Here is a 144,179-nt window from a genome sequence, read left to right on the forward strand (position 1 = left end):
TGCAGAGCACCACAGAGCAGGTGGACTAAGTAGGTAAATCAAGGTAGACAAGGTAGGTCTCATCTCCCCAGAAACTCTCTCAAAGTTCAGAAATGCATAATCCAAGAGCCCACCGGATCCATGAACGACATCAGATAGAATCAGGATATCAATATAAAAACTTTTAGGAGTCACTCTTTTGATGCCAAAGAACATAACTGTGATACATAAGCCACACTTGAAGAAATAGCTTCCTCTAAAAGTTTTCACTGAAGATCCAAAACCAAAGATAAAAATGTGCCACTCCTAGCTCAGATTCCACACTCCTCCTCACCCAAAAGGGTATATCAGTCGCCCCACTCCTGAGAGTCTTCCTTCCTCGTCCCCACGCCCTCATCCAGGCAGTTGTTTTTTGTCAATGTAAAAAGGTGTGGCCTGCTGCTGTCTCTGCTTGTGGCATGGTCAGTTGGGTTGACAGGAGGGCCCTCATTTGGGTGCCCGCGGAACAGGCCCTATTTGATTTGCATTCAGCCCAAATCAGGGACAGTCGATTAGTTGATTCGGATCACTGTCCCCGATGCAATTCGGCCAAATCTGAATCTGAAGATTCAGTCTGGAGAATCAGCGAGTCGGCCATAGACACAGCTTTGAATGTTTTTTCTACATACCTCGAGGTACCAGGCGCAGCTCCCGAACGCTGCGATGCTGGAGCGGATGGAGCGTCCCACAGGAGCGCGGCAGGGTGGGGTGGGAGGCCTTGCATGCTTAGTGAGGAACCCAGACGTGGACTTCGGCAATTGGCCATGGGGGGGAAGCCAGGGTGCCCCCCCAGACCCAGGAGGCACCAGTCGCTGAGCCGGTGGGTCTGCTGGTCCACTCCTGGGTCTGGTGCCAAGTGGTCTGGAGACCGCCCTGCACTTCTGTGGGACGCTACATGTGCCCCAGCATTGCAGCATTCACTAGCCACCTGCTACCTAGAGGCATATAGAAAAAACATTTAAAGCTGTGTCTATGCCTGAATCCCCGAATCAATTCGGGGGGCTCCAATTCGATTTGGAAAGATTAAAGGGTCCTCCAATTTGATTCGGATTTGGAGATTCAGCCACTGAATGGGGCCAAAACTCTGCTGAATTGAATCAGGGACTGAAGCTTTGCACAGCCCTACTGCATGGTATATAGGTCCTCTGTTCTTAGTGGTAGGGAGAGGATGGAAAATAATATTCTCCAATTGCTGTCAGCGTCTCCAGCCAGCGCTGGGCTCAGATCAGTCTGCCTGGATGGCAATCGCACTGGTGGCTGGAGTGAATGCATCTCCAGGCTCCATCACAGATCTAGCTGGGCCTAGGGAGACAAGTTTCAATGGCAGTACGATTTCCTCAGTTCAGCATCAGCTGACTAGTTCTTGCACAAGGGGTCACGCTCCCTCCTCATTTCTCTCCACTTCCTTTTATAAACAGTGTACAATTTGATCTGGAAATGCACCCTCACATTATAGAGCCAAGTTTATTCTGAATGAAGGCGTATGGCTTTTCAAGCCATTTAAGAAGGAAGGTCCAATAATTTCTCTCCACCTCAACAATCAGTTCGCAGCAATGCCAGTTTTCAAGGCAATGGTTACAAGAAAAAAATCCCAAACACTGTTTTGTTCCTTTTCTTTTTTTCTCCAAATGAGTGAGGTTTGGAAAAACAGAGCTCATGTCAGTTCCTGTACCCTTGTGAGGCTAAAACAACTCAGAATAGCCTGGACTCCTGCCTGCAGCTTTAGGAAATGCAATAAGAAATCAGAGGTGGTTGAGGTACACTCAAGAGTGGTCAGACTTGCATATGATTTAGTGTATGTCCTGTGAAAGTAACTTTAAAAATAAACCTCTTTGCAAATACAGGGTCAGATCTTAATTCTGAAAACTGCACAGGACTTCAGAGCAATGGGTCCACGATCATGTCTAATGGGCCTGTGAAAGATGACTATGACTATGACCCATCAAAAAGTATGGGAATACCCAGACTTACAATTCAAAGGGGTCCACACCTCCATTCAATTTTTTTAGCGGTCTGCAAATGAAAAAAAAAAAATGTTGAAACACACAGCTTTAGAGGCAGGATATTTCAACTGGACTTCTAAGGACTAAATCTTCACTATTAGTTCAGGACTGGAATCAAAAAGAGAAATAAGCTATATTTTGGAGTTAATTTTGGAAGTAGACACAGATGGTGGGAACCTGGTGAATCATCCTGGTCACTACTAGTTAGTGAACTACTGAGGCCTTAAACCTGAGGTCTTAATTCCTCTCAAAACATTATTTTTATCTTAGCTCTGGACTGTCTTACCTAAGTGCCTAAATCTTACTTGAACATTACTGTTACATTTGGTGTGAATGATATCTTGTGGCAATGAGTTCTACATTTTAATTATGCATTACATTTATATGCACAGTGTTTATTAGCCTGTATTTAATTGAAAGGTCACTCATCCAAAACAGACTGCACCCTGTTTTTTTTTACTACAAGAACAAGCAGAAGCTGCCAGGCCACCTCCACTCTATTATTCATTTTGTATGCATTTTTCATATTCCCTCTTACTCATCTGCCTTCTGAAGGTAAACAGCCCAATCTCTTCATACTATAAAGGAGATTCACAGTCTTTCATTCTCACTGCCTCTCTCTGAAGCCCCTCAAATTCAAATCACCCTTGTTTCAGATGGGTCCTGCGCACACAAAAATCACTGATGAAGCTACAGACAAAAATTGCTCAGGATGCTGTATGCTGGATTTATAATTGCTTGGTTATAATTTTCTGAATTTTTAAAAAAAGTCTAGCTCCTTATGCAATTAGACCCATTGTTTAGGTCTGGTCAAAAACCAGAACAGTCAGCAGAAGTCATCACTGACCTGTTCACAATTTCTAAGGGGACAGAGTTTATTTCGGACCCTAAGAAGGTAGGAAGGTAGTTTAATTTTCCTCTCCAAATGCATATCTTCCCAATATTGAACTATTACCCTTGCTTACCACTGTGCTTTCCTCTTTTTGATCTGTTTTGGTAAAACGCCTTTGCAATTCGAGGCCTGACTAGCCTAACAAACTTTAGCAAGGCTGCAAAATGTTGCTGTCCAAGCGCTCGCTCCCTTCAACCGTATCAGCAAATGTTGGGCTCAGCATTGAACCTTCAGCAAACTTCTCTCATCACTTCAGAGAGAGCTATTTAGAAAGAAAAGGAGGGGAGGGAGGAGAAGTAGCTTCTTGGAAAGCAATATATAGCATTGTCATTTTAATCAGTTTTCATAAATGAAAATGGTAGTTTGCAGATGAAAATCAGCTTCCTTTTGGGCATGGGAAAAACTACTCTCAAAGAAAAATGGGCACGTTTCAAATAGCTCTAATTATACATTAACTTTTATTTCATTCTTGGGATAAGTTTGCTGGCAAATTCACTGGCAAGATCCTCACCGAAGCACCATTGCTGGAACAAACACAGCCTAAGTTACCCATCATTTTTGCTTAGATAGAAATCAATGGATTATTAATATTTGCAAAGTTAAGTGTGCCACGAGCCACAGAGGTCACTCGAAGCCTATTAAGGAGACAGGTCATTGATTGCAGTAGCTCCCAATTAGGATCAAGACCCTTAATACAGGCTACAGGGAAAAATCCGTGTATCAGTAGGCAAGACAGCAGAGGAAACAGGGAAAGGTGCCTGACAAGTGATGGCTGGCAGACATCAGTGCCCTAAAGACCATGATCCTGCAATTACTTGTATGTTTAATTTAAAGCCTAAATGATTTCATTAAGGCTATCTGGATGTTTAACATTACACAACGGTTTACTTTCATGCTTAATCAGGACCTTTATGCATAAGGGTAGGTGTAAGATGGGATGCATAGGATGAGTGGGTTTATTGCTGTACTAGCAAAATGCCCGTCGTGAATGATGGGGTGTGGCGAGGGGGGACGGAGAGCAGCGCCTGGTCCTGTGCCCTCCCCCCACTGCTCTGGGTCCAGCCCCGCTCCCCTGCTCCTGCTGCCACTGTCGCTGCCCTGGGTCTTGCGCTGCTCCCCCGCCCTCCTGCTGCTTCTCTGGGTTGTCACCCGCTCCCTCTGTGGTGGTGTGTGGTGTGGGGAGCAGACCCAGGGTGTGTGTGTCCGTGTGGTGCACAGCGGGAGTGTCTTCTGGCCACAGGGAAGGTATGCAGAGTGGCCATGGTGCAGGGAGCACCTGATGGCTGTGGCCACGTGGCACGGGGAGCGAGCCCCGCGTGTGGCACAGAGCATGCCGGCAGGGGTGGCGGGCTAGCGTGTGGCTGCGGCACAGGGAAGCTCCTGGTGCAGGGGGAGGTGGGGGAGGACAGGGCACATGGGGCCATGGTGTGCCGCTGTAGGGTGCCACGCAGGGAGTGGGCACTGGGGGTGCACCCCACCCCATGGCCCCATGCTGGAGCTGGCAGGCGCTGCTCACGCCTCCCTGCCTGCTCCCTCCCATTGTAGTCCATCAAGCATAAATGCAAAGTGGAGTTAATTGCATTTTCCCCCCATTTTCCCTTCACTTTACATCCTCTATCTTATTGTCCCCAGTGGAAATGCACCATAGCACCAGACAAAGGAAGGGACTGAAGCAATTCTAATATAATAAAAGCCATGGCACTTCCATCTGTCTGTCTCTCCGTAATACTCCAGGCCAGATGTGCATGCACCGCTCGGAGACTTACTCACAGAGACAGACGGGTGGAGGCGGAGGTGGAGGCAGAGGCAGGCAGGGCCAGGTTGTGCTCCCCTCTGTGGGGCATGGCAAGGAGGGATCAGCTGCGTGGCGGGGCCGAGGCACGACTGGGGGGGTAGGGGCAGGGCGTGCAGCTGCAGGGAGACAAGGACAGCACCCGCCGACTGCAGCACGTGGCCGCAGCCTGGGGCATGCCCCCCTGCCCACTCCCTGACACAGCCAGAAGTGCCATGGCTTTTATTATATTAGAATTGCTTCAGTCCCCGCCTTTGTCTGGTGCTATGGTGCATTTCCTCTGCGGACAATAAGATAGAGGATGTAAAATGAATGTCAAATGATCAGAAAAATGCAATTAACTCCACTTACATTTAGGCTTGATGGACTAGAACGTGGGCCTGGAAATTCTGCAGGTGACATTAACCTGGGAGGGGTTGCAGACACTTTAGAGAACAGATTAAAATTAAAAAATGACCTTAGTTAAAATACCTTAAAAGACAAATCACTTGAAAGTCAATACGTTGAAAAGTATTGCACTTTTGAATTAAGAAAAGAAAGGAAAAAACACAAAAATACAGGTTGAGGCTTCAGAAGAGGAGATGAGGCTTCTAGTAGACCGCAATCTTAATGTGAATCAGTGTAACACCATTACAAAAAAAGCCAATCCTGTACTGGTTAACAGCTTTGTCGTGTTTAAATCAAAGGAGGCAATTGTTTCACTCTGTTCACCACTACTGAGACCATACTAGGAGTACTCAGTCCTGCATCCAGTCTGGGGCACCCTGGTTCACGAAAGACGCGTACAAAATAGGAAAGAATATAGAGAAGAGCAACGAGAATGAGTAGAGGTCAAGAAAACCGGATGTGAAAGTTTGGAAGAACTGGAACTGCTTTGTCTGGAAAAGAGAAAACTGAAGAGAGATACCTGAAGACTGGTTTAAAACGGATAGTGATCAACTGTGCTGTGTGTCCACAGGAGCTATAGGCATGTTCAGCATGTGGAAAAAGGCGCTTAAGAGGAGACATGATGCCAGTCTTCAAGTACTTGCAGCCTGCCATAAAGAAGAGGGAAAGCACCTTTTATCTCTTGCTGCGGAGAGGAGGGTGAGGACCGATGGCTTGAAGTTTAAGCACAGTAAATTTAAGTCAGATATTTGGAAAAATTGCTTCACTCTGACAAAAGTGCAGCAGCTAAATAAACTGCCTAGGGAGACTGTGGACTCTCCATCACTGGAGATGTTCAAGAAGAGGTTGGCCAATGCTGGTCAGGGATGATTTAGGTGTAGCTATGCCTATTTTCTACCATGAGGATTGCCCATGTTTCTGGATTTTGCTGGTTGCTGCTGTCCCCCACCCCTTTTTTTCCACTGTGCGTGTCAGGGTATTTTTAAGTCTCCCCAGAGGCATTGGGTGTTAACTACAGCTAAGGTTGGGGGCTTCAGTGATGGTGTGCCAACTCTCCTGTTAGGAGCTGGGATCCTTTGACTCCAGCTGACTTCCTGCCTCTGGGGCGGGGGGCTGGACTCGATCTTCTGAGGTCCCTTCCAGCCGTAACGTCTACAAAATCTAAATGTCTATGAGCAAAGCTGGAGGTTCCTGGCTAGGAGGGTCTTGCCCCTCTGCTCACGGTTGGACCGATTCCACGTTTGGGGTCAGGAAGGATTTTTACCCCATGGTCAACTTGGTATGGACTGTGAGGGGTTTTGCCTTCCTCTGTAGTGGGGAGAGGGGGGGAAGTGACCTTCTACCCAAGACCTCTCGAGCATGTATTGACAATGCTTTATAGAAGCAGGACATTGACTGCCGTGATTCCCTTGCTTTACCTACGGCAGGTTAGGGTGTTAGGTCTGCATTGTCAGGGTTGAGTTTTTTGAATAGTTTAGATTTTGGCTTCTATGGAATGGTTTGTATAGGGATGACCCTGCTTCAGGTAGGGGGCTGGACTAGATGAGCTCTGGAGGTCCCTTCCAACCCTACTCCTGTATGACTCTACAGGATATTTTTATCAGGAATAAACAGGGATATTTTTGCACTGAGTATGGGATTGACCTGCCGATGGGTATGGGATTGACCTGCCGATGTCCCTCCCAGCTCTATTTTAATATGATTATGGTTTAATATGATTATGGAGAATAAGACATCCAAGTAATGTGACCCAGTGACCTGCATTACTCGGTAGGGTTTTGTCCTAGAGAAGCAATTGATACTCTCTCAAGAGAACAGAGCTTTGATAGAGAAACCATCCATAACATATTTGATATACAGGAAAACTGGTAGAGAGTAGAACTTCTTTTGTTGGTTCAATAGAATAATGCCTGAGAGTAGGGCTGTGCTTCCATTTTGATGTTTCAACAGGACAGCGTTTCATTTTGAGTTTTGTTTCATTTTGAAAGAACTGTTCCGTTCTGTCGAAACGGTTTCTCTGGTTTCAACGTTTCGATCGGGCTGGGAAAGGGAACTCGGCCTGGCTGAGTTCCCCTCCCCAGTGCTGCAATCCGGCTGGGAAGTGTGAGGAATGGCCAGGGCTGCCCCCCATCCACCCTCCCTGCGGACCAGAGTCCTGTGGCTGCAGGGGAAGGATCTTCAGCCAGGAACTCAGCATTGGCTCCAGGTGGGGAAACCCTCCAAGTCCTTTCCAAAGCCACTCCAGGTTCATGGGGGTCCCAGGACAGGGGTGGGACACTGTGCCTCATCAACCTGGGCAAGAAATGTGGAATTCATCACTGGCAACACCTCCCCCCCACCCAACAGCTCATGTCCTATGCTCTCCCTGCCAAGGGCAGACCCCCACACCTCTACACTGGACAAAGCCCAGGGACCCCCCAAGCTGCCATGGTCGGAGGTACCTCCATAGATCTGGAGCTTGACCAGGTTGCAGGGTGAGCACACTCCCTCCATTTGCTTCCTGCAGCTAATAGATGCCTCTGTGGCTGACATGACATGACATGACAGCATGGGGTGGCATGCTTGCCAGGCAGTCAATCAGGGGTGGCTCGGCTGGTAGACGTGTAGGAGTGCCTCCAACCCGCTGGCCTTGAGCAGTACAGGCAGCCTGTGTGCCCATCCTCCCACCACCCTCATCTCCCCCAAAGGCCGTTCAGTTCACTCTCGATCTAACCTAGGGCACTTAGTGTAAATGATGTAATTTCAATTGATTCTGCCTCAGGGTCCTTGAATGTGTGTACCTAGCCTGTTTTGAATCTAGGCCTTAGGGGGAACATTTTGGGTAGCTCTGTTTAGCCAACTGCATTCGCTCAGCTTGGGATGTTACTTCTTTTACCACATCACATGGCTGTTACTAGATACAATATGCTCTTCTGTTGAGAATTACTTTTTGTACGTGACATTCACAAGGTAAGCTCTCATATATATTGACATGCATTATTAATGTGATAAGTGTTACACAAGGAGGAGACATCAGAAGAGGAACAGTGTTCATACACTATATGCCACGCCATCCTGTTCCATCATTTTATGGCAAATAATTACACATTATTGATATTAAGGATACCCATGTCATGGATAATGTGGATACGTATTACAAAGTAGTAATGAAATCTGGAATATCAGATTAGTTGTGGGGAAGCTATTTAAAAAAAAAAAAAGTATTATGCCTACAATTCAGAGATAATTTAAAAATTGAACGTCCAATTACACTTTTACAATATGCCATTTATTATTTTGCATATTTTAATATCCAATTAGTGATGAATTGGTAATTAAGATGACATTGATCTATTAATGTCTAGCAAATGTCTAATTCAGACATAGTTTAATATGCACGCTGTTGCACGGGGTCCTTATGGGTCTCAGCTAGCACGCCAGAGGGGAGAAGTGCACCAGACCCCAGATTCCAAATACTAGAAAATTGGAAACATCAGCTTCATCTGGATTTTAACTCACTTCCTTTAGCGCAAAATTATTTCAGTTTGAATCAGGATGAATATCACTTCAGCTTCTTGCATGTATAGAATGAAAAAGGCAGGTCTACTCTTCCTGTCTACTGCCCCCAGGACTGCTGTCTAGAAACAAAACCTTCCTGATTACTCCTATTCCATGGATACCCAGACTCAGCCATTAGGCCATACAGAGGGCTTAAAGATGTCCTGAACATAAAACCAAGCACGGTTCTGTCTTAAGAGAACTGCTGGGATGATTTTAGCTTGTCCATAGTGCCTAATGGTTGGGGCTGGGCACCCACAGAATGGGAGGCAGTACTTAGACCGTGTCTCCACAGTAGTCTAGGGTTCAGCCTTTGAAGGTACACATGCCTCTCTCAGGCCCTTAAAATAGTGCTGGCACATGAGTGAATATTTCTCTGTATGCACTGTGTGCCATTTGCTATGGATTTAGGGAGCAGCAAGCACTACATTGTTCCCCTCTGTATTAATGGGTGTAGTGGTCCTAGCCAAACATGGCTAAGATGAAGAGCCACCAGGCCACCTGTAGGAAGGCAGTAGTCTTTTCTCTATGGGGCATTCAGATATGAGAGCATCTCACTGTGGCTCTGGAGGTATGCATTTGAGACCTACTCTTGGACTCATCCTGAAGGGCTTTTCCAACTGATCCAACTGAAAATGAGTCCCTGTTCATTTGGATTGGGAAGCCAAAAGGCATCTAAATGCAGTGCTAGCCACATCACTCCCTTGCATATCATTTGCTGTAGCAAGCAGCATGAATTAACCATACTAGACCAGTGGGGCATCTAGACCCAGGCAGGCCTTGGACCATCCTAGATTCTTCTCTCTGAGCCAGTACCTTACATGTCGCTAGAGGCAGCGGCATCAGTTAAGAGAGATACCACCACGATGAAGGCCATGTACGTTTTCAGGTAAACAAGTGGACGTTTCACCCCAAAACTGAGAGCACTTATGGATAGTCCTGCAGCAATTTTTTGCAAGAGTAGATGTGCCAAGTGCTAGTTATAAAAGTTGGTAGTTGCATTGGTAGGAGTGTTGCCAGTAGATTGAGGGAAATGATTATTCCCCTCTATTCAGCACTAGTGAGGCCACATCTGGAATCCTGTGTCCAGTTTTGGGTCCCTCACTACAGAAAGGATGTGGAGATATTGGAGAGAGACCAGCGGAGGGTGAGGGGACTTGGGCACAGGACTGGTGAGGAAAGACTGAGGGAAACGGGCTTGTTCATTCTAGAGAAGAGAAGACTGAGAGGAGACTTAATAGCAGCCTTCAACTCCCTGCAGCGGGGTCTGGAGGAGGATGGAGCTGGACTGGTCTCAGTGGGGGAAGATGACAGAACAAGGGGCAATGGTCTCAAGTTGCCGCAGGAGAGGCTTAGGTTAGGTATGAGGAAAAACTCTAACTAGGAGGGTGGAAAAGCACTGGAATAGGTTACCCAGAGTCCCCATGCCTGGAGGTTTTGAAGACCCAGCTAGACAAAGCCTTGGCTGAGATGATGTAGTTGGGGCTGGTCCTGCTTGGAGCAGGGGGTTGGACTGGATGTGACCTCCTGAGCTCCCTTCCACCCTCCTATGGTTCTATAGTCCCCGTTTACCACAGCACGATTTCACTTGCTTGTGCCCTGTTACGGACTAGCTGCATGCCATCCAGAAATAACTAGATTTCTACGATGGGTGATTTAATTGACCTCCCCCCCACAACCTTTCCCTGCTTCCCTTATAGAGAGATCAAGAGGCTTAAATTAAAATTAGCATTCACACAGGATGGTGATTTGCCATCCTCAAATGGAAAGCCGTGCAAAAAACCCATCTATTTATAGATATATATAGTTCTTTACACGGCTTTCCATTTCCAAGTCAGCAACTGTGTCAATGCTAATTTTAGCATTCTGTTCCTTATAAACAGGAGTCTATATGTATTTTATCCAGAGATGCCTATAACAGAACATTGTCAAGAGTAGCCTTTCCTAGTTGCCATTATTTATAATGAAAACGCGTTTCAGGCTATTGAGACAGAGGAGGAAGAAGTAGTCGCACGTTGCCCTCTGCTGAAAAGAAAAGAAGTGATTCATGTCATTAATCCTGTTGTGGAACAGACCATGGGATCTTGCATTAAATACATTTAATTGTTCTCGGGTGTATTGAAATCTTTGCCAAGTCATTACTAGGGAATGTGCATTGCTATTCCATTCATTTCTAAGTAGACTAAGGTAGGGAATGCTCATTTCTAGGTTTCCCTTTGCTGCCCTCCCCAAGTACGGTGTCAAGGGAGCATTAGGCTTTCAGCACTGGAGAAAGATTGGTTCACTAACAGAAAATGCTTACCATCGATGGTTGCCTTATTTGAAGAAATCCTTACATTCTCTACTCTTTGCAGAAGGATACATTACTTTCTTAAGTGGAGTTCAGTTTCTCCATATCGTGGTTTATATGTGGCAAGAAATAAGATTTTATTCGGGGGCACAATATGGCAAATGGATTCTTTTGGAGACTCTAAGCCAGCTAATACAGTTTGCTCCGACGTGTGCATGACGGCCAGTGGATTGCAATTAGCCATTTGCATGCTTCTAAAATGTACAGGTACAGGATTGCCAGTGATAAGCCACATGAAGCTCATAAAACAAAAACAAAACAAAAAAACTCAGAAGTTAAATTATTAATCAAATTCAGCAAGTGTGTGTTCTGCGCTAATATGACAATGCCAGTACATAAACTCTTGAGCTAACAGACACTTTAAGAAATGAATGGTAATTACAATTATACCAGATGTCGCATCAGCAGCTTTGGAATCCACAATATGTTAGTCAACCTTAGCCTTTTTAGCCAGTATGTGTTTTAAAGCAGGGACCAGTTTAATATTTTAACAAAAGCACCCATGTACATGAATAACAATAAATTAAGTGAACATGTAACTGGAAGCCAGGATTTCCATTTTTTTTTTTTAAATTGTTCCAAATTGAAAAAGTGAAAAGACTAAATTTCCCAAAGAACAGAAAATGCTTATTTTTAAAAAAAAAATGATCCAAAAAGGTTTAGACTCATACATGTGTGTTTAACCTAAAAATCAAAAGAAGATCAAAATGTTGTGATCAGTCATATTTTTCTGCCCTACTTACAGTCTCCTTCAAATTAGCATGTTTCTGCAAAATGTGCCCATTACTACAGAAAATTGTTCTATCAAGTGTCCCACTCCGCCCCCTTCTCCCCCACATCTAACATTTAGGCTGTCTATACTTGTGCTTGCCTGCATTTTAATTAAAACGCGTTGGAGCAGACTTGATTAAACAGAGTCTGCTCCAAGTTTGAATTAAAACACTCTTGCGTTGCCTCATTGTCATGTCTATTAAGTCTCCATGTGTTTTAAAAATGGCCTCAGGGGTGCTATAGCTAAACCTCATTGAATGAGATTTAGCTACATCCTGTGGCCATCTTTAAATTAATAGGCACGATGATGAGGTGTTTCAAGCAGAGCGGCTCTCTGGGAACCACTCTAATTCAAATACTTCTCTCCCACTCTTAAGCACATGTACAGGTAGCCTTAAAGTCTTAAAAGCTGATATATAATAGATCATATAGGAAGATTTACACACAGGCGAGTTTCCATATCAAAAAACCTACCCAGCTCAAGCAGCATTTGTTGTCACATCTGTGCCAGAGATTTCAGATTGGTGAGGGATGTTGACCCGCGAGAGACAGAACAAACACTCGCCTCCCCGCTACAGGCGGCCCCTTCATTTGAAGGTGGTATAAGAATATATTTGTGCTGCCACTCATCATCACTTTACTGCTCTCTGCCTTCATTTTGCCTTCTACCCTTCGCCCACCTTGTCTGGCTAGGCTGTAAGCTCTCCAAGACGGAGACCATCTGTCACGGTTGATGCGCGGCATCTTGCTTGGATTTGAGATGGCACTTTCAGCAGCATAAAATAACAACAGAGAACTGAGTCTCCTGGGCTTTTAGGCTGACACTTCTCACCAGCACTAAATTCACGACATATTTTTAAAGTATTTAAAATATGATTTATATGGGCTGATGTCTTTGAAACTTGTATTCAAGAGATCGAAGGAAGCTATTCTTTAAAAGGGTAAAATATTGACTAGCTGAGCTGTGAGGATCCTATCCTGGGCATATCCATCTTAAATGCGATGCATTTCAAAGCTTCACACTAGAAGAAGTTATTGTGATTTAATGCATGTTGCCTGTATATACTGTGATGATCTACTAGCAGGATCATATTTACGGTACTCAGTTGGCATTTTCAGGGAAACAAATCCAGAGGGAATTGCTTCGGCTACACAGAGTAATGGAGTATTAATGAGACCGCTATACAGAAGAAGAATAATTAAGAATTCATTGAGTGATAGGCCATACACTCAGCTATTCAAAAAACTCAGATCTCACAGGCCACGAATATGCAAACCCGTCTAAGAAAAATCAGGCTTCTGCTACACCACAGCTAATCCATGTATAAATGCACAGCATAAGTGAGTTATATTATTGAGATTGGGAGAGATGAAGAGATGGGCATTACCTCCCCCCCCCCCCAAAAAAAAATCTGTATATTTTCTTACTTCACTTTTTTAAATCGACTCTCTTCCATGGAAATCCAAGCAGCCTTTTGTAGATTATTAGCGCTAGAATTTTTTTGCGAAGAGGTCCAGACAAAAACAGAACTCAGTTTGGTTAGGTGTGGTAGAAATACATGGAGAGAAAAGCACTTCCCAGAAGTGGACAGCTGTGCTACTGTTGCAGGTACTTTGCAATCAACTATAATGTCCTCGTGTAACAGGATGGTGCCAAGGGCCATGGTGATATCCCCCAGTGGCCACCTTGACCCTGCCATGCCTTGGTCTCAGGGTGCTTCCCTCACTTGCCATACCTTGCTGTTGAAACGTAATGAGGGCAGGCTGCCCTCAGAGGCAGGTGAACCCGGGTGTTGTTTCGCTCTCCCTTTATGTACTGGCTCCTTTTCTTGGGCCCTTCTTGGCCAGTCTCAATTTTGGTTCCAGCTCCCCCACCTTTGGCCCACAGTCTTAGTCTTTGGGGACCTCCAACCCCACTGACCCCGAAGTGCCTTAAGAGCTAAAACTCAGTCTCTTTCTGCCCCTACAGACATGCCCATGCCTCGTTGATGTTACTCTGGCCACAGCTTAGCTCTTTCGTAGTGGTCTCAGCCCTCTTGCCTTTAGCCCCTCTTTTCTCTGGCTGCAGGCTTCCAACCCTGGCCCGCTGATTTGGGCTCAGCTCTCTCATCCTCAGCCCCTCCGTCTTTGGTCTCCAGTCCTCTTGACCCCACCGTGCACCTCGTCTCAGCCCCCCTGGTCTCCCTGACCCAGGGCAAAGCTGAACTTGGTTCTTCTTCTGTCTGAAGTGTTTGGGCTGTTGCTTTGCACAGCCCACCAGGCCCCTGACCCGGGAAGGGCTCTATGCTGGGTGCCCTTGCAGAAACTGCAGGGTCTCCAATCCAGCCCTATCAGCCATATCCAGCCCAGTGGTAGGAACTAAAACAAAAAAAAATACAACCTGCCACTTCAAACCCAAAGTCTCTCCCTCTGGATCATCATAGCACTGCCTACTCTCTGGTTCTCCAAGTCCCTGGGGTACCTGGCACACCTGCAGCTCAACTGCTCTCCTGCCTCCAGGACAGCCGACTGCTGACATCCTTCCTGCATAACTGGGGCTCTGCCCTACTCCCTTATTGCTAGGCAGCTAACCCCGCAACAGGTTATGAGTCCCTGGCTGCCTACTCCCCTGCAGCTAGCTCATCGCCCACTGTTTTCCTCCACCTGGGGACATCCCTGCTGCAGCTTCTCTCCAAGTAACAGGAGCCCCTAGCTCCCTGTTATAACCCACAGAGGTCTTTTGGTGGAGCCATGGCCTAAGGAACCACTTAATGGTGCCTAATTTTAGGACCAATCACTGATCCCCTTCCAATCCTGTTAGAAAAAGTTGCTAAGTCTCGCACCAAGTATCCTCAGCATTGCATGGCTCAGTGCTTCTGCCATCAAGATACCAAATGACTCTTCAGGCATTGCTGGCACATGCTAGAACAGGACTGATTTGAGATTTCTCATTGATTTCTCATTGATTGAGACTGAAGAAGTCTGATAGGCATCTGGACTTGGGCCTCTGAGGTTTCCTCATCACCACATCATACTAAAGAGTGATTAGGAAAGAAGTCCACGCTGTCTTGGGGACTTAATGGTGCACTACATTAAAGGACTTGTAATGCATTTAACCAGTACATATAGCACAGCTAATCCATCTATAGTGCCCAGCGTGAGTGAGTTCTATTATAGAGGCTGAAGGTACAGAGTTGGGCTATAAAAAAAAGAAATCAGTGCATTTTCTTACTTCACTTGTGCTCAGGTTCTCTCTCCCATTACTGTTGGGGGTGGGGGCAAGAATAGACTACGTATATTGCTTTTTAAAATCAACCCTCTTGACACTTAGAAATCCAAGTAGGCATTTCTAGATTATTAGTGCTATGATTTTTTGGTTGCTGAGATGCCCAGATGAGACCAGAACTCCATTACGTTGGGTATGGTGCCACTATCTGGTCAGAAAAGCACTTTCCTCAAGGACCCCTTAGGGCATCCCTTCCAGGAAGCGATTCACTAGGGATGATTTATGCTGACCCAACCGATTTGCTGGCTTGAATGCACAACCAGCCCAAATGTCCCAAGTTCCCCAGAACTCATGAACGGGAAGGAAATGTTTCTGTTTTCTGAGAACAGAAAATGCAGAGCAGGACTGTTGAAGCAAAAATCTGTGTGTGGCACTGAAGTGAAGAAAAGAGGAATACGGCCTGCAAAGAGTGGAACAGGAGAGCCAGCCTAGGCTGGGTATGATAAGGCAAGCAAAAAACTTAACTTCCACTGTCAAGCCACTTCTGCTGTCCCAACCACCGGAGCGAGCAACTCTAAATCAGCTTGTGAATGTATCCTTGCCGCCTCCGCTTACAGGAAGGGAACTGAGGCCTAAAGCTTGAGCCACTCACCCAAGGTTGCACAAAAGGAAGACTGAGACCTTGTAGCGATGGACAGGCAGTCTAAATAAACCAGACAGAGGAAGAATTACGAGTCTGATTTTATAAAAGGGAAACCGAGGCATAAACATCAAGTGATTTATCCGGGGTCACAGAGGCAGAACCAGCACTAGGGCCCAGGCATCTCATGCCACAGCTCAGTGTTTCAATTCTAAATTCACATTTTCTTCCTAAAGACCAGTCATGCTGTTTTACCCAATTACCAATGGCCATTTAGTGTTCGCCCTGCTTGTTGCAGTCATGAACTTCAAGTAGAATAGGAAATGGACCCCCTGACAGGTCAGCTGCATACTGTACACCGGCTTTTAAAATTCATTGCATGCCCTCTGTTTTTATGTCACAAGTAAAATTCCTGCTGGTTTATGATGCCAAGCGCAATGATCTAATAAAGACAGGCTTTGCACTATGTACTTATAATGCTGAATTAGTCATAGTGGCAGTCTTGAGGACACGTTTATTTCTAGAATCTCCTGTTTAATTTATGATTCTATCTTGTTTTTCATAGCTCACATTTTTCTCAGTATCACTACCAGTTCTGCAGGTTTACCCAGCCAAAGAGTTTCACCGGCAACAAAACTATGGCTCTGTTCATTTATTTGAACGCACATGTGTGCTCGTTACATCCTCACTTTCTCCACCTACTGGCCCGTTGGGATGGTACATCGCAGCTGGTTCTCACGTCTCCCCCACTACCATGCAAGATGTGGGCAACAACTTCATAAGGAATTAGTCCTGTGAATCTGTTACCCTAGTTCCAGCTGTGCAGACCCAACTCCCCTTCATTTGTATGCTGGCTGCTGCAATAATTCATGGGAATAAATAATAAAGAAAACATCTTTCCTAATCTACTTGAAATATGGCTACAATCCCAGGTAGGAAAAACTCAAGAGGGTAGGCACCAGGTGAATGGGCTTTTTTGGCCAAGAGATAGGAGGACACTGTTGACTTGGGTTTTGGGCCTGGTTCTGCCCCAGGTTATGGAGCCATAGGATCAACTGCTTACCCAAATTTAGGCCCACAGGACTGGAAAGGAGCTGTTATGGTTGTAGGGAACCCTGTATCAATAATAGTCCATGAGAACAACCACTGTGCCTCTTCACACAACCACAAAGATGAACCAAGATGTCCACCACATGCTGCAGGAAGGACAGACATGTCTCCATCCCTAGGCCACCACATGGACTCAAATGAAGCAGACCATGCCCTATACTACAAAGGAAAGCAAAGAAGTCCCCTACAGTCCTTGCCAAATTGAGCCGAGGGGAAATTCTGTCTGGACTCCAAGTCTGGCAGCCAGTAACGAGACCCACCGGCCCAGCCCTTGAGCTGCCCCTCAGTACTATTAGAAGCACAAGTGCACCCAAATCACAAGTGCTTCTGCAAGTGGGGGGGAGGAGGGGGGAATAAATTTCCCCCAAACAAGCCATGACTCCCCCCCCACCACCTGAAGAGAGAGGAAATAAATAATGAGATACAAATACAGAGAGCACACACCAACTGCAGATGCTTCCTCAGCCTGATGAAGGGTATTTATACCTGAAAGCTTGCAAAGAAGAATTTTCCCAACTATTTGAGTTGGGATAATAAGAAAGATCAGTTTTACCCAAAGAACCGGGTCTGTGGAGGAACTAAATGCTGCATTCAAAGGAAGGAGGGAAAAAAATCTTATAGCCCCACCCAGCAACTAGAAGCAGCCATGATGTATTTGCTTACCAGATACCTCCAACATACGCAAGCAGTCTACACCGCTATCAAGTTCCTCCCAGCGCTCTCACGGGGATATCAAAACATTTTCTATTGTTAGCTCCTCCCCATCTCATCATGCTTCCAACTATTTAGCTGGTCTAATAAAAGACAAATCAAAGTTACCCAAAAACCCTTGTCTGCTTATGTCCTTAGACTAACACAGCTACAACCTATACTCCGATTTTATCACACTCTCTTCTGACTGAGCATCCACCACCCTGAGGGATTTCAGCTTCCTTGCCTCATCTAGCTTTTCCAGAATGTCACTCCTTCAGGAATCAGAGACCTCCCAAAATTTCCCATCTTAACTTCTGGGTGTGCAATTTGTATTTAAATTTCACCATGTATCAACCTTGTCTTCTAAGTTAAAGAGCTTGGCTTCTACTTATATATCCTCCCCCTTCCCCCAAATGCATTTGAGTCGTATCCCTTTCCAACCATTTATTTTGCTAAGCTAAACAAGGGCAGCTTTTTCAACCTCCTCTCAAAAATAGATCCTCTGTTCTCTTCATCTGCCTAGCAGCCCCTTCTCCAATCTTGTTCCAGTTCATATTCATCTTTTATGGAAGAGCACAGGTGATCACAACTGTACCCAATAGTCTGAAAAAGGATTTTACTAGTATCTTGCCCAAAACCTCTCAGTGGGAACCAGCAGTCTGCCTCCAGGGCTACAACCCAGGAGTTCAGCAGGGTCAATAGTCTAGAGAGAAGCTAGAAGAAGTTGGTGTCAACAGCCAAGACCTGGTGATGAAATTAAGACCAAAGATAGGATTAGAGGGTCAAATAAATGCAAGGATCACAGCAGGGGGCTAAGACTAGGTCATGAAGGAACAAGAGCTGGGGCTGAGGGAGGGCCCATGCAGGGAACAGGACAGGAGGCAGGACTGGGAAGCTCTCAGAGGCCAGGATGAAAAATTTGCAAGCTACAGACCACTCAATAGAGTGCTGGGCTCCCTGCAGCCCATTGATTAAATCAGGCACAGCCAGAGCCAATTAAGGCAGATCCTAGGGCAAGCCCTAAAGCTTGGTTTAAAGCCTTACCCTAACAATAATAATTCCCCTTTGTCTGTCCTGGTGGCACCCACTGTAATCTTCCTCTCAGATCTTTATCCACTAGGCAAGGATATAAATCCTCATCCTAGGTAATGAGTTTCCATGAAGCACAGCTTCAGACACTTTGCTTAAATCTTGATAGATTAGGTGTACTTCATTGCCCTTACTTAGCAAGTCAATTATTCTGTTAGAGAGGATAGTAGGTTGGCCCGAGTCCTCCTTCCGTATGCCACAATGCCCTTTGTCCCATAACCCCTTGACAGGGTTAGTTTTCCCTTCAACATGCATTTGAATAGCTTGCAGAGTCAATCTAATGGGCTCGTTGTTGTCTGGGGCTTTCTATTTCTTCTTTGGACTACAGATGGTATGTCTGCCATTCTCCAGCCATGGGGCACTGCCCCAGAATTGGCAGATTCATTGATGATCTGTGTGACAGTGGTTGCTGTTTCATGTGCCAGTCTTTGCGATATGCCAGGATGTAGATTCCCTAGTGTCCTTGGTTTCATCACAGTAAGCAATCCAAGTTTGATTTTTTCCTTTGATGTGCTGATTTGCAATACAGGAATGGGAATGCACTAAGAGCTGGCCCTGCTTAGCATAGCAAAATAAAAAAAGGTTGAAAAGGGGTCACCATTAGCCTCCTCTTGCTTGGTCTCCAGCTCCCTTATTCTCCCATTTGGTTGTGCAGTGGGCTTGATGCCCCAGGAAGGAGGTGCTTATAGCTCTATTCATCCCACAGCTTGGAAGTTAAGGCACTCTTGGGAAATAGAAAATGGGTTCAGCCCTCCAAAAAGGGGGGAAAGAACCCAAATTGGGAGGAACACTAACCCAAGGAGGACCATCGTTTTGGACATCTGGGCCACAAATTAAACTTTGTACCACCTCAATGCCACTGATTCCTTCCCCCTGCCTGATCTGCTGCTCTGCTTTCTGCTCCTTACCCCATGTGCTACTGGGCTCCCTGCTCCCTCCTTGACCTGCTGCATGCCACACACACAAGCTGCCAGTGTGCCAGAGATTGGCCACCCTTGTTCTCACCACTGGGATACTGGCCCCACAAATGCCGGCTGTTCAGATGTCAAGCCGCTTGGGTCAGTAGTCCTGCTGGGACGTCTATGCTTGATGCAGCCGGGGCACCTAGGAGTCTGAGAAAACACAGGTGTCCCCATACAAGTTACAAAAATCAGCATGGGTTGAATTAATGGAGCCATACACTTCCTATGTCAGTGAGTATTTGTCGCTAAAAAGGTATCCAAGTGCTGCCATTGAAATGAACAGGGGTGACGTGGGTACAGTCTGCCTCCCCCTGCTAAACCCCTGCAGGTATGCAAGTGGTATGACTTACTCCCTGTCAAAACTACAGGAGAACAGCAGGTCTACATGGAAGAAGCAAGTTATGTGCCTAATCTCCTGGTTGCATACAAATCAGGACCTTCACAGCAGCTACATATTACATGTCTAGGCAGCAAAATAGAATTTAGCCCTGTGATTTCAGGCTTCTCCATTTAAACCATTCAGGCTCCTTGCAGTGATGGATAAACACCTCCATTGTTTCTATCTGGCTTTATCCAAGTTCTCATTTGGAGTAAATGCAGTCAATTTACTGTCTGAAATAACTTCCTTACCTCCCCCAGTCTCACCAGTGCAAGTGAGAACCTTTCTCCTTTACTCAAAAAAAAGTTCTTCCTGTTGTATATTGATTCCTGGCTTTTGGTTTTCTCCCTGGATTTTGTAGGTTGATGTTCTTCCTATCAAGCAGTGCCAGCCTGGATCCCAGGAGCCTATTTTCTCTTCTACTCCTGCTAGCATCCCAAAATCCTAGACCTTGCCAGTAAACACCAATCCTCTACTCATCTACTGGTCTTCCTAATTGCATCTTGCCTTCATCCTCTTTTCTCTTAGGACTAGAAAAATCCTAGTGAAAGCTTCCCCCTTTGAGCCCAGCTATCCTTTATCTGCATCAGCAGCTATCTGGTTATATCATTTGTCTCCACCTGATTTACTAGAATTAATTAGCAGCCTCTTCTTCAGGGCTACACCCTAGGTCTTTGCTCTTGCCTTCAGGGTATTTCTTCATGGCATATCTGCCTGCTCTTTTCACCAGGGAGCCCCCATCCAGGGATGTACACCAGTCTCATTCAGTCACTATTTTTGTTCTCTCTTATGTCATCTTTTATTCTCTCTTGAATCCTTCTGCATCTTATTTGGGCTCTCACAACCAATTCACCCCACTTTTCATAGTGGTACCCATCTCCTTTTCCCTGCCACTCCCTCATCAGATCTTCATTTCTCCCCCTCATTTGCTAAGGTGCTAACTATGCTCTTTAGTTCTGCTTCCTTTCCCTTAGATGACCATAAGAGCACACAGAGAAGATTATGTACCTCAAGGCTTCTTCTCTGAAGGTTCATGCAGTAGATCACCTTTTTTACCAAGCATCTTCTCAGTTTTATGTGCAGTCTCACTAGTCTTCTCCCCAATTGTATCTAAAAACCCATTCTCAAGCTCAATTGCAACTGAGACAGGAGCTGGGAATGCATTTCCAACCCTTGTCTTCCCTGACCTCACTCAAGTGATATGTCATACACACCTAGCATACACTAGGATCCTGCAGCATCTGTACCCTGTCTGTATCATTCACCCTTGCTAAGCTTAGCATCTGCTCTACAGTTACCCTCTTCTCTCTATTCAATCTCCTCTGCTTGCTATACTAAGCACTGGCTGGCAAGCTTTTAAAGCTTGAGTCAGCCTCCGCCCTGATTAGGTTCAGCTGTAAAAAGGGAAAAGGAAACAAGCCCCCAGCTTTTAAGCAGCACACTATCCTCAGTATGCTGTAATGTTGCCTCATACAGAGATGCCAGAAGCTGCAAACCTAGTCCACCTGCATCAACATATACATTCACATAGATCTTCTTTCTGAGCTACAGCACACTGTTTGGGGCATGGACTGTCATTTTTTTCTGTGTTTGCACACTGTCTAGAGCAGTGGGGCTTTAGTCTTGGTTGGAGGACAACTTTTGCATGTGCTATTGCAGAGGCAGTTTACTTAAGCAAGTAATTAAGAAGAAATGCTCTGCTGAAGAGGACCCAATGGCTTTTTGATCCCCCGAAACCCTGTATCCTTGCACTGTCATTTTAAGTCTGCTAGCTTCCAGAGAGCCTGTCGGTTGGTGTCAGTCACGGGGGCAGCGTGCATTAACAAGCTTAGCAGTTAGTGCCTGAGCACTGCTGTGTGCAGTGACAATGCTTCAGCTTAAACGCATTTTTATTTGTTTAGCCAGACAGAAGAAATCCCTCAGAGCTGAGGGGCCCAGCTTTGCTCCAGCTGAAATCAGCTGGAGTTTTGCCACCAACTCTAATGGGTGCAGGATCAGGCTGTAAGCGCTACATAAACTACTGATGCAGTAGGCACTGATAAAGACAATGCTACCAGTGCTTTTTTCAGTATTTCTTTTCTCTCTCTGTGGATATGGGAGGGAAAGGAAAGATGTAATTTCCATTAATACTATAGGAACCTGATCTCTTAAAATAGTGTTGCTTTATTGCATTTTCTTCCTCGCTAATAATACTGTATTATTTCTTGGGTAAAAGGCAAAGACATGACAGGCTTAATACTGATCTAAGATTCAGCTGAAGATTATGCTTTGGTACGCTAGACTAGGGACCCGATCCCTAAAAGGGGCTTCGGCACTAGAAGTTGGCCTGAGGAAGAATATAGCTTCCTATGTCCCCAACTACAGTCCTTAAAAACCCTACTCTGCTGCTTCCCAAGCTCAATGGGGTCCTCAGTTTTAGACCTTAAGGTTTTCAAAGTGCCTTCTGCACCAACCCAGAAGGACCCCAGTCTTGAGCTCAGAAGCTCAGCACATGTATTATACCTCCACCTAATCTGGGCGCATTGCTGGACAGGAGACAGAGTGCAAAAAAGAGCGTGACTTCATGTCTCTGTGGTTAGCTCACTCACCTGGAAAAGGGCAGTTCTGGGTTACGGCTCCTGAGTCACAATGTATTTTATTATATGACCGTTTAATATAGTCATCAAAGCCCTTAGTCTTCCAGGGGTAGAGTCCACAACTCTCCCTAGGTCATCTCTTGCTGCCCTCATATTACCCACCTGCTCACCTTCACTTTATCTTTCTGACCCAATTTATCTTTGAATAATCTGCACGGTTGGAGCAGTTCAACAGGGGGGTTCAACATAATCCCCGAAAAGGGGCAGAATTGCAAACATCCCCATCCTCGGTGTTATCTGTTTTGGGATCCCATTGTGAGCTGCCTTCCTCTCCTTATATACAGTATATGGAGTATGCCTATCAAACTGGATTTGGGGTCTGGTTTCCACTACAAGGGCCAGAATCCTAAAAGTCAGGAACCGGAGCATGCAATGCTGGCAGCCTGAATCCTACTGTGGATATTTCCATTGTTTCTTATTATCTACCATCTTACAAGAGCAAAGAAAACTAAGCCTGGGTTTTCCACTGAAATAAGTGGAATTACTCTGGCATAAAACCAGTGTACCATACTGCAACATAAGGCCTGCCATCTTAATGGAGAAAACCAAGGGGACAATCCCTGGGTTTTCTCCCCTTCTGGGAGAAGTGTGGAAGAAAGCCGTCCGGATTGCAGCCCGCTCAGGGAAACATGCCTGTAATCATTGGCCTGCTAAGCTCTGTGTTTTTAGATGGTGCATGCTACAGTGGCATTCCCACAAGGAAGAACAGTATTACATTTACAGAGGGAAAAGAAAGCGGAGAGGATAAGCAAATATTTGCACACGTATCCTGCTGCCCCAAAGCTTAACAGGATCAACAGTGATGATGATCGCTGTGGATTTTTGTCTCTATTTTTTCCCCCCCCTTTAATATATGCTGTCTACAGCAGCTATCACTGAGCCCTCTACTGACCTCCCAGGTTCAGCTAAATCTGGGTGAAGTCCATGTCAGGATGACAGTACCTGCTAGTTAAATTTTGTGGCAAAGGTTAACTTATAAAACAAAAGGATAACCTGTCACTTAGTAGACAAAGACATACATCATCTAGCAAATAAGTCGGCACCTCCAGCATGTCTTTCCTCCTTCTGTGCCGGGTTTGGCATGTAGGAACGGGAGCAGGGGTGATTGCAAACAGTTCCCCGAGGGCCTATCCCAACTGCTGTATGGACAGTTTATTAACGAGTTGTCCACTCTCTAGTTTCTTACTGCTTGCTCTGAAGCACTCGGTACTTGCCAATGTCAGTGACCAGATACCAGACTAGGCAGACCACTGGGCTGATCCCATACGGCAGTCCCTAGTTGTGACATAGCCTTTACTTAACTGAACAAATTTTTACTGCCAGAGAAGAAGAGTACTAATAGGGCAGGCTAATTAAGCTTATACAAATCCCATTTTTTTTGCTAATAAGAAAATTAATTTCATTTTTTGTGTTAAGCGTCTGGAACTCGTAATACCAGCGTGGAAAGTTGGTCTGGAAAATTAGAGTATGGATAACAAGAAGACAGGGTTCATTGCTGATGTGAGAAGAAAGGTAAATAATAGGGAAGGGGGTGGGTAGATAAGAAAAAGCACAGAATATTTAAAGACTAATAGATGAAGGAGACAGCTCAGAGTAGATAAGAGATGAATAATGAGCTTTTTTGCTGCACATTTCCTACATTCCTGGGTGTTTCATGCAGTTGGAGGAATATAAAATATGGGTCCAGATCAACCACTGTGAAATAGATTAGCTTAAATGAATCTAGTGGAGCTTTACGGATTTACGCTGGCTGTGGATCTGGCCCTGTAATGACCGAGTGTTGGTGATGAATGGTGAGAATCAGGAGAATAAATCACAGCTCCACTGGAAGTCTAGGGTGGGGCTATTGGGGTTACAGTATTTACTTTTTCATTACCATTTCATCTGCCCCGTTTGCAGACCCCATTTGTTAAGGCAACAAGGGATGTAATAGGAATTTGGACATGGCCAAAAAGCTACATGGAGTGTAACTTAACCATCCAGTGCATAGATGCAAAATGAGAAGAGCTATTTAACTTGCTTTCTTGGATTTTTCTTGCAGCGCTCTGATAGCCATCTACTGTTCATCACTTCGAAGAGACAAGGCAGCAAGAGCTCGTGGTTTTCAGCTGTCGGGTGCAGCAGCCTCTGCTTCCCCACCTCTTTGCCCCGTGCTGCAGAGCATCCCCCTCATCTGTGGCGCATTGACAGCCGTACAAACACAGCAGACTGCCGCCTCCTGAGTAGCAAGTCATTTGAAACTAAAACAAAACACACCAGTGAGTAAAGAAGGAAAAGCCCCCTTCTTCTTTCTGGGTTTGGAGCAAGCCCTTCCTACCCTTGAATGCTGCGTGCGTCATAACATTTTGCTTCTGAGTCATGGAGCCGCTATCAAGAGGCTGTATTTTCTCCGCAGCCCATCAGGAGGTACAGACATGCTCACTCCCTTCCTCTACAGAAAGCCAATCTCCAATCCCATAACCAGCTTCTCATTTTTCTATCTGCTAAATAGTCCTGCCCTCATGGAAGTCCACTTTTGTTCTGCCTGCCTTGCCCGAGACCTCCTCACCAGTCTTTCCATTTGGGGTCAGAATTTGGAATCGAGATGACCTCTACCTGGACCTATCTTTAAATGTACAGCACATCTTTCTATGCTGGTGACACCTCTTTCATTTCCTTTGACCTTGCATAGGGTTTTCCTACACTGTGTTGGTACTTCTTCTGTGGCATCAGTAAAGCCCAGACTTTGTCTCCCAACCTATGCCTAAACCTTGATCATCTTTTCCTTATACTTTAGCCTTCATCTTAGCCAGAAAGACATCACTGTGATTATAATTTCTTTATTCACAGACCACGCTAACTTCCCCACTTGAATTCTTTTCTCTGCCTTGGTCAACTGGCATAACTGTGTCCTGGCTTACCTCTCTACTCCACTTTAATATATTCATCAATTATGAAGGTGGGACAATTATGATGACCTAGTCTGATCTCCCATGTAATACAGACCATACACTTCCCTCAATAACTTATTGCATGGCCTAAAGTATATCTTTTAGAAAAACAGCAAACAGTCCACCACAACACTCGGGAAGTTGTTCCAATAGCTAATTGCCCTCATGGTTAAATATCTGTGGTTACAATATGAATGTGTCTAGCTTTAACTTCCAGGAGGCAAGATAGATCTGCACCTTTATAGATTAACTAAATAAGACTTTTACACAGAGCACAAGCTTTCATGAACCCAAGTTCACTTCATCAGATCCAGCCATGTGACCTCATTATACTCTTGTCTGATGGCCTAAAGAGCCATCTATTATCAAATCTCTGTTCCCCAGGTAAGCACTTATAGATAGTCATCACATCACCTCTTAAACTTCCTTTTGTTGAGCTAAACAGCCTGATCTCTTTAAATCTTTCATGATATGCCATGCTTTCTAATCCTTTAACTGTCAGAGGGCTTCTTCTCTGAGCCATCTCCTTTTTCATTGCATACCTCTTCATCATCCTTATCCTGCTCTGCAGAAACCCAGCACTTTGTCTTCTCCCTTCCTCAGCTTCCTCCCTGCAAAGTATAAAAACATCCTCCCTTCCCCACTTCAAATCTCTCCATATGATGCATTTAGCTCTATTATGCAGGATAACTAATGCACCACAGCTGTCGGAAAGAGGGGATGCTCTCTGATAGACCACGATCAGTCCCCGGTTCGTGAAGCAGAGCTGGGATTCACAGTCCTCTTCCCATTCAATCACAGTTTTCTGCTGTGCCCCAGTTCTCCTCTCTGGACGGCCACTTAGTTCAATGACTGCATGGGAGTTCAGTGCAAAAGATGCAGAGGAACTTAATGGCTAAATAGGCCCTAAGTGAATTCTCAAAGCCAGAGGTGCAGATTTAGACCTACACGTTGCAGCTGACCAGTCTCCCACTCCTCTCTCCTTCTCCCTGTAAAATTGCTGGCATCTGTCCCAATCACTTCACCAAATAAACTAAAAACCTGACCCTGATCTTACCCTGGTTACACTTGCAGCTGATCAAAAGATGGGGGAATATTTTCACAGGAGTTTTGGTCTTTATTTTGGCCGGCTGTACTTGCAATCCACCTTGTCCAGTATAAATGGGCCAAATGATTCCAGTGTGATAACAATATAATTACAAAGGATTTCATTCTGTGATGCTGGAATTTATTTTGCATGGGGCAACTTTGGGAGCATATACTTAGTACTCAGCAAATTGCCATGTTGCTTGTCAGTCCTTCTCAGCTGGTAAAGAGTGAGGCCTGTTCATGGCATTTTATTGTGGTCTTTCGGACAATTATGCAATGATGAATATTTCACTGTTTCTAATGCGGGTGTACTATGGCTCGTCAGATTGCTTGTGTGCTCACCTGCATGCAGGTCACAGGGGGATAGATGGTGCGCTGGGATAGGATTGCGTAATAGCTCCCATTAAATTTGATTTACTCCATCCTATCAGGGCAAAAGGTCTTCTTTTCTAGTATTAAAAGGGCCTGTAAGCTGTTACACACTAGATAAAATAGAGAAAAGCCCCAGGTTGGCAGAGTCATTAATTACCGTTAATTGAGTCTGGAAGGCAGCCGCCAGCTATGCATAGCCACACCATGTTTATTTTGGCAATTGTTGCTTTAACTGATGGTGGTACTGTTTAATTTATGCCACAGATGCTCTGGGGAGCTACGGGCCAAAAAAATATGCAGGGACATATTTTCCCCTGCTTTCAAGTATGCTACATGGATAAAGCCCCCAACACAAAAAGCAAAGCAGCATTGGTCACAGTAAGGAAATGGGGTTGAAGTAAACACTGCCAATCCTAGAGAGCGATCTGAGCTGCAACTTTCCTCAAGCTGAAGGGTGTTTACATAAATGGCAGTCTTCTGAGGCCATCTCTAGTAGGACTTTGATCCAGCCAGGCACCTAGGTACATACTTAAATTGAAACATGTAAGTAATTCCAAAGAAGCTGTAGATTTTGGCTTTAAGTAGATTTGTCTTGCTTCCTATTACTGAGCTAAGAAGAGCTACAAGTGAATCACAGAACATTGACCAATAACATCACACACTGCGGTTTCAGTGCCACAAGAGTGTGAAAACCCATTTCTCACTTAGAAAAAGGTCACATTTCTCATCTGCTGAAATTCATCATGTGCGATGAGCAATGGACTCTGAAAAGCCTTGTGGAAACCGCAGTGATCCCCAAAGAAAGGTCTGGGAACCAAAGCAGCCAAGGGACATTATATTTTGCACTGATCTGGACAAATCCCAGTACAACTATTCCACCTCCATTGTCCTCGACTTTCTTTCTGTTCTTGAAATTATCAAATCATCTGTCATACCCCCCCTCTTGACATTTGATCCTTTTTTGGACTTGGGACCTCATCCTCTCCTGGTTCTTCTCCTACCTCTCCAATCACTTCTTCAGCATCTCTTGAAAGGGTTCTTCTTTTCCTGTCTTCTAGTCTGAACGGGTCACTTGCTTCTGCCAATATAACCCTTCCTTGGAGGAGCTCATCTGCTCACATGGTACCGACTACCATTTTCACGGCAATGATTCTCTTTGGCATTAAAGAAGATATTACTTGATCTGTCTTTCTTGTTCTTCTGTCTCAGTCTATCTGTAGCTGAAACTTATCCTGACAAAAGTGGAGCTCCTAGTATCTCCTCACAAACCCTCCCCGCTATGCTGTTCTCATTCACAATGGATGGTGCACACACTTTGAGGGCCACTAGAAGTTTTGTTTTGGAATCCATTCTGCAACCTAGCCATCTTTCCATCTCCATCCTATTGCTAAATTCAAGCCTTGTTCCTTGCCCCTTGAATCCACATCCAGGACACAGCAATCTCCTCTTTTCTGGTCTCAATGAGCTTCACTTCATACCTAGTCTCTTCAAAATGAAGCTTTTAGGATTACTGTCCTGGGGATGGATATATTCATGTCATTTCCAACACCACATTCAAGTCCTTCCAATAGCTCACCCCTTTCCATTGAAGTAGGTTCAAGCACAGTCCTCATCTGCACACCCCTGAACAGTCCCACCTGCCCTTGAACACAGATGATGTCAAAATCATCATTAGCGCACAGAAAATTGTTATAGGAGTAAGAGACAATATTGGATTAGAAACAGTGACATTACCCTGAAACAAAAAGCCACATGCAGTATCAGGTAGACAGGTGGTACTCAGGATGCTTAGGTGGTACTCAGGTGCTACTTAGCTTGCTTAGGATGGCAAAATAATCTCAGATAAGACAGAGAGTGAACCAAATGAACTGGAAAATAATACACTGGAAAAGATACAAAGTGTTATAGTGCAAGAGAAAAATGCCATATCCATTATGGGGTTAAAAAACAAATCAAGCTATTGTCTTAGCAATAGGGTGTACTCTTTGGAGGAGCTGGGAATAAAAACAATGAAGGATGAGTTTGAGAATGGCTACCAGGGAAGAGGAAATCTCTCAAGAAAGTTTAGAATAGACTTCATAAATGCCAACTTTTTCATAATTTATGCTGCTAGGAAAGCTCCCTTCTGCCATGGCAGAGACTAAAAGAGGATCCGGATAAACTTATTGTTCTGCAAATAATAGGTATGAGTAGAAAGAATGGCAGAGTAGGTACACTGGAGGGATGAAAAAAGAAAGAACTGGTTGCTTATGTATGGACCAGAATAAATCAAACATGTGGGGGGAAAAAAAGAATATTTTCACTTTTTGCATTTGATGCCAAACATTTTTCTATGCTTGATACATTGACCAAGTTCTGCTAATGTGCTCCTAGAAAGAAAAGGCACACATGTATGCAAATTGAGTCCCTGCTTTGGGAGGGACTACTTACTCAGCCTGCCATTTTGGACGTGGTTGGTATTGAAGGCATTTCACAGAAAAGCCCAACAAGTTTTTGACGGTAAGGCGGGTCACTCAGGTCTTCGCTGAAGATGTTTTGATCTGGAGAAAACAGTACAAGAGCATGATCAGAGGCTCCAAGCAGCTTTATAGAGATCCTGCACTGCTGGGATTGAAGCTAAACAAACAGAAATATAAATTCCATATAACTGAAATAATAGCATGGAGAGCAGATAACAGAGCTCTGTGTACAGGTAGAGAACAGGAAGGTGGAGGCTCTCACCTTATTGTGTTTACTCTGACAAACAAGGAAGGGGTGCATCAGCTTTTTGGAGGGGCGAGTCATGTAGGGAAATCTGCATCGCATCTAGCTGCCTGAAACCAACCCAAGAGACCCACTGTGCAAATACTACGGCTGTGCGAAGCTTCGGGTGCTGATTCGATTCAAAGGTGATTCGGCCCAATTCGGTGGCCAAATCTCCAAATCTGAATTGAATCAGTGTACCGATTAAAAGATCTGAATTGATTCAAAGCTCTCCAAATTGATTTGGAAAAGATTCAGAGAGCTTTGGTGATTCGTGTTGTACCTGGACTCCGACCTGGTAAGCAGGGGGCAGGGGAGAGGGGGCTGGAGGAGGGAAGAGGGGACCATGGGGGGACCCTTGCCAGGCCCCATCCCCTGCCTGCTCCCCCAGCCATCCTATGGCTACCCCTCCTGTCCCAGCTCCCAGTGCTTAAAAAAAAGCCCCAACTCACCGGCTGCTGCTGTGTGGGGGACAATCCCCACTGCCTTCCACTGCCCCATGCTGCATGGGGGGCTCTGCCACAACCCCCCCAACCCCTTCTCCACTCTCCCAGCCCCCCCATGGCTCCAGTCCTTTAAGAAACCTCCCTCCCCAAAACCCCTGGACTCCCAGTTTCTGCCGTGGCCTCGGATTTGGGACAGTGATTGGAATCCCCGAATCGAGTCACTGGCCCCCGAATCGGCCGAATCAGAATCTGAAGTGAATACTAGTTCCTTCGCACAGGCCTAGCAAATATGTTCATTGGACGTGGGCGTCATTCTTACCAGAGATCAGGAAACTGAAGGAATTATCTAACCGGACCCCAGGCCTGTTAATACTATGTCAATAAGCACAAAACTAAGTCATCCATGGATGCTTCCAAGGATATTGATTCACACTAACAACAGTGTGGCCAGAACTGGAGAGCAATGCCTTATGTATCCTGAGTATTTGCAAAGCCAGTTTATCAATCCAGTAAAACAGAAGAGGCAGCATTAGCTGTTTAGCTCATCAATGAAACTAATTTTGTATCTTTATTCAAAGGAGTACAAGGGCTGTAAACTGACCATAAACCAATTATTGCCATTGCCAGAAGAGGCTTGGCAAACACATCCCTGAGGCTCCAAGTAAAAATGTATGATTTGCAAATTGAATACAACCCTGGGAGAGATTTGGTGGTTGTGGACACACTCTAGAGCATTTTATTTTGATAAAAAGGCAGTAGAGCAAAGTCCAATTATAGATTAGATCTGGGTCAGCTTGGTTTAAAAGAACAACAACAAAAAAACAGGGGCAATACTATCCCTCCATCTCAACCCTGGGATGTGAATACCAGAAGGTAATTAAGACTTAGTGGGAAGCAGTAGCCAGGAAAAGAGAGTCCCTGTTCCCATTGATTTAAAGTGGACCCCAAATGGGTTACTTTAAATGATTTAAAGAAAGACAAAAAATGCAGGCCAGATTTAGCAAAAGAGCTCAGTTTTATGTCACAGGAAAAAATGTTCCCTTAACACAAAGTAGGCCTAAGTTTTTCCAGCCAATGAAAATCTAAGAGCATGCCCTGAACTGTTATTCTTACTTTCTTGAGATAGCCTTACTAGGAGATATTATAGTTAAGTGGGTAATCATGTATATCATTTCCATTTTCACTAGAAACACTACATCTAGCATACTAATGCCCGACAATGGGGCTCAGTGCAGTGGGCATGAATTTAAGCAGTTTTGCAGTGACATTCAGGTTTAGACAAGTAACCATTTTCAGAGAATGGAGAATGGTTGTGAAATAATAAAGTGACTACTTAAAAAAAAGGATACAGAATCAGACTTTGATTTGTATTTAACACTGTCAAATTACAGAATAGTAGCAGTGAAGCATAAATTGTCACTTGGCATTTTGATCAACAGAAATGTGAAAATAAGGAAGCCTGCCCTATTAAAAGACACCAAGGGCTTTTATATAAGAAAGTAATAAGACAAAACAGAAAACCTTGGTATGGTTTGTGATTCTGGGAGCTCCAGCCCTTTCAGGATACTGTATGAGAAATGATTGTTGCAAACAACTGTGATGTCACAAAATATCGGCATTTGTCATAGGAGATTATTATTCCAGATGGACACAGACAGTGTAGAAATAGGCAGGATAGGTGCATCTACATGTTGCCATGCTTTGGTATTTCTTTTTGGAAATACTAAAGCATGGTGTAGTAAACACCCCTTCTTTGCCGTGCACATGGTACAGGGTTAGATTTTGCTCCTATGTGTCTGTAGTGGTGTCGAGACCTGTGCGAAGCAGCTAGTATTTGCTTCTGATTAGGATTTGGCCGATTCAGGGGACAGTGATTTGATTTGGTGATTCGAATCACTGTCCCGATTTGATTCAGCCGAATCTCTGAATCAGCCAGGCCAGGCCCATCCTCCACACAGTAATGGCTGCCCCAGCTCCCGGGACTTGTAAAAAAAATAAAAATAAAAAAAAATAAAATAAAATTGAAGCCCCGGTTCACCGGGTGCTGCTGGGAAAGGGCGATCTCTGCTTCCCCTCATTGCCCCACATTGCATGGGGGGCTCTGTATGAGCCCCCTGACCACCCCTCACTCCCCTAGCCCCCCCACAGGTGCTCCCCTCCCCCATGTGTAGACCAGACCCATGTGATTGCTATGTCACTGCAGAGCACTGCATGGAGACCTAGCACATCGCTACGTCACCACAGGGCAATGGGTAGACATGCCTACCTTCTTCCAACTTCCAGTTTGCCTGATAATAGGTAATCACCATAGCAGGCCTAATCAGAACTAACAGACATAGTGCTGACACCTCCAGGGGAACCATAGGTTTCTTGGGCCCTAAGGGAGTGAATAAAAGTTACTAGTTAATTTATTTAATCAACTGCTTATAAGTGTTTGAAATTCTGTGAATCACATGAAATTATATGCAAAATGATAGTTGCTATTATTGTTTGGCTCAGAAACACAGAAGTGGGGATTTTTAACTTCAAGAAGCCATTTGGATGTAGTTCTGTTACATGATAGCTCATGTTATTCAATGATGACCAACTGAAAATGGAAACAGGCAGACCGCTGTCAAACTCCTTCACTCTGAGTGCCTGTGGCACAACATCGGGCACCACGTCTTCATATATGTGCAATGTGGGTGGTGTAGCAATCTTGGTAAGGGTGCTTGGGTGCTATTGCCCTATAAACAAGGATCCCATAAATAAAATAATATAGTTGGATTGCCCTTGGTGCTGACAGAGGCTCGGCATGGGGCTGAACTGGGCTGCCAAGTCCAGTAAACAGCTTACTTGGTATTTGTGAGGTACACCCAGGAAAAGGTCCTGCCATCTTTTCTGCACTTCAGTTTATCCTGAAGAGATAATAAAGTCAGACTTTAGAATAAGCCTAGCTTCTTTCATTTCACTGGACCACACTGATTTGGGCAAGGTGAAGAACCCACCTTCTACCTATGTACTGTGCTTTGGGTAAACATTATGGTAAGGGAGAGTGAATGTGGGCAGCACTTTATTTCCAACATGAAATCTTCATTAAAGGCAAAACACTTGGGAACAGGGTCCAAAAATTGCATTCCCTTCAGGAACCTCCCATTTCTCATGGCAAACCGGCCCTGCACTAGCCTTTGTGGATTCTACCCATGAGGAGGTCAAGTAGGGCTGTCCAGCTTCAGTGCAGCTGGGGGCCGTGCATACGCGGTGCCCTGTAATCTTCCCTACCCCCTGCCACGGGAGCAGCCATAGGGATCCTCCACCTCCATGCAGCAATGGGAGGGATTGCTGCAGGGACCAGTAGGCAGCATGGTAACCACTCATGGACCACCATTTGGAGCTTGGACTTCCCCCAGAATGGAAAGAGCTATTAGGGATAGGGACCTACCAAACTCGAGGCAGCTGCCAGACAATTTTATGGGGGAAACGTGGGCTTGGCAGCCATTTTTGTGGGTAGATCTCAGTGGGCCCCCCTTGCCTTCGATTGGTTGAGGGCCCCAGTGGCCCCATCTCCAACTGCTGATTGGTCGATAGAGAAGAGGCCATATGACTGACAGCCCTTTCAGCCAATCAGAGGTGAGGGGTAGGGGTGGCACCCCTCCCCTACCCCCCGTTTCCCTGCTGGTGGGCTGCACAGCCAGGCTGCAGTGCAGTGAGGACTGCTGGCTCCCCAGAGGGGGCCAGCATTTTATTATAAGTAAGTTCTTCCCCCGCCCCACTTATTTTGTGGATTTTGCAGGCAATGGCTGATTTTGCAAAATCTGTGAAACCTGCAAAATCACGATTTTGGCTGGTCCCTAATTATCCCTCCCTAGTCTCAGGTGTGGATTTCCTTTGCATTAACAATGATTTTGTAACATACCTTCCATCCAGTTCAAATTCTCAGTGCCAATATCTGTATTCACTACTGACACTGCTTAGTCACTTCCCAGCATCACAGCAATTTCCCTTTTGCTAACATTTTGTGAAGTGCCTCGTCGGGAAGCCAGTTGCCTGATGCTCTTGACATACTCATGGGGTGGCATCTTTGCCTCAAGATTAGTCAGAGGGGATATTCAAAGTGTTTCAAATCCCACTGTTAATTCATTGGCGCAAGACAAAAGGAATTGTGCTGATAATAAAGAGCTCCTGAGTTCCTCAGTTAATGCTTAGCAAGTTATTGCATCAGAAGCAAAACTGACAGGTATATGGAAATGCAGCCTGTCTCCCAGAAAAATGTCATGCCATTAATTGAACCCTCCTGTGACTGGGAACACAATCCTCTGGCTGTCCTCATTCAAATCATACCCTGCTCCATGAAGACAGACTTTCCCTTGACCGCAGAACTAGCACAAATCTTCTGTGCGAGGATAGCAAAGAGGTGCTTGGCTTCCTGACTAGTATTTCACAGAAGGTGAGTGGGACATAGGGCAAACTGGAGTAGTGAGGACAGGGACAAGATCCTAGCTCATCCTCTGGATTATAGGAGCATCCATGTTGCAGCTTGGTCAGTTTAAGGAGAAGACTACTTGACATGCATCAGCCCAGTCCTCAGCCTGAGTAGATGATTTGCTAAGTGAATATAACTTCCAGCAAAATTGCTCATGAATCCACCTTCCTGAGGCAAGGGAACTTGGTCAGGATGAGTTTTCAGGGCAGCCGTGATGCAGAACACATGGTAAGACAGTAAATTTGTCAGTGGCAGAGGCTACAGCATATGACAAGTTCAGCAAGAACCTTACTGCCTGCTGGGAGGTTCAGCAAGGATGTACTGAAGATAGCTGTTCAGTAAAAGAATAAAATACAAGAGAGCCCAAAGCAAAATCCTCTGCTCCAAGCTCATCCCCTGGTATCACTAAATCATAACTTAGATGACTCAGAGACACAAGGACGGTGAAATAAGTGACCACCCGGACTTGCAACCTCCTTACAGAAATGTTCCCTGACAGCTGGACTCAAAGGCTGGGGGCAGAAGTGACACATACACCAATTTAAGCAGCCAGGAACTGGTTTAAACCTATAACAGAACATAAGCTCAGTGCACATAAACCAGTTTGTAAATGGTTGAAACTAGTTTAAGATAAACCTGGTTGAATGTAGTGTCAGACTTAACTGATTTGGGGTAAACCGGGTTATGGAAATTCTGTCCCAAACCTAAGAGTTGGGTGGGGAGCAGCACCCTTGAGAAGGGGCTGTGTGAACACATTTCCTGTGGTCCCATCTCACAAGGCCTCCCTTTCCTTGGGTCCCCTCCACTGGGCCAGGGCCCGGGCACAGGGTGCTATCGATGGTCCTGCAACACAGACCTGGGCAGCCCTGGGTTGGCCTGGGGTTAGCGCCTTCCTGCTTGTCTGCATTGCTTTTGTTCTCTAGCCAAGTCCACTCTGTTCAGACACTTCAGCTTTCCCCTGATGCTGGGCCCCGTTGTATAAACATTAGCCCCCGCTATGTACCCAGCAATAACTCTGTTAGATAACTACTAATGCACGTGACTATCTTCAGCCTTGCTCACCGTGGTTTCCAGCCTAGCAACATTTTAACAACAGAACAACGGTGACAAAAGTCAGTGATGTGTCTAAAGACGGGACGATTTGTTTCTACAGAACATGATGACACACAGGCTATGACTACATGTTATGATCTTTTATTTTAAACAAGGTAGGGGGGAATACTTACCACTCAGGAGGAGTGTGCATCAGCTGAACTGATGCAATGGTTTGGAACAGGTTTACTGTTACAGTAGTTTATTTATTTGGTCATTTTTTACTTATAAGCAGAGCTTATATTTCTACTTGGACGGTTATAGGAGGAGGCAGGCAAAACAGCTGCACCTGCTCAGCGTAACCGGAGGTAAACCAGAATAATTTAAATCTGGTAAAATTGTTTCATATATTCATATATTCCCTTGTGAGAAAATTGGAGGATTGTGGGCTTAACTGCGAGACAGTCAGGTGGCTGTGGGGTAGGACCCAGAGAGTCCTAATGAATGGATCTGTGTCATCGTGGTGAGAAGTGGCCAGCTGTGTCCCTTGAGGGTCCATGCTTGGCTTGGTGCTGTTCAACATCTTTATCAATGATTTGGACGTGGGGGTGAAGCCAGCGGGGCAAACAATACCCTGGCATGCATCAATCGATGCACCTCCAGCAAAGCTAAGGAGATGATTCTTCCACTGTACTCAGCACTGGTGAGACCGCAGCTGGAGTGCCGCGTCCAGTCCTGGGCACTGTGTTTTAACAAGGATGTGGTAAAGCTTGAGAGGGTCCAGAGAAGAGCCACCTGTATGGTCAGAGACTTGCATGGCAAGCCATATGAGGAAAGGCCAAGGAGCTGGGACTCTTCAGCCTGAGGAAGAGGAGGCTGAGAGGGGACTTGGTAGCGGCTTTCCGCTACATCGGGGCATACATCCAGGGCTTGGTGAACAACTGTTCACCAGGTTGCCCTTGGGGAAAGCCAGGAGTAAGGGCCACAAACTCCTGGAAGACCGTTTCAGGCTTAACACTAGGACAAACTTCTTCACATTGGGAGTGTCCAGACTGTGGAAGAAGCTCCCTCTGGAGGTGGTGCAATCACTTACCTTGGAAAACTTCAAGAGGAGACTGGATGGTCACCTTGCTGGGGTCGCCGGACCCCCAGTTGTCTTGCCTGCCTGGTGCATGGGGGCTGGACCCGATGATCTTCTGAGGTCCCTTCCAATCTAGGAATCTAACATGATGGTCAACAAACGTGAACCAAGAAAAATTTGGGTGGAGAGAGTTGCTTTCATTGTTCTCCAGATGCTAAATCCTTTATGAATTTAAGGAGCCTGTCATGGATTCCGTACTCAGTTGATGAACTCAAGTGTGCTGTACATCCATGCCCCCCTGTACGTATATCTACTATAACTGTGTTGAGACAGGCCTACTGTTTCTTGTTTTCCACCATCAGTAAAAAAACCTCTGTAACCTAGAAGCAACCATCATCCCAAACTAACGGTAATCTTCCTTGCAATCATTTGTATTTTCGAATTCCCTTGGCTGCTTAGTTCATAGTTGTCAGACTCAGAGCTTCTTTACATGTTCAGTGAATCATTTAAACACAGGTTGCAGAATTACCCGTACTTAGCACTTTACTACTATGCAGCGTTCGCTTGATGCTTTTCTCACTAGCGCTGGCGTAAATCACAAGTCATTCCACTGAAGTCAATAAAAGTTGCACCAAGTGAGGCTGAGAGAAGCAGGAAGAGAAACGAGCCTCATACGATCGGATTTTTAGCACTAACTGTTTCATGAGGCAGGTGCCTGCACAAAGTAAGCAATGGACAAAATATGAACTCGTGTTTCAGTATACACATATGCAAGGAGTGACCTGGTACTAATTAAACATCACCCTTATAACTCAGCAGTGGTTCCACTGTAATAAAAGGCATGTAAAACAGTGTGTCAAAAACAGATAAAAACCCTAGGTCTTTTTTGTCCTTCAGTTGAGATGAGCTTGATCACTTCCTAAAGTCTCTCTCTCCCCCCCTCGCTTTTTTTTTCTGAATGTATTTTGCATAGTCCTTGGTTATCTCCAGAGCAGATTAATGTTTGGCCTCTATCCTCTTGTCATAATGTGTGGGATTGTCATGAGCGCAAATTGATTCCACCTTTCATTCTGCCCTTTACAAAAATATTTATCAATAAAACAAATGCAAGGAAAATCTTCTGGCACTGATATTATGAGCTGATTCATCTTCACCACCAAGAAACCGGCTAGAAAGGATATGATGCAAAACAAATCTGTTCTCGTGATAAAGCTGAGTTGTACTTGGGATAAATACTGCCATAGTCATCAAATGAATGCACAGCACATTATACTGAGAAATGGAACTAGAGTAAGATATGCTTGTCCTCCTGACCCCATTCATTTCAAGATCTGTTTAAAAGTTGCTCTCTGATTTTAAACACCTGCTTGGCTTGAACATACTAAAATGACCTTACTCTCTTTCCTATTCCTTGCTTTCTCCATTGGTTAGTTATTTTTTTTAAAAAAAATGAAAGATAAAGATGAAATAAATCACTGCACTGGAAATTAGTAGTTGTCTAGGGAATGATGATAATGGATCTGATTACACTCAATATGGTAAACAGAGAACAGTCCCAAATAGTAACATAAATTAATTTCCTGGATCTGAAGAAAATTACCAGCAAAATATATAGAGAGGAAACATATGGGGAAAAGGTGTGACTAAAAATTAGGAGTTCTTTGATAAATGTTTATTAGATGTTGAAAATCCATGATTCTCCAATCCAGAAATGTTGGCTGAAGACCCATTCTGGTATAGTAATTAAGTGAGGGAGATATAAATCTATGTAAATGAAAAGCTATGAAATTAGGAAAATTAATAAGGGAAGCTAAAGATATTAGGGAAAAACCCAATGGCTGACAGGACTAAAGACAATAAGAAGGTTTTGTAGTGTCTTACGGATAAAAGAAATCCTAGCAGTGCTGTTGGCTCTGATTAGATGGTATTTCTGATACCACACACAATGATGCAGAGCAGGCAGAAGTGTTCAACAAATATTTCTGTTCTGGAAGGAAGTGGGATGAAATATGCTTATATCCCAGAGACCGATGAAATACTTTCCAGTCAATGACTAATTGAGGTGGATTTTAGACAACATCTAATAGTCATAAGCCTTTTAAAATTAGCAGGTCCTGATGATTTGCACCCAAGAGGCCTTATGAAACTGGTCAGTCTGGGAAGGGAGATCCAGATTTCTATCCCGAAAATTGGAAGACCAATATTGTCCAAATGTACAAAACTGGGGAGAGGGGTGCCTGGCAACTATAGTCTTGTTAGCTTGGCATTAATCTTGGGTAAAATAATGGAACACCTATTATGGGGAAAAGAATAGTAGTTTAGGAACATATTGGCAGTCAACGTGCTCGTATGGAAAATAGGTCCCAATCGAAAACAAAACAAACCCGTGCTGAGAAGCATGAAGAAGTCAAAATGGGCAAGGAACTGAACAGAGTGCTTTGAATGCAATGTTGCATCAGGAAAGATGGATGTGCTAGTTGTATGTGTAAACAGGGAAGTAGGGAGTAGTAGTAAAAAGGGTGCTTATTCTTCTGTTTGTAGTATTGGTGAGACTGATGGTAAAAATACTGATGTTATTTCTGGTGCCTATGCTCTAAGCAGGATGTTGAAAAATTAGAGAGGATACAAAACACAGCCACAGAAATCATCTGAGGGCAGGAGGAGATTCTTTGCAGTGGGCGACTTAAAAAGCTCAATCTGTTTAGCTTATCAAAAAGAAGATTGAGAGGTGACTCGAGTTCGGTGTGTAAGTACCTTAACAGGAGAGAACACGGAGACTAAAAAAGCACTTGAATTCAGCAGAGAAAGGCATAATGAGGACCAGTGTCTGGGAGCTAGATGAATTCAAACAGGTAATAATGAACAAATGTTTAACAGCCTGGGTGATAAGGTACTGGGAAAACACTCCCATGGGGTGGGGTAGATTCTCAGCCTCTTCCTGGTTTCAGATCAAAACTGGATGCCTTTCCGGATGACATGCTTTACCTAAAATATAAGAGTTGGGGCTCAATACACATTCCCTGGATGAACTTTTATAGTCTGATTTTTGAGTTATTAGATTAGATAAATCTAAGGCTCCTGTCTTATTGTGAATTCAGTCGATTTATGAATCTAATATATAATCTGTCTCATGACTTAGCTGAACTATGCATAAAGCTTCTAACATATGTAGCCCCCCTGTCCTGATTGGGACCTGGGTACCACTACATGAATTACTACTCCACATTATAATTAATATAAGTACTAAATATAATTGCCAATGATAATAATTTGGTCCAGCTAAATTTCCACCATGAAGATTGCTTAGGTTGTGTCTTTGAGCCGAGGTTGCCTGCCCTGTCTTAAGTTATTCCAGTGGTGTGGTGGACTATATTACAAATGAGCTGAAAGGCCCTGAGCAGGCCACAAATGGTAGATGCTTCTAATGCCACGAAGGTGAGGTCCTCATGCAAAGGAAGCAAATGGAAAACTGCCAGCTAATTGAGAAGCCATGCTTAGTTACTATTGACACTGATTATGAATATACGTCCTATGTTCTTATATGGTAGCTGATATTAAAGTTGCTAGGCAGAAAACCATGATGAAAATTTGTGGGTGCACGAGCGATTATGGAACGGAGACAGTGCTGGTAATGGAGCAGGGCCAGCATTGGGGGGGAGGGGGGTCTGAGGTAGCTAAAGTATGTGCCCAGTATGTCCTTGCCATCCCTGCCATTGGCTGAAGCTGAAGCTGTTGTATGTGATGGCCTATAACAGTAATGTGTTGCCACATTCTCATTTAAAGGTGGTGTACTACAGGTGCTTCAAGAACTCTTTTTGACCAAATCGCATGCCCTTGGGAAGCGGATTTGCAACTACTCCATATCATTTAATAGTGCATGAAAAGCTTTCTAGAGCACTGTGTCTTCCTATAGGTATGGGTGTCACAGGAGCACTTGGGTGCTCTGTTCCTATGAAGGAATAAGGGCTGCTGAAGCTCCTTGAGACAGCACAGGTGTTGGTTGCCGGAGCAGCCAGGCTGGTCACATGACCAGAAGGGGGCAGGGCCAGGCCTTTATAAACAGCCCAGGCCAAAGCCTAGCGGCAGTTCCCTTCTGGCAGCCTGAGGTGCAGGAGCTCTGCAGGAGAGCCAAGCAGAGCAGAGACGAGTGGTGCAGTCTGAGCACCCAAGGGGCTGCATCGTGGTAAGGGTGGAGAGAACCCTGACGGGGAGGCCTTTGCAAGACAGCCAGGTGGGCCTAGATCCTTTGTTATAGCCAGGAGGCTTATTGTTGCATTACAGCCGATTGGCTTATGGTTCTGTTTAGTTATTGTTATACCGGAGGACCGGGCGAGGCTGTAGGGGTGGAGGAGGCCTCATCAGGAGCTCCCCAGGGAGGTGGGGTGCTCTCAGTGCCAGAGAGGGGTGCTGTATTGCGGGGCGTCTAGACCCCGGCCCCAGAAGGGGCGAACAGATTGAGGAGCCCGGGGAGGGCAGGTTTAGTGAGAGGAAGCCCAGCGTGGGCGTAGGTAGAAGCCCCAGGGGGGCAGGGCCCAGAGAAAGGGGTCAAGGGGGCCAGGTAAGGCTAGGGCCGCCTGAGCCCCAATTGGGAAGAGTCCCAGAGGGGCGCCATAGTGGTGGGGACTCCGGTGCCCGTGAGGGCACCGTAGCAGGGTTGTGCTACCCCGGCCCTGGCAAGGTGCACAGCGCTGACGAGGATACTGTAGTTTGGGGTGCAATACCCCAGCCCTGAGAAGGGGCAAAGAGGATTTTGGGGGCCAGGCACGGCTAAGGCTACCTGAGCCCCACTTGCAAGGAGCACCAGCGAGCAGCCCGAGGGGCTCATGTTAGTCCCAAGGAGGGGGGCACACAGGGAAAGAAGCCCAGGGTAGGGTGCTACTATAGAGACGAGCCCGGAGAGGGTGAGTCCGCGATGATAGAGAGCCCGGAGAGGGCGAGTGCGCGAAGGGACAGGCCCCAGTGGGGGCACCATCTGTACGTAGAGAGGCCCCAGGAGGGGCGAGTATATTGAGCAGACCCCAGGAGGGGGGCGGATATAATTAGTAGGCCCGAGAGGGCTAGCGAATAGAGGGGCGCCAGTTGCGTGACAAGCCCAGGGGCGCCAGTAAAGGGGTGCCGGTTGCGTGACAAGCCCGGGGCGCCAGTGAAGGGCGCGTACAGGAATCTAACCAGATAACGTCCGGTACATCTGCGAGGCTTGGGGCGTGCTAAAGGAGAGGTTGGAGGCACGCATAGCCCATAAGGCTGGGGTGCACCAGGTCACTCCATACGGAACGGGGGACAGTATAAGCATAGCACGGTGTCCAGGGCGACAAGAGGCAGCCTCCCTTCTAGAACCATATAACAACAAGACGTGGCAGGCGAGTAAGAGGGTGCTGGACTGCCTACTTGGCATGGCAGGGGGCGCTAGAGAGATCACGGCCGCTCCTGCGCCCTGGTCCGTGACAAAGGGAAATGATCTCTCTGCTAGAGAAGTTTACAAAATAATTCAAAAGTTCAACAGAACGGGTATGCATGTATAGATACTCTAGTACTTTGTATAGTACCCAGCCCCATGGAGTTCTCTTTTGGGGCCTAGCTGAGGTACTACAACAGTCCTGTTAATTACAAAAGCAGTTACTGAAATCTGTATATTACATTCTTATTAAACATTGTAAGACATTTCCTTAAGATAAAAGCTTCCTTTTTTCTTTTCTTTTTTGTATAGAAGTCTATGGAGCTGGGCACGACACGTCCAAGGGTGCTGAGGGAGCTGGCTAGTGTGATTGCGGAGCTCCTGGCTCTTTGAAAACTTGTGGTGATCAGAAGAGGTCCTAGATGACTGGAAAAGGGCAAGTCTAGTGGCCATCTTTAAGTAAGGGAAGAAGGAGGATCTGGGGAACTACAGACTGGTCAGATTCACCTGAGTCCCTGGAAAAATCCTGGAACAGGTCCTCAAGGAATGCATTTCTAAACTTTTGAAGGAGAATGTGATTAGGAACAGTTAGCATGGATTCACCAAGGGCAAGTCATGCCTGACCAACCTGATTGCTTTCTATGATGAGACGATTGCCTCTGTGGATGCAGGGAGAGCAGTGAATGTGATATATCTTGACTTTAGCAAGGCTTTTGATAGTCTCCCACAATATCCTTGCAAGCAAGCTGAGGAAATATGGGTTGGATGACTGGACTGTAAGATGGATAGAAAACTAGCTGGATCATTACACTTGAATGGTAGTCATCAATGGTTCGATTTCTAATTGACACCTGGTATCAAGCAGAGTGCCCCAGAGATCAGTCCTGGGGCTGGTTTGTTCAATATCTTCATCAACAATGTGGCACATGGGATTGAGTGGAAGCTCAGAAAGTTTGTAGATGGCACCAAGCTGTGGGGAGCAGTAGAGATGCTGGAGGGTAGGGTTAGGATTCAGACAAACCTAGACAAATTGGAGCATTGGGCCAAAAGAAATTTCATGAATTTCAATAAGGACAAGTGTAAAGTCTTGCACTTAAGATGGAATATCCCATGCACTGGTGCAGGCTGGGGCATGCCTGGCTAAGTAGCAGCTCTGCAGAAAAGGACCTGGGGGTGACAGTGGACAATAAGCTCAATATGAGGCAACAGTGTGCCTGTGTTGCCAAGAAGGCTAATAGCATCCTGGGCGGCATTAGTGGGAGCATTGCCAGCAGATTAAGGGAAGTGATTCTTTCTCTCTGTTTGGCACTGGAAAGGCCACATCTGGAGTTCAGTTTTGGACCCCCTACTACAGAAAGGGTATGGACAAATTGGAGAGAGTCTAGCAGAGGGCAACAGAAATTATTTGGGCACTGGGCCACATGTCTTATGAGGAGAGGCTGAGAGAAATGGGCTGATTTAGTCTACAGAAGAGAAGACTGAGGGGAGGATTTAATAGCAGCCTTCAACTGCCTGCAGGGGGGTTGCAAAGAGGATGGAGCTGGACTGCTCTCAGTGGTGGCAGATGACAGAACAAGGAGCAATGGGCTCAAGCTGCAGCAAGAGAAGTTAAGGTTAGATATTAGGAAGAATTTTCTCACTAGGAGGGTAGTAAAGCACTGGAACAGGTTACTCAGAGAGATCATGGCATCTCCATCCTTGGAGGTTTTTAAGACCCAGCTCAACAAAGCCTTAGCCAGGATGATATAGTTGGGGCTGTTCCTGCTTTGAGCAGGGGCTGGACTAGATGTAACCTCCTGAGGTCTCTTCCAACCCAATTTTCTTTGATTCTAGGAGTTCATACAATTTTACCTCCAACATAACCATTTCTGTTTCTTGTAGCACCCTGGAAGTTTGAAAACTTTTTCACAGTACCTTATCAATGAAATATAAGAAGCTGCCTCATCCCACTGAACACAGAGCCTTAGCAATGAAATGGGATGCAAACATAAACAGAGGAATCATCTAAACTATTCACCTTCAAATCCCACCATTGGATTCTCACTGCATATGAGACATCTGCTCTGCAGATCGAAGAGCAAGATTTTTGTCTTCTGTATCTGAGCTGAGAAAAACAACCTGTTGAAATACATAATACATGCATATTATACACCCAAGGTAGCAAGAGAAGTGGATCGGTCCAAACAATATTGAACCATAGTAAAGAGCAAATAAAAAAAGAAGAATGTATTCAGCTGTGAGAACATTTAATTATAGACTGTGCAAAAGGACTTTTGAATTAATATAATCAGTAATACATGGCTATTTCCCCAGGCCTTTCTCTGGCATGCCAGGTCCTGGACTGATGATTATTTCTCATTTAAAAGTTAAACAAACAATAATTATCCAGTTATTGAAGCTTAGCTGATTGACTCTCTGGCTCTACAAGATTTATGAAAGCTTGGCAAAAAAATTGAATGGTTAGATGTTTTGGGGCTTTATCTTTTGGGGGGACTTGTTTAGGGGCAGGTCAAAAAATCTATATAACATAGATGGGTCAAGACCTGACCAGTACTTTAGCATCAGTTTTACGTTTACAAGTGAACGTACTGCAAGTTTAATGCTACCCAAGTCCTTGGATCCATATGTGCTGTGCCTACAGGTGGATCCATAGGGGATGCAGTGGCGTGGCTACACCCTGCCTCTTTTGGATTGGATCTCACCATGGAAGCCTCCAGGGATTTTTTAAAATCCCAACAGCAGGTGAAAATCCTCCATCTCTTCCCCTTCCTGCTCAAAGACGGTCCATCTCCCCACCCCTTTCTCCCACTCCCACACCTGCTTTCTCATAGGGAAGCACCAGAGCTTCTGTTCTCTGTGCAGGGGCTGGGCTCAGTTGAGGATGCAGACAACAGCGGCACGGACATGGATGGATGAGTTGGTTCCCCTTCCCTGTACCTGCTCCAGGACTGCACAGCATAAGGGGAACTACTCTCCAGCTGCCCTGTTGCCGCTGTTCCCTCCCACGCTGAGGCTGGTCCCCACTCTGCCCAGCTGGCTCTGGAGCTTTCCTGCCCTGAACCAGCGGAGAAAGCAGCCGTGGCAGGCAGGGGAGATGGGGAAGAGGAGGGGAAGGGGCATGCCTCTGAACAGGAAGGGAAAGGTGGGGGGGGGGGATTTTCACCTGTTTTAGGGACTTGAGAAAGTTTGCCAGCATTGGTGTGGGTGGAGGAGCCTGGGACAAGGGGGTGCAGCCATCCCTGTAGTGTGGTTTTTGTTGCTCCTGCACCCCCCTTTGGTAAATCCTGGATTCACCTCTGGCTGGGTAGTGGAAGAGAAAACAAGATGACTAACTCTCATGGGAGCCAGTTTGAGTTGGTCCATGGATCAGAGGAGACTGATGATTGCTCACATCAGCTGCTCATGGTCTTAAAAGTCCACCCTGGTGTCTGGAAATCATAAATTATAGGAATTCCCTGGTTACAGTTGGTAATGGCCAGGGTTTAGGTTTTTTTTTAACAAACTCATTTCTTTATATGGAAACACAGATTTGTTTACAGAAAAGGGTCACCATTTTGATGAGTTGTCCAATTTAAACAATTTTTTAAATCAAAAGTTTGAAATGGCTGCATTTCCTTTTCTGCCATTTTCTTAAATACAATCATAGACGAAATCAGACTGGAAGGGACCTCAGCCATTTACTCAAACCTTCTGGTCAAAGCAGGAACATCTCTATTTAAATTCCTGAGATAAAAGTTTCTTCAACTTATACTTCCAGTGATGGAGAGTTCACAAGCTCTCTAGGCACTCTGTTCCCATGCTTAACCATACACATCATTAGAAATTCTTCCTAATATACAATCTAAGCTTGTCTTGTTGGAAGTTGAGTCTATTTTCATCCTATCCCCTGCAGACACAGAGACTATTGTATTTATCCATCTGCCAAACACTGCCATATAAAATGTGCATCTTGGTGCATATTTTAGACTAAAGAAATGTTATTTTTTTTTCCTTTTAACCAAACTGTTTGGGACTAGTTTCTATGTTTAAGACATGCACTGCAAATTTTGATCACTGATCTTTGGGGAAAAAGGTGAATGTGGTATAAGGTATAATCACCAGCCTCTACAGTAGCAGAAATATGTAACATTCTCACCAGAAAACTATACACACACCTTTACTAAGTAACACTGTAATCCTGACTGTGCTCCCCTGTCTTTTCTCCCTGTAATCCTTCCAAAAGTTTAATCATACTCTCCCCCTCAACAATGTGTGTGCATATCCACATGTGTACACACCTGTGCATGCATGTGTGGGAAGACACACACATGCATGTGCACGTGCATACACACACACACACTTCTGTCTCATATCAAAGTTAGTTTATTAGCATTTCAAATGCTTCCTCATCTCTGTTAGGAGGTGCAGAGAGAGCTTCTGGGTATTGCAGAACAATAAATAATGAAATAATAAGACCTGCTGATAATGACTTATGTTAATGTACTGCCTTTCATCCAGAAGGATGCTAAGAGCCATGCACATTGATCTATAAGCCATGGGCCATTTTCTTAGCTGGTGCAAACCGCCTGGCTTGTTTGAACTCAGTGAAGCTATGTTGATTTATGACAATCATAGCTGAATTTTTTTCTCAGTCTTTTCTCTCTGCTTGAGAGAAGCTGGTCATTGCCGGAGTCGATGTGGCAAGGATATCCACCTCTTACACAGGACATATCATCCATCAACCTTATGTGAAAAGGTTCACAGACACTGTACAAAATTCTTTGGTGACATCTTGTGTCCTGATGACACTAGAGGAGGAAACCTAAGTCGTCTTAATGGAATTACTCATGTTGGAACAGAAGTGGCCAGAACCTGTTTTATCTTTCATCTCTGTGCTCTTAACAGCAGCAAGACTGTGCCCTTTAGTATAGACCCCCAGAGATGTCATTTACAGTGTCAAACAGAACTTGCTCCTTCATCTTGGTCCAGGGAAAAAGCAGTACACAGTGGTTCAAGGGAGACCTCAATACAGGAGGGCACTCAAAAAGCAAATGACTCTGAAGGCTGCTTTTCTATGATCATGTCTAGTAAAAGATCACTGAAAATTTGCTTTCATTATGGTTCCAGTTCTGTTCATGGAGCCATTACAGCTTGTTCAGATGAAGATATTATTTATATTATATCTACATGTGTAAAGCACTGTCTGGTAGGCAGTGCAAGTCCTTTGTTTTAGCACTATATATCTTTCAGTGCATAGTACATGCACTGCCTTTTTCTGTCATTTTACTACATTTTCAATTTTGGTGTCAATCAAGAAAGCTGCTCAGCTGATACAGCATGAAGTGGGAGTCCATGGCTAGCCACAGAGCTAGCTTCCCACCTGCCTCAGGCACGCTGCCCGCCTGTCTCGCCCACCATGCCTTGTTGGTAATTAATTAGGTTGTTCATTAAGGCAGGAGGCTGCCATTGTACACCCTGATTTTGGGGGTGGGGGCTATCTGTGGATGGCATCTCAGGCAGTTAGCTAAACCATCGCCTTTGCCTATTAGCTGTGGCCCCAACCCTGGGGACCTTCGGCTTCTATAAATCCTGGCCCCATTTCAGGCCCAGTCAGGACACCAAGCTTCTGCATTTTTCATGGGCATCCCTCATGGTGGGCCTCTGGCCCTTCTCACCTTTGTTCCTAGCCCCAGCATTGAACAGTTGAGTATCTCAGCAGGGTTTTTGCCTCCTGCCTGCACTTACGGGTCAGGGCCCTCCACTTCCAGCTCAGGTGCTCCTAGAAGTATGCCTGGCCCTGCGGGGTCACTCCCCAGCAGGCTCAGGCACCTCCAGAAGCTTACCTGGCCTACCCTGCTCTGATATTACTACGGCTCACCCCAAGGTGAGGGCTGGGGTTAAGGCACCCCTACTCACTTTTCAATGGGGTGATCACTGGCCTGGCATTTTCTGGGGGCTCACCAGGTCACCCACTCCCGGCAAGGTGCAGTTTTAGGTTGTGCCTAGGACCAGGAGCCTCCAAACCATCCCCTACAGCTCCTGCCCTTACCTCCAGGATGTGCCAAGCAGCCAGGCAATGTTACTGCCTGCCTGCCAGCAGCAAACTGCCCTGTTTATATAGGCAGCCATGAATCTAAAGTGGGTGCCTCAATTAAGCACCTGGTGGCTGCTTGGCTTGGCCCTTAAAGTGGCAGGCACCCACAGTGCCCTGCCACATTTGGCAAAGGATAATGGATTGCCAAGTGGTCAGCCAGCATTAATAAGCACCATTCAGACCTTTATTATCAAGAGAACATGATAGATAGCTTCAAGGATAAGGATTGATGCCTCGTTCACATAGTAATGCTTCAGAACCGAATGCTAACCATTGTTTGATCTCAGTTTCTAGCTACTATGCATAAATTATAATTGCCTGACTTGAATCACGAGAATGAGAATTTCCCACAGGGTGATTCCATTGAAACTTTGATAAGTTTCCTTCCATAAATTGGTGATTACTTTGCACTGCCTGGTTTTATTCAACTTCCTTGACAGCCATACCTTTCTTTGGATGAAGATTTATGGTCAAACTATATAACATTTTTGGCCCAACTTCTCCAAGCAGAACCTGTAATGCTTTGGAAACAGGCAGCTCTGCCAACTGGTGTAGCAAGATGTGCTGATATGACTTGCCGTCCATGAAATCTAAACATGGGTCTGAAATGTTCTGTCCATTTCTGGAGCTCAATCTCACCAAAGTCAGAGGTAATTCAGAATTGCAATTCTTATTTGGATCTTTACAGAGATTGGTCCAGGCCTCAACATCAGGATTTATTTCCCAATTTCCCAAGAGTTCAAGGAGGTTAGAGTAGAGTTTTTTGTCAGAAAAATTTTAGCCTTAGGCATGTAGGAAAACTACATATTTACTATACTCATGTTGTTTTTAAAATACTCAGCTCAATAGGTATAATCTGCCCAAATCTCATCATATTTACATCAGGCTGACAGTCTCAACACCTTTCCATCAATTATATCAGTATAGCTGTTACAGCTGCTCAAAATTTTTCCAATAAAGCACATTCTCTTTGAAAAGTAAGGTTGAGTCAAAACTTGAACAAACTGCATGGTTGGGGTAAATTTAGTGTATAAGCAGATGTCGCCAAATGAAGCAGATCAGCAGTGCTGAAATGTGCACTGGTACAACTGATCTGCTTCATGGAGCAAACCATATGTTGCCCATTGTCCTGCCTGTTCATCTTATGGGACAATGGGTGACATATCCCCTCCCTTGCAGGGATATACCCCAAGGATTCTCTATGGCATGTCTCCGCATGAGGAGAAAGTGGGCTCCAGTGTGTTTTTAGGGGATGAGTCCACCAATCAGCTGATTACTGGTGGGTCTCAGCCCTTTTTTTACACCGGGGTGAGTTAGACACTCCAGTGTGGTCTTGGGCCCAGGATTGCCAATCCCAGGACCTCACCAGGCCGTCTATCAGTGTTCAGGAAACTCCAAATGAGGGACTTCAGTCCTGTGAGCCCTGGTAATTCCCATTTCCTATGGCATTCCTGGGGTGCACAGGATTGGTCTGCTGAAGCTCTGGGAGTGCTTGTCCATGGCAGCTGGAGAGCATAAGTAGCTGTGGGCTGACCATGTTCTCATACCTTAAACCTAACAGACATCTGCTACAATAAAGTGGTACAATTTGATACTAAGTATGTTGCAGTGTGACAGGCTCATGCCCAGCACCTCTACCAGCATGCCACAGGCATATCCTGCATGTCTGGGGTCACATAACACCGACTCTCTCTCCCATCATGACTTGGTATTCAAGTAGGTGAACCTGTACTTGTTTGGAGGTGATACAGTGGTCCTCTGTGGGTTCATGTGTGACTACTGTAGTAGATCTTCTGTGGGGCTCGTATTTCCCTACACCCCATCCCTTTCCACTCACATGTTGTCATCACTGATGCAACCCATATGGTGCAGCCTGATCTTCTTTGTGGGAGTACTGATAGGGCCTGAATCTGCACAGATCTATCCTTAGCCTCTGGTTGTTTAGAAAGGACAGCTAAACAGGTAATAAACTCAAATGGCTCAGACCTGATGGCTAGAAAGGGCACTGATGCCTCGCTGCTCCTAACCTATCCCATTGTGAGGGTGTGGGTTACTTTATGGCCTTGCATACCCCTCTAGCCTCCACTGTTGGGCCCCTACTGCCCTCTCCGAGCAGGCCCTTCTGGATTTGGCACTGAGAGAGGTCTGGCTTCACCTCATGATGACCCCTGCTGTGTACATGCAGGGCCAGTCCTCCCATGGGTGCACCTACTGGTGCAATCCACATCCATCTCACCCCTGCCCAACTGCACATGATGCAGGAGGCAGGTGAACCAGGCATTTGCCTTTTACATGCAGTCACAAATTTGGGACATTGAGGGTGTGACACGGGTTATGGACATGTGCTTGCACAAAGGCAACAGTTCTTTCTACCCTTAGACAATCTTTTGAATGCAAAGCATTCTTCATCAAGTCATACCTTGCCTTCAAAAGCTTGTCTGCCTTTATCTCTACCATGCAGTTTGTCCAATAAAAGATATCACCCAAAATAATTCTTGGACCATCATGGCTACATAATTACTGTACTGCTTCTTAAAAATGAGATTTTGACTATTTTTGCATACCTTCAATCAATGGGTTCCAGTTTTAAATGCAGCTATACAGGGCCAGATTCTCAGCAGTTGTTAATTGAAGAAGTCCTTTAACTATCATGGATCCAAAAAAATCAATCAATTCAGAAAACAGGTTAAAATTATACTTGCTATGTCTTACTAGGAAGGTTTTGAGGCTTGTTGCTGCTGCTGGTAGGAAGGATGGGAAAAGGTGAACTAAGGTTTCTGAAGTGAACGAAGAGGAGGAGATTAAATTACTCTAAGGTACAATTAAAGATTTCAGAGAGCTAAGCTATTTCTGGTTCAGATTCACTTAGGTTCAGGGCTAATTAATATATAGGTTGAAAATGAGTAACATCGGAGGTAAATGGCTGATGTTTCAAAATTACCTTCTTAATCTACAATGGCTCTTATGCTCTCTCCAAACCTCTAATTATGAACTATCTGTATGGCACCACTGTTTCAACTGAGCCACAAAAAGGAGCTGAAGACCATTGGAGGAGTAGTTCTCAGCTTGTCATGCCGTTAAACAGTGCTCGGCTTGTATAGAAAAGTAGAGCTTTACAAACTGCTTACAATGGGGAAAATCTTAATGGTCTTATAAAGCTACAGAAGGAATGCCAGTGTCATGATTATTCTGAAATGATCTCTGAATCCATTGTGTTGTTATGGCTTATGAAATACTTGAGCTCCATTACAGTGAGAAATAAAGTGCCAGAAATTCATTTCTAGTAATTCCTGCATAATTTAAATGATAGATGGGGATGGAGGGTGTTTTGGCTTGTCATTCTTTTGCGACTCTTGCTTAGAGGCTTTATTGCAAAGAAAGGGAAAATGTTTAAATGCACCGGACTCATAACTTTTATGCACTGTTTAATAAATGCATAATATAGGTAATTCATAAAGACTGCTAATTGTACACCCATAACAGTAACTGGAGACTGTAAAAAAAAATGTTTACATTTGATATAAACTCACTGCAAAGGAAAACCATCAGAAGAAAAGCAATGGAGGTAATGCACTGGTAGTGGCAGCCTTGGTTTTTACAGGACCAGAGCAGCATTCAGAACTAGGTCAGACTTGATTTAGCCTTTTCAGGATTAAATGCAGTGTATAATGACTGAGGGATGACTCTACATACAAGTTAATTGTTCTTTTCATAAGGATCTTTACTGGGGTGAATATACCAGGCAGGCAATGCAGGGTTAATTTGGTCCTGGGCGCACACAAAAAGTAGGTAAATTGCAGTAAGGAGCTTGTAGTTGTGAATCCCAAGTGAAGGGAAGTATTTCCCTACAGATCAGATTTAAGCTGCATAGAGGAGTCTATGCCTTTTTTCCCCTAATTTGCTATTGGCTAATGTGTGTAGCTTCCTGTTCAGCTCGTTCGCTTTTGCCTCTCTTGTTCTTTCTATATGCATCATATAGGGAGACTATGCATCTTATTCATGGCTATGGCCTCCATTACCCAGTCAGGACCCTAAAAAGGAGGAGAGGTTCTGCTCTGCATTGCAGCACGTATGTCACTTTGTCCATCTAGTCCTTGGTGAATAACAGGAATCATCTCTGCATCCCATCATCTCTGACCTTCAGGGAGGGCTTGTCCTTGGAGTGGGTCATCTCATCCTGCAATGAAGTGGAAAGTCCTGGCCAAGCAAAATGATTGAGGAGGGTTTTATTTAAGAGATTCAGGGTGCTCAAGTCATAATAACAAACGAAACAAAGACATGAACTCTCAAAGAACCTAAAGGAGTTTTAAACCTCAGACGCAGCATCTCTTTGAAGGGGGGATATTACAGAAGCAAATTACGTTTATAAATGACGGATGTCTAATTCTTCACATCCCTCATCCTCCGCTTTGTTGCTTTCATATGAAACAAACTCCAACACATCTGTAGGAATTAGCAGAGCTCCTCTTACACATCCTTTGGGGACACTTTATGGTCCCGTTTCTGCCACCTGAACAGACAAAACACCTATTGAGGTCAGTTATTCCTGAGTAAAGACTGCAGAAAGCACAAGGTCGTATGAACACCTTTCATTTAAACAGAGCTATGGATTAATTGGAGCAGATAGTAGGGAAAAGCAGAAAAGCCCTTTCTAGACAGAGGGCCAGGTTCACTGGTACACTGGCTGTTTTGTGTCGCTTCACTGATGCCATTTAAATATTGCCTACAGCAGCTCATTGTCACTGGGTTGATCCAAAGGGGCCAGAGTGGGTGAGTGACTATGCAGCACTGATGCCGTAAAATTATACTACTGGATTGCTTGCTGTAGGTGGTTTGGTTTGAATGCAACATTAATGCAAAAGAACTAATAACAAGAGCTGCATATTAAATATGCTAGATTGAGGCTCAGTTCCTAAATTTTGCCCTACCTAAATAACTTACCTGAACAATGGAGACATCTAGCTGTTAGAGAGTCAACTAATTAAGCCCAGAACAAGAGATTTTAATGTGAATTTACTGTTGAAAGCAAAATTAACTCCATGAGAAATCATTTGCAAATCTAAATGCAGGCTACGGGAGATGAGACAGAAGGTTTTCAGAACTGGAGACATTTGAAAATAAAAGGTTTCAGGAGACTCGCCTAGCAAGATAGGGTTTTTTGTTGTCACAGCACTGTCCTTTATTTTCCATCAAAACTCTTCGCCTTATAAACTCTTCGCTTTATTTTTTCCTTTTGACTAACTGCATAGGGACTACTCAATAAAGGGATGATGACATGGCATTGCCAATGATGTACCAAGCAGTAAATTTGATTACTTCCAAGATGATGAAGGGTATGGGTAATGGGTAGTTCTTTGGCAGATGCAAATGGGCATTGCTCCATAATGGGCTCATTATCTGCTCTAGTTTCAATCTGCAGAGAATAAAGCTTAGGGTTTTTCTTAACCTTTTATTTCAGATTAACACAAATTAAGAAAGCAAAGGCAAAGCAGCAAAGGCCACAAGAGGTTTAAAAAAGGAACCAATGAAACAATAGCATCTATTTAGTATAGACAAGAGAAGGTTAAAGGGGAAACCCAGTAACAGTCTTACATTAAGCAAATATTTGTTACAAAGGGAATAGTGACTAGTTGTTCTTCATGCCACTAAAGGGAAGGAAAAGAAGAAAACAGCTTAATTCACAGCAAATAAGGTTTAGGTTGGATAGTAGGAACACCATCTAACAGGGCTATGCAACACTGAAATAGGCTACTTGGGGAGGTTGAAAAATGTCTTTCACTGGAAGTTTTCAAGGATAAATTAAACACACAGCTATTGGGGATCGTCTAGGTAGACTCGGTCCTGCCTCAGGACCTGGGATGGACCAGATGAACCTCTTGCGGTCCCTTCTAGACTAACACTTCCACGGTTCTTGTATAAGGCTTATTATGAGAAAGAGAGAGACGGAGGGCAGGCGAGCAGACAGTGACTCAGTAGCATTCTGTTTCTAAAAAGAAACGCAGACAATAGTTGCCCACGCAGCAGGAATGAATGCTATCTTTAAAATTGCCGTACACAGTAAACAAATAAGCAATATATCCTTTCAGCTCTTGAGCTATACGAACACAATGGTATCCGCTATTGGTTACGTTGGTTAAAAAATACACAGCCGTGTGTGTGTATCCTTATAACTATATATAAGTATAAATAAATATGTATGATGTGCATACATATAAATATATATACATAAATATAAATAAATATAGCGTCTGTGTGTGTGCGCGCGCGTGTGTGTAAGCAGATGGATAAAACTGAGTGGAAAAAAAAAATGTGCTTGACTAGTTATTCTTCTCTGCATGAAGTGCTCATTAAGAAAAGTCAGCCCAAGTGGGAACCAAGTTCATCTATGACTTCTTTACTTAACAGAAAAATATGCCAGGCTTAACATCTGCTACATTAGATATTTTGGCAGCCATTTAGCACATGTACAGGGAGCTGTCATAACTGGAACAGTGCGGTTGGCAGGGCTGCATATCAGGTTTGTTTTCTGAATGTTTTCCACTTTAAAAAAAGAAGGAAAGAAATTAAGAAAGAAAGATGGAAAGAAGGGGCATCATCTGTTGACACCTTCCTGCGATGCACACTGGCAGTAGCGAGGGCAGCTGAAGTCTTTGTGACTTAGGCTACAGGGCAGAGTACGAATGGGTACTGTTGTGATGTTTCCTCCTGAGAAACTCCATTCCTTGCTTCCTGCTTGCGTTGGAGGAGGTGTCTAGCAACTTTCTGTCAGCCTAAACCATCAGTAAATGACTTCACTGGCTTAGCATCTACAACCAGGGAGAAGTGAAGCACTGGAACGGGTTACCCAGAGAGGTGGGTGAATCTCCATCCTCGGAGGTGTTTAAGACCCAGGTAGACAAAGCCTTGCCTGGGATGATCTAGTTGCGGTTGTTCCTGCTTGGAGCAGGGGGTTGGACTAGATGTGACCTCCTGAGGTCCCTTCAGCCTTCGTTATTTTATGATTCTAAGTGGGAGGAAGAGCCAAGATTTGGCCCCCTCCCTATATCTTCCCAGCCCTTTTCCATTTAGCTGCTATGGGGAAGGGGAAGCAGGCCTTTAGTTTCACTTCCTTCTGCAGATGCGTACCCAAGACCAAGGCTTCAGTGCATTACTATCTATGCTCTTGGTTGCTTAACTGATCCAAAATGAATGAGAAACTAGCTTAGAAAATGTTTTGTTTTTTTTTTTCCATAGGAAAGTCGGATGAAAATGAGAAAAAAAAATCAAATGTGTCAGTAGAAAACCCCAAAAGCGAAATGTCGCATCCCTGTGTTTGTTACTTTTGTCTTGTATTATCCAACATTTCCCAGACGTGGATCAGGACCGTATGTACTGGGAGCTGTTCAAGCGCAGAACAAAATGATAGGTCCTGACCCAGCGGGCTTCAACTTCCCAGCCTTCATTTGCCTGGTATTGTTTCTGCCTACCTACACGGATAGCATTTGCCATTGCATCTTGGTAAAAACTGAGCAAGGCAGACAACTCATGCTTCCGGCCTATCGCCTAGTAAAGCTTCTTTTACATTTGGGGACTCCTTTTTTGTCGTTCTGTGTGTGATATCAGTCTAAGTTGGCATTGTGATTTACTGTGTGCATGATGATTCTTGCTGTTCCGTCCCTGCTCAGTAATCTCGTTCGAAAAAACAGTCCATGTACAGTATTCTGTAATGTCTCATTATCATTAATGATTTCTGCTATGGTTCTGCCTAAAGGCTCCAACTGAGATTGGGAATAATGCTCCACGCGGCGCTATACAAGTGCATAGGAAGAAACAATGCTTGCTTCAAAGGGCATGCAGTTGAGATCGAAAAGATGGACAAAAGAGGGCAGAGGAAATAAAGACATGGGGTGGGAAAGTGAATTGCTGAAGGTCATTCTGAAGGTCACTGTAGAGCTGAGATTGGAACCAAAATCCCCTGGTTTGCAATACAGGACTGCAGCCCTTTCATAGTGCTGTGTGCATATAGTGTATGAGTGGGGTTGTCTACAGGTAGGTGTGCTTCATTCATCTATGCAGCCCCTCTCTAATGAGCTAAGAAATCAGCCTCCTCATACACTCTAATGTATTGGATCAGATTCCCTTGCTCAGCTGGAATCCGCAGGGGTTTCTCATTTTTTGTCTGGGAAAATCAACCATCTCAGCATGTGTTCCCTCCAAAATAATACAGTGATCAAGGAAAACAATGTTTTAAAGAAATGACACAGCAAACAGCGATTCCTCATGGCGCTGAACCAGGAGCACAAGCCCCATTGACTTTCAATGAAGTTTGTGTCGCTAAATCTCTTGCCATGAAGTGCTCTTGAGATCTCCACTGTAGAGTGAAATCCCTGTGCAAGTGGCCAACAGAAGCCTGCACCTTAGTTGAAAAGAAATAATTAATAGTTATCTACCTGGCTGTGGTTTTTAATGCTTAATTCATTAATCAATGTAAAGTATTTTAAGAGCCTTTGATAAAGGTTGTGTTAGAAATGAAATGGGCCCCAAACAGAATCGGATGTTAGGCTCGATGTAAACAGATATCAGGATGTAGGACTGAATCCAAAAAGGACCTTGAGCACTTAAAACATGACCTAAGTGTAGGAAAGGAGTCTAAGCCCAAAACTGCAACTTTAAAAATCCCTGCTTAATGGACACCTAAATACACTTGAAGTCACCCCTCCTTTTTTTTTTTTTTTTTTTTTTTTACATGAACTGGGACTATTTCTGTATTTTACATGAAACAATGATTAGGTCAAAACCAGAACTAAATCAGGAGATAGGGAATGAAATCCAGATCTAGCCTCTTCCAGCTGTGTGCCCTAACCACCCAGATATATAATTAAGGAAGAAATATATATAATCAGGAAGAAATTCTTTGTGGTGAGGGTTGCCAAAATATGGAATGGGTGTCCAAAGGAGGTGGTGCTCTCCCCTACCTTGGAGGTGTTCAAGAAGAGATTAGACAAGCACCTAGTTGGGGTTACTTAACCCCAGCGCTCTTTCCTGCCTAGAGCAGGGGGTTGGACTCGACGATCTACAAGGTCCCTTCCAGCCCTAGAAATCTATGAAATCTATTAAATTAATTATGCTCCTCCTTACTTAGTTAAGTCCATCTGGCTTCCTGACTACTCCTTCTTTGTTGCACAATGTCCCGGCGTCAGCAGCAGGACAACTGATATGATAGGGCTGTTGCAAACCCACGTCTCCTTGAAATACAGGCTTCCCTAGCATCCAACAAAGTGATCTGGCATTGAGCCAGGCAGGTTGCAGTCAAACCTGCTTGAATTTTGCCAGAAAACTTGTTGGAGCTGGTAACTTTTTATGACAGCATTTTGTTTGGAAACACTGGCATTTTCCAACAACCCTGTTTTTGTCGGAAATATGACCTTATTATTGCCTTTCTTAGCGATGTCCTGCCACCTGGTGAGTGGATGAGAAATCAGCTCAGGCAACAATATCTGTATCCCCTGTCTTGTTTTTAAGTGCCAGGGATTTGTATCCATCACATTAGAGCAGCAAAGGCTTGAACTGAAGTCCTGTGGTCTGTCAGCTGCTGAATATTCCAGATTTTATGAATAGTTGCCCTAATACATGAGCAGGTTGTTCTGCTGCAAGCTAGTTTTTCTTGACTGCATCTGGTAAATACATGTTCAGGGTGGAGTGCAGAGGACTACCCAGATACTGCTCCTCTCATTAGCAATGATAGGTCACCACAATGGCGTGATTTATTGACCGTGGCTTGAGATGGGAATAGACAAGCTAAAAATGAGATGCAGGGACCCCACACTGGAACGATGAACTTTCTTATAGGTCAAGATTGAGCTGTGTTAGCAGAGTCGTGCCTGTATTTTACTTGGGTCTAGTCAGCCTTGCTGTTAATTTGCTCAACTGAACAAAGTGCTAAATGCTCACAGATTAAAATAAATAAATAAATCGTTGGAAACGGCATGCCTAATTCCTTCCATAATTGACTGAAAATGCACCCCTAAGGAGCTCAATTGATATGTACCTGCCAGATCCCGCCTTGCTGTTGTTTTTTTTTCCATGCAAATAGAATCCTGGGTAATAAATCAGGTCCTTGGAGGGCAATTTCCTTAAGTACATGTCTGGTGTCATTAAACAAACAAAGAAGCAATATGCCAGGTTAGAAGGATGAAATAAGCAACAGCGCGTTGTATTGAAAAGCACCATAAACTATGAGACATAGATTAAGAAACGTCTTTCCTTCCATAATTACGTTGGGAAACGTCGATATACTTAATTGGATTGCAAGTCCCTCTCGCTTGCTTGCATTACAGGTGTGTTATTCCCTTTTTGGCAAATAGTTTTGTTTTAACACTTGCCTCACGTGCATCTTTGACAGATGTGCCCATACTTTGGATGTAGTTTGGTCCAATGAATAAGGAAGGGTATTTAAAGTAAGACAACGCAGGTGGTATGCCTAGCTTAACCAGTCATATTCTATGTGATGGTGAGAGCGTCATTTCACCTCTCTGTGGCTCTGTTTTCCCTCTCACTATTGGTTTCTCCTCTTCGTTTGGACTGGACACTTGCTGGAGTAGAGATGGTGTCTTACAATATGTCCTCACAGTGTCCAGCAGAAAGGACCCCTGATTTTGTCTGGGGTTTTCTAGGTTTTACAGGAATCCTCCTCCTGCTACTTCTGTGAGGGAGGAATTGTGATGCAGACATTTCAAATGTGACTGGGAGTCAGGATTTTAGGGTTCCAGTAGCTGTCCTGACAAAGACCCATTGTGAAATCTGAAGTATGGGCACAATTTTAAACAGGGCCTCTGGTCTGGTACTATTGCAGACCTGAATGCACACTTTTTATGTTTAAACACCACTTGCACATCTTTACCGTAACACTTAACCTGCCAATTTTAGATGTATTTTTGGCAAGTAGATTTTACCTTTTATCCTTTGAGCTTTTGCAAATGCGGGTTCCTCCACTTGAATAGACGCTGTCTGTTTAGGACATGTTTATATCGGAGTGGTGGCATGTTTTGGCTGGACCATTCCCAGGCAGGTCCCATCTTCACCTCACAGCAGCCGTGATCTAAACCTGGACGTACCAAAGCTAGTAAAGACACTCTGGGGGTGTCCCTTTATAGCCACTCTCAACCCTTGGCCTCCAGCCTTTTTGAGGCTTGTGGTTGACTCTGGAGAGGCTTTAGAGGCACACTTTTGGATTTAGTGTGTGTGTGTGGGTGCAGGCATATGGAACATATTCCAATGGCAATGAACATGCCACTGTCATGTGGTGGACAAGCCCTTAAGGTCTGTGTGCTGGTGTTGAACCTGCAATTTGTATGCGCACGCGTGTGTGTATATGTGTGTATGCGTGCGTGCGTGTGTCTGTTGCCATGCAATTTAAATACTAACTTACCTTGTGACAATGGTATTCTAGTCTATTCTCTTCTGTTCTGTATAGATTCTTGTCTTTTGCTTAATCGCATAGTATCTAAGCACCTTCTAGAAGTGCATTAAGCAGTATGACTAACATCTGTCATGGGCTGTTTGTTCTTTCATCCTCTCCCTAGGGGAAGAAGCATGTGCAGTGGAGTGTTTTGTTTTGGATTTTTATTATAGTGTGTATTATATAAATATAGAACTGTGTATCTATCTACCAGTACGTGCGTGCATGCACTTACAAATTTATATGTTTATGTAAGAGAAGACAAGCTTAAAGAAATGTGCCTCACCCTTGTAGTAAAAGATTGTGAGGTTCGTTCCAAAACTGTAGGTCACTTCCCCTGATTGGTATGTGGATGTAATACAAATGCAGGGTGTTACTCCTACAAAAGAAAAAAATCCTAATGTATAAATGCAAAATGGGAGATAATTAGCTAAGCAGTAGCACTGCTGAGAAGATCTGTGTGTTTTGGTGGATCAGAGACACAGTGGGTGTGTCTACATGAGACAATGCTCAGTAGACTAATTCTACTGAGCACAGGCAAAAGTCACGCTATAATGCGCTAATGCACAAAACACTTAGTCTACTGTACGTTAGCGTCACTAAAAGACCATGCACTGCACTACTGCACAGTAGCACCAGTTACTGCGCACTGAGTTAGCACCTGTTATCACAGGTACTAAACCTAATGCGCAGTAACAACAGCACATGAATGTACATGTATGAGTTACACATTTGTAAAAAGCAAATGCTGCCTCAGTACAATTATTGTATTAAGACACACGAGGTGATAGGAACATACTGTTCAACACTGGTTAGGCTTTGACTGGAGTACTGTGTGCAATTTTAGGCTCCATATATTTGAGCAGGGTGTAGAGAAACTCAAGAGGTTCCAGAGTTGAGCAACAAATATAATAACGGGCTAAGAAATATAAGCTACATGAGGAAAGAGTGAGAAAGCTAAATGTATTTAGTTTGGAGAAAAGAAGATCAAACGGGGAATCATTAAGAGTTTTCACGTATTTGAAAGGCGGCCATAAAGAAATGAGAGTTGTGGAGTATCCTGCACTGGATGTTTTCAAGTAGATGCTGGATAAACATTTGTCTGGGATGGTTTAGAAAACAGTGCATCCTGCATTTGTGCAGAGGGTTGGAATAGATGTCCCTTGAGGTTCCTCCCAGCCCTGTCTATTTGTCTGTTGTATAATGTTGCATCATTTCAGAGGAGACAAGAGTCCACTTTGTGTCCCAGGGTGATAGATGACTGTGGACCCTAGCCATTGAGTTCCTTGAAGGTATAGACTTTGGTTTGGGATGGTGGAGTCAGATCCTGCAAATGAGCAAAGCTTCATGGAGGTCAAAGCACATCTGATTTACATTAACCAAGTATCTGGTCCAGGGTTTCCTTTCAAATTGCATGGTTTCCTGGACAGAGATTGCTTCTTCCTGTACCCCTGCCACATATGGATTGCCAAGATCGATACCGTATTGACAGCAACTCCCATAATCAGTGGTGAAACAGCTCTACATCTTTTCTGAACTTCTCTCTACATGACCATTAATAAAATGACTCTCATCATCATAATGAGATTATACCTCATTTTTATGAAGTATGTTTACTTACTATTTGTAAATGTTTTAAGATCCTTAATGATGGATGCTATATATAATCCGGGGCATGACGCTACCTGCACCCTCACCTGAATAGTGGGATCCTGGGGTACCTGGCCGCCCTGCTCAGCTCCCTGGGTTGCTGCTGCAGGGTCCCCAGGCAAAGAGCCTCCCCTTAAAAACAATCTTGCAAACCATTATAAAACTATTTATAGGATTTAATTAATTATAAAGTAACATATAACCAATGCGATAAAACAAATGTTACACTGCATGACCTGGCGATGGTGGCTTAAGGGTTAATGCTTCTTGGATACACATTACACTAGGAGAAGGTATATAAATTGCCCATAATAAATAAGGAAGCAATAAATAAGTACATTGATACTCTAGCCAGCAAGAACTTATTTACTGGGGTGTGTGAAACTTTGATCGCTGATTTGATTCGGAGGAGATTTGGCCTGTTTTGGAGGCTGAATCACTGAATCTGAATTGAATTGGATCAATGTTCCTAGCTGGGGCAGGCCATTGTCACCAGACGTGCAGGCACTGGTGAAGCAACTGAAGGAGGGAATAAAAAAATGGCTGGTTCCCTTGCGGTCCAGTACAGTCCACACTCTGGTGGGCCTGTGTGACTCGAGGGTGAAGGACAGCATGTGCACTGGCAGCATCAAAACCCTCAATCACTGGACAGAGGTGCTGGTGAACAGTCAGGGAGGCAGAAAGGCAGAGAGTCGAGAGGATGTGGAAGGGCGGGATCCACTTTCCCGTGCCAGCACTCCCAGCACCAGTCAGTCTCCTGCATGCCAGCTGCTGCAAATGTGGGCCAAGGGTATGTCTTCAATGTTGGGACCCAGAGGCACCAGACCCCAGCCCTATTCCGCCGAGGATGTGGAGCCCCTGGGGTGTGACCCCTTGGCCTATTGGGCAACCCACAGCCAGATGTGGCAGGATCTGGCCATGGTTGCCCGTGAACACCTGTCCTGTCCACCAGCCAGTGTGCCGAGCGAGAGGGTGTTCAGCATTTCCGGGGATGCTGTGACACCGCGCCGCACCTGCTTGGATCCTACGTTGGTGGGGCAGCTGGTGTTCCTGAAGGTGAACCTCCCGCTGCTGGGGTTCCCCAAGCTTCACCTGCCGATGGAGTGAATGCCACCCTCCTCACTCTATCTGCATCTATTTCCATTTTTAAAAAACCATTTAATACCCCGCTCTCTGAGCTGGAGACGACACTTACTGTATCACCAGGCATCAGGGGAAAAACACGTCCTTGGTGAGCTCCATGCTTGGACAAACTTGGAGGTATGGGCTGGGGCTATAGGGGAGGAGGAGGCCCCAGGTCCTGGGCATGGCCACTAAAACTGCACCCTGCCAGGGTCAGGAGGCCTGGTGGGACTGCCAGTAGTGCAGCGGCTCCAGGAAATGCCAGGGCTGAGGATCTCCCTGGTGAAATGTGGGCAGGGGGTACCTTATAACCTCCAGCTACCACGTACACACTCAGTCCTGACTGGGGAACGCCCAGACCCCTAAGATCGGGGGCTGGACTCGATGATCTCCCAAGGTCCCTTCCAGTCCTAATGTCTATGAAATCTTTGAGAGGACTGAGGCTTGCCGGTTGCAGTGGAGTTGTGAGGCTCCAGGTGAGCTCAGCTTAGCTGCCTGGGATGCCCGTCTGTGCAAAGGGGTTTGTAGATTACCTCTGAGGATCAGGACTGAGAGCCTGGAGACAAGTGTTTTTTTTGTGAGAAAGGTGCCCTCACAGGTAGTTGGATATTCTTGTCTTTAATAGAGTTTGGTGCGCAATTTGTGGGGATACTGGAGATGTGTTGGCAGGTTTTATGCGTCTTGTCATGGCATGGTCTGGATCCATTTGGTGTGTTTTGGGCTCTAGGAAGTTGGGTTCTGGTGATGAAGTTAGTGAGGTTTGGTGCTTGTTTGAATTTACAAACCACTTTTCACAGACGGGCCTATGACCTTCACTTTATCAACCTCCTGGATACGGAAACTCATGGACTCAATATAGACATTGGATTTACGACATACTACAACTGACCTGACATCTGACTCCCCAGGTAGTAGCAGGTACCTCTCCACTTTTACCTGCTACATCCCCCATCTCCCCTACCCCAGCCTGTCTCCCTCACCCCCTGGCTCCTCCATTTTCATTTTAATTGACTGGCTTCCTTGCCTGCATTGCATGCCAGCCTCTGGCTTCTTTACTATTCGTTCCATCCAGGAAGAGCACACACCAACTGCAGATGCTTCCTCAGCCCGATGAAGGGTTTTTAAACCCGAAAGCTTGCAAAGAAGAATTTCGCCAAGTAGTTCATTGCTGTAATAAAAGATATCAGATTGTCCCTAAGAACCTTGTCTGGACTATATCCTTAGACCAACACGGCTACAACATACTCCGCTTAACACACACAGGTAACACGACTTTTGCTTTCATCAGGCTGAGGTGCCGTTTCACAGAAACCACTGCACCACTCTGCCTGAAACCTGGCAGGCCTCTCTCATGCATGTACGAGGGGTGATGTCTGTGTCAGGACAGGTGCTAATGAGGGTGTCCATTTAATGCTCTGCTCTCAGAGCAGGAGGCAGCAGTTTAGTTTCTCACCAGCCAGCAGGGGAAGAACAAAGAGCATTTCCCTGCTGAGCTCCTGTGCCAGGAACAACTTGCAGGTTTAAGGGCTGGGGCTATACAGGGAGGAGGAGGCCCCACATCATCCTGGGCACAACCTAAAACTGAACCCTGCCAGGGTCGGGAGGCCTGGTGGGACTGCTGGTGGCACAGCAGCCCCAAGAAATGCCCAGATCTGCAAGATCTTTGAGAGGCTTTCATAGATTCATAGATTCATAGGTGCTAGGGTCGGAAGGGACCTCAATAGATCGTCGAGTCCGACCCCCTGCATAAGCAGGAAAGAGTGCTGGGCCTACATTACCCCAGCTAGATACACATCCAACCTTCTCTTGAATACCCCCAGGGTAGGGGAGAGCACCACCTCCCTTGGGAGCCCGTTCCAGAGCTTGGCCACTCGAACTGTGAAGAAGTTCCTCCTAATATCTAATCTAAATCTGCTCTCCTCCAGCTTGTGGCCATTATTTCTTGTAACCCCCGGGGGCGCCTTGGTGAATAAATACTCACCAATTCCCTTCTGTGCCCCCCTGACGAACTTATAGGCAGCCACCAGGTCGCCTCTCAACCTTCTCTTGCGGAGGCTGAAAAGGTCCAGTTTCTCTAATCTCTCCTCATAGGGCTTGGCCTGCAGGCCCTTAACCATACGAGTGGCCCTTCTCTGGACCCTCTCCAGGTTATCCGCATCCTTCTTGAAGTGCGGCGCCCAGAATTGCACGCAGTACTCCAGCTGCGGTCTGACCAGCGCCCGATAGAGGGGAAGTATCACCTCCTTGGACCTATTTGTCATGCATCTGCTGATGCACGATAAAGTGCCATTGGCTTTTCTGATGGTTTCGTCACACTGCCGACTCATGTTCATCTTGGAGTCCACTAGGACTCCAAGATCCCTTTCCACTTCCGTGCCACCCAGCAGGTCATTTCCTAGGCTGTAGGTGTGCTGGACATTTTTCCTCCCTAGACGCAGCACTTTGCATTTCTCCTTGTTGAACTGCATTCTGTTGTTTTCTGCCCACTTGTCTAACCTGTCCACGTCTGCTTGCAGCTGCTCCCTGCCCTCCGGCGTGTCCACTTCGCCCCACAGCTTAGTGTCATCTGCAAACTTGGACAGAGTACATTTCACCCCCTCGTCCAAGTCGCTGATGAAGACATTAAAGAGTATCGGTCCAAGCACCGAGCCCTGCGGGACCCCACTGCCCACACTCTTCCAGGTCGAAACCGACCCATCCACCACGACTCTCTGGGTGCGACCCCCCAGCCAATTCTCCACCCACCGGACTGTGCAGTCATCCAAGTCACAGCCCCTTAACTTGTTCACCAGTATGGGGTGGGATACCGTATCAAAGGCCTTCCTGAAGTCCAAGTATACGACATCCACCCCTCCTCCTGCGTCGAGGCGTTTTGTGACCTGGTCATAAAAAGAGACTAGATTGGTCAGGCATGATCTACCTGCCACGAACCCGTGCTGGTTTCCCCTCAGCATAATTTGTCCTGCCGGGCTCTCTCAAATGTGAGCCTTGATAATTTTCTCAAAGATTTTGCCAAGGATGGAGGTGAGACTGACTGGCCTATAGTTACCCGGGTCCTCCTTCCTCCCCTTCTTGAAAATGGGAACCACATTGGCCCTTTTCCAGTCCCCCGGGACTTGACCCGTGCGCCACGAGCGTTCAAATATTCCCGCCAGTGGCTCTGCAATGATGTCGGCCAGTGCCTTCAGTACCCTCGGATGGAGCTCATCCGGGCCTGCCGACTTAAAGGCATCCAGTTCCTCCAAGTGACCCTGCACCACCTCCGGGTCCACGCATGGAAGTCTGGTGCCTTGCTGCTGCCTCCCTACACTCCCAGTGAGAGACTTGTCGTGCCTCTCGCTTAGGGACACTGAGGCGAAGAACTCGTTGAGGAGTTCAGCCTTGTCCCCTCTGTCCGTCACCAATTGTTTCTGCCCATTTAGCAGGGGTCCTATTCCTCCCTGGGCCTTCCTTTTACTCCCTATATATCTAAAAAACAATTTCTTATTGTCTTTTACTTGGGTTGCCATCCTCAGCTCCATGGTAGCTTTGGCCTGTCTAACTGCCTCCCTACAAGCACGAGCAGAAGAGGTATATTCCTCTTTGGTGATCTCTCCCTGTTTCCACTTTTTATGTGCTCCCCTTTTGGCCCTTAGTCTGCCCAGGATTTCTCTGGTCAGCCAGGGAAGCCTCCTGGCCCCTTTCCCTCTTTTACCTCGCACGGGGATCGTCTCGCTTTGTGCTCGAAGGATAGCTTCCTTAAGGCACAGCCACCCTTCTTGGGCTCCCATCGTTTCAAAACTACTACTCTGCAGTGCATCCTTCACTAATCGCCTGAGTTTGCTGAAATCAGCTTTCCTAAAGTCCAGCACGTTCACCCTACTAGTTACCTTACCCACTCGATGCCTTATGTTGAATTGTACTTTTAGGTGATCACTGTCCCCCAGATGGCTACCGATCTGTAGGTCCCCTACTATGTCATCCCCCGTTGCCAATACCAGATCCAGTAAGGCATTCCCCCTAGTGGGACCATGTACCTCCTGCGTCAGGTGGAGGTCCTGTACACAGGTTAGAAACCTGCGTGAGCGGTGGGACTTTGCTGTCTGTGTCTCCCAGCAGATGTCCGGGTAGTTTAGGTCCCCCATGACCACCGCCTCTTTAGCTCTTATGGTCTCTGAGAGTTGCCTCAGGAGCCCCAAATCTATTTCTTCCCCTTGATGTGGGGGTCTGTAGCAGACCCCTACCACCAAATCCTTTTCTCCTTGCCCCCCATGTAGCCTAACCCACAGTCCTTCTACTTCCTCATCCTTTGATTCTGTCTTGATGAGGGTTGATGTATACTGCTCCTTAACATAGAGCGCAACCCCTCCCCCCCTTTTCCCCACTCTGTCCTTTCTGTACAATCTATAGCCCTCAATATGTACCGCCCAGTCATGGGATGAATCCCACCAGGTTTCCGTCAGCCCCACTAAGTCGTAGTCGTTTAGTGCAACCAGGAGCGCTTGAGGCTTACTGGTTGCACTGGAGTTGTGAGCATGAGAACAGGGGCTAACATGCATGAATGCTGCATGCCCCCGGAGGCTGGGGGGCCACGGCGAGCTCCTGCAGGCAGCGGCGGTGCTGTTGGCAGCGGGAGCGTGGCGGTGGCAAATGGGGAGCTCCCACAGGCAATCACAGTGCTATCGGTGGCTGAAGGGGGGTGGTAAGCACTGACCAGTGGTCAGCAACCATGCGCAGACACTGCCAGCAGTGTTGACGGTGGGGGATGGGGTGGTGAGTGGCAACCACTTCCAGGCACCACCGGCAGCATCAGCGGTGCCTTTTCACAGGCGGTGCACCACCACACTTAGGGGATACTCATGAACCTACGTGCACCCCCTACACATCGCCAATGCTACCATCCCTGCAGTTTTCACCCCGCTGCGCCTTAACGCACATGCACTCACACACGTCACGAGTTTTGCTTGATAGCAGCATGAGGTGAAGTTTCCCAGAAACCCCTACACCTATCTCCTTGAAACCTTGCAGGCTTCATGGCCTCAGCAGGGGCTACCATCCCTGCAGTTTTCATCCAAATCTGGCAAAAACTGACAAAGTTATATATATGTCAGTGGTTCCCCATTATAGTCTATGGCCGAATCTCTGAATCGATGCCAAATCTTCTGAAGCCGATTCGGCTGAATTGATTTGGGACAGTGATCCAGATCGAATCACTGTCCTCCAAATCAGCCGATTCCATATTGAATACTTCCCTATTTGCACAGGCCTATTATTTACACAGTCTATAACTTGTACACTGTGTACTGAGGACTGTGTGTGCACTGCGTGCAGTGCAGGGTGTCTCAGGGAGCAGGGCTGCATCTGTGCCCCTGCACAGGATCTGTGGGCTGTCCCTCGCACGAGCTCCAGGGGTGTCGGTGCAGCAGGCGGTGGCTCCTTCCCTGTGGTCCCTGCAAGAGAGCTGTTTTCTGCCCAGACGCCTTCCCTGGCTCAGCAGGGAGCAGCGTCTCGGCTGCAGGTTGTATAAGTTTCCCCCCGCCCAGCACAGCCTCAAAGCACCTGGCAAATGCAGCCCCTCCATGGGCCCTGCCTGCCCTGGGGCTTCTGGTAGCTGGAGCTGTCCCTGCCCCTCTAGCCCAGGGCTCCCTCCAGCCCCTGAGCCTGCCCCTCCCCGGGGTCTTCTCACTCACAGGGGGGAAAAACCAGAGCAGTCTCCAGCTGTCTCCCCCGGCCCTGCGTCCCCCTCCCCTGCTGTGCTCACCCAGCCACACACGGCTTGCAGGAGGGTCTTTCTAGGCTTGGAGTCTCCTCCCAGGCAGGTCCTCTCTTGTCCTGCCCCTCAAGGCTGGAGGGGAAAGGCCGGGGGGGGACAGACACACTGCAGCCCTCTCCATGCAGCCTCTGCTGTTACTTCTGCAGGGCTCTGCCAGGGGCTCTGGGAGAGGCGGCTGTCTGGGTTGATCCTTCCCCTGGTCTCCAGCCTGTCTCTCACCCCCTCTCTCTCCCCTTTGTTGTCCTCCCAGGAAAACTGCTCCCCTCTTTTAAGCAAGCCTCTCAGCCAATCCCAGGCCAGGACTCTTCCCAGGTCTCGCATTCAAACCCTACGGGGGTTACATCACTTCTCGAGAGGGCTACCTCCAAAACAGCTTCGCTCACTCTCGGGGCAAACAGTGTCCTACTGGGACAACTCTGTTTCTTTGCTCTCTGTCCCTCTGCGGGACAGCTCTTCCTATTCCTTTAGCTGGACCCATTTTTAATGCTGCTACATATATAAGTTCCTGACTTCATTGGACTTTTCTATAAGTTTTTAGGTGGATTTTCTCACCTCTCCGGGCTTCTTACTTTGTGGTCAATGATAAACCCGTTTACTGCACTGATGTGTTATATTTATTTTTGGTTTATTAGCGAAATGCCAACATTTCATTAATGTGTTTATGTTTGGTGTATTAGTGAAATGCCAGCATAGTTTTATTTCTGTGGGAAGACGTTAGATTCAGACCACAAAGAATACAGAACAAGTTGACCAAGGAGCTCATGAAATAACCCCTCTCTCCCCCCTCCAACAATGGCATTAAATATAAAACCCTTCAGAACAGATCATTGCTTATTTGATGCAGTGGATGAAAATTCTCATTTCAAGCAGGTACTGAACCTTCAAAAGCAAGGATGATCAGGAGGAAGGGGAGAGACCTCAATATATCAAAACAACCCTTTAACTAATCAGCACACTTCAAACCCAGGGCTTATCCTGCATATTGAATATAAGTGTGCTAAGCTGTGCAATAAAAGAAGTACTTTTTAGGTCTATTTTACATGCAATAGAAAACTGGATACTTCTATGCTTGCATGTACGGTGTATTTTTCTCATGAATCAAACATAAATCACTGCTTTTCTCATGAATCCAAAACAGTATGTGTTTTCTTCTCATTTTTTAGCGCACAAAAAATTGACACTGTAGCTCCGCTTTCAAACTGCAAGTATAATAAAGGTAAAAACTCTAGAAACTATTCATTTTGATCTTTGGGATTGTCTATTCTCTCTGTATTTCCAAGTTAAATACTTCAGAATCAAGGGGGGATAAAAAAGAAACGTCCTAACTTAGGCTCTCACTAGGTGGAACATTAGTCCCAGTGAAGTGAAGGGAAGTTTTGCCACTGACTTCAGCAGACAAGAAAATTTGGCCCAGCTGGGCCATTTTATTTGGCTTATATGCAGAATTGTGGGGTGTCTATCTGAACCAAGCCCGAACTCTGCAGCTGTGGGATTCACCCATGACTAACAGGAGTTTTGAAGACCATTAGCTTGGTCTTATGTTTTGCGCACACAAAATTGAAAGAAGTTTGTGTGGCTTGCTTAACTAAGTTGAGCAGGATTTGGTCCAGTTTCTGGGTCCATTCATTATTCTGTATAGGATTGTATGGCCAATGCTAATTTTTAAAGGCTTTCCGTTGTAATTTATTGAATACCTACAGTTCCCCACTGACTGCAAAGATCAAAAATTAAATTGTGAACCAGATTTGTATGCAATTTAGAATCATGAAAGCACACAAAATTTGGGTGGGAAGGGACCTCAGGAGGTCGCATGTAGTCCAGCCCCCTGCTCAAAGCAGGACCAGCCCCAGCTACATCATCCCAGCCAAAGATTTGTTGAGCCAGGACTTAAAAACCTCCAAGGATGGAGACTCCACCACCGCTCTGGGTAACATGTTCCAGTGCTTCACCACCCTCCTGGTGAAAGAGTTTTTCCAAATATCTAAGCTCAACTTCCCTTGCTGCAACTTGAGCCCATTGCTCCTTGTTTTGTTATCAGCCCCCGCTGAGAACAGCCCAGCTCCGTCCTCTTTGTATCTACTCTTCAGCTGGCTGAAGGCTGATATTAAATCCCTGCTGAATCCCCCACTACCAAATCCCTCCCCTGATCACCATGAGTTTTCAAAGGTAATGGCCAATGGCTCTGCAATCTGCCAACTCCCTTGGCACCCTCAGATGCATTGCACATGTCCTTGCACACATGCAGTGCACACAACTAGTAGACATCTAGCTTTTCTAAATAGTCCTTCATTTGTACAAATAAGGATAAGCCAGCCATGAGGCAGACAGTCATAACCTGCCTGAGCTCATCAGGTTAACGTGGGTAAAGCAGTTTCCATAGGCAATAGTGTACAACATAATGATGTGGCTGGCAGCTATATCTAGCTCCCTTTGAGTCCCAGAGCAATTGATAAAATTCCTATTTCTAGGCATGTTGCTTAGGGGGTAGCTTTTGTTGCGCACCCAGAGCAAGGCTCAAACTCAAATTTTAGTGTTCCTTAAATGAATCCACTCCCCGGTTTTCCACGCTTGTACCTTTAAAATTCAAGGTGATGAATTCCATCTCATAACATCGAGGTCTCATAAAAAGAAAAATAAAAAAACCAAATGCACTATTTGTCCTGGTAGTGAATTACACATTGCTGCCTTATTCTAGCATGAAACAAAGGGTTTACTTGAATTAAGAGCCCGACTACCTCTGGATCTGATCTGCCTCACCTTCTGCTTCACTAAAGAGCTGCCTAGAAATTCCTCTAATCTCCCTCCTATGTTGCTTTCTTCAGCAGGGGGTGGTTTGGTTTATTTACTCCCATCCTTGCAATTCCTTCCTCCAGGAAAGGAAGAACTTCAATGGCCCAGGCCTCAAAAACGCCTGGGGTTATAAATGACTTTTAAAGGAATTAAACATGTGCAAGCATAGGCAGAAGATCTAGGGTTTTAGAAAGGAGGGTGCAAATGGTGTGGTGCATAGCATAAGGTGACAGCAAGACAGTTACTCTTGGCATACTAAGCAGTGGTTCACAATGCACCAGCTGCTGAGCCAATGCTGCATAGTTTGTAGGAATCACATCATAGGTGGGTTTTAAGTGGAGATTTATGGGATTGTGGCCTTGGGAACTCATCCTGTGCTCTTGGGGTAGTGTGGGAGGAAGCAGACATGTGACAAATGAGCAATTAAGGCTAGCACTGCTGGCAGAGCAAGGGATGGGCTGGGGAGTGCCCACAGCTTCACAGCACATTAAGAGAGGGATGCAGTGGTAATGTACATCACAGGAGGCAAAGAGAAGTCATTTGGTGCTTGATACAGTGGAAAGAGGGAGGCAGATGGATTCAGATGCAAGGGGTTTGGGACTGAAGCAATGAACCAGAAGGCTGATTTTCTGTAGGGGCATTTTAAAAGGATTTAAAGGGTGAGGGGGATTGTTGTGTATTAATTTGCTGGGCGTTTCGATTGTTCAGTTAAAGCAAAGGAGACAATGAATTTCCCATGTTTACTAGTAGTAAACTTTTCCAAGGCTACAGGTTGCATTTGAATGATGTTTTGCTGGCAATATTTGAGGCTTAGGGTCTGCAGAAAAACAGTAAAAACTTATTTCCCTATGAGCAGTACAGGGGCTATGTGTAGGATTGCTTCAGCTCCAGAACTTCAATACATTTTGCAGCTATTACATCCTTAAATCCTGGGAAAGATTTTTAAGACATCTAAGAAGTATGTAGTGCAATGGTCTCGCCTCAACCTTGCCTATAAAACCTCTTGAGCAAAGAGAGAAGCCAAAGAGATCTCTGCCATGATGTGCAGGGGTATGTGGACCCTTTGGGCTGGGGTGTACTGTGGTGGTGGTGTCCTGGGGAGGATGGGATAGGTCCTGCCTCTCCTATCCGGTCTGCTGACCTATTCCCCAGCCTGAATTCATCTCAGAGGCTTGCTCTGAGCTTGTCCTCAGCAACCACACTTGAGCCCTCCATCTTCCACAGGCCTGAGAGAGATACTAGAGATGAGGTCAAAACAGCCTCACTGGTGAATTTTTGGCAGCCCATTTGTGGACTTTGTGGGGAGAGGAGGGAGAAAGGGAGCTGTGCTCAGCCCTGTGCCACATGGACACAACTGTCATGGTACAGACAAGCCCTCTGAGTGGCATCTACCCTCAATACATATTTCTACTCATCCACATTTCTACGCTGGATACAATGAACTGAAATCCTTCCATGAGAGCCCCTAACGTTGCAGCGCTTGCTTATATCTGAATGGTTTCCCTATATCTATCTCTTGTTAAGGGTCTTATAGGATCCGTTTGCTGTCCTAATTCAGGCAGCGCTCGTATAGACAAGAGGTTTCCTGCAGAAGGGTTGACCTATAGAGAATACTACAGTTTCCACCGAGAAGCAATTGGCATTTTACCAATTGCATGTACCAATTTTACCAGTTGGCATCTTCACCAAGAAGCAAATGGCAATGAAATAGGATTGTTGCAGGGGATGCCTTCTGTCTGATTTCCACCTTGGAGGACACACACCAGGGACTGAACAGGGAACTACCACAACTAAGGGTGCACACTCTTATAGCATGAACTCTGTTGTCATGGATGGGCTTCTGTCAGATTCATCTCCACCATGGACCAGGAACAGCACAGGGCCTATAACACACATACACACAGTGCCATGATCTGAAAAGTTAGTTTCCTTATACCTTCATAAGGGCTCCTCAGTTGTTTTCTTTTTTTTTTTAAATCCTTCAGGACCCTCATCTAGAAAGGAACATATAGAGGAATATTGCTAAAAATGAATTGGGAGAAATGCACATAAAATACGTTTCTCAGTTATACTTGGAGAGTTACAAGGATTCTTCCAAAAGATTCTCCATGAACTAAATTCCCCTCCTGGTTATAGGCCTGTAAAACCAGCACACACCCACCAGTTGCATTGGTCTGGCTTTTTGGAAAGCAACTGGAAGCAGATTGGGTCCAACATTATTTTAAAAGTACCAGGCCAAAGAGGAATAATGAGTAGAAATAGTCAAAAAAATGGACAGTCTTTCTCTTTGGCCCAATGGCTATTTAACTGGTTATACAAAAAGAAGAACTTCTGATGGGAAGCACTGAAAATGACCCATCGAGAATAAGAAACCCAAAGGTTAAGGTCCTCTGAAACCCCAGATACATGCCTGTGGTCTGAATCAGTCAGGATAGTCATCTGAACGAGGATAAGTTCTCTTCTGTCTCAGGAAAGTGCCCCAATTTTTGGAATATTGTCTGTTCAGGTTGACTAGCTCTTTAATTTGCCATGAACACTTTCAAAAGTTATTAGTTTTGTCCAGGTACTGAACAGCAAAATGGCTCAAATCTTGAAAATGTTCCTGGGACAGGGAAACCACTTCTGGCCAGCTGTCATAATTAAATGAAATTTTAATGGACCAGGATAAACATCATAATTCAAAAACATTTTTTGTTTTACAAGACAAAAAGATTCTGAAAAAAAGAGAGAGAGGACTATCCTTTGACAGGACATGAGTAGGACGGAATTGCTCATTACAAGGCCCATTACTTTTATGGATAAATTAAACTTATGGAAATGTTGCTTTGCCCCCAGAACTCTACTAATAGCCACGCAGAAAGGTGATTTTCACATAACATGAGATTCTGGGACACATTAGCAGATATTTATGAAGGGAAAAGATACAGGTAAAGACGGATGCGCTTCTTATGAGCTTACAGGAAAGTGGATTTTCAGTATTGAAAGGAAAGCTGAGTGCTTTCGACTTGACAGACTGGGAAAAGCTGTTTTTATTAAGAAAATAATCCTTTTTTATTGTATTGCAGAGTCCCATCACTCCGCACAGTTTCCTACACTGCCCTGTGTTATAGGCATTCCCAGTGGGCTCATAACAACATTGGTAATAATGAACTGCTTTATTGAGGTTAGTAAAATCATTTTGGAGGGCCAGTCCCTATGCCATGGGCATGTAAGGACCTGACTGCAACAGGTGGATTCAAGTTCCACCGCACAAGTTCCACTCAGGCCTCCTGGGCGCTCTCGATGACGAGCAGGGATCCTGGTTTTCTCTGATAAAAAAAAAAAAAAAAGAATCCCCAATTTTCAGATTAAAAAAGTAACCTCAGATCCACATTTTTCTATGATTAAAGTGAAACACCACTAATATATAGATATGAGTGGTATATATCAATATAGATATTAATATATAGATATAGATCTATATAATAGATATATATTGTATTATAGATATTATGTATATTATAACACATTATATATATAGATAGACCTATCTATCTATCTATCTATCTATCTAGCTATCTATGGTGTTTTATTTTAATCACAGAAAAATGTGGTTTTGGAATTACTTTTTTAAATCTGAAAATTGGAGATTATTTTAAATCTGAGAAAACCAGGATCCTTGATGATGAGTCCATGGACAGTAGTTCTTTTCACTGTAGCCCAGTGAGAAGGTTTGGGGAAGCTAGAGATAGCCTGGGGTATACACTTTGCTTCTTGATGGTATCTGCAGATTAACATGAGGTATAGTCAGTATTATTAACCTGGTAATTCAGTAGGGACTTAGCTAGGAAGGTTATCCTGCATCATGTACATTGGTGGTTGGACTCTGGACTTCTTGCCCAGTCAATGATAAGGATACTGATTTTTGTCTTGGAGCCAATGTTAATGAAGGGAAGAGGTTGTGTTAATGCCCATTTCCATGGGGCTTTCAGTGGATTTACTGGATCATTTGAGAATAACTGAACTAAAAAAAAAAATAATCTAAGAAATGGCAAGGAAAAGAACTCTATTGCTTGCAAAAGTTTGGATACTGTTTTCATTTTCATCCCTATTTCCCTCCATCTGCTGTACTTTGTCACTCCACATATTAACTCTGTGCCGTTGCCATGTGGTAAAGTGGCCAGAAGCAACACAAAGCTGATGGATAAAAAGAGAAAAGATGTTTCCTTGTTTTTTAATTGCGTATGTACATGCATATTCCCTCCTTAGTATCACTTGAAATGCAGAAACCAGAACCCTCAGTTTAAGAAAAGCAAAACCAAACCTGAAGAACATAGGTTAGATAGAGTAAGAGATATAAAAATATGGCAATATTATTTTTAAGGTATACAGCATATAAACAAAATAATGAAAGCAGAACCAGAGGAGTATTTTTTGGGGGAAAAAACTGAAATATTCAATGCATCAGCATCAGAAAAAAAAGCAACTTCAAGAGAGACTTAGATGATACATGCAGTTTTTGATTCGGAATATGTATGATACTCACTTTTGATTCCAAATGATAGATTAATGGAAATATTAATGGTATTTTTCCTTCTTTAAAATAGAAACTCCATTTAAAAGCTATATGTTCAAGAAAAATTATTACAGATAGCACATTTGTTATATGGAGAGATCCCGATTTTGGTGTAAATCTTAGATCAATGGAAATATAACAGAGCAACTAAGATATGAATCTGGGCCTAAACCTTAAAAAAAAAAAAGTTCTGGTATTTTTGTTGGCTGCTCCCTCTTGCATGTCTTTCACCTTGAAGTCACTTTTATTTCTGTCTGGACTTACTTTCCTGGAACAGCCAGCAGCTCAATACTTGCAATATGAAAACAGTATCAGTGTGCAGAAGGGCCAATTTCTGCAAACATTAGTGGTCATGTTTTTCAAAGGTGACCTATAAGTGTGGGTGCCTTGGGCCTGGCTCTCTGAGGCTGCATAAGTCCTTAAAAAAGCCCCAGGCTGGGTCCCCTCACAAGCTGAGGGATGACAAATCACTAGTCATTTTTTAAAATGTGCCTTTTCTCTTGGACTATTCAATTAAGTGCATGGACTATTCCTATTTCTCTTAGGGTTTGTAGAAGCATCTTCTTATTTACAAAGCACAGGGATGCAAGTAGGTTGAACACGTCCCCTTAATCAGTTATTTTGGTCTTTTTAATAAGGTCCCTAATTCAGAGGCTAAGGAAACAGTCATGCAATTATTTAATTTGTTTGTATTGTTTTTGCACATATCCCCTTAATCAGTTATTTTGGTCTTTTTAATAAGGTCCCTAATTCAGAGGTATTAAGACTGCATAAGGAAACATTCATGCAATTATTTAATTTGTTTGTATTGTTTTTGCATATAGGAGCCCAATCACTGATCACCTAGGCACTGTACAAAGGCAGAACAGAAAGGTGGTCTATCAAAACGAGTTTGTAATATGTCAGTGTTCCGGATGTGATCTTTTTTCTTGAAACTGCAGCTGTCAAATACACATTTACCAACCCCATCATCAAGGTGTGGGATTGGACCCTTTGTTTGATATTATTCTCCTTTGTCCCCCCAGAGAAGACGTACTACATGGCTCTATTAATAGATTTCAATTAGGCCATATTGTGCTAGTAAGTGTTTAAGCAGAACCCTCCATGGATTAAATTGGGAATTCTGATTAAAGCCGCCGGGATATTATGACCCACTGCAATTAGCATTAATGAATATGTAAGGGTGAATGGGAATATTGCCATGCACTTCAAAGGGGGCAGGATTACGCCCTAAATTCTATTCTTAATGAAGTGTGCCACCCCCAGAATGATTCAAACAAAGTGAACAGACCAACCCTGATGCTGAAGCATCAGTTGACCCTCACTTGACTTGATAGCACTGTTAATTGAACTGGTTTTTTCCCCCTACCTTTGAGTGGAACATTTTAAAAATGCAAACAATATATTGGGTGCTTTGCTACCAAATCATATTCAGCACAAAGCTTTGAAACAGAGCCCAGGATTTCCTGTTCTGCCCGGCTCCGCAACATGCTGTACTGCTTGAGTTCAGCAAATGTCTACATGAGCAGATCAAAGCCTTGCCTTGGCTTTTTGTTGCTTCTCTGCAGTTGCTGGTGCTTATGTTAATCCTACTTAAACTAAGTGGTCAGAGATTTGGGAGATTTGAAATACAAAATAGATTCTAACCTTGAGATGGATTAGGGTTGTCAGATGACACAAAACTGTCATGTAGGACTAACATTATGAAAACGAGAGCAGAAAATGCTGTTTTAGTTCTATAGCTGACAACAGGGACTTATCCTGAAAGAGACATGGATGTATGTGCTTGAAAAAAGCACTCCTTAGTGAATATGTAGCCTGAATGCCTTGCAAGGTTATTGATTATGTATCTGAAGTTGAAGATGCAGCTTTTTCCTCTGACAGATTTGTTTTCTCATCTAGTAAATGTAATAGTCTTCAGAAGACGGATACACCGCTTCACCAAAGCTCTTATTTTATTTGGTATGATAAGGGAATGATTATAAAGGATGCATTATAATTATGCATCTCTAAATTGTACTTCAAGCAGCCCGCTTATCTTGCAGGTTGTTTTCAAGCAATAATGAGGCTTTGCAACAGGTACTCTTGTAAAGTCTTCCAGTGACATGAAGTCCTAAGCATTGCAAATGGGAAGGGGGTGAATTTTGTTTTTGGTCTGTCCTGACAGAAGCTGTGTCTACACAATAAATGTCCTGTGTCTTGCAGCATTGCCCAACCACACTGCTCTGTATGGGATGCTGCAAATGGGGCAGCTAATTGGCATTATCACTCAGAGGTCCTCCTTAGCCTCACCAAAGCTGCAGTGCAGATGTATCTTTGCTGCTTCCCGTTTAGCTAGACCTCCCAGAGCCACACTGCAAGCTGGAGGGCATCACTGCCAAGCACGGTAACTTCAGCAGCATCTGGGCCCATTCAAATAGTTGGCACTCGTGTCCCTCCTGCAATTTTTCCACAGCAGAGGGTGTCTGGATTAGGCCCTTATCCTGGTTTATTAGCATAGCTCTATGGATTTCATTCACTCCTGGAGATGACTTAATTTGCCACTTAACTTGGAGCTCTCTTCAGGAAAAAGAGCGCAGTCCAACTGGTTGGACACTGCAAAGGGCTCAGAGCAAAGGGATGAGATCATGCTCTTCAGCTTCCCTACAGACATATTACTCATCTGTGTTGCTTGTTGTATTATTCATCCGTGTTGCACCACTGATGCAAGAAGCATCAGTCGTGGATGAGGACTATGCCAAATACAGAATAGAAAGACCCATGTCCCAGAAGAAATGACAGTCTTAGGAACCGTGCAGCTCCATGACTGCCGTCTTCCCAGTTCCCCCATCCGTGGAAGCCTATTCTTACTGTTGAGTGAATTTGGTGGGGGAAGAGTCCAAGGAAGGAGCTGACATGGTGTTCTCCATGGGAGATATTTGCTAGAAGAGGGTCCTCAAGGCATGTTTGGGGGCTGATCAGTAGTCTCAGCAGACGAGACTGGAGACCAGCCAATAACCCGACTGGCAAAAAGAATGAGCGTGAGTTTCTCCTTGCAGGGTGAGTTTCAGGGTATTGAGAGAAGGCTTACAATCCCATGACCCATGTTTCAATGGGCATTCTGGTAAATCAGGGGTGTCATATATATCCTCGCTCTTTCTTGTGCCATGTAAAGTAATTGTTAGATACAAGTATTATCTTCTTTTTCCTACATGTATATTTCCAAACCCCATGCCTCTGGTCATGTTTTCAATTATCTACGGTGTATGCACATTTTGTCCAGGTTGGTTGTTTTCTGAAAAGCTGAACTACAGATGCAGTTGTTTTCTGACATAAAAGAAATGAAACCAATCTGCCACCAGACCTTTTGTACTAAAAACATTATTATGATGGAGAATAAAATCTGGTCTATGCTGTTTTAATATGGCTTTTCCTTCAGGAACTGGTTCTAATAAAATGTTACGAACCAATATCTGCAAATGGGATTTCCATTCTCTTTACTCTCTACAGTTTTCATGAACAGCAGCAAAATGGTCTTTTACGTTTGTCTGCTATTATGCGTCTGCGTGTGGGAGGCGGATGTAGGCGGAAAAGCAAGAAAAAAAGAATCAAAGTGAAATAAAGGCCTGGTTTAAATGAACAAGAAACAACTAGCTTAAGAAACGCTTGGATGCTTATTTTGCTGGGGTGACCTGACCCAAGCTGACTTCCTGCCGCTCGGGCAGGGGCTGGACCAGATGATTTTGTGAGGTCCCTTCCAGCCCTAATGTCTGTGAAATCTATTAAATCTATGAAAAGGAAACACTTACACACTTACAAAAGGGATATCTACAATTCAGAACTGCTTCTGAGGTCAGTCGTGGTTTTACCACTGGCTCTGGATGTCCATCCTAGGAGTAACAGGGAACCAGACTGTGCACTTGTCTGCATGCTGAAGCTGCTGCCACTATAGCGATGCCAGCATTTGCTATGTCAGCAGAGCCCTGCAATGGTATCAGATATGGCTTTTCTGAGAACACAAAGGTCTTTTATACGTGTGCTCTGGGAGTGTGTGTGTGTGTCTGTGTGCTCTGGGAGTGTGTGTGCACGTGGTGGGGAGGAGTAGTCTTTAATTAGAGCCGCTTTGGGAGCTCTATTTAAAGTGCCCAGAGCATCTCATGTATCAGTGTCCCTGTGCTTCAAAATGTGGGGTAGGAGTGCTTTATCTTAAAGCTCATCGAACGAGCTTTAAATAAAGTGCCCCCGCCACAATTTGTAAGCATGGGGATGCTGATAGATTAATTGAGTTTGCTCTGACACATTGGAATCCAGCGCATTGGAGCAACCTCCTTCCTCGTGTATAGGCATCCAAATATATCTCTTCTCCCACAATGTTTGCTGCGCTGGCAGGAACCCTTTCCAGTTTGCATAGCTGTGTCCAGACTCAGACTGCTCTTTCTGGCACCCTCCTTGCTAATCATATCTAGGCTGGGAAAACTTTGTAGTGAAACCAGACCTGTGCCCATGAAGCGCCCCATATTTCTATCCCCAGCTCAAATTGCTCTGGGTATTGCTTTAGGGAGGGGAAGGATCCAAGCAGGCCTGTAGGTGCTATTTTTCTCACTGGGAGTGTACAAGCATTCATTCTTGCAGGACTGAATCCTGAAAGATCTTTCTTTCTCCTAGAGGGGATATATTTCCTTTGGGAGGAATTGGATGAAGACTTGTACGCTTGTAGTTTCTCCCAGGAGAGTGGTGATTATCCCAGTAGAAGTGCCACACCTGTATGTGGTCACTGTTTCACAACTGTAGTGTGATTATCTAATGTAAGGTTAGAAGTGGTTGGCCTCATGCCTAGTGTTGCCCAAATAATTTTTGGTCATGTGGCTGAATGAAAAAGAAAAATGAAAACAATTTTGGGTAAATGTAAAATGAAAATGTTGAGCACCTTCTCACTGAAGCAGAGTGCTCCAATTCTTGCAGCGCTGAGGGGGAAATTCATGTATTTTTTTTGTTTTTAAGTTTTGTTTGACATATTTTCAAAATTTTCTTCTCCTCCTTCCTCTCTGTCGTCTTCTTCCTCTTCTTCTTTCAAAATGATATTTATCTAAATTCAGAATTAAAATGCCACTTCAAAATGAAAAGTTGAAATGTTTAATTCATTTGTATATTATTTTTCCAAGTTTTCCTCATTTTTTTGTGCGAATTGTTTATGTGATCCTGAAACGTTTCCCACACTTCTGCTTATACCACCTTAGTCTTTTGTACAATTATGCAGATAATATGTGGGCACTAAAAGTGTAACAAATGTAAAGAAAGGTCCATACCTTCAGAACTATCATAGGTTTGTCTGGGTTAGGAAGGTGAGCAAAGTTTTAAAATGTATTTGAAAAGTCATTCGTGCTTTTATAACCACTGCATGCTGCCTCATGGATACAAAGAAAACAGTGCTGGAACATGCTTGAACTGGTAATAGCTCTGGGTCTGAAATCAATCAGGTGATATAACTTTACTCCATCTTTGGATCAGGACCCGACTCTTCCAAACTTTAAGGTAGTGATTCTCAAACAGGGTTGCAGCATCCTGGGGGGCCACAAGATGTTTTTAAGAGTACAGTGGGGCACCACACAATATTGGCATTGCTAGTTGGGAAAACAGCTTTGCATGATTCACAGGATAAACCCAGAGCTTTCAAATAAGAATCCACTGTGCCAAAACCATTCTGACCTGCTGCGGTCTTTCTAAGTTCTTTGCAGAAGCAGAATTGCTCTATTATTTTATCATAGTCAAAAAATGAGTGAGAGCTGGCATTTTCTCAGGGGTGCCTCGAGAGTCAATAAGAACCATTGAGAAGCAGTGTTTTAAGACTTTTTTTAGTCATGTTGACAAGTATGGAGTATGACAGCAAGATCTTTCACCGTGATGGGACAAAGTTCTTTTAATGTCATGAATTCAGAGCAAAGGAGTGATATGATCCATTGCTTCAATCACAGGTGTAGGAGCCAGGATATCCGTAATTCGAATTCTAGCAATGATATCATATTACTCTGTGATCACAGGCAAGCTGTTGATGCTCTAAGTTTCTTACTTTCAGGGTGTGTCTATATGTTCATGAAAGCGCCTTAGTGTGGATGTGTCCGATTGTTCCGCGTCCGGTATTCGTCTGGTCGATATCCTCCCCTTGGGGTTACACTCACTGTGGTGTTGCATGCATCAGAAAACTTCATGCCACGACTTGCATGTTCACCTGGTTCAGTGTTTTATTTTTTGAGACGTGCGTGTCCAATAGTGAGACCGCCTGTCCGCCCTGCTGCGGGGTCCTTGAGGGCTCCTTCTTCCCCTACACCCTCGCCCGGACCTCCAAAATAAGTCCTGGTCCCAGTCTCCCCCTAATGAATGGCGGGGGGGAGACTATTCCTCAGATATGCCAGGCGGAGTTAACGCTGATAAGCCTCCCAACCGCCCTACCCAGGCACCTGGGTCTGGGTCTCATGTCTGTCTATCCGAGCCAAGTTCACGACTCCTATCCCCGAGTCTTTGCCTCTTGCGGAAAGTTCCCTCACTCTCCAAAGAACCCTTGAGGCAAGTGCCGGCAGCCCTTCCCTCAGGGTTGCCCACTCAGCAGTCCTCCACGGGGCTACGCGCCCCTGGTCGTCAGTATTCGCCTGCTTATCTTCAGGGATTATGTCCCCCGAGGGGTTTGCCCTTCCGGGCTCTTACCCTTGCCCCAGAACGTACGTGCTCCCCGCACGCTGGTGGGTGTCCACGGTTCTGGATTCCCACTGGCAATCCGCGTCCGCCTCGGCTCTTCCGGTCCCCCTCCTCTCTGTTCCGGTGCAGCTTTTGAGCCCGCCGGCCCTGCCACACACCTGGAAGGGGTGAGTAAGTATCCCACCCTCTGTGTCCGCGGGTGACTTGCGCCCGTAGCCATGCCTGCTCGGTGGCTCGCGTGCTGTGCTGGCTGCGCCATGCTCGCCCCGCACTCCTTGGCCGCCGGCAATTTATTGCCGCCACGGCTCCCGCTTCGCTGCTTCCGGGGCTTAGCGGGGCTGGGGCTCTCTCACACTTCCCGCCCCTCAAGACGTCGCCAGGCGTTCTTCCTATCTTTCCTCCTTTGGCTGTCTGCTCCTGACACTCTCCCACCTCCTTTCCTTCGCACCGGGATAAAAAGTCTGCAACTGTGTTTGTCCTCCCCGGTTTGTAGGCTACCGAGAAGCAATACGGCTGAAGAGCCAGCGCCCAACGCATTATGCGTGCATTATCAGTTTTGGCCGTGTGTAGCCACCTTAGTGGCGCGTGGTCCGTAATCAGCTTAAACTCGCGGCCTAGGAGGTAATATCGAAAATACCCCACCCCCCACCGAATAGCCAGACATTCCCACTCTATGGTGGAGTACCTTGTCTCTGGGTCGTTTAGTTTCCAGCTGGTGTACACGACGGGACTTTCTGCCCGGTCCATCTCTTGCAAAAGCACAGCTCCGAGAGCGGACGCTGACGCGTCGGTCTGTAAAGTAAACGGGATAGCAAAGTTGGGGGTATGCAGGACCACCTCCTGACATAAGGCTCTTTTTGCCTCTTCGAAGGCTTTTTGTCATTCCTGGGTCCATTCAATCATCCCTGCCCGGTGACCTTTGGTGGTCTCTACCAAGTGTGCAGCAATTTCAGCGAACCGCGGAATAAAGTGTCGATAATAGCTGGCCAACCCCAAGAATGCTCACATCTGTTTCTTCGTTGTAGGAGCTTTGTAGTCTCTGATAGTCGCCACCTTGTCCTTCAGTGGCCGAACGCAGCCCTGTCCTACTAGAAATCCTAAGTACTTGGTTTTGCGCTTTCCCAGCGCTCACTTTCTCGGGTTGGCAGTCAGCCCGATTTGTCTCAATTCCAGTAACACAGCTCTCAGGGCCCACAAATGTTGCTTCCAAGTGTCCGTGTAAATAACAATGTCATCGATATAGGCTGCCGCGTACCCTTGGTGGGGTGCCAGGGCCCAATCCATTAACCTCTGGAAGGTTGCTGCAGCTCCGTTAAGCCCAAAGGGCATCCGCTTAAATTCAAAAAGTCCCCACAGGGTGCCAAAAGTAGTTTTAATCTGATCTTCCTCCAAGAGTGGGATCTGCCAGTATCCCTTAGATAAATCGAGGGTCGAAATGAATTTGGCCTGACCTATGCACTCCACCAACTCATTCACATGTGGCATCGGGAACGCGTCAAACTGTGTCAATTCATTCAGTCTTCTGAAGTCTATGCACAGTCTCAGGCTCCCATCGGGCTACTCTACCGGTACTATTGGACTGCGCCATGGGGTCCGGGAGGGAGTTATGATTCCCTGTTCCAGCATCATTCTAATTTCCTTTGTCACTAACACGCGCTTATGATATGGGATCTGTTGCCACCGTTCCCGCGCTATCTGCCCTTCCTTACTAATAATCTGGTGCTCCACTCCCCTCGCCTTTCCTGGTCGCTCCGTAAAGACATCGCGGAACTCATGAACTAACCCCATCAACTGTTGTTTCTGTGACATCCCAAGGTGCATCCCCATGGGCACCTCTTCTACCTTGCGTTGGCTATTTAGGCTTTCTGTCGCCGGCCATACCTCTCCCCCTGCACCTAGCTCAGGCGAGATCAGGAGTCCCTCAGGTTCCCGCCATTCTTTGAGTAGATTAACATGAAATATCTGTCGTTCTCGCTTGGCCCCGGGGTGCAGAATCTCATAATCGACTGGCCCCACCTTTCTTACGACTGAGAATGGCCCTTGCCACTGCGTTGAGAACTTACTAGTGGCATCTGGTAACATTAGCAGCACTTTCTGCCCTATTTTTAGTTCCCGGGCCTGTGTCCTACTATTGTAGTTCCCTTTCTGACGAACCTGTGTCTGTTCTAGGTTAGTCAATGCGATATCTTGAGCTACCTGCAGTCGGTCTCTCATTTCTTGAACGTATTCGCTCATTCTTTCACCGAGCTCAGGCCCAGCTTCCCATCCTTCTCGTTTGATATCCAACAGGCTACGAGGCCGGTGCCCAAACGTTAATTCAAAAGGGGAGAAGCCTAGAGAGGCTTGTGGGGCATCCCTCACCGTGAACAACAGGGGTGGAATCATTAGACTCCACTTTCGGAGCTCCTCTTGTGTGCACCGCCTCAGCATCCCCTTTAGTGTCCCATTAAATCATTCCACTAACCCTTTGGTCTGAGGATGATATACAGCTGTCCTAAGGTGCTTAATCTGTAGTACTTTACAAAAGGCCTTTAGGACTGCAGACATAAAATTGGACCCCTGGTCTGTGACTATTTCTCGCGGGATCCCAAACATAGCCACCCAGTGCATTAGTGTGTCTGCCACCTTATTGGCGGTCACCACCCTGAGAGGGATAGCGTCGGGAAACCTGGTGGTGTAATCTATCAGCACTAGAATGAATTGGTGCCCGGCTACACTCTTAGGGAGTGGACCTACCACATCCAACGCTACACAGGAGAAAGCCTCCCGCACCACTGGCATGGGTTGGAGTGGGGCCTTTTGGGGTCTGTGTGAGCTTACTTTCTGGCAGGTGTGACACGTACGGCAATATTTGCTACGTCCTCATAAATATGAGGCCAGAAACACCAGCGAGTCAGCTACGCCTCTGTTTTGTCCCTCCTCAGGTGTCCTCCAAGGGGGTGTTTGTGGGCCAGCCATAATAGCTGCTCCCAAAAGGTGCGCGGGATTATTAACTGTGCCACCTCTTCTCCTTCACGCTTCCCCCGCTTCACACTGTAAAGTAATCCATTCCTTATTTCTATCCGCGGGGTGCATTTTGTGCGACCCAGGGGGCTTACCTGGGAGGTGTTTTCCTGAGCATCTATCTCCCAAAAGGCACGCAGTTCTGGGTCTGTCTCCTGTTCTTTTCAGAACGGCTCCGTCTGGGTCACCTCGCCTATCTGCAGGTCGTCGATATCCCGACCTCCCTCACTGACCAGGCCACCTACTTCACTCCAGCGCCTTCTTCCTGACGCGAGGATATCCATGATCTCTGGCCAATCACGGCCCAGGATCATCGGATATAGGATTCCTTCCTTTAACCTGACCGGGATCCTTCGCTGGGTCTTCCCCACATGCACGGTTAGCGCTCGTTGCTCCATGTAGCTTCTCTCCTTATGGAGGCACACCATGTTGATGCCCTCACATCAGGGGGCCTGTTCCCATCTAATGAGTGAGGGTCTAACCAGGGACTGGGTACAACTGGTTTCCACCACTGCCTGGATGGGAACTCCTTCCACCCACACCTGTACCCTAGGCAAAGGTTGGATGAGGGCCTGATTATGGCTGCCCACCCTGCAGTCCATTGCTTCTACCTCCAGCAAAACTTCCAAGGCCTGGTGGTTATCTTGATGGTATCTATCCCTAAGGGGACTATCTCGCATCCCCTGGGGGCAGTTTCACACGAAATGTCCCTTCCTCCCGCACGTGAAGCAGGTGGGGCCCTGCCCACCCCCTTTCTTGTTTCCTTTGCTTTCAATGACCTGACTAGATGCGGCGTCTGCCCCTTTTGGGCCCTTCATCTGGCGCTGATCTCCCTGGGTGGCGTCGAACTGCTCGGCCCACTGGAGCGCTTCTCGGGAGGAGGCAGGACAGTGGCACCTTACCCAGTTTTGGGTTTCCTCCTTGAAGTCATTAATGAACTGCTCCATCAGGACCTGATCTATTATCTGCTTTTTGGAGGCAATTTCTGGCCTGAGCCATTTGCCCAGCAGATCTGCTAATAAGCTATTAGCATGGTTTTTGCTGTGACACTTTACTGCACGCTATTATTAGGCTAATGCACAGTAAACATCTTGTGTAGAAGCACCCTCCATGCTGATAATACTCATCTTTGTGGGATGAGGAACTGGAACAGAACAAGTTCAGCCACGGTCTGAACAGTTTTGAATGTTAATTTGGGAAAGAGTTTCTTTTAATGCAAGTGTGTAAGCACGTCAAGTAGGGTCATGATCCAAACCTGTTGAAACAGTGGGAATTCCTGTTGGCCTTTCATAATTCCTCTTCCCCATAATCAAACATTTCAGGCACACATTCTAAAAGCAAAACCAGTCCCATGAGTTGAACTACTGCACCTTGCCTATATTGAACAGGGAGGAGTTAACATCAAAATTGTTCACTCAGGCTATTTGGATAATGCTTATGAATAACATGCATATTCCCAGGAAGCAGAAAAGAAAAGGGCTACTTTTGTCAGATAATTTTTTTCACAAAGTATCCTTCAAATAGCTTGATTTATGAGAATTGATTAGTAAAGTACTTTGAGGATGAAAAGCTTGGTAAAAGCGCTAAGTTTTATTAATTTTCTCTGGTTAGAATTTAATTGTTTCTTCATTCAGTTGATGTAATACATGTCTCATTTCCCACTCAATTCATTATTATTTAAGCACTGACATTGATACTATCCTGTACTATATGGAAATGGAAATGCTGATAAAGACACTATAATTCAGGTTGTTTTGCAAAATGAACTTAAAATGGGACATAAATTTTTGGTTTTCTCAAGGGCAAAACCAGTTGACATCCAAAGTACAGGTAATATTTCCTTATGAAAAAATACTTTCTGCATAGTTTATGTATTTTCCTGGTCTTTTTTTTCATAAAGTCTTAAAAGGCAGGTAGGTTTTTTGTTTTTTTTTTAAATTTGTTGTTAGTTAAAATCTGTCCACAGCTGTCATATATTTTTCTGTTCACTTAAATATATGCAATAGCATAGCTTCCTGACATGAACATCAATAGGAATACAGATTTTGAATAGACTTTTTACAACAAAGCTGATTGGTAATTGGGACTCCCATCATATGAGAATTTCAAAAATTGGGATTTTTATATCTGATTAAGGAAAATCAATCAATTTTTTTCATAGTTGAAATTATGAAGTCAAAACATGGCTGAATTAGAGGTGTAACTTCATTGGCAACATGGAGGGGGTGCATGCTGGTGCATGGCATGAGATCGGCTGCATACCCCCTGGAAGTGCACCTCTGGTTTTGCTGCTGGCTCAGCGATCGGCCACTGGGGGACCATCCCCCCCACACTGTTGGTGATCTGTTGCCCCTCCAGACTCGGGAGGCACCAGTCGCTCATGTATAACTTGAGACCTGAGCACCCAGGGCAACAGAGACATGGTGGGGTAGCATCACTGGAGGCTACTTGGGCAGCGCAACCACCTTTATTTCTTCATCCCCCCTCCCAAGTCAGCTCCTGGGGTTTGTGCTCTGGTTGTGCCCCCTTTGTTACACTACGGGAGACCATGCTTCTTTGCCAGGAGAAACACTCCTGTTGCAAGGCTGTGTGGGTGGTCTACAGCAGAAAGGGTGTGGGGGAAGCAGCATGCACAAGGGACATCAGCCATCAGTTCTTCATCCTAAGGTAAGGAAAATCAAGGAAAATGGCAATGGCCACCATCAGTGTGAGAACACCTCGGATATGGTCAAGGATCAATTTAAGTTGGAAAGCAGGAAGTTTCACAGTTTCATAGTTGGTAGGGTCAGAAGGGACCTGATCAGATCATCAAGTCCAACCCCCAAGTTCCTAACCATTAAAGCAGGCTGCATTTGGAACAGCCTCCCAATAGGAGCAGCATGACAAAGAACCTAAACCAGTTGAAAATGGAGCTCTATGCACTTGCAGAAGAGGTTGCTGACCACAGTTTTGGTGGGCAAGCAGCCTCTGTAGGGAGCAGGGTTAGCATTTCACCTGACCTTGGCAGCCTGAGCAAGGTCCTGGGGCAGTAAGTTGTCAAGGGACTAAAGTGGCCAACAGACATCTCAAGACCAAGGAAGCAGATCTGTAAAAGGAATGAGCAGCACCTGCAGCAGATCCCAATCTGAGTGAGGTTTTTCCTCTTGAGAAAGAAATGTGAAACCTGAGATCCCTCCCCACCCAAGAAGGGCAATCTCATTTAGGTCCCTTTTAAAGTCCTTTCTTAATGAATAATGAAGGGGAATGATAGTGATGGGAACTGACAGGAAGGTGACCTCTCACAAAGTTGCATCTTTTTTTGAATGAGAACATTATGGAGTGAAAGTCTCACTATTCATCTCAGCTTCTCTGGCCCCATTAGGCACCTCCTGGTCCTCCTTGGTTCTGGCTGGACCATGCCAGGTGCCCGGTGGGAGTGGGAGGATACTTTGAAAGCGGGGAGCACATGGGGCCTAGACGATGCCTGCTGGAGCTGAGCCCACAGGAATGGCAGCAACAACCAGGGCCCAGGTCCCCCTGTGCGGGTTGTCGTGCCCAGGTGATAAGGTGCCTCATATAAACCTGGCAGTATGAGCCTGCCCCTTGCTCCTCCAGCTGTGAGGCACATCTACTCTTCCCTACTCCAGCTGATGTGGGGTGGGGGCAACATTTCCATGGTCAGGATGTGGATGCAAGGGGCTGGATGTTGTTCTCCCTGGGTGTCCTTAAATGCCATAACCACCATGACTCATTGCCCGACATACCATGGGGGACCCAAGAGAGTCCCTCCAACCTTGTAAAGTAATTCACTTTCCCTCAGGGTCCATCAGTTCTTTTCCTACTTTTATAAAACAATTTCCTTGTCACTGGATAATCTACCTAAATAGTGATGGTTTTAATCTCTTGAGACGGTCCTTAATTATCAAGCTGTGTATAATAGGCTCAGAGTAACATATTGCATATGGGCAATTGCAAAAGGACATTTTTCTAATGTATTCTGATTTGACAAAGTCCACGTATCCACCAAATTTTTGTTGGAAATAAATAATAAAAGTTTTCTTCATTAAAAAAATAGTCTTATTTGTCTCAAAATATTATTCATTATCCGTAGGTAGCTGGTATCCTGCCTTCTTATTTTTGGATCTTACCCAGCATAATAATAATTGTTTTTCACATATATTTGCCTTTGGTTTTTCAGCTAACGACTTCAGTATTTTAATGGATACAAATTTTGTATTAATAGCTCACAAATGATTAATGGAAATTTTTTCAAGGGATAAATAACAAAAAGGCAATTTAAAAAAACCCCTAGTGATAGATTGTCATTGCCACACATCAAATAATGCTTGCTTTATACAGTGTGCATTCGCAATTAAAAATAGTATTGTACATTGGGAAAAACAAGCAAAAGTGCTTTCTAAATCAGAAAAAAACCCACCAAACCCAACCTGAGATAATGCATTTGTCAGTGCAACATATATCTGATTGTATTTTAAAGAATACAGCTGAAATTAGGAATCAAAAGGGCCAAAGAGTATAGAAATACACATTATTAAGCTAATTTGAATGATGTGACCCTTGCAATAACTAGCATTCAGTCAATAAACCAATCAAAGGGCTATTAGGGAAAATTTCAACACTGAGCTCTGAAGTCTTCAGAGTCTTCTTCATAAAGCAGTAAAGGCATCAAATATCCACCCTTAGGGAGGCAAGGAGAGATTGCACATGGTCTCAGATCACAACACTTTGTCCAAACATCCTTGGGTATTCAGGTTCTGAAATGCAGACCCAGAACTGAATGGAGCAGCTTCAGCCTATGTTTTTAGTAATTTTTTAGTAATTCACTGCTGTGCAGAGTCATAACATGGTCTACAAGCCACCTGTCTTAACCTAGCTTTCAGAATATGGCTTAAAACATGACTTACGAATGAGGGACATCTATAGCTTGCATGGTAATACTAAAAAAGAGCCTATGGAGATTGTTCACTCTTTTCTATATTCTTTAAACCTTGATTACACCGAGGGACACATCTGCTGCTGGATTTCACCCAGGACACGAAGACTGACATCCCAGCAATGATTTCTGTGAGGAAAGCAGAGGAACATCCACTGTTCCTAATAGGATATTTGAAAGAAGCCCCTTAAAAACAGAAATGGATTCTGTAGATGTTCTCAAGACAGTTGTTATTTGTTGTGCACACAAAAAGTTGTTATTTTTTTTCAAAAGAAATTAGCAGATCACCATGCTGGTGCCTTGCAGGGATGTCCTTATCCAAGGTATGCTGTGCCTTCGATCCCGAAAGGAACTCGGTTGGCTTGTAAGGAGATTTGAAGTGTCTCCACTCAGTGGAGACTGATGCTAGCAAAGATTTTTTGAGGAATCAGTGATAGTGGTTGGGGAAGTCGCTGGAGAGAAAGAGAAGGACTAATTAGGAGGAGAAACCCCCCGGGATGACATCTGTACTGAATATTCACGAAGGGCCAGAATTCAGTTCAGGGCAGTGACTTAGGAGCAGGAGGTTTCCTGTCTCTACTGACTTGGCTCATCTATTGCTATGAAATTGAGCTCACTAATCCTTAGAGCTTCTCCTTCCCTTAAATACCTCCTTGTCTGACTTCAAATTTCTTTGCAAAACTCCTTTAGGATGCTTTTAGAAAGCTTGAAATCAGTCAAGCAGGTGGTGCACTGACAGTGCGGTCTTACCCAATTGGCAGATACTGTTTCACGGTTGTTTTGGTCTCCTTCCCCATCCCATGCATACCTGTACCCATGTGTTTGCTTTTGTCTTGAATTGCAGTTTCCCTGATGCAAGGCCCATGCAAGATCAGAGCTCCCAGTCTCTAGCAAAAGGCAATTAGCAAATAATAATTAACTTGATAAGGATGATGATGATAATAATCATGTGTTTCTTTTGATTCTTCTTTGGTTTAGAGTATGTTCCTTGTGCTGCACATGATAGTCGAGCAAGCTACCACCTCACTGGTGGATTTAACCATTAACGAGTTTTCATAGTAGAAGAATGAAATGCCTTTTTCTCATCTTTTGATGCAAGTTGTTGTGAGAATGGATAAATATTGCACTATTTTATTTTCTTGACGCAAACTTTGTTACATGAACGAGGCAGGCACTCTTACTGTCCAAGGCCCCTTGTGAATGATAGAAATCTGCTCTTTAGTTTTTGACCTTTTCAGCTGGCTATATTCTGGATAGATGGCCATTCCACTCATTTTACCAGCTTCTCTTAATTTGTGGAGCAGTGAGAAATTTTGAACTACCCACTTGAAAATGCGCTATTAAAAAGCAGCAAAGCACAGGAGGATACGTGTTATTTATTTAGCATTGGCATCTGGATATGTCACTGGATGAACTCAGAGAAAATCATGCAAGCAAAAAGGTATTCCCATTACTGAAAGGGGAAGCATTATGTACTTCAAGTTGTGTTGCTGAGAGATGTTATTTTGCATTTCCCCTTGAATGAACACTCAGAAATGTCCAAGTACAGTTTTCTCGCAGTGTATCACATACTTATATTGTCCCTTTCAAGGGTGGGTCATCGATCCTCTCGGCCATGGTGTACACATAAGAGGTCTAGTGCGGGGCTTGATGAGTCCTGTAATCATCACATCAAGACCTTTGATGCGTACGCCTAGGCAAAAGCATGGAGGAGTGGAGGCTGACCAAGACCTATCACCCTCACTTTACACCATTGCAACAGAATCTGAAGGCCAGACCAAACTGAGACATTCACTGCCTTGATGTGTTGGAGACAGAAATCTTAATTAGGTCTTAAATAAGGGGCATTAATCCTCTTAAGGCTGCATCACAGTGAAAGGGGTGGCAGCCCTGCCGTCACTAGTCCAAACCTACGGTCCGGCTAATCTTAGCAAATATGTAATTAGTTATAATCGCAGACTCCAATTAGAGTTGAACAACAAGACTTATAACCAACGACAAGAATTAATAAAATAGTACAATACAAGTGTACGAATAAGGAACAAAGAGGAAGATAGAAATCAATTCCCACTCTCTCCCTTGCTTGCGACTGCATTTGCAGGCACAGTTATCTGTATAAGCTTGCTCAACCCTGGCCTAATAGTGGCTCCTTTGCAACAGCCCTGGTTCCCTCCGAACTGGGCCTGATCCTTTTCTGGGGTGCCCAGCCATGCAGGATACACACATGCACTGGGCCACATTGGCTGTTGGCCACCCCGGGCCCTCCAAGCACAACGATCCAGACACACACCCACCCGTCGCACAGCAAGGAGTGAGGTATTAGCCCTCAATTTGCAGGGACCACAGATCCCTTGGACTCAGCGTCGCCAGATCTTAAATATGAAATGATCTTATTGGAAGATCAAAGAGCTGAAAGAGTACTGAAAAAAATGCAAATAAGTCGTCTTCTTTACTTTATATTGCACATTGTATCTCTCCAGTGAGTGAGTGAGAACTGGGCCCTCAAACCTGGAGATTTCTTTATTTTGAGGCAAGCAGGCATAAGAAAGGGCTGACAGCAAGCCCAGAAGTCAGTTCAAACGCCCTGAGATCAACTTGGTTTTTGCATAGCTGCCTCAAAAAAAAGATCGTACCTTTTGAACACTTTTACTATGATGGAGTGTACATTGTGCAAGGGCTGGAGGGATCGTACAAACAAGATAATTATTGTACACCTGGCAGCACCGCACAGGTCCCTTTCATGCACAACTTGCATTGATATCTCTCAGCCTATCAGATGTGTGTGGACACGGCGCTCAGGCCCTTTCACACGGCACTCCCTCGTGCACACGGCGCTCAGGCCCTTTCACACGGCACTCTCATGCACACGGCGCTCAGGCCCTTTCACACGGCACTCTCATGCACACGGCGCTCAGGCCCTTTCACACGGCGCTCTCTCATGCACACACGGCACTTAGGCCCTTTCACACGGCACTCTCATGCACACACGGCACTCAGGCCCTTTCACACGGCACTCTCTCGTGCACACGGCGCTCAGGCCCTTTCACACGGCACTCTCTCATGCACACACGGCACTCAGGCCCTTTCACACGGCACTCTCATACACACGGCGCTCAGGCCTTTTCACACGGCACTCATTCTCATGCACACGGCACTCAGGCCCTTTCACACGGCACTCTCTCATGCACACGGCGCTCAGGCCTTTTCACACGGCACTCTCATTCTCATGCACACGGCACTCAGGCCCTTTCACACGGCACTCTCTCATGCACACACGGCGCTCAGGCCTTTTCACACGGCACTCTCATTCTCATGCACACGGCACTCAGGCCCTTTCACACGGCACTCTCTCATGCACACACGGCGCTCAGGCCCTTTCACACGGCACTCTCATGCACACGGCGCTCAGGCCCTTTCACACGGCGCTCTCTCATGCACACACGGCACTTAGGCCCTTTCACACGGCACTCTCATGCACACACGGCACTCAGGCCCTTTCACACGGCACTCTCATGCACACGGCGCTCAGGCCTTTTCACACGGCACTCTCATTCTCATGCACACGGCACTCAGGCCCTTTCACACGGCACTCTCTCATGCACACACGGCGCTCAGGCCTTTTCACACGGCACTCTCATTCTCATGCACACGGCACTCAGGCCCTTTCACACGGCACTCTCTCATGCACACGGCGCTCAGGCCTTTTCACACGGCACTCTCATTCTCATGCACACGGCACTCAGGCCCTTTCACACGGCACTCTCTCATGCACACACGGCGCTCAGGCCTTTTCACACGGCACTCTCATTCTCATGCACACACGGCGCTCAGGCCTTTTCACACGGCACTCTCATTCTCATGCACACGGCACTCAGGCCCTTTCACACGGCACTCATGCACACGGCGCTCAGGCCCTTTCACACGGCGCTCTCTCATGCACACACGGCACTCAGGCCCTTTCACACGGCACTCTCTCGTGCACACGGCGCTCAGGCCCTTTCACACGGCACTCTCTCATGCACACACGGCACTCAGGCCCTTTCACACGGCACTCTCATGCACACACGGCACTCTCATGCACACACGGCACTCAGGCCCTTTCACACGGCACTCTCATGCACACGGCACTCAGGCCTTTTCACACGGCACTCTCATTCTCATGCACACGGCACTCAGGCCCTTTCACACGGCACTCTCTCATGCACACGGCGCTCAGGCCTTTTCACACGGCACTCTCATTCTCATGCACACGGCACTCAGGCCCTTTCACACGGCACTCTCTCATGCACACGGCGCTCAGGCCCTTTCACACGGCACTCTCATGCACACGGCGCTCAGGCCCTTTCACACGGCGCTCTCTCATGCACACACGGCACTTAGGCCCTTTCACACGGCACTCTCATGCACACACGGCACTCAGGCCCTTTCACACGGCACTCTCATGCACACGGCGCTCAGGCCTTTTCACACGGCACTCTCATTCTCATGCACACGGCGCTCAGGCCCTTTCACACGGCACTCTCATGCACACGGCGCTCAGGCCCTTTCACACGGCACTCTCTCGTGCACACGGCACTCAGCTGTCACTCAAACAACAGGCTCACTTTTTACCTCACACTTTTCTGCCAAGTGTGTGCGACTGAACTGAGCACGCTCAGGACCAGCTAAGTAGGTCACCATGTCACTGTGGGTCACAAGTTTAAAGTATCCAGAACTTTCTGACCCTGATCATGTACTGAGCATGTGCAAAACTGTAAGGAAGCTTTTTAACTTGCAAAAACTTCCTAACTCACACAGAGGCAGGGAAACCTCACTAAGCAGGCAGGGAAACCTCGCAGCTTTTAGCCTAACAAATGGTTGTAGCTTCTGTCAAATAGCAACCCCCCGTTAAGAACTGCTGCTGGGTGCCGAATGCCTCGGCAAGGGTGTGTTTCTTTCAGGGTGATGTCCCTTAGCCTTTCTCCAAGCCAGGAGCACCCGCAAGGTAGTGGGGGCTAAGGTGTTGAGGCACCCTGTACTCCTGAGGTTGCAACACTGTGGTATTGTATAGGAGCTACCTTGCCATGAGTGGCCCCACCGCATTGCCACCAGGTCCTCCAGTCAGGTGCGGTTTATGGTCATACCAATATGGCCAAATATCTTCCAAATATCTGAAAATAAACACAGGGTTAAAGCCAACTTCTGCAACTCCTTCTTCCAGATGAGTAGCTCTTAATTATGCAGTAATGTATTAGCTCTAATAAATAAAGAGGATCAGATATTCATTCATACCAATGTACAAAATTATCTTGGACAATGTGTGGACCAAGATTTTTGTTCAGTCCAGTGGGTCCCAACATGGCCCATAGGGACTGTATAGAAGAAAGAGAATCTAGTCTCAAAATTATCTTCCTCTGCTGTCTTTCTGTTCGCCAGACAAAAAAAATCCCATAACTTCTGCTTATGTTATGAATTTCATTAAAGACTTTCTGAGCAATAGGCCAAAAAACTGCTTCCCTGCCCAAGTTTCAGTCTGTCCATCTCAGTGCTTATTTGGACCCTAATGTTAGACTACCTGAGTCTCTTAAAACCTTTGATGCATTTGTTTTCAATACACCTCTTGGAAATTGGGAAAAGATGTATTTTAACAGCAAGTGGGATATTAATAGTGACCAGGAGCCTCACTCCTAATGAAAGTATTAGATTTAGGAAAGGAGGATGTCACTATGGGTAAGGCACTGGAGTGGGATTCTGGAGATTTGAATTGAACTCCAGGCACAGGTTGCTTCACCTATGACCATAGGTCTCTTGGGATGTCCAAAAATAGCTGAGAAATTAACAAGCAAATACCTTAGTTTAGGAGAATGAGGAGAATGCCTCATCAACATTTTGATGAAATTTATTATGTTAAACTCCTCTGTGTTTTGAAATATCTGTCTCCTGATTCTGCAAGTCATCTATCTATCTATCTATCTACCTATCTACCTATCTATCTGCTTAATTTTATACATTGCATGTAAATACAATGCAGAAATAATATGGAAATCCACCAAGCACTTCTCTCTCTCACATATTTGGGATATTAGCTCTTTGGAGCAGTATTAACTCTTTAGAGTAGCTTTTAGTACAACAAGGTACTGATGTAGCGGTGGCTGTCATGCAAGTGTTATTACAATTGAAATTTATGTAGATAGGGAGAAAATGTCAACAATTGTTAATACACAGCTAGAAAATACAACACTACAACAGACTAAGAGTACCACATTATATGGGGAAGGCTAGATAACACAAACATATTTACTAAGTATACTATTTCTCTCTCTCCATCTTTCTATACATGTAAGTTATTTCTACTTTGAGAAATTACAAAGGAACAGGTCAATGGATAAATGGGGCTAAAGCTAAGGAAAGAGAGAAGACTGAAGAGATCTAAATAAAAGATTTTATATCAGGTTGTGTGTTTGTGTTTGCGTGTGTGTGTGTGCATCTGCGAAGTGGGCCCTGTTTGATTCAGGTTTGGCCTGAATCAGGGACAGCGATTTGATTTGTTGATTTGGATCATTGTCCCTGATTCGATTCGGCCGGATTCAGATCTGAAGATTTGATGCTGATTCGGAGAATCAGCAATTCAGACATGAACACAGCTTTAAAATTTTTTTCTACTTACCTTGAGGTAGCAGGTGCGGCTCATGATCGCTGCAATGCTTGGGTGCATAGAGCGTCCCACAGGAGTGGGGGTGGGGGCCTTCACATGCTCGGCAGTGAACCAGAAGTACTGCTGGTCCACTTCTGGGTCTGCCGGAGACCACCCAGGCCCCCCACCCCGCTCAGTGATTGGCTGCCCCTCCCCCCCCCGACCCAGGAAGCACCAGTTGCCAAGCTGGGGGAGTCGGAGGGGTGGGGGGGCAGAAGTTGACCAGTAGTGCTTCTGATCTACTTCCAGGTCTGCTGCCAAGCACGCTGGGGAGCACCCCGTGCTTCTCTGGGACACTGCATGTACCCCAGCATCACAGCACTCATGAACCCCTGCTACCTACAGGTATTTAGAAAAAACATTTAGTATGTTTCTGAATCTCTCTCAATTGATTCGGAGGGTTCCGATTCAATTTGGAGACGTTAAAGGGTCCTCTGATTTGGTTCAGATTTGGTGATTCAGCCACCGAATCAGGCCAAATCTCCAATGACTCGAATCAGGGACTGAAGCTTTGTGTAGCCCTGTGTATCTGGGCATGTCTACATTTGAAATTAATTCAACCGAATAAACTGTGGAACAGTTTATTTACATGTGTGTCTGGGACCACAGCATGTTGAGTTCTGTTGGAGCAGCCCTCGCTGGCAGAAGGCCTTGGGGGTCAGCCTGCCAGCCCAGGGCAGGGCGACTGGTTGGGGCATGAGGGTGCTCCACTGTGGAGCCAGCAGACAGTTTCTGCACTGAAGCACCCTTATGCCCCAGCCAGCCCCATCAGTGTCTACATGTGCATTAAGGCACACTAACTTATGCTGCCACAATTAAAGAAATTTTTTTTGCAAAAATCTTGTTGGTCTAATAAAAGATATCATCTCTAGTGTGAGTCCTGATTGCCGTTGCCATGGGATAGCACTTGTGTTGACAAGTACTAAGCTACAGTGGCATTTATTAGTTTCCTGTGGCCTGACAGAACCTGAAGTGTAGATGCTAAGATTTTACTTCAGAGCTAATTAGATAACTACGCAGTAAATGTCTCATGTAGATGCACACACTTTGTGTGTCTGTGTGTAAATGCTGATTCAGAAACCCGGAAAAGACTGCCCAGAAGCACAAGCTGGATATAACCTTTGGGAGTTTGTTTCATAGCTAGATGCCAAAATTAATTTCTCACTCTGGAGGAGACAGTCATGGTGAGATGTGGGCAAATGCTACAAAAAAATATTCATTAACATTTTTTCCAGAAGCCCATTCATTCACTCCATCCAGTCCTATATGGCCCCTATCACAATAATATCTGTCGTTTATTATTTGCTTTTCACCATTACTTACGCCAAGGAAATTTTGCTCACCACAATCAGGAAGTGAAGTGAAGGGTGACCGATAGTTGTGCACGTCCAAGTGCAGTAATATGCCGAGTAAGAGTGTCTAGAAACTCTTAATGGGTTTAACAGTGACTCAAGAAGAAGAAAGAATACCTTATAACTTCAGTGACCAACCACACAATGCTAGAAAGAAATTATGAACAAGAGATACTCAAAACAACAGTCAGAGCAATGTGTCTTCGTGTAATTCATGGGTAAAAGCATTGGCATAAACCACTCATTAAATAGTGCTGAAGAATGATCATAACCTGGACAAGGAGGTTTGTTCATGGATATTTTGTGAACAGGAAGAGGGACTGTACCGATGATAGAGTATTTTCTCTGCTCTTTTTCTATCTCTAATCCAGCCCAATACCCTTCGCCGATGTCAGTCAGCACTGGTTTCTCATTTGCCAAGAAACACTAGTTGAGGCTCAAGAATAAATTTCTCTTAGTGACGTATTTTCAAGAATATGGACCTTTTCCCAGCGGATGTGATGAAAGCCTGTTTTTGCTTGAAATAGAGCAGCAAACTCTGGGCTCTGTTACTTGGGGTTCAGTTAGTGTTGGCTACAGAAAATGTAGGAATTTGCTGCATTTTAAAGGAGATATATAGCATCCTGAACAGTGTAGTCTTCCTAAAAAAAACCCCCAATGCTCACATTTACAGCCTGCATAGATAACTTCACCCTTTTTTATATTCTTTAAACCTTGTTTATACTGAGGTGCAAATCCAACTCCTGGTACAAAATGCTGCTTAGAAAGGAGAGTTCAACTTGCCGTTAGCCCTAATTACAGAGCTTAGCACTTGCAATGTTCCACTCACCCACAACCAACCTCTGTGCTTCCTATTTATATTCACCCACTGCATAATTAACACTCCATTAAGCCTCACACCTGCAGTGCCTTTACTCTTATTCTCCTACAGTTGGCTTCCAGTTCTCTGTTGCACCCTAGAGTATTAACGGTATGTGCTGATTTTTTTTCCTCTTTCATTTCTCAATTCTTTTGAGTGAACTGTTTTTGACAACAGTGCTGGGCTGCAGAGTTTGGAGGCTAAAGTCTTCTCCTTCTGATTTGCAGAACAAAGTGCAAGCAAGAAGAGTGTGATTTTTGTTATGCATTGGTCCAGTGGCAGTAGCCATTCTTTGGAGGCAGGAGAAGTTCTAGCATGTTGTGTGTCCTGTCCTTGAGCTGGTGCTTTTTTCCACTGAATTAAGTTGGAGTGCTCTGGGTATGAGTTCCTCACTCATACCCTAGGAAGTGCTGTCAGCTTCTGGCTCTCAATGGCGGTACCCCCACATCTGATTCTTCTTTTCTTCCTCATTCCTCATTGTAAGGGGGGCGGGGGGAGGAGGGATGATGCTTAAATAGAATAAATTCCTGTGAGTTTGTCACCCTATGTCTGGTGGTGTTTGCAAGGACCTTTATCTTGAATGACATATCTCGATGCAGAATTTTTTTCTTGAGATTTTCTTCAATGTAGGGAACTATAGGGGAACTTCCTCACAAATTTGGTTGGTGATATCCCCAGCAGGAGACTTCCCAGGACCTTCTGGGGTTGGTGCTGCCCAAGGGGGCAACAAGAAAACCCTTAGCTCATGCTTCCAGGAGTAGTTCAATCCAGAATCCACCACATCACACATCTTAGTGCCCAGGCAAGGTGGGGATATTGTCTCTGCGCTTATGTTACCTGTGGAAAAGGGTACCTGAGCACATCCACAGAGATCAAGTGCTAGACTTAAACCAGCTCTGCTTCACAGAATCATGGAATCACAGAATCAGTGAGTCGGAAGGGACCTAGACAGATCCTCGAGTCCGACCCCCTGCCAGCCGGAGGCAGGAAGGAGCACTAGTCCTTGTTGAACTGCATCCTGTTCAGATCTGCCCACTTCTCCAACCTATCCAGGTCTGCCTGGATGCAGTCCCTGCCTGCCGGTGTAGTCACTTTACCCCACAGCTTGGTGTCATCAGCGAACTTGAACAGGGTGCTCCCCACCCCCTCTTCCCGGTCGCTAATGAAGATGTTGAACAGCACCGGCCCAAGGACCGAGCCCTGGGGGACTCTGCTGCCTACACCCTCCCAGGTCGATATCAACCTATCCACCACCACCTCTGGGTTCAGCCCTGGAGCCAGTTTGCCACCCATGTGATCGTGCATTCGTCAATGCTGCAGTCACTCAGCTTGCCCACCAGCACTGGGTGGGACACTGTGTCAAAGGCCTTCTGGAAGTCCAAGAAGATGACATGGACTTCCTCCTTCACATCTAAGCTCTTTGTTACCTGGTCACAGAAAGAGACCAGGTTGGTCAGGCAGGATTGGCCTGGCATGAACCCGTGTTGGCTACCCCTCAACATCACTTCCCCTGCAGGGCTCTCACAAATGTGGCCCTTGATAATTTTTCCAAAGACCTTCCCCAGGATAGAACTGAAGCTGACTGGCCTACAATTGCCAGGCTCTTCCTTCCTCCCCTTCTTGAAAATAGGGACCACACTGGCCCTTTTCCAGTCCTCAGGGACTTGGCCCAAGCACCAGGAGTCCTCGAACAGCCATGCCAATGGCTCCGCAATGACACCAGCCAATTCCCTCAGCACCCGCGAATAAAGGTCATCCGGGCCCGCTGACTTGGACACGTCTAAGCCCCCCAGGTAGTCCTTAACTAGGTCTGAACTAACAGTTGGGGGATGTGCATCCCTCCTGAGCCTCTATCACCGGAGAGCACCCCGTTGTCAGGGGACAGGAACACAGAGGCAAAGACCTTGTTAAAGAGTTCTGCCTTCTCTCGCGCGTCCGTCACCAACTGCCCTGCCCTGCCCTGCAGGGGTCCAATGTCACCCCAAGACTTCTTCTTGCTACCTATATACTTGAAAAAGGACTTTTTGTTATCCTTAATCCCAGAAGCTAATCTAAGCTCCAGTGCTGCTTTAGCGTTCCTCGCCAAATCCCTACAAGCTCGCGTCAGGGAGGTGTACTCCTCCTTTGTCCCTGCCCCCTGCTTCCACCACCAGTACGCTTTTTTCTTTGCCTTCAGGCCAGCCTGGATATCCATGCACAGCTATGAAGTTTTCTTGGACCCTTTTCCCACCTTTCTGCGCAGAGGAATTGCGTCCTGCTGCGCCCCCAAGGATAGCCTCCTTGAGGAAGGACCACCTTTCCTGGACCCCCATACTAGCTACTCCCTGGGCTCTGAGTGCCTCCCTGACTACTGCCCTGAGCACATTGAATCTGGCTTTTCTAAAGTCAAGCATTTGTGCTGTGCTAGTTACCCTCCCCACCTTTCTATGAATAGCAAACTGGATCATTTCATGATCACTGTCCCTTAGCCTCCCTGGTACTAGCACCTCCCCCACCAGGTCGTCCCCAGAGGTTAACACCAGATCCAGTATGGCGTTTTCCCTAGTGGGGATGAGTACCTCGTGAACAAGGTGTAGGTCCTGTACACACATCAGGAACCTTTATGAGTGGCTAGACCTGGCTGACTGCTCCTCCCAGTTGATGTCAGGGTAATTCATATCACCCATGACCACGACATCCTTTGCCCACACGGCCTCCCCCAGCTGCCTGGTGAATTCCAGATCCAGCTCTTCCTCCCGATGTGGTGGCCTGTAGTAAACCCCTACCACCAGATCCCTCTCCCCCCGCCCTCCTTGAAGTTTGACCCACAGGGTCTCAGTTAAGCCTTCCTCTGGTCCCATCTGGAAAGTAGAACTGGTATACTGCTCCCTAACAAAGCACAACCCCCCACCTTTTTTCCCCTTCCTATCTCTTCTAAACAACCTATAGCCCTCTATGTCTACTGCCCAGTCAAAAGTTTCATCCCTTAGAGGAGAATTCAGTATTAAGGCCAGAACAGCTTATTGCTGGCCTGTGTTATGCAGGAGGTCAGTCTAAATGATCCAAGTGGTCTTTTGTTTTTGGCCTTAATATCTTTGAAATTTCTATCATTGCCAACTTGTGTTGGGCTTGGATCAGTGACCAAGAGATGGATACTCTGTTCCATTACCATACCTAGTAGCCACCTCCATTTGTTTAGCTGTTCTGAATGTAAAGACTTCTGTGGAACATAACCAACAAAGATTACCAGGCAAGGGGGCATCTGGACCAAATCATGCAGTTGCACGATTTGCATGGGAGTAAGGCTGTACCTGCAACATTGTGGGCATGTCTACGTGTGCCTTAATGTGCCATAATTATGGCACGTTAAGATGGGTAGCTGTAATAATAGGTGCTAACTTAATGCGCTGTTATTGGTGCTACTGTGCAGTAGTGCTGGTGCACATCTTTCAAGTGACACTAATGTACAGTAGACTAATTCTACTGCACATTAATGCATTAACATGACTTTCGCCATGATGCGCTAATGCACAGTAAAATTTATCTACTGTGCTTTTAGTGCCTCGTGTAGACACACCGTATGAGTGCTTTCTGGTTTCATGTCCCACAACCCACTGAACCAAGCCTATTGACTTTTGTTTTTATGTCTGTTCTGAAATGGAAGTTGAGGAAGACTGACTGTACATTATTAGCTACTGATATAAGTTATGTTATTTCCCAAGTCTAATTCTTCAAGAAGGAGCTTCCTGGGCAAATTTGCTTCACACATTTTATTCTCTGTCAACGAAAAGCAAACCATTTAATCCCTGTTGGCATTCCTTGTGCTTTGTTTGTCAGATGGAGGCAGAAAGGCATAATTAACTGTCTGGTTTTGCATGGGTGGCCGCCTTATAGATAAAATTAATAATGAAATAAACTGGTATGTCAAGCTAAGGGCTGGGCTGTACTTCTTGGAACATGGACAAACATCCCCAATTGCCGTATTTGTGTGTAAATTTGTGATTCCTAAAATGCCTAAGAGTCTCTGGGTAAATTTCAGATGTTGCCTTAGAAATGGACATATTTTTGCAAAGCAGCAGCAGAAAAATTTCCCTGTTTATGTGAATTCATTTTTAGTTGCTTCCAAAATTACACCTGGGTTAACAACTTTGCTCCTCTGTAATTGTTCCACCTCTCAGAACAGGGGACTGTTTTAAATGGGAGAATTTTATTAAAACTTTTCTTGTGATTGAAAGGCAAACAAAGACAGTAAATAAACAAAGCTTGCACAACTTTGTTAGAGAATCAGCTTCCCTCCTCGTCCTGTCCTCATCACAGCTCTATCCCTCTGATACAGCCAAACTTGAAATGAATATGACAGGGAAATGTAGACCTCTGATGCCATCCAATTTTAATACAGAAACAATTATGGTTCTGTTCACATCAGTTTTAATATTTACTGCATGCTCTTGCACATAATCCCCACCCCCCCCCAAAAAATAATAATAATACACATGCCTTGTTTTGGAAGGGCAGAATGGAGAAGAAAAGGTCTTTCCTTGAGGCCCTCTGTTGTGGGGGGAAAACAAAGTGTCCACAGCCAGCAGCTAGTAGGAAGCCCATGTCCAGCATGTGAAAGTTTACTCTTATTTTTCCCTGGTACAGGCTTAAGTACCAGAAACTAATGTTACCATATTTCCTGGATAACAATACACATCCCAATGTCCAGCAGGTGAATCTGGGGGGAAAAGTGTGTTTGTATGCAAGAATATATAGCATTCTAAGTTATGAGTGCTACAAAACATCCTTAACCTCATTATGTTTGCTCCCTTAGATTGCAGGAAGTCAAACTGATAACATTAAAAAAAATTAAAAACAACCTCTCCCTCCCCATCCAACACCAGGTCTTACTTAAACACAGTTGCAAAACCACCCACTCAAAACACAAGACAGGGAGAAGAAATGGTTTGTGTGCCATGACCAAAAAGACAGTGAACTCTTGCTCTGGTGGAGAAGTAGAAGTGCATTTCATAGCAAATGAGTTTCTGTTGGAGAAGCACTCAGCTAACAGCCTCCACGTGATTAAATATAGAAGATGTTAGTTCCAGTTAAGTGGCTAAAAGGGGTGTCTCAAATAGCCACAGAGTTGATTTGTATCCAGATTCCTCAGTACCAAAGATCTGCAGTATCTCGGGCTTACTTAGCCAGGATGAAACCTTTATAATGCCATATACTGATTTCCTACCACGATGTGGTATCGGTCAAGTCACTTGACTTCGTGTTTCTTTCTTCCTAAAGAAGCTCACACTTTTATTTACCCATCTCACAAGAACACTAGTATGCAGCTTCATCAGTTCATGTACACAGAATGTGTTTGTAATCTTGCAAATCTTAATTTGAACGGGAGCTTGGCCACTTTCCCCCATGAGTGCCACATGAAGCACTGTAAATATGACATCATTTTGCTGCACATCACCTCATTTAGTGCGGATGTCATCATTTAGCTACCCCATTGAGACTACAGAGGTATGTTGGGATGGGTGTATTATGTGGGGAATCACCGTCAATGCATTTTCTTGATTTACCCTGCATATTCAAAAGCAGAGAAGTGATTCATTAAATAATTTACCTGACCTTCTGTGTCATTCCACTGTCACGCGTCTTTAAACATCTGCAAATGAAAGGGGCATTATACGGTCGGGAAACAGGCACATCTAGAGAGCAGTCACTAGCTTTCCATTATGTCATTTTTCAGTTCTTTCTATTTTGGGACCATTCATGCACCTTCAGCAAAGCGGTGGGAGAACACTCAGAATCATTTGCCAGCCCTAATTAAAATGCAGATGATTAAAAGCTCTAACTCACCAGTAATAAGACTGGTACGACATCCTAAAAATGCAGAAGCTGGTGTTTTAAGTTGGGAGCAATGAGATAAGCTGCTGTGTACTGGACTTATGGCTCTTCTTCTTTTTCTTTTTTGTTTTCCTAGTGCAAAACTCCTTTTTATGTTATGTTAAATCAAGACATTTAAATGAATGAAGTCCAAGTCAGTCTCCCCTCATTGCTAAAATGGCTAGTTTTCTTTCAGGAAGCTTACACGTTCCTTAGCTTTCACTCAGTGCTTTTTAAATTAACTGGGAGACTTGTTTTCATTATATTTTTCTTTAAAATGAATGCTTAGCACAACCTAGGGAAATATAGAGGCTGAACACTGGAAAATTTCTCTTAGTGCCACTTATTCACAGGCAGCACGATATGCATGAGACTTGCTAGTCATATTTACAAAGGATTGGGGATCTCATGTTTGAAAGCATTCATATTTAAAAGCATTGTTGAAGGCCCAAGAACCAGATTAAGCCCTGGTGCAGCACTCCTGGCTGCAGCAGGATTACTTACAATAGTTTTGAGACACGATATTAGTGCTCTGGGAGATGGCAATGATCATGAGACAAAAACGAGGGAGTCGAGAACCGTCTTCTGCTGTTGGTTACCTACAGAGTGACGGTGGCTTTTAACCCGCAGGCTGCATGTCACACTTTAAAGAAAGATCAAAGCAGAAATAAAGGAGGAAAGTGTGATGAAAGGAGGTTTTAATGAGAACATCAATCCCTCGACTGAGGTGAGAGGGGAGGAATACAATCGGTTGCACTGGCATAGCCTCACCAGGTCTGGAAGTAGTATGAAGTGCTAGGGGTTTAGATAGGTAGTAGCAATGAGTGCTGTGGTGTTCAGTTTGTCAGGAGGGTTGCAGGGGGGTGGGGTAGGGAAGAAAGGTGAGTGACAGAGAAAAAAGCTGTTTCTGGTACGTGCAATTGCTTCTGTGCCTTGTGAACAGCTCAGCAAGCTGTGCCTCGATGGAGGCATGAATCACCATCGCCATCCCCACCTACAGCCTCTTCCCTGCATAGCCTTAAATAAAGATAGGCAATGGTAACAAATTAGATGTGGGTGGGGGGCACAAGGCAGGGGGGATGACATTCAGTACAGGTACAGGAAGGCGAGTGAGAAAAGAAACAGGCCTTTTTCAGATCCCTTTGTGCTAGCCGTCTAAGGTATTTTTGTTTTTTACCTCTCTTGTTTTGCTTGGATAGATATTCTGGGATTTAATCACCTGCAAAGGGTAGCTGGGAGAGTTTCCAAGGAGAGTTAGGTGGTGAAATCCTACCAGTGAAAACCCCAGCCAAGCACATATGTTTTACATCCTTTTTTCAGAGCTACTCAGGATGCCTCTAGACAGCAGTGTCTTTTCATCTCGTTTGTCTAGAAGGTTCTCCCTGGGTACATTTATGCATGCAATTAAATCAAAGCAATAAACTCCGGTGTTTATTGTGCTGGAGTTTATTGCTCCTGGACACACCATTTGAAAGTGTGCAGCACTTTGAGCTGGGGCAGAGCAGCCTGCTCTGACCCAGTTCAATGTGCTGCAGAGGGGCTGACTGGGGCATGAGGGTGCTCCAGCATGGGGCTAGCCAGCAGGTAGACCCTGCTCTGAAGCAGCCTCATGTCCCAGCCAGCCACATCAGTGTCTACATGCGTGTTGTGGAGGAGTAAAATAGTCTGCTGTGGGGTGGTATGTACAAGTATTACCCTGCTTCCGAGTTTATTAGTTTTCTGTGGCCTAATAGCCCTGCACATGTAGATGTATGATGCTTATTGCAGAGCTAACTAGTCTACTCACCAGTAAACATCTCGTGTAAGCATGCCTTCTTTACCACTGACTACTACTTTGTGCTACTGATTTTTATGACTGCAGACCATTTGATAAAGCATGTGCTTTCTTTCTATATATAAGTCTCTCTGAGCCCAGTCCTGGGAGGAGGTGAGCTTCTCACCCTGGATTTCTGGGTTCTCAGGAGGTGGTGTGGCCCTGGGAAGGCTGGGGTCTCTCTTACTTTCAAGCCTCTGCCTTTTCCTCTTCAAACATCCTGGCTAAAAGCCTCAGCTAGAACAGTACAATTCAGGATGGGCATGGAAAGGTGGCTGGTATGCTCTTCTTACCCTGAGCTATACCTTGGCTATATCTTATAGTTTCATAGTTTCATAGTAGCTAGAGTCGGAAGGGACCTAGGTAGATCATCTAGTCCGACCCCCTGCCTTAGCAGGAAAGAGCACCGGGGTCAGATGACCCCGGCAAGGTGCTCATCTAACTTCCTTTTAAAAATCCCCAGGCTAGGAGCCTGCACCACTTCCCCTGGAAGCTGGTTCCAGGCCCTAGTCGCCCTGACTGTGAAGTAGCGCCTCCTAATATCTAATCTAAACCTACCCTCCGCCAGTTTGTGACCGTTATTCCTGGTCACTCCTGGCAGCGCACGGGGGAACAGGGACTCCCCCAATACATGCTGATCCCCCCTGACCAGTTTGTAGCAGGCCACAAGGTCCCCCCTTAACCTTCTCTTGTGGAGGCTAAACAGGTTCAGGTCCCGTAGCCTCTCCTCATAAGGCCTGCCCTGCTGACCCCGATCATACGAGTGGCCCTCCTCTGAACTCTTTCCATATTGTCCACGTCCCTCTTGAAGTGTGGCACCCAGAACTGGACGCAGTACTCCAGCTGCGGCCTGACCAGTGCCGCATAGAGGGGGAGGATCACTTCCCTGGACCTGCTCGAGATGCATCTGTGGATGCATGACAGGGTACGGTTGGCCTTCTTGACTGCCTCCCCACACTGCCGGCCCATGTTCATCGTGGAGTCAATGACGACTCCAAGATCCTTTTCCGTCTCCGTGCTGGCAAGAGGGGAGTTCCCCAACCTGTAAGTGTGGTGCCGGTTCTTCCTCCCCATGTGCAACACCTTGCACTTATCAGTGTTAAACCCCATCCTATTCTCATCCGCCCACCGTTGCAACCTGTCAAGGTCAGCTTGTAGCCTATTGCACCCTTCTAGTGCACCCACATCCCCCCACATCTTAGTGTCATCAGCAAACTTGAACAGGGTGCTTTCTACCCCCTCATCCAAGTCACTGATGAAGATGTTGAACAGTGCGGGCCCGAGGACCGAGCCCTGCAGAACCCCACTGCCCACATCCTTCCAGGTCGAGAAGAACCCATCCACTACCACCCTCTGGGTGCGGCCCTCCAACCAGTTGGCGACCCATTTGACCGTGTGGGCATCGACACCACAGTCTCCCAGCTTTTTGATGAGGACAGGGTGAGAGACAGTGTCGAAAGCCTTCCGGAAGTCCAAAAAGACTACATCCACAGCAACCCCTGCATCTAATGATTTGGTGACCTGATCGTAAAAGGCCACCAGGTTGGTCTGATAAGACCTGCCACTGATGAACCCATGTTGGTTGCCCCTGAGCATGCATTCCCCCGCAAGGCCCTCCTGGATGTGTGCCAGGATAATTTTTTCAAAGAGCTTACCCGGGATTGAGGTCAGACTAACTGGCCTGTAATTTCCCGGGTCCTCTTTTTTTCCCTTTTTGAAGATAGGGACCACATTGGCCCTCTTCCAGTCCTCCGGCACCTCGCCAGAGCACCACGAGTGCTCATAGAGCCGCGCCAGGGGTCCCGCAATGACCTCGGCCAGTTCCTGCAGAACCCTAGGGTGAAGATCGTCCGGACCAGCAGACTTGAACACGTCCAGCCTCTCCAGAAGTACCCTAACTAACTCCTCGCTAACCCCTGGCCCAGGCGTGTCTCTCTCGGGGCCCGAGGGGGGCCCAGCAGGGAGGTGGCTGAACTGGTCCCTACTTAGGAAGACAGAGGCAAAGAAATCGTTAAATATGTTAGCTTTGTCATCTGGCGTGATGACTAAGTTGCCCATCGTGTCCTGCAGGGGCCCCACATTACCCGGGACCCTCTTTTTACCCCCTATGTATTTGAAGAAGGACTTCTTATTGTCCTTAATCCGGGAAGCTAGTCCTATCTCCAACTCTGCCTTGGCCCTCCTGACTGCCCCCCTACATCCTCGGGCGACTGTAACATAGTCCTTCTTGGTGATGACCCCATCTCTCCATTGGGTATATGCCTCCCTTTTAGCAAGGAGACATTCCCGGATGCTCTTAGTGAGCCATGGGGGTTTATGTGCCCTCCTGCTCCCTTTGACCCTTGTTGGGATTACCTCCCTTTGGGCATGGAGGATCGTCTCCTTAAGGAGCAACCACTCCCCTTCGACATCTGATTCCCTTCCCCTCTGGGTCCTCAGCGCTTCCCCAACGATCCTCCTTAGCTTGTTGAAGTCAGCCCTCCTAAAGTCTAGGGCTGTTGCCTTGCTGCAGCCCTTTGCCACCTTACGCTGGATGGTGAATTCCAGCAAGCGATGATCACTGTCTCCCAGGTGGCCCATCACCCGCAGCCCCCTCACCAGGTCATCACCCGTGGCCAGCACCAGGTCCAACAAGGCGTCTCCCCTGGTGGGACTGTGCACCTCCTGGGTTAGATGGAGGTCCTGCACTCTGGCTAAGAACCGACGTGAGCGATCAGACTTGGCTGACTGCTCCTCCCAGCAGATGTCTGGGAAGTTCAGGTCCCCCATGATGACCACATCCTTAGCCCTCACTGCCTCTGTGAGCTGACCTAAGAATTCCTGGTCGAGCTCATCTCCCTGGTTGGGAGGTCTATAGTAGACTCCCACCGTTAAGTCTCTCTCCCCTGGACTGCCTTTTACTCTAACCCAGAGCACCTCAGAGTGCCCCCCCTCTACCCACTTGCTAATTAACGAGGAAGTATATTCCTCCTTGATGTAGAGTGCTACTCCTCCACCTTTCCTTCCTATCCTGTCCTTCCTGTATAGCCTATAGCCCTTGCTGTGACCACCCATTCCCCTAGCTTTGCCAAACAGGCAATGGGCATGGGGATGGCATGGTTGCCTCCCTGGCAGCAGTTCATCATGATACAATTGTCTCATACTAGGAGGATTTTACTCAGGGCTGTCTTTATGGCCAAAATACTTGAGTTGGGCATAGAAAACAGCCCTATGGCACACTAGAGGATCTAAAACCTTGATCCTTCCTCCTTGCTGATCTGTGACCAGACCCCTTGTCCTTGGATGTTATTTTGTGTGATGTTCCACATTGCTGTCTGTAGATTCTCAGATCTTTATGGCTAGAAAGGCCTATTCTGATCACTTCAGTCTTATTACCTGTATAAAACAGGCTGTAGGATTTACCTGAATTAATTCCTGCAACAACAAGTCCACTAGCTGTGTTTAGTGCAAATCTTTGTTTTTTTGACGGGGTGGAGGGGGAAGCAAAGTCAATTTAAGCATTTTCAGGCATGGAGAATCTATCCCAAGCTTAAGTGAGTTGTATCAATGATTAATTACTTGCAGTGTTAAACCTGGCACTTTATTTCTAGTTTGAATTTGCCTACCTTTAACTTCTGACTTTGCATCTTGTTAGGACTTTGCCTTTTATAATCAAATTTTCTTTCCCTCCAGTAGGTGATTATAGACCCCATCAAGTCACTCCATATTTTCTTACTGGTCATATGAGCAAGGCGGGTGGTTTCATCACTTGACCAGGTGGAGGCAGGGTTGTTGGGAAGTCTGCTGTAGATTGCCACAGGGATGAGATAGCACAGCATTATGCCCAGTGTTGGATCAGAGGAGGATACAAGAAAAGGAGAGAGGGGAAAGAAATACCTCCACAGTATAAGAGAAGAACCTGCAGCTGGGAGTGGAGACAGCTGGTGTCTGAAGCTCTGGGACTAGGGGTAGCTGCAGAAAGTCCTGGGTGAATGGGTAAACTGGAAGGAGTGAAGGTGCCCTGTCTGTAAGGATGAATAGTTTAATATAGTTGCACACAGTTCTAATAAATGGGAGGAAGAGCCTCAGTTGCAAGATGTGGGCTCTGTCTGCTTTGTGGTGTTGAGAAAAAGGCGAGTGGAGGCTAAATAATGATGTGTCAAAGAGGAGGATGAAATGAGCTTGCATGTTCTCTGTTGGCTTTCTCCCTTACCCTACCGGTTGAGCTACTCACCACTTATTTGCTGCTGTGTGTGGCTGCCTAGGATGGTGTTAAGATTTTTCTTTCCCTTGTCAGCCTTCAAGAAAAAAGCATGATGAATAGGAATGGGATTCCCAGAAGCTGTTATTTTCACTCCCCCCAACCTGCTTTCTTTTGCTATCAAAAAGCTTAAAATTCCTCAAAGTCTATTTCTTCTATTCCCCATGTGGAAAACACTGTCGTTTCCTGTGAAGCAATATAAATTACAACAAAAATATGACTTCAGGAGTCATTAGCATCTTCAAAAGACATCTCAATTATTTCCTTAACAAAGACAGCAAAGGGAGCAGTGTCAAGAAAATGGGTGAATTAAAATGAGGAAATCAAAGCAGAACTTGCATAGGCGAGTCCCTGTGGTCTTTCTTTACCTGTTTGTTATTTCTTCTTAACAAGAGTATGTGATCCATTTCTGTCTTCTGTAATTCTCCTTCAATATTCCATTATTCCATTAGGATGAGAGAAACCATCCATTTAGTCATAAGGAATATCTTTCATTTCATCATTTGGCACCTTTGAGAGAGATTTATCAGCGCCAATCCCGAGAGACAAAAATGGATGAGATACCTTTTGTCACTCTACAACTGATGAGCTCAACAGTTTTTGCCTGCCAGTTGGAAAAGCAAGTATAGTGCAACATGAATTCCCTTTCTTAAGGCCTGGATTCAAAAGAGCATTCCCACTCAGCACTTACTTGATGGATATTTTTAACTTTAAGTGCCTCAAGCTGAAAGGCATACACATGCTTAAGTGCTGCTCTGGAAAATGATGGATTTAAGCACATGCTTAATTGCTTTCATGTGGTCTTTGGTCCCAGTCTTGCAATGAATGCTGTGCAGAGACATCTGCTCCACCATCGAGCTTATAATAGGATCTGGGCTAAAGGACTGCTTCCAAAACTTTTTCCAAACCAGATGTTGCACCTTCTAGGTAGGTTTTGGCTGTGCAGTAGATTATCTACTGTATATACTATAATAGCGCCTAGGAGTCTGAGTCACAGTCCAGTGTCCATGGCAATGTGGAACTACAGAGCAGAGGCAAGGTCTGCCCTCATAATTTTAAAGTCAAAGAGGGGAGGTTAGATACAGGAAGATGGAGACCTAATGTGTCCCAGTGTCCAAGGTTGAAATCATACATTTTTGTGTGTGCACCAATAAGCTCTGATAAGAAGCAGCCCTGTGCTAATACCTATTGGTCTCAGCTCAGGAGGTAGCATACACTGAAGCAGCCTACTGTATCTCATTGTGGAGATAGTGTGTCTCAGCACAATTGCTATAAGCTGAATATGAGCCAGCAGTGTGCCCTTGTTGCGAAGAAGGCTAACAACATCCTGGGCTGCGTTGGTAGGAATGTTGGCAGCAGATCAAACAAAGTGATCTTCACCATCTATTTGGCACTGGGGAGGCCACATCTGGAGTACTGTGTCCAGTTTTTGGCCCCCCTACTACAAAAGGATGTGGACAAATTGGAGACAGTACAGTAAAGAGCAACAAAAATGGTTCGTGGGCTGGAGCACATGACTTGTGGGGAGAAATTGAAGGAACTGGAGAAGAGACGACTGAGGAGGGTAACCTTCACCTCCCTGCAGGGGGATTGCCAAGAGGATGGACCTGGGCTATTCTCAGTGGGGGCAGATGACAGAACAAGGAGCAATGGGCTCAAGTTGCAGCAAGGAAAGTCTAGGTTGGAAATTCAGAAAAACTTTCTTATTAAGAGGGGAGTAAAGCAGTGGAACAGGTTACCCAGAGAGGTGGTGAAATCTCCATCATCAGAGGTTTTTAAGACTGAGCTAGAGAAAGCCTTGTCTGGGACGATCTAGTTGGGGCTGGTTCTGGTTTGAGCAGGGGTTTGGAGAGATGTGAGCTCCTGAGTTCCCTTCCAACCCACTGCCATGCTTTGCATAGGCATCATAGCAATAGGGAGCAGGGCTGTGTGAAATTTCACCGACCATTTTGTTTCAACACCGTTTCAACCAATTTTGAGGTTGAAACAGCAAAATTGGAATGAAACAAAGGCCGTTGAAATAGCCTAAAAACAAAAGGAGGGTAGTCAAAACATTTTGAAAGTTAAAATCTTTCCACCATAGGCTGGGGTTGGGAAGTGAGCCCAGCTGGGCTGACTTTCCATCTCCCCCCAGCACAAGATCCAGCAGGAGACAGGGAATCAGCCCAGCTGGACTGCTTTCCCATCCCTGGTGAAATGTCAAAACAGCGTCAAAACAGCCTTTCTGTTTTGATGGAATGGAACTGAACAGCTGTTTTGACTTTAAATGAAATTCGGTACGGAACGCTGTTCCACCGAGCCCTTGAAACTCAAGGTGAAATGGAACAGTGCTATTTTTCACAGCCATAATAGAGAGTTTTGTGTAGGCAGACAGAAGTGGAAGTGACAAGGCAGTGAAGTAGCTTCCACACATGGGGGTCAATGTGGAAGGAAGCATGAGGATGCCTGTGGCAATACTTAACACAATGGCTGCCTTCTTTGGCAAAACAGAGCTGGTAACTGACATCCTGATAGCATTTGAGAGGCAGGGTTAGGATAGATCGTGAAAGGCCTGGAAAAGGAAGGCAAGTAATTTATGCATTATGCAGGGGACATAGAGGAGCTGTAGGGGTTGCTAAGAAGAGTGATGTGGCTAAAGCAACAGGACTTAGGAATGGTCTTTGCTTTTTGGCTTCATGTAGGTAAGACAAGATTACATCTGTCAAAAATCTTTATTTCCCTTCAGGAGTTTGTGCAAATGCACTTTGAGGCTCAAATGGCACCCAGAACTGAAGCAATCCCCATAGCAGATAGAGGTCCTAAAATAAGTTGACCAGTAAAATTCTTAGTAACGCATTTTCATACCATTTTTCATGTGGTCTATTCTAATGTGAAAACACCTCTTCATGTAAATAAATTTAGCTCCGGCTCCTCTTGCTAATGCTTTCCACATGGTTACCTCTTTTCTCTTTGGGTCAAACAGGTATTTTATGTAAAATGTATTTTTGGCCATAGATTTTATGCGTTCATCCTGATTTTATTTGAAATGCAATTTGTCGTTCCATGCATTGTTATTTAAGTTATGGGGGCCTGGTCAACCAGTGTAATTTTGTGTTGGTCCACTCATGTCAACAAAGTTATACTGCTTTTTACCCTGGCTAAGGGTTTGGTCTTTAATCATGTTATTGCTTAGCATTGGCACTCTCCTGGCCATACTGTTGTTCAGCCTAGTGCTAGCATACAATCTAAGGGCACTTTTCATTCCTTCTTCCTAAATGGTATGAAATATTGTGATCCAGATAAAGAAGCTTTCTTTATTTTCTCCACTTCAACTTCATCCCTGAAAGAAAGTTAACTACAGCAAATAACAGGGCACTCAAATTGCCTGGGTCACCTAATCTAGTTATTGCCATCAAGGTTACCAGCAATATATTTATTTCCTTCCCAATCTATTAAATTCTTTCCAGCAAAGTCACTTTACATACCTCTTGCCAGACAGTCAGTGGACTCCACCACAGGAAAGCATTACCCTTTTTTATTGCTGCTGGGATTTTTTCCCCCTCTAAACATGAATAAAAACTGCATGGTAGGCTGAAATTGCTGCTAAACAGCTTGACTGCTACCCAACCTTTATCGGGAACAAAAACATTTACCAACAACTTGATTGCAATAATTATGTTTATAATTCCTTTGAACCGCCCTAACGTCCAAGATGCAGAATTCCTATTTTAATTAAAAATTACTTAAACTGTGTCTAAATTGGCCAGATAAACTAAATCCCTAATGTGAAGTGTTCTTTGTGGTTAATGAACCATTCCCTTGACAGTGAAAGCTTGGTACAAAATCACCGGTGTTCATAATATGGTTCCAAGAATAACACTATTCATTATTGCTTTTTTCCCACAACATAGCTCAGGGGGAGGATGATTCATTAATAAAACTCCCATTATTTTTTGTAATTCTGGTAATTAGTGCCTTTACACCTCACACCAGCTTGCTGCCTAGAAACAGAGGTTAAGCCACCAGTCAAAAATGAGGATTGGACTGTCCTACTGCATACTTCAGGATGCCGTATCCATGGTAATCTAAGAATGGTGTAGCAATCAACATATGTAGCTTCTTGCATGGTTTATAGGTTAACTATGTAAGAAGTTGCCTCAAAGCTGCAATGACATCTTTCTGAAACCAGTCCTGGAAAAATCAATATTAAGAGAGACCTCAGAAGAACATGGAGACATGTGAGGAACATTTCTTCCTGGGCATAATTTTTAACAGTGAGACTCGGAACTGCAGCCTTTATTAGTACAGGTAAAATTAAAGGATACTGTATTAATGCAAAGGCTTGAGTTTTACATACATGTTGTTTTGGCCCTCTGCCTCTGAAGTCAAGGGAGAGAAGGAAATTCTATGGGAGGAGAATTAGCACTGAAAATGGAAAAAGGTGGGGGAAAAAGTTGGGGGTAGCAATAATGGGTGGAGAGAAGAGAGAGAGAGAGGAGTTCCAGGGCTAGGGACATACATTAAACATAAACTGGTATTAATGGTCAGAAACTGGTTCAAAACTGTTAGCGCAACAGAAGTTCAGCACACACAAACCACTTTCAAAATGGCCAAAACTAGTTTTAAGATAAACCTGGATGGATGTAGTAACAGACTTCACTCATTTAGGTTAAATTGGTTTATTGAACTTCTGTCCCAGATCCCCTCCAGATTCAAGTTAACTCACAGTCCCTCAACATCCCAGGATGCTCTGTACCTCCCCCACAAACCTTAACTCACAGGGTGGTTGAGCTAGCTTTGGCCCAAGCTGTCTGCTTCAGATGAGCAGGGAGGCATGCTCTAGTGCCCCCGGCTTCTGACCTGGCAGGCATGTGGCTGCTTTTCCAGAATCAAAAGTGAATGTCTGTGCATTTGCTAATTGCTTCAATCTATGCAGCTTAGACTAACCTGCAAAGACTGAAGCAATTCAGCCCCTGGATTTTTGACTGTCTGTACTTAGCCTAGGAGAGAGCCTGATTTGGCAGGGTGCTGGAATAATCAACCAATCTGCAATTTGATACTGAAATATAATGACATGGAATCTGTCTACACAGCACTGCTGCTACCATCACCATCCAGCTCTCCTTCCCTTCAGAAGTTGAGCACTTTGTAATCTTTAGATATTAATTCTCACAGTAGGGAAGTTTGGTTATCTCCAATTTACAAATGGGAAACCAGTTCATGGAGAGATTAAACAAATTGCCTAACATTGCACAGGAAACCTGTGATGGAAGAGGGAACTGAACCCAGGTCTTCCAAATTTAAGGCTAACCCTCTCACCTCTAAGCCAGTCTTCTTCTAAGATGTTCCTGGGTGCATTGAAATGTTTTTCTCAGTCCCAAATTGTATTTTTTTCATTGGTATTTATTAAAGCTGAAGCCAATGCATTTCTTGGACTCTAGGAAGCACCCTTATATTCTTTAAATTTCACATTCAAATACCATAAGAGACTCCACATCCCACTTCATCTACAGCTAGGCCAGGATGTGCCCCAGCAGCAGAACTGATGATAAAATAAAATCTTCTTCACAGCCGGCATGAAAGTACTAAATCCCTTCAACCATTGGTATATCACCTCTTCATATGACAGAGAGAAAAACAAAAAAAACCCCAGGCCTTGCAAGTGGTAATCAGGAAGTTTTTTTGATGCCCACAGTATTAGCAACCAAGAGGCCCAAGAGCATTCATCTTCACCTGCTGCTGGGCTGTGTTTCACTAAATCCTCAATGTCTTCAAAACAAATCAACTAAGCCAAAAAACAAAGCCTCCCAAATATAGTACCTCCATTTATCTGTGTCATGTGATTTTCTGGCATGCTCTCTATGTCTGCCTTTATCCAGGGCTGCCTCGAAAGTACAATTGCAGACATGATTATAGTGCATGGAAGCATACCCAAATTAGTTTTAATTTAACTATACTGTGAACCGATAACAATAAAGAGAAAAGGGTGACAGATTTCATCTGTCAAAGTGTATACTTGAGCCCTGAATTGAACTGCACAACCTACGCTTAGGTCCAAGCTGTTGTGGCTATATTACTTTGGGTAGCCCAGCTAGCTAGGTTAGAGGCCAATACATGTATAACTGTATGTACTGGAATCCTACCTCCCGTTCACTGCCTAGAAATACCTTAAATGGTCCCTACTGTTTTGGGATCAACAGATCACAGTCAACCCTTAGTACATGTGTGGCTCAGCATAGAATCATAGGAAATGAGGGTGTGAAGGGAGGTCAGGAGGTCACATCTAGTCCAACTCCCTGCTCAAAGCAGGACCAGCCCCAACTACATCATCCCAGGCAAGGCTTTGTCTAGCTGGGTCTTAAAAACCTCCCAGGATGGAGACTGCATCACCTCTCTGGCTAACCTGTTCCAGTGCTTTACTACCCCTGGGGGTTACAAGAAATACCCGGGGGTTACAAGAAATACCCGGGGGTTACAAGAAATAATGGCCACAAACTAGAAGAGAGCAGATTTAGATTGGATATTAGGAGGAACTTCTTCACAGTTCGAGTGGCCAAGGTCTGGAACGGGCTCCCAAGGGAGGTGGTGCTCTCCCCTACCCTGGGGGTCTTCAAGCGAAGGTTAGATGTGTATCTAGCTGGGGTAATGTAGGCCCAGCACTCTTTCCTGCTTATGCAGGGGGTCGGACTCGATGATCTATTGAGGTCCCTTCCGACCCTAGTATCTATGAATCTATGAATCTATGAATCTACCCTTCTAACATGCTACTTTATCATTGAGCTTTTCAAGGTCGAATTGCGAGTCACTGACCAGGGCCTCGTGTACCATGAGCAGTCCATGGATCATATCCTGTGCAACACTGGCTTAAGTGTGTAAATCTTGCTTGCCTGTGCAACACTGGCTTAAGTGTGCAAACACTGGCTTAAGTGTAAGTCTTGACTCTGTGTGCATAAGTGGTTGAAGCCCTGTGTCCTCTCTCAGCAATACTGACTTCACATCATTTCAGTATTTGTGATTCAGCAGCATGAGGTGCACGCTGTTCCCAACTGGATGGTGAGAAGTGGCCAGTCTGCATATTGTTCTGCTTGGCTCTGGGGGCATTTAAACCTATCATTAGTCTCCATGGCACTCTGGTTTGTTCCCCTTGCCCATGCCGTACCCTGTTCTGGTGCATTCCCTCCTCATACAAATCCCTCTTAGGAGTTACTAATTTCTGCTCTGTGCCCCCAAGATGAGAAAAAACTATGATTGGCATCATTGCCATAATCAATTTTATTAATAATCTATCTATTGAGCAATTGCTTTGTGAATAGCGAAATAAATTTAGACTGGCTCCATGTGCAAATTAACCATGGGGCATTAAAAAGATCCAACCAACTGTAAAATTATTGCTAGAAAACGTGTAAGAACTTTACATGTGGTTTCTATCGAGCTTTAGTTTGAACATGTAGGCTGTCTGCAGCTGGCAGATCCCAGTTGCTGTGAAAATCTGTTAAGGCCTTGACAGGCCAACCCCGGCATGGGGAGATCCCAGCAGCTCCCCATGGCTGCTGGAGCTGAGCGTCTCATAGTTGATGGGAGTCCAATCTCCACCCCACCCTCAGCCAGGACTGAGAGACCCAACACTGGACGGGACTGTCAGCCCTAGCCGTGCCATACCGCAGTGCAGATCTCTTGTTAGCTGAGGGACTTTCATCCCTGCTGCACAAAGCCTCTGCATCTGGAAACCCCCTCAGCAAAGGGGGACCTCCAGACATGGGATCTTGCTTCTTGCCTCCGGATAGGGTGCCCCCTGCTCTGGCAATAAGGTGCAATGGGATCACATAGTAGTTTCTAGGGTTTCATAGTTTCTAGGGTTGGAAACCCTAAATAGATCATCAAGTCCAACCCCCTGCTCTGGGCAGGAACGAGGGCTGGGGTCATAATGCCCCAGCCATAAATCTATCCAGGGACGCACATTAAACATAAACTGGTATTAATGATCAGAAACTGATTCACATGTGGTATGGCAGGATGTGCGATTGTATGGATCCCATATTAGCTCCCCTGGTGACTTTGTCTGCATTTGTAGACAGGGCCCAGTTACTTGAATAAGAACTGGATCAGACCCTCACTGGAAGAGGGAGAAATTTCAATATGCATGTATTGTTTAGAGTATAAAGCATTCACGGAAGAGACATGTCTATAGTTTCCTTGTGATCGTGCATTCATTGCCTATAAGACGCACAGCTCATTGATTGAGCTTAACATATACATAATAATTTGTCATGAATAAGTCTATAAAAAAAGAATATGTATTCAGTTGTGTTTGAAAGCAAATGTTTGTGCTTTGGAAATAGAATTTGAATGGGGATCTGGGAAACACATTGGATGATTTAGAAAGAATAACTGACAACTTGTGTATTTGCATGCTAACATAAGGGCACAGTTCAGATAGTCGTGGCTAACAAATGCCTACATTTTAATACAGTCTGTTTCTGGAATAGGTCCTCTTATCTCAGAGATGCCAGAGGGAAAGAATAGGAGAAAAGCTTCCAGAAGCAGTTCTTGAAAAGCACTGGCATTTTGTCATCTTCCATAGCACATCTGTTAAGTGTGGATAGCATTCAGTGCTAGAATCGGTTTTATTAGGAGTGACCTCTCAAGGCCTTTACAGAATAAAAGCTGATTTTCATCCTCTTGTTAAAACCCACACTTGGCGGGGAATGGGTTTTTATGTACACTACCACCAGAAATACAGCAAACAAATGTGAGTAAACTCTGGAGATGAAAGGAGGAAGCACAGGTGATCAAAAGGTCAAATGGGGAGTCCAGGATTACAGGACGCAGCTCACGAAGCACAAGGCGGGATGGAAATGTGCCATCCACAATGATAATAGCAGTGATGAGGAGGAGATGAGACAGCAGCTCTGTGGAAGGGACTGGGATTATGCATCCTGAAGAAAAATGGATGAGCTCCAAAATCTCCTTTGAAGGTCAGGGTGAGAGGATGCCCAGTGCCCTCTGCCAAAACAATGAGATGACCTACTAAAATACACCCCATCTTTTTCTGCCTCTGGGATGCAGAAACCTACCTGAACGATTTTTCTTGTTGAAAGTTTTGTCTTGGTTTTGTTTTGGAGTTTCATTTTTTTTTTTTTTTTTTTGCTGTAATAGGTAATAAGCAAGGGCAACCTGACATCTGTGATTCCGGTTGACATGGCTCTGTGAGAAGGAAAAAGTGCTTTTGTACAACGCCACATTTTAACAGAGCATAGACAAAGAAAGAGTTGTATTAACAATTTCAGAACCAAAGGCAGGGGTATGAAAATAAAGGATGAGCTGTAATTTCCAGAGGTGAGGTATAGGTCTCAGTAACCCTGAATGATCACAGTGTTTTGCATTCCAGTTTTCACTTGTATTCAGAAATGGAGATGGACTTTTAAAAATTAAATTTAAACCAATTTTCACCAAATCAAGATCTCTTGTTTTTTGACCAGCTCTTGACAGAGTGTGGGGAAGGAAGAGAAATGTTTAGGCATAGAAGGAGGACTTTATATTGAACTGAACAGCAGTGGTATCAGAATGGGCAAAGATCAGAGAAAGTGCTCTGTTTGAGCTCAGACGGAAATCATGGACTCAGATCTAGCAGTAAATAGGAATGTACAAACTTCTCCCACAGCTTCAAACTGAAACTTTTCAGAAAACCACAAAAGCCTGAATCATTTTCTTTTCATTATTTCTCTGTGTGCCGCTGCAGGCTGCAGCTGAGAACAAAAATGAAAATGCTGGGCGGAAAAAAAAAATCACAGCTGAAAACTGCTGACTAGAGATGAGAATTTTTTCTGAAGAATTTGTTTATTGAAAAATACAAGCTAGATTGGCAGATTATATGTCAATTCACACTGAGTTTGGCTAATCATTTTGGACATAAGCATGGGCAAAAAGAAAGTCAAATGATTTCATTAAGCACTTTAAAAATGAACTTTCGGAACATGCCATTTAAATATGGTGTTTTATTTTGAAATTTGCCAGAGTTCATAATAAAATGAGGAGAGAAACCTGAAAAACAAAATATTTCATTTTGAGTCGAACAAAACACATCAGTCAACAAAATGATTTTTTTTTGTTTCAGCCAGGGAACCTAAAACTTAGTTATTCTAACAGAACAACATGTGATATTTTTAGCTCCATGTTGCTAATGGAGTCTAGATAATGCCCTCCACCCAGCTGAAGCTTACGTTATGTCAAAGTGCCTTGTGCTTCTCATTAAGAAATCAAGTTTGCTGAAAAGTTACCATTTGCAGCGAGAAAATAAAGTCAAACAGGTGATCATGTCTCTTCTAGCTGATCTTGTCACAGGCTCCCCACGTGAAATAACCTCTTGCTCTCCAGTGTTACATGTTTTAGGATAATCAATGGAAGCGCTGACAAAAAATACTCAGTCATGCATGGTTGAGAATTGTTATAAAAATAACCTACTCAGGATGAAGCTAATGAGAAAACAAGAAAAGGAAGACAGCTGAATCAAAGCAAATTCCAATTTGTCTCATTAGATGAGAGCCGATGCTAGTTGTTCTGTCATGTATGTACTCACTTAAATTGGCTTGGTCATTTAGAAACTATAATATTCTACATTGTCATTTATTTTCCCTCCCTCCCTTCCTTCCTGTTGATGAGATTATTTTGTGGTAGTTTTTATTTTTTTTTGCTAAGGAGGGGGCAGGTGGTAAGGATTGCTAAGGGTGGTAAAAAGCTGAGGTCTAAGCATGGGCAATTGGTGCCTCCTGAGTCTGGGGGGGCACCAGATCGCTGGTGGGGTGGGTGTCCCCCAGCAGCTGATCGCTGACTGGAGGGAGGGGTCCCCCAGCAGCTGATCTCTAATGTGGGGGGGCGGTTTTGTGGTTAGCGCTTCTGGTTTCGTGGCTGGCACTTCCAGGGGTTGCATGGCTGATCTCAGGGGGTGCATGTGCACCCCGTACGCATTGGCAATGGGTCTAAGTGAGAGGTAGGTCATAAATGTAAGGTCATAAATGTAAGTGGTTCCTGTGTAGTGATGTTAATCTACAAAGCCTGGGAAAGTAAGTGCCATTATCGCCATTATTTTACAGATAGGAAGCTCAAGGAAATAGGACTGAAGTGACTTGTTCAGGTCAGTAGCATAATTTGAATAAACCCCAAATCTCTGAAGTCCCAGTCTCTTTGGTGGCTCATCCACTGGATTTGATTTAGTGGGTGTAAGAACTAGATAGCAGAAAGGTTCATTATTTGTATGGGATTGATACGGTATTCTTAAACAACTGGTGTTTATTATAACTTGACCTGTCCCTATTCAACATTTTCCCATTTGCATGGGGATTGGAAAGCCTTCATTAGGTCACATAAGAACCATCGTTTATCACAAAGATCCCTGGAAGCATGAGTCTTGTGCAATCAGGCCTGTACTGGCTTTAGGGTTGGGTAGTTCAAGAAGTTAGCAGTAAACTGTAGAAACTCCTGGACCTGACCAGAGATAGTTACATTCTGATGGTTTATATAAGTGATTTTCAGACAGGGGTACCTAGACCCCTGGGGGCACGTGACACATTGTGAAGGGGTACATACCTAAATTTTAATAATATCAGTGAAGCTTCTGATTACTTACTGTGCGTTGATGTCTGTGAACCTACAGAGACACGTCAGTTATAGGGGGTACAAGTTGTAATATTTTGCAGGTAAAGGGTTACATCACCACCACTGGTTTGTATGCAGTCCTTTTGCTGCCTTACCCTACTTTTCAGTGAACTTGTATCTTCCACCATCATTCTCCCTGTTTGATTCAAAGGATCAGATTAAGATATGGAAAGAGATCTTCATCTTAAACTTGTGCCTTCCCATATTAGGCTGTTTGGACAGTCCATAGTACTAACGACTAAAGAAATCCTCAAAACCAAGAATGAATTCAGCAACAGCAGCTATGGACATGACCTGAAGGGACATACTGGCTCAGAAAAAAACTCCAGTGGAAATGGGTTTCACTTCCAGCTCTAGGAAGTTCAGCTTTCATAAGACTCAGTCCTGTGCATGCTACCTTCAATGAGCTGATAATGCCACCAAACAGGGCCAAGCCAATATCACTGAGGGATAACAGTCCAATCACAAACAGAAGGTTTGTTTCAATATAATGGGAATTCCTTGTTTCTTTGTATGATGTAAGAATAGGTGAATGTAATTCAGTTGGGGTAAAGAAAAAGAAAAACAGAGTCTTAGTTAAAGAAGGTGAGAGGGGCATATCTTTCCATATCTCCAGGGACTCTTGTACATTCTGGATATTGCCAGGCCACCCATGCTATAAATGAAGACCTTATTTCTTATTATTTTTGAGGATGCCTCTGCCTGCATTTCCAAAGCAGTCTCCCCTGGGGGTGATACTCTTGAAACCTCTTCTCTCCTCATTACTCTATTTGAATGCAAAACAAACAAACAGTTTTGCATATCCGGAGAAACGGGTGGGTTTCTGCTGAGAGTAGGGTACACCTCTAAAGAGACTGTTTTATTTTTTTTCCTATTAAGCCTAGAAACATGAAAAGTAGTGGGTTGGGCCAAGCATCCTAAACTGGATATATGGAGGGCTTTTTAAAAATTTTAAATATCAACGTGTGGCCAATTCATATTTTAACATTACACAAGTGATGTTTAAAAGAACCTAATAAGTAAACAAACAAAACCCCAAAAACAAAATGATCCCCCATAAAGTTTGCAACTTTTATGTCAGCAGCACCTGAGGCATTTTCTGTGCTTGAACTAGTGGGGAGACTGCACTGAAAAAACATGTGATTCCCTTGAAATGACAAAATTTGATTTCAGAGGAGGTGAGCATCTTCCAAAAGGACAAGCCCAGAGTAATAAAACAAGGATTTGATTGGCAGCATGTTGACTGACAAGCATATTATCCATGTCATGCTATAGAGTACTCAGCTGCTTTCTCTCTTACAATCAGAAGTGAAAATATTACAGACAGGTCTAAGATCTTATGAACTAGAGGCTGAAAAACTGATTTGTCAGAGGACAATATCATCTAAGCTAGAAGAGACCTGAGAGTAGGAGTGCTTGATATGAGGTTGTCAAAATTACTGAAAACTTTAATAGGGAGTAGAACAAATTGGCCTCAACAGCTAGGTTTTTTGCAGCTGGGGAAAAAGGTTTACAAAAAGTGACTGAACAGTTTGTGGAGAGGCCTGAAGTCCTGTTATAATTTTGTATACTCAAACCCTTTATCTTCTGATCCTATTCCCAGGAAAGAAATTACTTCCATTGAACATGTCCCCAAGAAGAGGAGACAAAAAGCACTGGTGGTTACTTTGTGAGAAGGATAGTTATCCACTTGCTAACTGGACCTGTCATTTTGGGAATTATGCCATCTACTCAACATTGAAATCCAAGGCATCAAGGAAGGGCTTTTGAGGTTCATTCTGACCTCTGACACTTGACCCATGATGCTTCTCCATGTAGGTATTAATGATACTGATAGGTATGACCCTAATCCAGTCAGACATAACTGCAATGCTCTAGGTAAAGATAAAAGGGGAAAAGATTTGGAGTGATGCCATGACAGGCGTCTACTATAAACCACTCCATCAGAAGGAGAAAATGGAAGAGGCTTTTATTAAAGCTACTATCAGACATATCCAAAGGACAGGAGCTGGTGACAATGAAGGACCCTAAGTAGTTAACTAACAGAACAAAGAGTGATGGTCTTGAATTGCAGCAAGGGAAGTTTAGGTTAGATATTAGGAAAGTCTTTTTCACTAGGAGGGGAGTAAAAGACTGGAACAGGTTACCCAGAGAATCCGTGGACTGCCACTTTGGAGGTAGTCTTGGCTGGGATGATATAGTTGGGGATGGTCCTGCTTTGAGCAGGGGGTTGGACTAGATGGCCTGATGAAGTTCCTTCCAACCCTCATCTTCTATTATTCTACTTTGGTTTTGTCTATACTGGTATAATGGCTGGTGCAGGTGAGGATGAAGCTAAACAGGTCCTGCCCTTCCGAATCTTTATGCATCCTGTAGGTATGGGAATTCAGCAGATACGCTGATCTGAATTTGTTTCCAGAACCTGCTTTTGAGCCCTTGAATACTGGGGGCTTGAGAGCTGGCTGATACTGAGAACAAGTCCATGGCAACCTCATCATGAACTTCTGGATTGGAGCATGCCTATAGACTTGGCTGAGCCAGGTATGCTGCAAATCATCATTTCAGGTCCCTTCAAGCTTTGAGTTTCCATGATTGCATTCTTGTGTATCCTGAGTCAGGGATGTGCTTTGGGGATAAATATATCAGATTTCCAAACATGTCCATACATTTCCAATGACAGCTGACTGAAAAACATGTGTCTATAGGAGAGGTGTGTGTGGAAGCCTCCCAGACCATGGTTTCAAGGGTGGCCAGTCTGTTTGCTCTCTGCTTCTATCTGCCAATTGACCTCCTGTTGCTTTCTGTTGCCTTTGTTGCATTGAGTCTTTTGCTTGATCTTGAATTTTAACAACCTGAAAATAACTGGATTTTTGAAAAGATAATTTAAGGAAGTAGTCAGAATAAAAGGCAAAATAGGACCTTAGGTTCAGAGAAGGATGAGCTTTCATAGGCAATAACCTATGATACTTACTACGGTATGTGTAAGTAGTACACATACTACAAGGAAGCTATGTATGCTTTTCTTTGCAGTTGTGAGCCTACAGATATTACCTTGGAGGTTCAGATCCATGTAAAACTTGAAACAAACTTAAGTATAAGTCCTTAATTACTAATCATAAAATTTTAGTAAGTATTATCAACTCCATTTTATAGAGTGGCACTGATAAAATAAAGGGCAGGATTTAATGGGCACATCTACATGTGCAATTAATGCAAATCAATAAAGTCCAGAGTTTATTGCTGTTTGAACATGTACCTGGGACTAGAGTGTGTTGAGCTGGGTCGGAGTAGCCCTTGCTAGCAGGGAGACCAAGGAGTCGGCCTGCCAGCCCAGGGCAGCTCCCCCTGGATCAATGTGCTGTGGAGGGGTTGGCTGGGGCAGGTGCTTCAGTGCAGAGCTAACAGCACCTTTGTGCTGTAGCCAAGCTGGGGCATCTACACATGCACTGCTTCAGAGTTTTTTAATCCACAGCAGGATATATTTACAAGTACTATCCTAGTGTAGAGTTAATTAGTTTATTCTAGCCTAATAGGGATGCATGTGTAGATGCTGAGATGTTTACTGTGCAGCTAATTAGTCTACTGCACAGTAAATGTCTCATGTAAATGCACCCAATCAGTACCAAGGCCAGGATTAGAACTAGATTTATTTCGTGGATAATTGTACTTGATGGCAACTTTTAGAGGTTTCAAAATCTGATTTTGGTCTACATTGGAATTAAAATGACACAAAACAAACTTTAAATGTATTCTCTTAAATGAGTTGTATTAAAATTGTCCATTTTTAGACCAAAATGGTTACAGTTTCAAGTCTTTCTCTTCTCCTTCCTCAGAAGTGACCAGAAATTCCACCCTGTCTTTTAGGAAATTTCCCATAAAGAAATAAATAAAAATTTCTTCATCTCCATGAAACATCCAGACTTCAGTGAAACATCCTGTTTTAATGAAAACAGATTTCTTCAAAGTATTCAGAAACCCAGGAGCTCCTTTGCTTTGTGTTACTAGACTGGGGCATAAAATTAACAAGTATTAATGTAAAACACAAAAGTTCAGGGATATTGACAAAACCTAGTCAGTTTGAAATTGCTTTACAAACTTTGAAATAGATGGCTTCTTGTCAGTTTTATTAATTATACCTTTAAAGGAGAACAAGTATGTTATGGTGGGGTTAAAGAGTTTCTTTGTAGTTAAATAGTTTATGCTTGTAATCCAGGATGCTTGTAATACTTGTAGATACAGAGTTTACTACAAAGTAAGTAATGGGAGGAAAAAGATACATAACATAATGCTTTTAAGTATATTTTGTACTTACCCAGTATGCATTTAAGCAAAGCACCTGTATATAGCTTTTCAATATGGGGGACACATGGGTGCTAAGGTGCGCAGTTGACAACCCAGAGGTCCCGAGTTTAAGGCTATAGCAGGAGCACTCACAGCATGGCCGTGTCAGATTCCAACAAATCTATGAATTCCACTAAATCTTGTCACAAGGACAAGGACATGAGAAGGGAGGAGTATGGAGGGGGATTAGGCTATATAATACTAGCCAACAGCAGCCTGAATTTCAGGTGAATGCAGCTTTTAGGTCTATGCTAGAGGCAAAGTCCCTTGCTTTTGCAAACTCTGACTCTTTCAGTATGTCATCATTATTCAGTTGGATTATTTTTAACCACAGAGAGCGGCCTGTGATCATAGAAGGAAAGGTTTTTATCATAACTGTTCATCCTTTATTCATAAATAGTCAGCTGCACAAGCTTTGAGTAACACTGCTTTTCAGTGCATGGTAGAAAAGGAGCAAATGTATTTCAACAAACCTCCATATGCTGTAGTATTAGCATCTGGGGTTACATAAATATCCTATGAACATATTTTTTCTAGGACCTGTTGAAAAGTCACTGAAGTGGTATATTGGGTAGCAGTGCAGGTGTTAAATTGATGTTCTGCCATCAACACCCTAAATAGCATCCCATGATTAAATATTTGGATTATAATACAACCTGATACCTCAACATTTAGCAGTGTTCCCTTGTGTGAGGTGCTATACAAAAAGAAAAAAAGTACAAGACTTTATCTCAGAAAGCATGCAGGGTAGGAGTGTAATAAAATGCAGGAGGTAGTAGAAAGTGGGGAAACAGGGTAGAGAACAGGAAAAGGAAGGAATATTGAATAAAGCATATTGTACATAAGAGCTAGTTGTCTTTGTACTAGGTTAACCATTTTCAGAAGCAGGAATGGTCAAAAGTCTGGGTCTTATTTTCACAAGGATATTGCAGTTGTGGATTTTGAAGATTTGTGACCAGTTCAATGAAGTAAGTTTGGTTACAAGGCCTCATTGTAGCTGTAAGTCTTTTCTGCAGAAGGGTAAGGAAGAGGACAAGGTAGTGGATTTTATGGATTTTTGGGAAGAAATTAAGCCTGTGATATGGATAGAACTGTGTTGACATGGGCAAATGAGCAAAGGTGTTGCAGAAGAGAGGCAACATAGGCCACCACTTTTGGTGGACTGTGGGGCATGGGTCAGCATTGCAAAAAAATATTCAAGTTGGTATGTGGGATCGAGCTAAATAACAGACATGCAGCTAAGCATCTCTGAATTGGCAGCCTGCAACAGTGAACTCTCTGTAACATGCTGCTCTCCATACCTCCCCATTAAATGTGCTTAGAGACATTTGGACTAAAATCCAAAAAACAGAAACAATCTAGTGACGTCTTTGGTTTGTTTAACCCAATGGCTCCTAGCTGGATGATGCATTCATGCTGTGACTACCTGGAATAAGACACTAATAAAAGTGCTATGAACAGTTACTCTTAATGGACACAGATTATTGGTGAGAATCTGGTTTTAAATATAAGTGATGACTCTGGTAAGCACTGAGGAAAGTTCGCATTTGAAAGGAAGAAGAGATGTTTCTCTGCTCATGTAGGAGTGTCCCAGATCCTGACATTTTAGATCTGTGGGAATGTGACTTTGTGTTCACCAGTTTTTTCTGTACACTATTTATGTAAATGGTGTCGGTCTTGATGTGCTGCTCCATAATCTAGCTCTCATAGATTACAGATGGCTCCTGAAAAGGAGGGCGAGAAAGGACAGTAATATAACCCAGCAGGTGAAATCAGTCTCCCCTGGAAGATAGCTCATCTTCTCTCCCATATACATCGCCACTAATGAATATAGCATTAGTATTGGATAAAATTTGATTTCTGACCCTTCTCATGTTGAAGTCAATGACAAAAACCCATTCACTCTGATTCAACCAGGCGTGGGCTTTTCATGTGCTATGCCTATGTTTCACGTTGAGACAGACATCTGCGCATATGGTTCTAGCTACCACCCCATGTGTTGCTAATATCTAATGAGATACCCAGTACTGAAATTCAGGACTCATTTAGGCTTTGCTAATATTTCAACAGATGCTAGTTGAGCATATTCTTTTTGTAAGAATCATGTATGAAATGTGAAATCTTTCCCTACCTAGTAAAGACATCACAGCTTGAGGATTTCCAGATATTTTTGGTAAGCAAATAAAACCTTTGAAAGTGTGTTTTTAATTAACCAGTAACTCAAATGACTCTAGAGACTATCATGCAACTTCCTAATCTCATCTCTGGACTGAGACTAAGCCCCTGTCTGTACAAAAGGTGCTGCACAAGTTCAAATAAATCAAACTTCAATCAATCAAGTTATAAGCCCATACCAACCCCCTTTTTAGATGCACTTAAACCAGTTTAAATCTCCCATAAATTGGTTTAGCTCATGGCACTAAATGAACAAATTAGGTTAACCATCTTACCTGAGTGTTAAATTGGTTGAAGTACTAATAATGCAGAGGTTTGCACTGACTTAACTGGATCAATTTAGAATTGATTTAGGTAAACCAGTGTGATTTTTCTTCAGCAGGGAAGTCCAGAGATAGTTCAGACACAAATAAGAATTCCTCAGAAAAATATGAACCTTGGCAAGAAGACCATGGTTAACTTTAATATAATTTTTGTTAGAAGAAATGCTATAATGTAAACCTTTATATATATATATATATAATTATTTATTTATTTATATATATAAAAAAACTATCTAGATCACTACATCTACCATTGAAAGAGAGAGGGGTACATAGTATGATAAACAGATTCACCTAGGGTGACATGGAGAGAATAGGACGAAAATGTGCAAGGGGGAAGACAATCTTGCAGTTAAAACTGGTTTGGGGCTTCGGAGATTAAGGTTCAGTCCTACAATATACTGCAGTTCTCCTGTTTGCAAGTCTTTTAGGGCTAGACTCAAGAAAGATCGTAAGTAGGACACAGGCAAAATTTAGGTTATATTGCCTGAGTTCAAAACTGCAATTCAAGAAACCCATGTATCTACCAGCTAAACTCCTTGCTTGCTCATTGAGCTATAAAGATCCAGGTTCATTTTATACTTCTGCACATTCCCAGAACTGCCCCAGCCTGGTCACTTCAGAGCCCATAACAAGGTATTCCTTTCCCTAAGACCCTTGAAGGGCTCCCTTCTTGAAACAGGCATTTCCAGGACGTGGGCCTGACCTCACGCAAGCTGAGGAGGGAACTAAACCTGGATAAGCAAGCACAAGAGGATGGGCACTAGGGCTGTATGAAGCGTCAATCCCTGATTCAGTTTGGTGGAGATTTGGCCCAATTCAGTGGCCAAATCTCTGAATCTGAATTGAATCAGAAGACCCTTTAATCTCTCCAAATCGAATTGGAACCTTCCGAATTGATTCGGAGAGATTCGGGATTTGGACATAGAGACAGCTTTAAATGTCCTTTCTACATACCTCTAGGTAGCAGGGGCTCATGAATGCTGTGATGCTGGGGTGCATGGGGTGTCTCACAGGAGTGCAGGAGGCTCCCCAGTGCATTCAGCAGCAGACCTGGAAGTGAACCAGAAGTATGTCAGGTCCACTTCTGGGTCCACCGGGGAGTGTGCAGGGCCTCCCCCCACCTCCCTGGCTCAGCAGCTGTTGCCTCCTGGGTCTAGGGGGGCACCTACGGTTCTCCTGTGGCCAATCATTGAGCTGGGGGACTGCAGCGGGCCCCCCGGCATGGTCCCCAGCAGACCCATTAGTGTACCAGAAGTACTTCCGGTCCACTTCTGGGTTCACCTCCAAGCATGGGGCGGGGGAGGCGGGGGGCCACCGCACTCCTGCGGGATGCTTCATCCACCCCAGCATTGCAGCAATTATGAGACATGCCTGCTACCTCGAGGTATGTAGAAAAAACTTGTAAAGCCGTGTCTGCCCGATCGCTGACTCTCCAAATCATCATCAAATCTTCAGATTTGGATTTGGCCAAAACAAATTGGGGACAGTGATCTGAATCAACAAATTGAATCACTGTCCCCAGTTCAGGCTGAATCTGAATCCAAATTGAATAGGGCCCATTTTGCAAACCCCTAATGGGCGCTATTGGCACCACTGCCTTCCCTTTTGCCAGGGGCCATGTTTTAAAAGAAAACAATGAGCTACACTCAATTCTGTCAAAGAATATTGCAGCTGCCTACCTTCAGGAGAGTGGATCAAAGTGGATGCAGTGGAAGGAAGACTCATATAAGCGAAAGGAAATGGAGATGGAGGGAAAGGACTGATGTAGGGCTGCAGTCAGGCACCAAAGCTTCAGAAAAGGGCATGATATCTTTCCCTTCTCCATCTCCCTACGCTGGCTCCCTCACCATTTCTGGTCAACATGTGTGTATTCACGGGCTTTATTCTGAGGTGCATGAGTTGCCCTGTGTGCAGCATACAGAGCCCAAATACCTACCATCAGATTCTGGATTCTGCATTGTGCGCCCCTACCTTGTTTTTTTCTTGTTTCTAAGACTAATGCTTCTCTCCCCATTGGATTCAGATGCTTAACATCCATTAATTCAGGGGGCGTTGATTTAAATGGGAGTTAGGTGCCTAAATACCAATGGAGCTCCAAGATTTAGGCGCAGATCTTTTCAGGCATTAAGAAGTTTAATTCCCACAGATTAGCTATCATAACAGAGGTTGCCCATCCTAAAGAGTGTATATCCTAATTGGAGAAGACCGGGAAAAGGTGGAGGAAACAAAGTATTATCATCTCCGTTTAACAGATTGGGAATTAAGAGCTTTGGCCATTTTAACTGGAGTTATTTTTTTAATGTGCCTTCTGATGCAGCTATGCTACTTGCCTTTGCAGGAAAAGAGACCCTGGCAGTCATAAGATGCATTTTCCAAGCAGAAAATAGAATTGTGTAGGGATGGGGGTAGAGTGCAGTGCAATTTGTATCATGCCTGGACCTCAAGATTTTGCACTGAAATTAAATTTGCATATTCCCCAGCATCAAAGATAGACCTTATTAATAAATAGTGCTTCCCGTGGAACATTTCTGGCCATTCCATCAGTGGCATGAAGCAGCATCTTACAAAACATATCTCAGTTTATATTGACAGAGAACATTTTCACTCGGTCATAAATGTCTAAATAATCCTTTGTGAATGGCTGAAGTTATTGAAACCTCCTGCACTGCCATAATATATTCCTTCCTCCAGCAGACAGACATGTTTTCTGAAGGTTTATTGAAAAATGAAAGTCTCATATAAAATGTATTTCAGATCATTTAACTTTTCTATCTTTTTTTATAATCCAAAGAATTGTATTCATTTTAGTAATCTCCTCCTGAACCTAAGTACTGTGGGGGCTAAGATTAAAATACCGTGTATATGAAGGTGGGTTCATAAAAGAAATTCAGTCTCTTCTTACTTATGAGGTTGCAGCTACTTCAATGAGCTAACACAGCTGAGAAATGAGATGAGAGTAAACTGCCTCCTAACTGATTTTTATTCTTCTGTGTCCACACAAATCAAGTTCAGATGGTTCAGCTACTATCTAAATTAGGGTTGATAAAGCTGGCGCATTTCTCCAGGGAATCCTTTCTTGAGACATTAAACCTGGGAGCCCATTGCAGTATTTCTGTAGAACTATCAACTGATCAGATCAGTGACAAAGATTAGCAGTTAGCTGAGGCCCATGGCAATTTTTCTTCAATAGATTTCAGCATAGATGGGAGGTAGTGATGCAACACAGATTGGATAACTGAGTTGCAACAGCAGCAAAAAGCTTATAGCCATGTTTCAGCGTGCGTGGCTAACTTCAACCACAGGAGTACCATATTTTCTTGTGTATTAGATGCACCTTGTCCCCTAAAATCAGCACCCCCAAAACTGGAGTGCATGTCTTAAGCATGGATGCTTATTTTATAACCAGGATAGACGCACCCTACTGTGATTTTTGCTCCACAGGGGAGCAGCTGTTGCATTAGTAGTCAGGAAGTTGAGGAAGTTGGTTGACTTAATGGTTTATTATTCTTCATTGTTCCAGAGGTGCGAATGATAGCCTCTCATTTTTAGCTGTCTTGATGTTCCACTAATCAAGATAAAATTTCTTAGGGCAAGTTTGATGTCTGCTAGCTGTCTCTTGTCTTTCTCCTCCCATTTCACAGCCATAGAGACTCTTTAGCTCTTTTCAGAATCATAGACCCACCCATTAAGATCAGTCTCTAGCAGCAGCTAGAGCTTCAGCTTTAGTTAAGAAGGAAAGGGAGGGTGAAGATTAGTCTCTGCCTGCTCTGGAAAGTCCTTTTTGTTTCTTTCTGTGTATGAGAAAATACAGTATTCTCTTTGGCCTCAATACCTTAATTAAAGCTAGCTCCTACGGAGTCCAGAGTGCTTATGGATAAAACAATTTTGTGTATAGAATTTGTCCTCAGGCCAGGGAGAAGTAAAGGAAAGAGACTGCTTGGGTTTTGCAGGTTTAAAGTTGAAACTTGAGGTGACTTAGATCGAGGCCCTAATAGCTGAAAAGGGTTTCAAGGAGAAGGATTCTTGGTTTGGGCTATCCCTGACTCAGTCCAGTGGATGAAAGCAAGGGTGAGGGCCAGTGATATTTTTCCTGACTGCAACTCTGTATTTGGATTCAATAAGTTGAGGAATTCTCGCCAGTTTTAAGGTGCGATAAAATGTGTGTGTTGGGTATCACATATTTTACAATCATGTTTGAATAGAAAATGGAAGACTCTTCTAAGCAACATGGATTTAAAAAATGTTATGGATAAATTTAAACGGCACAATTTTCATTTGAAAAAATTCAATTTCCATAGGAAATTTATTAAATTTAAGGAACAGTAAGTTTCATTTTGTCATTAAAATATTTTCCTTTTATTGTGTTTTTTTCTCCAGCATTGAAATAAAAAATGTAATTTCAGAAAGCTGTAATTATTTTGTTTTCTGTGCTAAGTTTTAAACAGAACAACTGAATTCCATTTTCTTGGTATAAAAAGATGACGGTGGGAAAAGTTTTCATAGAGAAATATTGAGATGGATCCCCCATAGTGGTTTATGGGCAATGCAAATTAATTTGACAGGGAAGGTCAGAGATTTTCAATACCTTTTCTGCAAGCAAGATACCCATGATGCCAAGGTGTTGAGATTAAATAAGTCAAATTACTTAAACAAAACAGCATTGTGAGTCCATTTCCCTAAGTGGCCTATCAGATTGTTCAGAATGCTACAGTTACGCTGGGAGCAACCAATCTAAACAGAGGTAAGGCTTCATACTTGGATCCATTTAGTCATATGACAGTCATGCCCAGGCATACACAGGGAACAAGAGCTTTCAGCCTCCTTTAGTAAAGGGACACAAACTTCTTTAGGGAAAACTAAGACCAGACTGGGGAGCATGGGTGAGTGGTGCCGCCTGAGTCTGGGGGGGCACCGGATTGCCGAGTGGCGGCCGGGGGGAGGGGCAGTGGCCAATCGTTGAGCTCAGAACTGCCAGTGGCCGAAGCCAGAAGTGCACTTCCATCAGTACTTCTGGTTTCGTGGTTGGTACTTCCAGGGGGTGCATGGTGAATCTCACGGTCATGTGCACCCGCGTGCACCCCCTACTTGTCACCAATGCTGGGTTGCCTTAACTTTCTAAGGGATTTGATTTGTTTCATGCCCCATCACTTAACAAGGAAGCTCATCAAGTGTAGCTGGTCATGAAGCATAAGCTTCAGTAAGACTACATGGTATGGCTAGCTACTGTTCTGGAATTCAGTGTAGTGCTTTGTTCCAGCTGTAAATTAAAATACTGTAAGGAAGCTGTGAGTCACTATTGCTGCCCACAGGTCCCTAAAGAGAGAAGATACAGACATCTTACTCCTAGATGGCCTTAGAGGGTGATAATTTGTTGGCACCTATGTCTCAGTCAGAGAGTAGAAGAGTCACAAGATTCCTCACTGAGGCAGGTAAGAGCAAAAGACAGAAGACTAAACAAGCCAGAAAGGTAATGAGATGCAGGTCGGCCCAAACCATTCATAGAAATAGTTGTTTCTTCAATTTTATTCTGTGGAGAGTTTGCATTACAGGAGTTTGTATTAGGATCAAGAATAATGGTTCAAATAAATAAGCCATAGAGTCCCCACCTCTCCTTTCCAAGGCCTCTTGTCTTCCGATGCACAATAAAGGAAGACTGAACACTTTGAGAGGTGGTTTCAATGTCTGGAATCAAAATCCATTCTGCATTTTATGGTGAACAAGAAAACTGGATCCAAGTGCCCCATATTGAGAACATTCAAGATCTACACTCAAACCAATGTACTGGTACTGGGTTTTGTAGGTCCAGACCCGTTTTGTATTCCTAAAACAGAAAGGAAGCCAGACAGGTTTCTAAGGCTTTGCAATATTCAGATAGTTTTCTTGCCTTCTGTTTTCATTTGTTCTTGAACTTTATTTCTGAAACATGACTGATACCGAATCAAAAAGACACCATCAGTGTATGATTATGGAACAGAATGACTTAGATCACATACTTATATACAAGAGCAGTAAGGGAGAGTAAGAAAACAGGTTGCACCCAACCTCAATTCCTAAAGCAGGTGAGTTTCCATAGTTCACCGCAGCCTTACATAAACACCTGCCAACTCAGAGCAATGAAGGAGTATGGAACTAATAGTCTCTCAGAGCTGTGTGCCTGGGGCTGTTCCTACGTAGGTGCTGCATACACCCTTTGTCCCTTGCTCCAGGCTGTGCCTGAAGGCTCAATCTCCCTATTTCTTATTAAAGACACATTCTGTGCCTATGTGTCTCCTTTAGCTACAGGAATCACAACTGCTATTTATTCATATCTATGGATGTATCAATCAAGAATTACAAAGTACTTGCAGAGGTGAAATCAGATGGAGATAATGGAACTGCAATGCATCCATTCCAAAATGACAGAGCATTTTGATATAGGGAGCCATGGCTTGGATACAAATCATAACAAGGAGGAATGTGACACAACCAATGTAGTACAAGAAGTGTGTGACCCACACTATCTCTACAATAAGATTTACCAGCCCATGCCTTGTTTTATTCCTCGTAGAAAGTGGGTTTGATGCCATTAAAATTTATAAGCAGTCCCCAAATTATATAGAGCAAAGTCTCTGCTTGTCCTTACGGTCTGAAACCTTTCCTGAACTTTCCTATAGCTCATAGCTGAAATATACATTAGTTTGGTAATGTTGATCTGGGAGATTCCTAACCAAATGTGCAAACAGCCCTGGATTGAGAAGGGTATAATTACAGGCTTCTATTACCCATGGTGGGTAGAACAACTTCAAGGTAGTTTCTCTTGGTATATTATAAAATTTGAAAGAAAGTGTCAGACACATCATACTAAAATAGGATGACATTCTTCCTACATAAGCATAGATACTGCACTAACGAGCTGGCTCTTCTGATAAATTTGGAACATATGGGAGGTGACCTGAGAATAAGTCAGAGAAGCTTATGAGATACGTAATGTAACCAGTAAATAATAGGAAAAATAGGTCAATTGTCACTTGGCACACTCAGAAACCATGATTCACTACTCAGGAAAATTATCTGTAGTTAAGGCATAAAAAGATATGCTAAAATTTGGACCTCTTCAATTAGCAGAAAAAAACTGAGCAAATTCTGTGCTGTGAAATTAAAAGGGCATGTCCACACATGCAAGTGCATGCGCTTGCAGCAGCTCAAATAGAAGCTGTGCAAATTTGAACCAGGGCTTTTTGCTTCAGCACACATGTTCAGACATGCACTTTGTTGTGGAGCACATTGTGCCACTTGGGGCAAAATAACCCTGCCTGGCTCCTCCCAGATTTGCAGTCGGGGGGAGCTAGTGCCCGGGGCTCGTACCTTTGCTGTCTCCAGCAGTATAAAAATCTGCCCTGTCCTGGCCCCAGCAATATAAAGAGCCGCCCTGGCAAGTAGCTCAGGGCTACTAGCTCTCAGGAGCTTCTGGGTCCCAGCCAGTTGGTACCTGGGGACACTACCCCTTGTGCCAGCTGGACTGCTGAACCAGCCTTGAGAGTTCCCTGGCCAGCTACCAGTGGACTGTGGTTGCAGGGTTGGCTTCTGTGCGACACTACTGCCATTTGTGCCCCCTGCCTGGCCATCTGGGCGGCTATCACCTGAAAGATGTTCCGGGTTTGGTGGCGTGCTTTGAACTGTCAAGGCATGATCTCCTGGCCCCATTTGGCCAGGAGGTCAGCCACAGCCAGATGGGTCCAGGGTGCCAGCTCTGAGCAGGTAGGGTCCTGCCACTGGCCTCCCCAGCAGGAATTCTGGTGTTCCCTATTGGAAAACTGAAAAATCCCCGATTAAAAAAAATCCCAAAGTCACTCTGTAAAATACCCCCAAACAAGTAAAACAAAAGACCACTATAAAGAGAGAGAGCAAGACAGAGACAGTGATCAGTTGGACAATGTTGAATTGATATGTCTTACAGTGTTAAAGCAAGTCTCTTATCATAATAATAAAGTGAACTCTAAAGACATGTTTCATGAATTCATGAATACATATTTTACTGCCCACCCACGGGGGCGATGGCTCCCATACAAGGGGTTCGGCCCCCCAACAGGGGATTCATCCCCCACACAAGGGATTCATCCCCCACACAAGGGTTTTGACCCCCCAACAGGGGATTCATCCCCCACACAAGGGGATCATCCCCCCAACAGGTTTGCAGTGTGGGGAATGTTTTTTCTTTCCCGCATGTGCCTCTTGCCCCACCTCAAAGGGGTTTGAGGTGAGGCAAGAGGCCCGCGTGTGCTCATGTGGATGTGCCTAGATAGGACTGAGAGAGATACTGAGTCAACCAAAATGTCTAAAGACAGAGTTGTTGATATGAAAACAGAGGCAGAGCCCAAAATTCAGAAGCAGATATGCTTCCGATAAAAGCCAACCTGCATTATTTTTTCTTAAAAGTAAAAAATATATAAGCTTCTCTTCAAACATTTTTGGGCAAAACTGTATCCTCCTGCGCCTTTCCGTTGACTAGAGGCAATGCTGAGAGTTGGACACCAAGAGTATTGGTGGTAAAAGCTTGGGCTGGGGTCAGTATTTTCCACTCACTTGGTGATATGATAAAGACAGGGGTTTGTCTTAGGTCTGTTATAAAAAGAAAGATGCCAATGAAGTGTTTGAATCAGGACTGTTTCTGTGGAGTATCTAGAGTGTTGTCTGCAAGGTCTAGATTGTAGCTTTAGGCACAGCTGTGAACAAGGACTTGGAGGCATCGTGACTCAGGAACATCCTTCTGTGTCACCATGGTTCCTCTAAGATCTCGTGATGATTGCAGGGTGGAAGTCATTTGCAGTTACATTACTGAGAAGATACAAGTTTGTCCTTCAGCGCTGAAGCTTCAGGACTTGTCCCCTGTCAACCATTCAGGTGAGAGGTTGTTACAGCTGCACCCAATAATGCCTTTTATCACGAATGAGTTTTTCAGTCGTCTGTCATGCCACATGTCAAACTAGATGATCACAACCTCTTCTGGTCTTAAAAGCGATGAAACCAGGAGTTTTGTAGCTATTCCGATGCTTGAATTAGCTCAGCTCTCCCTATTAGTAAGATGATAAAGTAGAGCCCAAGCCCTGGCCATTCCACGTACATCTTAGCTTTAGGAGAAATTAAGCAGGGAAGTAATCTTAATCTTGTCTAGCAGCCTGATCCAAAGATTCAAATAGCCCAGGCATAAAGGGAATTGTTATTCCTTTGCATGTAGTCCACATTGCACTGTATTTTTAGTGAAGTAACTCATTTTTGTAAATGTGTAATGACACTAAAATAGCTAACTTGTGCATAAGCTTAAAAATGCCCATGCATTCTGTTGGAGAATTCAGTGAAACCCTTGTTTGTTTGATGCATTGGCTTTGCCTACTGTGAAATTATCTTCAGGCAAAAGAAACATGCCAAGACCTTACTTCCACAATGGCTAAAATAATTTCCGTTATTATGACAATACTATACTTTCATCTTGAGACAGGCCACAAATTCAAGAAGCCAAATAAGATATGGCTCAACAACTTGGTCTTCAATTTCTTTGGGTGAGAAAAAAATAAAAGGAACCATATACATTGCAATTTATGGAGCAATAAATGGACTGAATAGTGGAATAAACATCAGCAGAGAACATAAAGATGTCATGAAACATTTCCACCAAAATGGTTGAAATCTTGCTTGTTAGACAAATCCACCCAGAGACATTTTCATTCCTCTCTGCTTTGTAGTGCTCAGGTTATTCTGAACAAAGGGAGAAGAGATCATTAAGAGATTAGAAACAAAAGAAGTTTTAGCTTCACGCATTACATGTCTTTCAGTGATACTATTAGGGAAATTAATGGAACCCATTTTCTTTACTCTGGGGCTCTAGAAAAGTCATTAGATTCAAATGAATATATAACAGTACATCAATCTAATTTCAAGAGAGGGAATCAGCAAACCAATGAGCAGATGCAGCTTCAAAGGCATTCACCTTAATGGCAGTAATGTAAGTTTCATGAGTTACAGTAGAAGGCAAATTACAAACAACACAAAGAGACAATGATTCAGTGGAGCACAAACACAACAATTAAGTGCATCTGTCTATTCAGCATCATCTTGACAATTAACAGTACAGTTTACTAATCCCAGGATTTGCTGCTGCTTATTTATCTTTCTAGTTCCTTCCCGATGCAATCCATGGAGCACAGAGTGAAACTGTGCTCCTTTAAATACCTCTGTTTACTGACTGCTTTGAAGTTTCAGTAGAGATGGCTTTGCAGTATATGCATTTTGGGGGGGTGAAGGGTGGGAATCAAAGGCTTGTCTCATAGGAATTTATAGTGTACTGTGCCTCCATTCAAGCATTTGTTTAAAGCCTTAAAACACACATGGCTTCTTTCATTTTAAGTTGCTATATTTTGGGTAGTTTTAATTCATCTTTTTATTGCTAGTATAATTTAGTTCTTAAAAATCATTCTGAAACCCAATTAAACATTAGACTAGAGATGGTAATTAAAAAAGCAAACCAAACCCACTAAGAGTTTGTGCTGAACTAACAAAATAAATAAGGGCGTCGCAAGCTTGTGGCCAAAAGTTTCAAGCGCTGGTGATGAAAATTACCCACTTATTCCATAATTCTGCACCTAGATATGTGGCTGATTTTTTTTGAGAGGTTCTGAGTTCCCAAACCTTGTTTTGAAGTCTTTGCTCTCAAACTATACCACTTTTCCTAAGACGTTTTGAACACAGAGTAATATTGCATGACATGGGGGAAAATACTCTTTTCGCACCTGTGTGGTGTATCTCAGTGAAAATATCTTGTTGCTTCTTATGAGACTGAACTGGCACACAGTGAAGGCACGAGAGCCTTTCCATTGGCTTCAGTGTGATTTATATGAAGCATTTATGAGTATGTTCCTTCCTTCTAGCTAAGTATAAGTACATTAGTTCAATCAATAGAACTTATGTGTTTAAAGTAACAGATCCAGTTTTTAGTCCTTTCTCAAGACCAGCTCTTCCAGGGACTAGTTTTATCTACGTGAGTAGGACATCTCCTAGCATCAGTTGGAGGCTTACACATATTCCTCAGAAAGAGTACAACACTGCTCCATGTGCTCTATATTTCCTTGTGACTAATATGGTCATTTAAGTACAAAACGAGGGGTGTGACTCCGCATTCCCAGATAAATTTTACTCTTGTTGTCAACATTTATGAGGTTGAAGCTCTTAGCTCTGAAAGTTTCCAGTTGAGCTCCTAGTGAGGACACAAAGGACAACTTCCCGGTCAACATTATTTTGTTCACACAAATCTTTAGGTGATGGTGGTTTTTCATGAGAATCTCCTTGTACGAATAACTGCACCTAATATTCATTATTTACTATTTGTTATACCCAATTTACCAGTGATTATTTTTTATTTAGAACATTCAGTCTTCTGTTTGGGAGTCAAAGTCATGTAACTAAAATGACCAATAATATGTGTGTGTGTGTGTGTGTGTGTGTGTGTGTATAAATAAATAAATAAATAAATAAATAAATAGAGAGAGAGAGGTTATGTGAATATACATATATATATTCAGCTTTCCTGTGGAATACGTATTTTGATTTCTACCTAGGAGAACTTTGACTATCGCTGCTCTCCCCTATGCCTGATGAAGGGTGTGTGTGCCCAAAAATGCAATAATTTGTTTGCAAATATCTAGCTGGTCGAATAAAAGATATCACTTCTTCCACAAGTTTTGATTCCTTTTGCCTCTAAACCAGTACAACTGCAACCTGGATACCAATCACATACCAGGAATATGGAATAGCAAATCATCAGAATTAGTAGTTTATGAGAAAATCTGCTTTTCCCAAATCTTTCTTCTAACAAACAAATCAGTTGTTGCTGGTGGGTAAGAACCTGTCATGGCCAATAAAGTAATATAGACTCAAACCACTAATATCAAGCAGGAGGTAACTAGACCACTGGTTAGCCTAGATAGGGTACTTGAGTTTACAGAATAGATGAGAGCACACTGGCCTAAATGATCACCAGTGCAGTAACTGTAACTGATGCTCTCTAACAAGCATCCTTGTTGAGAAATAGAGATTGTATGACCTGGACCTCAACTACAAATATGATTTTCTCAGCAATCCCCCTCAATCCCCAGTTAAGGTTTAGTGTGACAACTATCTTGGCACAATAAAAAGGGGGGAAAACATCTTGAAAATACTCTGCTTTATATTTTCCTTTGAAAATCTTGCATTTTGCAGTATGTTAACTGTCATTCCACTAAATGTAATGAAAATCAAGTATCCAGAGGAGATTTACAAGCTTTATCGCAGCTGCAACAATGTTTTTGTAATCAACAAAACAACTCTATTGTAAATGAGGCTGATACATTTCCTTGCAGCAAGTTTTATAATATTTTATAAGTATCAAGAAAGGCATGCTGGGGGGTGAGTTATGAAGGTCTGCTTTTATTTATTTATTTATTTTTCTCTCTTCACAGCTACATTCAGAAGGCCTGAGATGTTAGTCAGTAAATGGCATGACTTCAGCACCTAATAAATTTCTCCAAGGTGGAAAGACCTGATGAATTCAGTGCTACAGAGGAGTTATCGTAATGGTGAAATGAGAAAACTAACTCTTGGATTTGGGTTTAAAGCAAGGACTGGATAGCTTAAAGGAAATCCAGGGTTTTAATGAAAGCCTTCAAAAGTTTCTGCTGATTGTTGTTTCAAACCAGAATCTGATATGGATGATGGTGCCCAGCTGTCCTTTACTTACTCCTTCACTACACCAGTTCTCAGGGAATGAGCAGAACCTCAAGACCACCCTCTAACTTGCCAGCAAATGGCAATCATTCTGAATGTGGATGAAGGGAAATGGGTGCCTGTACCTAAGCGCGGAGGCTAGTCCGGCACGTTGCAATTACAGCATGTGGGAGCAAACTCGATTAATTGAGTCTGCTGGAGCATGGTAATTACCGTGCTTCAGCAGCCTCCTGCATCTCATGTATCAGTGTCCCCATGCATCCAAATAGCAGCAGGAATGCTTAAACTAAAACTCATTGAACAAGATTTAGTTCTAGCATCCCTGCCACCATTTTGAAGTGTAGGGACGCTGATAAATGAGCTCTTTAATTAGAACGTCTCTCAGAACTGCTCTAATTAAAGCCCCACCCTCCCGACACCCTGCAGCATGTATAAAAGTGCCCAACATATTTCTATGCTTCTTTTCTTCCAAAACAAGTCCAGGATGAACTATGAAGCAGTGATATCTCCCTGGACCATGCTGCCTCTTGGAGCTTCTTATTAATTAGTGCAGTTTACACCCACATTGCTCAATGCTGTGCCTTATGGATTACTAAGAAAAAACATATCAAGCAAAAATAATAACATAAAGATAAAAAGAAGAGGTTGTATTGGTTAGTGAACATAAAGCATTGCATACTGTATAATGGGTCGGTCTGTAGAACATGGGGAATATTTCTGTGGAAAAAAATTCAGACAAAAGTGTAAGAAAGCTTATATTTCCACTATTTTCAGTTAAAAATATCAACATTTAGTTGAAAAGTTGGAAATAAAATATTGTGGCTGAACACCACGTAAAACAGCCTAGGCTTTAGATTTTTGAGCAAACAATGGAAACACTTTGCTCAGTCAGCATCGTAGGTTCACTCTTATCTTTTCATCAGCGTTGACCTCCACACTCATCTTTATGACATTTTTCATCTACGTATTATTACCATGTCCATTGCTGGTGCTCATGCTGCCAAAGCTCCAGAATTAACTCTGACGAACAATATTGCCATAAGAAGCTTCTACCTCCTTTATTGAAGTTGTTGCTCCCGCAGGCAACACAAACAATACTGTAGCTACCGGCTTCTGCTCTCCCCAAGACCAAACGCAAAGTGTTTGTTGTGGGAGACTCCATCCTGAGGGGGACTGAGGGGGTAATCTGCTGCCCCGACCCCTTAGCCCAGGAAGTCTGCTGCTTCCTGGGAGCCAGAATCTGAGACATTGCAGAGAAGATCCCTAAACTCCTCCAGCCCACTGACCACTAACCTATGCTCCTCATCCATGTGGGCACCAATGACATGGCTTGGAGCACTCCCAGCTGGGTCATGAGGTGCTACAGGGATTTGGGTGCAGGGCTTAAGGGTCTGGGGGCGCGGGTGGTGTTTTCTTCAATCCTCCCAGTCTCGGGCTATGGGCTGAGGGAGGCAGAGGAGGATACATGTAGTCAACCAAAGACTTCACTGCTGCAGTCATCGGGAAGGCTTTGGCTTCCATAACCACAGCCCACTCTTTGGAGAGAGAGGCAGCGAGCTGCTGGGAAGAGATGGCCTCCACCTCTCTCCGCTGGGGAGAAGGCTCTTCTCAGCCAGGCTGGCTGACCTGCTCCACTGGGCTTTAAACTAAGCCTGCTGGGTGACAGGGGGATTACTGCCATTGCTGACCTGCTGAGCAACCCTTGCAAAGCCAGCAGGTCAAGGCACTTAAGGGAGCCCACCCCAGCCCTGGCCCTGGAACAAAATGTAGGCAAGGCAAGGGCCCCCAAGGGAACACTTGCCTGCCTGTACACAAATGCCAGGAGCTTGGGGAATAAGCAGGAGGAGCATGTTCTGCTAAATGCAAATAACTATGATGTCATTGGGATAACAGATACCTGGTGAGACTCCACCCATGGCTGGGCCACAGAGCAGCCAGTACAGGAGGGATGGAGTGGACAAAAGGAGTGAGGGTGTAGCTCTCTATGTCAAGGAAGGCTACGTGTCCCTGCAAGCCAACATTGGCACCCACAGTGGATGACTTGAGACCCTATGTGTTAAAATCTATGGGGAACACGGCACAGGGGATACTATGGTGGGAGTCTATGACAGATCCCCTACCCAGGGTTAAGACCTTGACCAGGAGTTCACCAGAATTGGCTGAGGCCACATACTCCCAGTGTATCGTTAT

This window comes from Crocodylus siamensis, chromosome 4 (assembly GCF_052110815.1).
Source record: "Crocodylus siamensis isolate JL-2025a chromosome 4, ASM5211081v1, whole genome shotgun sequence".
NCBI lineage: Eukaryota > Metazoa > Chordata > Crocodylia > Crocodylidae > Crocodylus > Crocodylus siamensis.